The 125,089-nt window shown below is 37.2% G+C and overlaps 1 protein-coding gene and 1 pseudogene across 10 annotated transcripts; one reads left to right on the top strand and one right to left on the bottom strand.

Annotated features, from left to right (window-relative positions):
- Positions 1-3,567: 3,567 nt before the first annotated feature.
- On the bottom strand, positions 3,568-115,167 carry EZH2 (enhancer of zeste 2 polycomb repressive complex 2 subunit). 10 transcript variants are annotated; one of them, XM_020977491.2, is made up of 22 exons: positions 115,017-115,167; positions 96,538-96,587; positions 77,823-77,927; positions 63,255-63,378; positions 58,098-58,226; positions 34,092-34,208; positions 29,504-29,624; positions 27,855-27,995; positions 26,765-26,867; positions 23,572-23,750; positions 15,138-15,229; positions 13,767-14,007; positions 12,686-12,855; positions 12,284-12,378; positions 10,861-10,901; positions 10,209-10,334; positions 9,454-9,632; positions 6,669-6,764; positions 6,202-6,283; positions 5,316-5,396; positions 5,055-5,139; positions 3,568-3,885 (listed from the first exon to the last, which is right to left on the bottom strand). In XM_020977491.2, the coding sequence occupies exons 4-22, from the start codon at positions 63,369-63,371 to the stop codon at positions 3,825-3,827; spliced, it is 2,256 nt and encodes a 751-aa protein (XP_020833150.1). In that variant the 5' UTR covers positions 63,372-63,378; positions 77,823-77,927; positions 96,538-96,587; positions 115,017-115,167; the 3' UTR covers positions 3,568-3,824. The 10 variants fall into 10 exon arrangements, with proteins under 10 accessions (XP_020833150.1, XP_020833149.1, XP_020833153.1 ...); XM_020977490.2 differs by lacking the exon at positions 96,538-96,587; XM_020977494.2 differs by lacking the exon at positions 96,538-96,587 and having other exon boundaries at positions 58,125-58,226.
- On the top strand, positions 52,225-53,670 carry LOC110201668 (cyclin-dependent kinase 1 pseudogene; annotated as a pseudogene).
- Positions 115,168-125,089: the final 9,922 nt, after the last annotated feature.

The raw sequence follows: 125,089 nt of genomic DNA, 5'->3' as shown, positions 1-125,089 counted from the left end.
CCTGCACACCATGGTTATTTAACACTGGGCGGGGGGGGGGAGTTTCCTCAACGTCTTTATGAAATGTCATGACATTTTGTTTACTTAATCATATATGTTTACTTAAAGCAAGTTCTGAGTAAATCAAAACAAGTTTATTCACAATGAGAAAATCAATTAAGTCTGTTAAGAACTAGATATTGAGAGGCCTGAACTGTGACAGGTGAGCTCAATAACTTCATTACTATCACCATTACATTTTTAATAGATTCTTGTATAATATTTAAACAGATTTTTTTTTCTCTTCAGTGGGGAGGAAGCAAAAGAGAACCAAGCAGCATCCACAGGTGGTGACTGCTGGTAACGACCCAAAAGGCCCGCAAGCTGAGAGTCCTCCTGCTTGCCACAAACCTTGAGACGGAGTTAGTCTGTCCCTGATAAGGAAAAGCTATGCCTGTGAGGAAGAAGTTTGGATTAAAAAAGCTACAAAGGTAAAATAATTTGGAAATGAACCCTTAACAGTGTTGGAGGATGGGGAGATAGATGGGAGAGGATGGGAAGGAAACAGACGATGGTGAAGCTGCCAGGCCCAGTGCCCTCTCTGTAACAATGTCACCAAACTGCCTGAGAATTGAAGAGGATCCTGTTTGCCTGAACTTAGAAAACACAAAGTTGGATAGCCTGCCTGTTGATGCTTTTTTTCCTTGCTTTTGCCTCCTAAATACATTGAATACTTTTCAAAGAAAAAAGAGAAATTGGATTTGGAGTCATCTGTATGGCCATGGGCAAGTCTCTTCACCTCTTCTGGGCCTTAGTTTACGTGTATAAAGGAGGAGGTGGACAGGATGAACTCCAAATTCCCTCCTATTCTAAATCTTCTGTGACCTGTGGACATTCTGGCAACGTTTCCATTTTGAAAAGCAGCTAAAACAATCCCCAGGTATTGGTCTTTCTCTGTCTCATCTATTTGAATTCTAGTTAATGAGATAGTTAATTCTAGTTAATGGGATTCATTCTCTGTAGTTTCTCAGCATAAAGGTTTCATGTATGCTGACCTCTTTCTGGTTTATATAGCAAAGTATGCAGATTAGATTTATGTTTATAAATTCATAATTATAAATTGATCTGGTTAATTAATAGCAGTTTTCCATATAAAATTCCTATCTGGGCAGCCTAAAACCCCCAAGTTGTTTTACTGCAGTCTGAATTGTATAAATTGGCTTTTGTGTAGAAGCATTATTGAATATCTTTGAAAGACATTGAAACGCAGAACTTTTATGTGGTGTTGTGAAGAGTAGGTTGCAACAGGATGTGTGGTAATACCTGCAGTTTTTAAAAGGCAGGCAGACTTGGTTAGTCTCCATAGAAATGATTTGTTAAAATTGCTGAGAAGTTTGGTTTGTTCATGAAGTTATTTCTATGACAAATGTATTTGGTTTGACCAAAGGCACATGCATGAAATTCATACTGCAGTGGTTTGTTAAATGGGTCTTCAAACCATTTGGTTTGGTTAGGATTTGGCATTCTTATTTATTTAGATAGTGTAATCTTACTGAGTCAGTTCATTGCCATTAAGGTTACCTTTTCCCCAAAAGAAAAGTATTTACCAAAAACTTTCAGACTCACCATTTTCCCATATTTCATTTCAATTAATTATTTAGTAGCCCCCAACACTGCTGATGTTTTAAAAACTTGGGATGCAAAAATATCAGGCCTTCTGAAAATGTATCCATGAAAATTGTTGCCGGACACAGGATTCACAAGGATTGCAGGATGCAGAATTAGCCAGCCTTCTGACCCTACTTTCCAGCATATTACTGGTTCCAAAACCATATTACTACAAGATATTCTAATTTTCATAGGGAAAAAATGGCTCTTAACCATTTTGCTTTTTCACCAATCAACTTAGAATTAGATTTAAAAAGGAGAGTCAAGCCAATTCTCTCTGGTGTTACTGCAGGCCAGGTACATTAAGGACTGTCTATCAGATGGTAACAGCTGTAGGGTATTTTTGACCACAAAGGGGTATATGCATGCATGTGCAGCCATTGGATGGGGAGAAAAAAATACCTAAGTTGCTATGCATTGAGAATGCACCAGATGGTGCTCAAAATTGTTTCCCAAAATATGAGGTCTACCTAGTTGGATTCTCTTATGTAAGTGAGGCATTTTTAATCCCTGCTCAGTTAGAAGTACTTTCTCAGTTGTTTCAGGAGTAAGGAGGGACAAGTTGGCTATTTGTCAGACAGAACAAATGAATGTATTGAGATGAGTTAAATAATATTCAAATATAAAATTGGCCTAAGGAGAAAACTTAAATGTGGCTTGCTGCATGTGTAAGTGTGAATTTATGCTGCGGTTTTCAATCATTTTTTAAGCACTTCCTATGTGCCAGGCACTGTGCCAAATACTTAGATTCTGAGCTTCTCAAAATCTATTTGGGGACAAGTTACATACAGGGAAGGCACTAGAATTAAGAGGGGTTGGGAAAGACTTCCTGCACAAGATTGGGACTTAAAAGAAGCCAAGGAGGGCAGTTAAGTAGAGGTGAAGAAAAGAGCATTCCAGGAATGGGGAGGGACATCCAGAGAAAATGCCCAAAGCTGAGAGATACAGTTTTCTTGTTCGTGAGTCAACCAGTATCATTGTATCAAAGAGTGCATATCCAGGAATAAGGTGTTAGAAGACCTGGGATGCAGAGGAACAGATCAGGAAAGGTTTTGAACACCAGATTATTTTTTTTGTATTTAATCCTGGAGGTTATTGAGAGGAAGGGATGATGACATGGTCAGACCCATATTTTAGGAACATTACTTTAGTACCTTTGTGGAAGATGGACTGGAGTAGGGAAGAGCCTTGAAGCCAACCCATCAGCAGGCTACTGCAGTAGTCCAGGTCTGAGGGCCTGCCCCAGGGTGAAGGCCCTCGGAGAGAAGGGGGTGTATCTGAGAGGTAAAATCTCTAGTCTTTGGCAACACAGGGGAGCCATAGTTGACTCCTAGGTTGTGGACCTAGGTGGGCCCTCTACAGGAGATAGGAGAAGGGGGCTGTGGATTTCTGCTGGCTATCCAGTTTGAGACTAGAGGTCAGCGGAGAGGTTAGGGCTAGATAGTATATCTGAGAATTGTCAGTGTAGAGAGGGAGAAAAGAAGAGAGCCTACGGTAGAATCCTGAAGGACCCCTATAGTTAGAGTGCAAAGCACAGCAGACTGAGAACTGAGAACAGATCACTGGTAAGAGAGGAGTTTCAGTAGAGTGAGTCCATCTTGTCTCACCCAGTCAGTCCTTTGTCAGTTGGTGCTTTCAGTTGTTAAGAATGTGTGGCACCTTCACTCAATGAGCTTTAACAAAATGATTAAAGAGATGACTCATGCACTTGAAACAAGGGAAGGCCAGGTTTCCACTGCCAGAATCACATAGAACATTCTATTTAACATTATCATCTACCCAGAAAAGCATTGTAATTGTCATGTTAGTTGGACACATTTTAGGCCTTCAAGGGGAGACAGAAGTAGACTATAGAATTTCTTTCATCAGAGACATGTTCTTTCACTGCAGTTGACTGGATAAAATTGTCAGCAACAAAGAGAAGTTCAAGTATCCTTTATTCAAGGTTGAAAAATGTACCACACTGCATTATTGCAAAAGTTCACTGGTACAAAACACTTTGCAGCTGGTGAGAAGGCAATAAAAAGTTGATTTTTAAACTCATTACTATAAATTACTCTTACAGTACTTTGCAAATTCAGAATTTCAAATTGCATTTTATTTTTCTAAAATTGCCCACAGTACTAGAAATTCCTGAAAATAAGGCAGCTGTTTTAAAGAGGAGGTAGCTGATGATATCAAGGGATTTCCATTTCTCGTTCAATGCCCACATACTTCAGGGCATCAGCCTGGCTATATCTGAAACAAAATTAGAAAAGAATTATCTCTTGGCCCATTTAACCTTATAAAGATAATTCACTGGATGGGATAACAGTGTAAAAATACAACAGAGCCACATTTGCATATTAGTAGGAGGCAAGAACTACACTAGTTGCACTCACAATATTTCTAGGAATTGAGGTAGCAAAAGGGGGGGGGGAGAAGAGACCTTCTTAAGCCAGACAAACTGAGCTGAGCTATGCTTGCCTTTCCAATAGCTGTTTTCCAACAAATTCTACAAAGAGGTAATATTGCCTAACTTAATTTGAACTTTCCTCACCGTGCTCATCTATGCCTTAAAAGAACACACAGCTGAAGGTGAGGGAAGAACTCTGGACCAGGATGGAGAAATCCTTGATAAATTTCAGAATAGGTACCCAAAACTCATCAACGCTAAGATCTTGCTTATAGAATCTGAAATTGAGATTTAAAAAAATGGGAATGCCTAGAAAAACATGAACCTATCAACATTGTGGGTCATATTCATATCTCCTCAGCCTTATTTCCCTAGCACTTGGGCTACAGAGGGCTTAATTGCCCCCACTTTCTAGAACCAATAAATCTCTCAAGCAAATCTCTCAAGGAGTTTGGTTCACATTAATAAATCAGTCTTCAAAATGATTTCACCTCAACATTCAAAAATCTGAATCATAAATTGGGGTTATTATTCACTTGTTTTTTTCATTTTAAATCTACCACCAAAAAATGGATTTTTTAAAAAAAGAAAGCAGCTAGGTGGTGCAATCAGGAGGACCTGAGTTCAAAACCTGGCCTCAGAACAAACACTTGACACTTACTAGCTGTGTGACCCTGGGCAAGTCACTTAACCCCAACTGCCTTAAAAAAAAAAGAAAAGAAAAAAGAATTGAATCTTCCCACCCAAGATTTTAGTCACCTGTTTATCTTGCTTCCTTTCCTGCATATTTTACTGTACAAAGACATGGCTCACAGTCCTGTGTCTCAGCTGGAGTTTCAAAAATGGCATTACTGGCTAAGCAGTCATGGATAATTTCTTCCAAGCACCGCCGTGGCCCCCCCCCCCCAGTCAGAACAAGAAGAACTGAAACTTGAAAGCTTTGTATACTATTAGCTAAGGGTCTTATTAGAAGAAACCCAATGCTCACACTAGAAATATGCATTTTACCAACCTGTAGTCAAAAAACAGCTCTTCACCAGTCTGGATGGCTCTCTTAGCAAAAATACCTATCCTGTGATCACCGTTAACCATCATAACTGGAAAAAAACACACAGACCCATGTCAGCGAGCAGTTAGTACGGGAATAGCGTAGCCACAGGATAGTTAATATGACTCTTCTACACATTAAACATTCGATTGATAACTACTCCTGGGCATATAAATAAGTCTCTGTGGCCAAAATGACTTAACATCTCACTTGGTTGGTACCTACCTTTTGCATAGCAGTTGGGATTTACTGAATGATTTGCAAAACGAATTTTGTTACCCTTCCGGGTTGCATCCACCACAAAATCTAGAAAAGATAAAAGAAGTTTAAAACAAGTTTTCTTCAACAAATAATTTTAAAAGCACAATGTGGGTAATGCTGAGAAACATACTTCTGCTTTAATATGTAAAAAACTAAACAGATTCTTCCTTTCAGGATAATACTTAACATTAAAACCCAAAACTGAAACGCGCTTAGAATTCAGAAGGGCAGTACAGTCGATAGTGCTTAGACTCAGTTTCCTCAACTATAAAATGATATAATAATAGCAACTACCTCTCAGGATTGTTGAAGTGCTTAAGCCTCAATTTCAAATCCAGCCTCTGACATTTACTAGCTGAGTTGCCCTGGGCAAGTCACTTAACCTTGATTCCCCCTACCCTCCCATACATAAAGCATTGATTGTAAAAGATATGCCCTATAGGCATCTGTTAGCCACTCTGCCTTTTTTTTTTTCTGAAATGGAGAAAAGGGGTCCATGAAACAAAAAAAAGCAATTCCTGCCCTGGAGGTGCCTCCTGATCCTCCATTTCAGACCTTCATCTGTTGGCCAGCATGAAAAGAAAAGCATTCTTCCAGTCCTAACGGTGACCTTAGCCTCCCTTCTTTTCTCTGTTCCTCACACAGGAAGACACTGTCTTCAACTTCAAATACCATCTTGCCCTTTGACTTCCCTTCCTTCCAAATAACCTTGAATATATGTGTATTGCTATACATTTATACTACATATATTTATAGAGGTACTTGTATCCCCAGTATCTGTGGCATGTAACTGGTACCTAATCAAGCTTAAAGAACATTGAAAATCCAACATCATGACAACTAGACATACCATTATTCAAGTTGAAGAGAAAGCTGCACATGTACTTATCATAAACCTTTCCTCTTCTGTCTGCCTCATCCTGAGAAATAATCTAAAAGGAAAGACAGAGAAAATCACCGAAGTCCTTTTCATGGAGGAGTGAGCTGCCTTTCCCTGATGACATTGTGGGTTGTTACAAAGATGAAACGCCCACCCCCAATTTTTCCCTAGTGTCTTTGCTACCAGAGTGCTGAAATGGTGACATCTTTCCTCTGGACTTGTATTTAATTTGACAGTGATGCCTTTTGGTTTGAGATGGTACTGAAACCTTTAAAGCTGGTGTTCATGGGAGCAAAACACTCCACAAAGCATCTGAGAGCCTAAAAGTAACTTTATTATTAAGGTCAAGGAGCTTTCCCAGTGGCTACTGCAAAGGTATGGACAGTGCCACTTCATCCCTGCCATAAAACTAACCCATGCGCATTAACTTGCCTTACCTCACCACAGTATTCGGAGATGAATTCATTCTTTTGCACAGGATCTTTGATGAAAATTCCCCAGCCTGCCACATCAGATGGTGCCAGCAATAAATGCTAAAGAAGAAACCAGAGCCTTATAATGAAAATTACAAGGAAAGCTCAAATGCCTTGAGCAGGACATGATAATTATTACCCTTCAAATCAGAGAGTAAGAAATAAGCACTCCAAATTAAAGCATGGAATAGAAGGGAAAGGAATGCCCAAGCTTGGCTGGCTACAATGTGGAGGATAGCAGTAACATGCCCAGTCACATAATTCAGAAATGAAAAAGTTTAGTGTGAATGGAGAGGTCCTATGATGTTCAGTTGACCCACTCTGAAGCAAAGCAGACAGGCTCAAGGTAGATTTGCCCACTTTGAAACCACTCTTTTTAATGCCTAAATGAACAGAGGCTGACACTTGACAATGCTCTTCTCTGGAATAAATGACCTACTACACTTGCTAACTCCACTTTCTCAATACCAATACTTATATTTTTAACACTGACCTTAACATTACACTATCAGGAGTTGTTGGAAAAAAACTAGATAGAACCCAAAGACTTTTATGAGAATACACTTCCATGGGATGTGTACAAAAACCAATCATATCTGAATTCACCATGTTCTATTTATACATGGTGAATTCAAATGTTAAGGGCAGAAAACTTCAATACATATTTTTGCATAACATAGCAATAAAAATGGAAACTTAAATGATTTACAAAACAAAGACCACATTATGGAAACAATGAGACAACATAATTTAATAGGATGCATTTAGAATATTAGCCGGAGAAAAAAATACTCCTTGGTTGGAATGCTACTGAAAGCTCCCAGGTCACCAGTGATTTTCCCTTCTTCTGTCTAAATCCAGTCATCTTCCTCCAATCGCCTGGTTGATGCAAGCTGCTGTTACATATTCCTCTGCCCTGAATCGGGAATCTTTAGCTTTTGTTTGGTCAAGGATACCTCTTCTACCCACCCCAGCCTTTGACAGTCTAGTGAAGCCAGTGTACACTTCAGAACAGTTTTTACTAAAATATCGTTTTTTTTATAAAGTTCACTGATAGGTTAAGAGCATCTATCCTAAATTCAAAACAACTAAAACCAAACTGGCTTCCCTTTCTTTTGCTACATTTTCTGACAATTCCCCTAGTTCTCTAGACTTGTAAATTCTTCCCAGTAGACACCAATACTGAGCCAATTATTCTTGTCCTAAGCAGTCATTTCTTAAATTTGATCCTCAATTTCTACTGTCAGCAGTAGATCTACTGATCTACGAGAATAGGACTACCATCAATACAGTGATCCTTCTACTCATGACATACAACACAATTTCAGAGGACAGCTACTTCTTTCTAGCATTTGTCCTAGAGTTTCTTCTCTACTGTTCAATGCCTTTATTTGAATACTGATGGGTCTCCCTGCCAACTTCTTTTTCACTCTGATCTAAACTAAACATCAATGAATTTGCCTAAACTATGATAACACTTACATAGTGCTCAAGAAACACCAACTCCCTAAAAAAGCAAATTCAGATTTTGGCAGGCTGGGATCCTTACACTTAAATAACTCCTATGCCTTTGCCCATGAATTTCCCAACTCTACCCCAAAGAAAGAACAAAACTGCAACCTTGGAACACCCTGCTGCCAACTGAAATTTTACGTTTCTTCAAGATCCACCTCTTCTATGAAACCCTCCTAAGGAACACCTTTCCCATAACAGTCTTCCTTTACCTCCACCATCCATATTTACACACTGTCCTGCCTTTCTAACCAGTGTAAGCCTAGGTACATAGTATTGACAGTCAACAAAAACCCTTCAGTTGATATTCATTCCTACTATCCTCCTAGATCTCTAATCACTTCGTGGCTCCACTCCTAGAGAAGGCTATCTATAATCACTTGATGCCTCCATTTCCAGCACTTCGCACACTTAGCAGGTACAGTAAAGTTAAGTAAAATTTATCCATGTTATTTTGCCTTCCCCTGTTCTGAGAGTTGATCTGTCTTGGGAAGAGCAAGGTACAAGGAGGAGTGTGAAAGTACACAAATACCACTAAATCTATGAACAGAGAAGGGACTTTAGAAATTGAATGTATGTAGCTGTAAGAAATTGGGCATGTTCTGAAGGCCAACCACCACACAGAAGAACTCTAAAGCAGCCAAGATGAGTATGTGGTATAGTAAACAAAATGACCAAATCTATCACAAACCTTAAAAACCAGCTCAGCCTTCAGAGCCTCCAAAATCACTTCACCAGCAACGTTTTCTCTGACTTTAACTTTTTCAGTAATTTCAACATAAACAATGACAGCTCAGGAATTCACAAAGGAAAACTAATAGGGCACAATGACAGTGATTGCCATCCTTAAGTCAGGACTCTGTAAATACAACTAGAAAGTTCATATGCTAAAAAAGTCAAATTCCTCTTCCTACAAAACTTAATAAATAAGGTACAAAGTGGTGATTATTTACTTGACTTTCTTCTGCTCCACAATTCTCTATACTTCTGGAATTCACCAGTACTACATGTAGTTCCCAAATCTAAGGGGAAAGAAAGTTCAAACACCCAAGTTTTTTTAAAGGAAGGCACTCTTTGGAGTAAGTTACTTTTCACACATAGTAACATGTTCTATCGAACATATAATCAAATATTCAAAAGAGCCAGTGGAATACAAAGAATGACTAGCAGCTTGTGGTTTTTCCTTAACAAAGGACCTGTTACTGGGACTTCATTCAAATCTCATTTGCCTACCTACCTTTTTGGATCCTCTCTGAATGCTGCAGTTCTTGCAGGACACATTTTTACTATCCCAGTGATCAGCAGCCCCACAAGTCAGACAGAGGTCTGGATCACACTCGCGGACAGCCAGATAGCATGGGCACTGTTTAGTGTTGCACTGTGCTTTACAGCGGCACCCAGGGAATCGGTTTTGGCCTTCAGAGAGGGCAGGAAAAGGAGAGAGATATGTTAGAACAGAATAGGAATTAGTTCTCTATTAAATGCTCTGTAGACAATTTCTTTATTAGGAACTATTTATGTATGTGGCTCCACAAAATGTTTATATTAATTCTTTGCCCTAAAAGAATACATTTTAAAATTCTAAAGACGAATAAAAATCATTCCTTAACAATCACATCTGAATGTTCAATTATCTTGTGGTTTGTTTGGATTTTTTTTTCTGGATGCCCCTAACACTATACCAGCTTTATTATGATCTGTTTTTTAAATGGTTAAGGGAGAGGAGGGAAAAAAAAGAAAGGCCCCTTCTTTCAAGACAGGTTTGCCCAGCATGCAAAATGGCTTTAGAAGCTCAATGTTCCTTAAGTGAGATTTCACTGAAGATGACCTCATGAGTAAATAAAAAAAGTGTAAAAATACATACTTTTATTAAAAATTAGCACTCAATAAATATTGCTAAATGAATGCTTCAAATTTTCTTACTAAAAAATATATTTGATGCTCATCCTATTACAATGGGCATGACAGTGCACAAGGATAACAAATACTTACATTCTGAGCTACACTGACAAAACTTCTCACAAAAGTTTTGAGCAATCACGCATGGGCAAGAACTGTCACAAGGCTGACGTGGATGATCACAGGGTTGATAGTTGTAAACATGGTTAGAGGAGCCATCTGAATAAAGATATTAGTATGAAAAGCAATTGAGCCAGGGAACTGCAAAACTATGATGTATAATTATCAAGTGGAAATCTTCCCTCTATCCTCTGCAGCTTAGCTGGATTTTCTTTACTGTATTTACAATGTTACACGTATTCCTGTTTACAAAGTGATGGCAAAAATTAGGAAATGTTAATATTTCCCAACCCCCATGAACTCAGAAGCATTAATTGTCCACCACATCTCAGCCATTTTTTCCAAAGCAATTTCCCTTTAACACAAACACTACCTCTCTCTATCTCATTAGTTTAGATTACGGGAAATACAACAGGGTAGTATCTAAAGGATAACTCTAGCTCCCTCAATTTCTGTTTTCTTTAATAAACAGCAATATCCTAAACTCTGAGAGTGTGACTATCCAGTTACTACATGTCAGTTGGTTGTGGCACAACAGACTCCCCATGGTGAAGCCCTAAAAACAATTAAAAACCAAGGTAGAAAGGCTTAAAGTAAGGATAAAGTTAAATGGAAAGATGCTAACCCTTTTTCAGTTGTATCTTTCTGCAATGTGCAGCCCACAACCTGCAAAAACACAAAAAAAAAAAACAACACAAACACAAGAAAGTTGACAGGAGACTCCTCCTTTGCTGGAGCTGGGGAGTTACAATTCTACAAACCCGACACAAAATTACTCAAATGGAAATGTCTGTGTGACCAGACTAGCAATACTTGAGTGAAATCAAAGTGTTCATAGGAGAGTCATCTACATACTAGGATCAGAAGTGCTATCTGATCAAAACAACTCTTAAAAACAAGCTGACCACTGAGAACATTTTGCAAACAAGTAAAACCCAACGTGCAGCTTTGAGGGAAAAAAACCAAGAGATCACTTCTTGCACTTGCTCTATAACATCCTATAACAGTCTGAGATTTCTCATTTTTTTAAAAACATTTTCCACGGAGCTGGCTAGCTTCTTAAACTTTTTCCACTCACAACCCCTATAATGCTTCTTAAACTGGGAGGTCTCTTGACCCCATATGGGATTAAGAAATGCTAAGCCTGATCAGTGCTTTCCTTATTGGAGCTCTGGACCCTGCTATGTTGTATGTTCTTCCATCTCCATCACTATTAACCATCAGAGTGAGCTACATGGTGAGGACCCTCTCCAAAAATGTGCCGACATCTGCTTCAGGCTAAATTCCTGCTGGCAAAAGCTTATGAATTCAAATTCTTGAGTACTGAATTATGTTGGCCCTATGTTTTGGGGGGAATCAAAACAAACCAGTATAAATATAGTAAGGTTGGCTGCTCACTCTGATTAGGCGTGGGTTTTTTTTTTGGGTGGGGAGGAGGGTTGCAGATACCCTAGGTTAAGCCATTTTTCATAATGTTTTGACAGCCATATAAAATTATGCTGAAAAATTCCAATTGTTTTTCACCACTAACATATCCCACCAGTCTATCTTATAAACCACTCAGCTTTAAAGGAAATTAGCCAATTAAAGCAAAAAAATCAGTACCATACTTCCTGGTAATAATTACCATGGAGGGAATTCAGAGTCCTCAAATGAAAAATTGAGCTTAACCTCATTGAGGGATTGATACATATTAAATACATTATGAAGTCTTAACTGCCTTTAAACATATGTATAATAGTACTAAGTAGGGAAGCTGAACTTGAAGTTATTCATTTTACCAAAAAAAGCAGTGTGGTAATAACTTATAATCCTTTTCAGTCTACTAATGTTAGTTCACTTTGTGTTTACAAAAAGTTCAATATCTTAGTCTGACAGACTGTTGATTTCATAAAAATAATTAGTATACGTGGCAGCAAAAAGCAACTGCCATAAGCAGCTGGTACAAGAGGCTGAGAAAAGCCACCACCTTCATGCACCCCTGCCCAGGGAGATAGAGAACTGAACCTATTTCCTATAGTTTTATAACTACTTCACAACACACTTACCGATGTTTTCTTTTTTTCTTCCTTGGAGGCGTATCAACATCCTCAGCAGGAACTGGAGCTATAATACTAGATTCCTTTACTCTAAACTCATAGACCTGGCAAGAGACAGCAGTTAGATGGCCATGAGGCAAGGCTTAGTTGGGCAGTTTGTCCCTGGGGTGGGGTGGCTGTGGCGCTATCACAGCTACATCAGGGCTCTAAAATCCTATACATTTGAATCCCCTGCCCCCTAGCCTTAAAGTGTAACATTTGTTTAAAAGTTACCATTTTTCAGGACTCTAAAATAAGATTTGAGGATAATCGAGGTAAACAGTTAGGTATTCTTTTAGGTGAAGGCAAATGACCTGCTTGGGAAAATTGTATGCTTAACCCTTATTAATGATTTTCATCTGATATTCTTACCTGTCTACATGTTTTGGTCCCAATCAACCTAGCAATGGCACAAAAATTATCATAGTAAGTGCCAATAAGAACTCTGAACATTGAGGCTTCAGCACCACTCCATTCCACGTTCTCAGGAGGTTCAATATTTGGCTTCATTTTAATTGGTGTTTGACACCTGGAGTTTGCCTCTGCAAAACCAAGATTACATATAACACTATTTTAAGTCATTTGACTATACGTGCAATGGGATAAAATTATGTTAAAAGAAAAAAGATAAGTAAAAGAATGTGTTCCTCCTCATCCTTCTAAAACTAAGTTATATGGAGCCAGTTATTATTGGTTCTCAGTTGTAATGGAGTGGCCAATAGAACTGAAACTTAAAAGCCTTATTTGGCCACTACTTCTAATCACTCAGATTTGTTGTTATTGAGTCGTTTTCAGTCTTTTGTGACCCCATTTGTAATTTTCTTGGCAAACACAGTGGAATGGTTTGCCATTTCCTTCTCTAGCTCATTTTACAGATGAGGAAACTGAGGCAAACAGGGTTAAAGGACTTAAACTTATTTGAACTCTGAAGATGAGTCTTCCTGATGCCAGGCCCAGCAGTCTATCCACTGCACTACCTAGCTACACCCCATATCTCTGCTATTGCCTGTCAAACCTCTTACCAGATTTGTTTAAAAGTACCTTAGTGGATTAATGTGAATTTCTTTTTCTTCCTCTCCCAGTGAAATAAGCAAAAGAAACAGAAGGTAGAGAAAGAAAGAAAAAAGAGAACCAGAATAATCCTAGATCATCAATCTCTAAAAACACAGGAACTCTTGACTTAGATCAGCAAAAAACACCTTATGAAGCTACTCAAGTCATGAACCTCTAAAGTCCCTACAAGTTCTAAATTTATAATCCAGTACGTTTTAATAAAGTTATCTGGTCTTTGTGGTATCAAAGATACAACAAAGCATACTGACTTTCAACATACTGATGTCAAAGTCACTTTGATTATATCTTTTTTAAAATCTTCAAAGCAAGAATTTCAAGAATACTGATAGAAAATTAAAAAATTTTAAAGCAAGTAAACTAAAGCCTGGCTCTATCTTACCAGAAGAGCTGGAAGTTTCATCTTTCTTTTCTTCTTCCTCTTTATCATTATTCTCTCCACCTGTTTCAGTTCCAGCTTCCCTATCGCTGTCTGTGTCCTTTGATTCCAGCACATTAATAGTTGGTGTACTTGGTCTGCTGCTGTTATTTGGAAGCCTTCCCCTTCGGCGACCTCCTGGGCGCTTTGGCGGTGTCTTGATCCGTTCAGCAGTGAGAGCAGCTGCAAACTCCTTTGCCCCTTCCTAAAAAAAGAAACAAAGTCATTTTCAAGAGATGATTCTCAATTTTCAAGATACATTTCCAAAGTCTTTTAAATCTGATAAAAGGAAGAAATAGGAAAAAGATAACAGATTGTCAAAAAATTAATGAATTGGCTCCATGAAACCAGTTTTCTGTTTATAATACAAACTTAGATATTTAATTATAATTCTCTATACATCTGCATACACTAGTTTTTTGGGGAGATTCTTTCCAAGATTTTCAGACAATAACAGAAGCATGATAACTGTCATTAATGCCAAAAAGAGATGAAAGAAATTTCAGGAACAATAATTAAGATATTTTAATCTTTTAACTAAGTGAATAAATTAAAATACAAGTATATCTTTATGTAATGAGGTCATTCTATATATAGTTCTTCTAGAAAGGTAACAAAAAATGAATTTCTATAAGCCATTATTTTAAATGAACTGGTAGTCTTCTATTTAAAGGTAAAATTTTTAATTTAATTTAAAGGTAAGTTTTAAATTTAATTTAAAGGTAAAATCCCCTGATAATAAAAATAAACATCATAATTTAAGTTTTGTAATTTAAATTTTCATATATTAATACGTGCCTTTAGTAGATTTTAAGAATGTGTATGGATGGATTATAAAAACACATAAGAATATGTTCACCTTGGTCTACTTTTACCTATTATTACTTAGGCCCCAAAGCAATATGAGCATAACCAGAGAGTAAAGATAAGATTGGTGGGCTTGATAAAACTTGAAATGAGAGACTAAGTACAGAATTTTGGAATTCTCAGTTTTTAGATAAGTTGTTTGTAAGCACTGTTAGATTCCTGTAGAACATGCAAAAAGGTCCCTGCCCCTAAAGAGCTTACAGTCTTTGGGGGAGACCAGATTTCCACAAACAAAACAGAAAAGAATACAGTATCAAATGTGGTAGTTTTAAAAAAAATGTGGATGGTCAGAAGGAGAGAGATCAATGAGGACTTAAGTAAGCTGCCTTGTTAACTGTCCAGGTTAGAATGCTGTTCAAGAGGGCACAGGTATAACATATCATGAGAGATTCTGACCATGTAGACCTCCACCAGAAGTCCAATATAAAGACTTCATTAATTCCTGGACGTTGAAACAACAGATCTTACCAAATGCTGGTAACAGTGTGGTCCACAAGGTTTGTTATCTAGTGCTGTTTCTGTGTTCTTCCGCTTGTAAGTGTTGGGTGTTGCATGGAATGCTGTGAAAGAGACAAAACCATAAACTACCCAAATACATCTTTGGGAACAAAGTCAGTTATTTAACCAGTTTATCAGTGCAGCTATAGAGCCAGTGAGTGGAAAATCAATGTTGTTAATGATCTACATTATTTACTAAATTTTCTCTTCTAGCCTCGTTGAAGATCATCACATTTAAGTTTGGTAAGTATTCCCTTACCAGTCTTGTCCAGAATGGGTGATTGATACAAGTTCTGGGATAATTAGTGATCTCTCTTTCCTGGCAGTTGAAGTTTATACCTTTATTCAAATAAAGTCCTTAATATCTTCATAGAAACAGTGGGTATTCCTTCTACAACTAAATGAAATTATCTATTTTTAGGAGAAGTTCCAGCTAACACTTAAAATCTCCTACCTTTTTTAGGAAGGTCAGCAAATAAGTTTATAATATTGGGAAATGAGGGGGGAGAAAGAGGTGCAGAATTGAAGCAGGATAGTAAGTACAAATGGGAGCTTGCCAAATGCATGGCAAACTTTGTCCCAAGTCAGAAAAAAATAGAAAGAGAGATTGCCTAAAAACACTGAGTTTTTGCCAACTCAGATTGTCCTTATAAATAACATGGTTTATGTAAAAAGCTGCAACTTGTGGTATATAAAATTTGAATTTACAAAAGTGAGGCAGCTTCTGGAGACATTTTCTAGTGTCCAAAGGCACTTACAATTGCTTGCTCTGTTTTGAAAATTAACCACTATAAATATCATCAATAAACAAAATTAAAAGTTAAAATTATTATAACAGATTGACAGAAAATCCGCATGTTTATGAAAACTATACCTTTTAGGATAAATGGAAATCTTCATTCATCCATGTTTAAAAAGCTCAGAGAGAAAGAGGACAGGTAGGAAAACAGCAAGGAAAAAAATGGAGACAGTGTTTCTTAACTAAAACTAACAGGTTTACTTCTCTTTCAAGTTTGGGAACTACCTTTTCCAGAATGAAAAACCAATAGCACATGACTAATTTGGGATTTAATTACAGTGTGACTAGGAGGGAATCTTTTATATATGCTTAGCATCCAGAAGGTTAAGATCACATCACTTAGGATGGGATTATATCTGAAATTGGAACCAATCTGACACCTGGAGTCTTCAATTACCACAGTAATTCTAAAAAACAAAATGCTTAGAAAATGGGTATGACTGTTTTCTGTTAGCTATACCAAGATGTTTATATATTGAGAACTATGTTTTTGCTTCCACACATCCAAAGAATTTAAAGATTTATTTTTAGGAAACCTGTTACTGTCCTAATAAATAGCAACAAGCAAAATAATTGCATTAACTCCAACATTTCCAGTATTCAGGACTGAAGACCAGAATCCTTATCTAGATACAAACCACCATCATACAGTACACTGAGAGGCAGTGTAGCATATGGGATGTATCAGAGTCAAAAACACCTGGAGTTCAGTCTAACCTCTGACATACTAGCTATGTGACTTTGGGCAAGTCACTTAATCTCTGGAAGACCCCAGCAACTCTCTAAGATGACAGCTTGGAGAGCAGGTGCCAATCTACAGCTGGTACATGGAATTCCTCACAAAGAGCCCTATACAAAGGTGAAATCATAATTCCCATCAAAAAGAAAAAAAGCGTAAAGCTAAAGTAGGAACAGGTTTACACTAAAAAGAAAGAACATTATTTTTGATAGAAAGCATTCTTCATACTTTTGCATGTTGCTGGTCCTTTACCATTAGAATTGCCCCTCAGCAGTTTAAACAATTTGAAATCACAATTCTCTGGCGAAAGTATGTATTTATTATTATTTTTGTAAGGAAATTTTAAAGTTGATGCTTAAAATAACTCTTTGAGACTCTTAAAAGGTTAAAGCCATTTCCGCGTAGATATCTCACCCTAAAACATCCAATCAAATGTTAAGTTGTTAAAAGATTGCATTTCAACTTAAAATGTAACATAGAAAAGACATAGTAGGCTATGAATTTCCCTTAACATGAGAAAGATTAAAGCAAGAGAAATTAAAATATTTTAAATACTAGAAAAAGAAAAGAATATGCCATATATTAAAGGACTTTAAACATGGACGCTGCCCATAAAAGTCAGGTGACAAATGTTTATTAGGTTTTCAGAATTAGATAACTAGAAAAGGCAAAGATTTTTATCTATCACATAAAACTGCAGCTGTTCCCTTGTATCAATATGAATGACATCAAAAACTTCTGACGACTAATAAACTGCAAATCTGAGACATGAATGCCTTAGGTTTCATGTGCTGACTTTTGGAACCCAGAAATAGTTCACCAAATAAATGTCATATAGCACAACTTCAGTAAAAAGTCTCTGAATAAGTGAGTCACTGGATATCCTTGAGAGCTGAAGGGAAGAATCATCCAGTCCAGAACCATTTTCCAGATGAACAGCCAGAGTGGGAGGTACAATAGCTAGTTAGGGACAAACCCTGGAAGCGAACCATAATCTCCTAATATCTCGGACTAGTCTTCCTGTTACAAAAGTTAAGCATATTTTATAAATGTGATTCATTTCTCTAATACCAACATAGACTACTGAAGACTTCAGGGCAGCTAAATGGTGCAGTGGATCAAATGCCAGACGTGGAGTCAAGAGGACCTGAGTTCAGATCCAGCCTCAAGCTCAAAATTAGCTATGTAACCCTGGGCAAGTCATTTAATCCCATTTGCCTCAATTTCTTATTCTGTAAAAAATGAGCTGGAGAAGGAAATCGCAAACCACTCCAGTATCTTTGCCAAGAAAACGCCAAATGGGATCATGAAGAGTTAGACACAACTGAAACAACTGAACAATAACAATAAGATAAAATCACTACAAAAAGATGCCAAATCTGTGCATTAATCTCACCTACTCAGTGTACCACAAATGGTTGGTCAAGTTTCAGATTATTCATACACAACTGTTTTAGGTTAAACATTATGCTAATTTACTTGCCTATATCAGACAGCCATAAAAGCATCTTAGAAATATTTTAGCATTCATTCGCAGATCTCAGAAAGTTTATGCCTAGCCACAAGTTGTGGATAACACCAAAATCAAACATCACGTGCCTTGTGTTCACCATGTTCAGCCTCAACATACTCAATGTTCATTCCAACATAGATGTTCAAATGATTCATCATAAAATACCAACAGGGCCACATGAATCTGACCAGTTCTTGGTCCACGTGGATTTACTTGGTAAGAAATTCAGGCAAAAAATAATCACATATATGCACCACGTACACACGTTCTTCCACCAAGATAGGTCCTACTTAAAACACATATGTAGTCAACTGTTTCAGATTTCCCAGGCTGCACTTCTCTATCTTCTTACTTGTGGGCAGGAATATCTGACTTCTTCCAGTCAGCTTCTCACATCCCACCTAGCACAGCCACTGCTTTCTATCTCTCCCCAACAGTTTCTAAACGAAGTATGCCAAACTAACTGATTATATTGACATTTTTAGGATGAAAAGTTTATGAATAAATCACTGTAATTCCTATAAACGCAGTATATAAATTATAATTTCAACATTACTACTTCTTTGAAAAATTCAGTGCATATTGAAAAATGCACATAAGGTAGATTTCCTGTAGGTCAGACTGCAGAAAGGGTTTCAGTTACTATCATTTAGTAACTTTAATTGAGAAGTGCTCACTAAACAAATATTGTTTAGCCTTGCTGGCTCTGCTGAAACTTATAATAAACTAAAACATCTTTCCAGCTGTTATTTTTCCCTCCATTTTATCCTTAAAAGTAGCAAGGTATATTTGAATTCCAAAAGACACTGAAATTTTAACTACCACCTTCCAAAAAGATGAGGCACCAATTATTTCATTCACTTTCAGATGTTTTGTTTTATCACATTATTTGTGTATGTTGGACCTGGCTATCAGTAATTTGCAGAGTCCCTCATTTCACCATAATTACTCATTGAAATATTAACTACATATTAAATTCTCCCCCAGATCTCTTGAATATGTTTTACATGTTTCTCATAAAGTTTGTGATTTAGAAGATTAAAAAGAATAAAAAAATTTGACAGTGAGATGATGGATAGTCCAAGTGCAGAGACAAAAAGAAATGGATATGTTTGACCACACATGACAATACCCCCAACTCCAAGCTGTGCATGCATACAACATCCTCTAAATAAGCCACTAAACAAAGATGATGACTTTGTAAGTCAAATAAAATTAGGTTGTGGATATGAAGTTCCCAATGGCTGTAGCAGTTGTGAGGTCCATCACTCTCAATGCCTTTTATGAGCAGCTGACCAGTACCTCAGATGGTATTAACAACAGGATTCTACTTATCTTCTTTTCACCAACTTAAATAATGTCACAGTTAATGAATGTGAAAGGCTATCAATTATTTAATGGATTTGTTTACAGAAATTACACTGTAGTAAAAGTAAATTGGACGGGCAGCAAGGCAGCACAGTAGATAGAACACCAGCCCTGGAGTCAGGAGGACCTGAGTGCAAATCCAGCCTCAGACACTTAATAGCTGTGTGACCCTGGGCAAGTCACTTAGTCCTGATTGTCTCAAAACTAAAAAATAAAAAAATTTGTAAAAAAAGTAAATTGTTTAGATATGAAGCTTTGTGGTTCCCTGAGAAACTTGCTGGCTATATCACCCTCTGGGCAAGTCACAACCTGTCAGCCTTAGTTTCCTTACCAATCAAATGGGGATAAGAACTGTACCTATACCTCAGAGTTTTTGTTAGCATTAAATGAGATACTATATATGCAAAAGTGCCTCACAACCCTTAAAGCAATGTATCTTAGTCATTCTTGTTGCTGTTCTTACTAAGAATTAGTGCTTCTGCTTGCAAAGTTTTATTTGGCATTTTGGGTTTCATTTTTCTCATCAGTAAAATGTAGCTATTATCTTACTTTCTCTGCCAGGATTACATTTGAATACAACATAAAATGTTATAATAAAAATTAACCTTTTAAATATATTGATTATGTTAGAAATGTTTTCTAAATGATGGATACTTCAAGGCTAAGTGTTTGAGGGCTGTTATGAAGGCTATGAAAAAAATGATAAAATGATGAAATGCTCAGATTGGAGATCTCATATTTAGCTAGTAAGTAAATTGTCAAAAGGCAGCATCAATTATTTTATTATAGAATCATTAGTTTAGATCCAAATCTACTCACAAATTGTTCATATTTTTCCCACCTTGAAAGTAATATTAATAGAATGCTATCATTTTACAGTGCTAACCATACCATGTATGAACATTCTAGAAAGTGTTCTCCCGCTAAAAGCAAGTTGGATAAAAAAGGGGTAAATTTAAAGGGAAAGGGAGAGCGGCAAAGGAGAAATGAAAACCAGGAACAGGTATACCTGATGCAGACAGCTGATTGTGAAAAAAGGAAACGGGGGGGGGGGGGGGAGATCTACAAACAGACATAAGGACTCAGCAGGCACAGCAATCTGGAGTCATTTGGTGTAAGGCAGACTCAGTGACCCCTAACATCCTCTTTCAAAGTACAGTAAATGATGTCTGCTATGATGACATAAAAAAGAAAGGTCTATAAGATTCAGGAATATTCTATTTAGTAATTCATGTAACTCTATTTTGGCAAGATATACACAAAAAATATTTGTGTTGAATTTGGTTGAAGTAAATGTCAATTATCAGGAAACTTAGCTTATATGAATTACAAATGTATGTGATTTAATTTTGCTGCATAGCAACTTTTTAATCACCCTTAAGCCTCTAATACATTCTGCCCAGTTGCTATTGCAAACCTCCTACTTCATTCACTTCCTCCCTCCCTCTCTCCTTCATAGTAGAGTCTGCCTACTTTATGAGAAAATAAGAAGCCATTCATTTCAAACTCCCTTTTCTTCCCCACATCACACATCGCAAAACCCCTTCTCTTCATCATCCTCTCATTCTCTCCTCAAATCTCTGATACAGAGGTGGGTAGCCCACCTCTCCCCTTGTATTTATGATAGCCTCCAAAGATTATTTCCTCTCTTCTCATCCTTGACCTCCCATTATCCATTAGCTCTTTTCTTGCTACCTAAAAGAATACCTAGGTCTTCTCTGTCCTTAAGAAACCTTGACCCTGAAACATATGAAGTCTCAGAACACTCAGAAAACAAGGCATTTGTGCCAGAAAACAGTCTCTCAGAATATTCCCACTACTACAGCCTTGCTCTGTGGAAATATACCTAGTCTCAGAACACTGAGAAGACAAAATATTTGTAGCATGATCCACAGTATCTGATAACATCTCAGTTTCTTCAAGCTTGGTCTCTGTAAAAGCTAATCTCGTTTAAGAAAACTAGACCTCTCATCTTGGTCATGTTCCACAAGAAATAAGGGCAATCTGAGGAGAGAGGGAGAATCTCACTTTCACAGCCAAATGCTTAGAAAAGTCCATACAGACTCACTACCTACATTTTTCTCACTTACAACTCTTTTCTCAATCCCTTGCAATGTGGCTTCTCACCACACTGACACATATTGTTCTGTCCAAGGTTACCAGCATCTCTTAACTGCTAACTCAAGTGGCCTTTTCCTAGTTCTCATTCTACAGAATCTCTTCTGCTTTTGATACTGACAGCTAGCAACTTATCCTGGGCCCTCTCTCCTCCCTTGGACTCCGTAAACACTGTTCTCTCTTGGTTGCTCTTACACTGGTCTGACCATTTCTTTTTAGTCTCCATTGCTGTGTCATCCTGTCCGCACTCACTGAATGTGGGCATCCCCCAAGGCTCACTCAGTCACAGGCCCTTTTCTCCTCTTTTCAATGCAGGGGACTCCCATATCTATTTAGTCAGCCCTAATCGAGCTACTGAACTTCAGTCCTTCATTACTAACTGACTGCTGTACGTCTTCACCTGGACATGCGTCTCAAATTCGAAATGTCGAAAAGAGAATGTTATATTTTCCAGAAAACCCATCCCAACTCCAAATTTATTTTAGTGGAGGATACCGCCATTTTTCCAATGATCCAGATTCCAGACCTTGAAACAGTTTTGCCCCTTCACCGTCCTGCATCATCCTCTACCATATTTAATCAAGTTGCAGATCAATTCCACCTCTCCAAAAGATTCTCCCCTCTCTAACTCTCACAAAATCTGTTATCCTAATTCAGGCTTTCTCCACTTAGACAACTGCAATAGCCATTTAACTGGTCTTCCTGCTTCCAGTTTCTCTCTTATGCAGTGCAACCTCCATACAACTACCAAATTGATACTTCTAAAATACAGCTTCTGACCATATCCCTTTCTTATTCAGAAATCTTCAGTGGTTCCCTGTTCCTCTAGAATAAAATACAACACCCTCAGACTTTGCATTTAAAGCCTTTCCCAGTTTGCTCCTATCTTCTTTCTAGTTTTGATGCTTGCTCTTCCACTACTCTGGTTTGCTAGAGGTTCCCTATAAATGAATGACCTCCCATCTCCCACCTCGATGCTTTTGCATATGTGGCTGTCCATATCTGATATGCATGCCATCCTCCCTCTTAGCTCCACCTCGGAAAATTCATAGCTTCCTTCAAAGCACAGCTTAGAGGCCAGTTATTACATGTGGCCTTTCCTGAGCTTCATGTTAGTGCTTTCTTCTTCTTGAAATTAATGTGTACTAAGTTATGTGTACTTGCCAACATCTGTGTGTATCTCAATGAAAAGTAAGCTCTTTAAAGACAAGGACTATTTCATTTGTCTTTGTAGCCCCAGCATCTCACCCAGTGCATCATACAGAGAAAGCACTTGATAAAAGTTTGCTAAATTTAATTATCCAGTAATGCCAAATAAATATGGCCTTACTATGTGTGTACATATACATTTACTAAGGAGATCTAACATTTTTCAGGATAACAATGTTAATAAAAATTCATTGAAGAAAAGACAGAATGTATCCAAACACCTGTTTTACAGGGTTTCTCATTCAACATAATGCCTCTCATAGAAATCAGAAACAGTATGAACAGAGGCTACCAGACTAGGACATAGAAATAATAAAATGCCACTTTACATTTAGATTATTGTTATATTATTAACAATTTATAAAGACTTCTCATATCCATGTATACAAGTAATTTTAAAGTAGTATTTTTTAAAATTAGCTTCTACCTGTATTCCAAGTTAGTGGAAAATATAAACACAAAAACATTAACATGGCATAAAAGCACTACTACAATTTCCAGCAGGCCAATGAAAAACTAGACTACATCAATTAAGTGATAACTTATGACTGACTGTGAAAATTGACAACATTTTTCCTAAATGAGGTTATATTTCATTTTTTCCAGTCTGCATTAAATGTAAAGTTCCATAACCAAAAAAAAGTAAACCAAAACGTACAATAATTGAACTTACGATGTAAGAAACAGTCATATTTAAAGCAGCGCCTGCAGAAGAGTGTATGAAACGAGTGCAGGCTTTGCTCCCTCTGAACAGACTTGGCATTTGGTCCATCTATGTTTGGTGTACATTCGGGAGGAAGGGCTCCTGGAAGTTGCTGCTCTGTTAGTTCTTTATACCTAAAAGCAAAAAAAAAAATTAGTAACAAGAACAAAGAATGTTTTTGAAAGCTAAATTCTTAAAATCATTTGAGTAGACAAAGTGATCGTTGCAACTGTCCTTTCAGTACTTATCTTCAGGGGCAGCTAGATGGCACAGTAGATAGAGCACTGGCCCTGGATTCAGGAGGACCTGAGTTCAAATCCAGCCTCAGACACATAACAAATACTAGCTGTGTGACCCTGGGCAAGTCACTTAACCCCACTGCCTAGCCAAAAGAAAAAAAAAGTACTTATCTTCACTCACACACACACACACACACACACACTGTCTTGGAAAAAGGCTGGCCAATGATTCATGCTCAGATTAACATGCTGCCTGATGTCCTCCAGTTCACTGGATGGCTCGTAAAAACTTCCTAACATCTGGGATTCACATTCACTCAACAAAAACTTACTGAGCGCTACTACATTCATGGATATGTACTAAGCATTACAAGAGATAAAAGATGCCAAAGCACCTCCTCCCATGTGGATCATAGTCTAATCAGTAAATATGTCATACAAGAAATTATAAGAAAAGGTAAAATGAGAAGTACTGTTCACTATGGTTATTTAGATCAGAGAGGGAAAGTTCACGTTAACTACGAAGATAAGGGAAGGCTTTATAAAGGAACTGATATTTTAGCTGGGTTTTGAAGAATGATTGAGATTTCAATATGTAATATGGTAGCTAGGCTATTCCATGTGAAAGAAAAGTATAAACAAGGGAAAAGGAGAAAAAACAGGTGCTGGGGATAGCAAATGATGCCAGCTATAGAGTATAGGAAGGACCAGGCAATAAGGTTGGAAAGGTAGATTAAAGCCAAATTAGAGCTTTAAATGTCAAGCGAAGAAATTTGGACCTAATTCAGTAGAAAATAGGAAATCAAAAAAAGGATTTTGAATAGAGAAAAATACATTAGTATTAAGATTATAACATATATGTAATATACAAGATTAGTACCAGCACGTAAGAGGAATTGGAGGGGAAGAGAACAATAGAAAGAACATAAGACCAGTTAAGAGGCTGTTGCAATCATTCAGAAGAATAAGTGAAGGCCTGATCTAGGGTGGGTGCAGAGGGGATGGAGAGAAAGGGACTATTGTGAGAGTAAAAAACAAAACAGAGCAACTGATTAGATGGGAGCATAAAGTTAATTTGGGCAAAAAAAGAGAGAGTACTAAAAGATAATCTTACAAAGCTTTGAGCCTGAATAACTGGTAGAACAGACATAACACTTATATGAAATGGAAAACCAAGAGGAAGAAGAGGTCTTGGGAAGAAAATATAGCCTTGTATGAGGTGTTTCTAGAAGCCTGAAGACACCCAACTAAATAGTACTGGAGTTTGAGAGAGTAGCAAAAACCCTAAGAAGTCAGAGGAAATGCAGGTTTGGGTTTTTGTTTTGTTTTGGTTTATGGGTTCATTTGAGATATCTTAATTCAGACCCAAATAACGGGAATGAGCCACTATTAAAAATAGCCTGTCAGATTATTGATGGACGACAGTCTTCTGGTACTAGATTCTGTGTATGAAAAAACTGAAAGTTCTACGTGCAAGGAAGTTTAGTATATATACAAGTGCAGAAACCTACATGCTGAGAGGACTGGTAGCCTTACTGCCTTATGGGGCCCATTATATAGATAAGCGCCCTTGCAATGTCCTTGATTCCTATTTAATGGCATTAGAATCAATTAAATCTTTCTCTGCTCTAATCTCCTTTTAATAGACAAATTCGTTCTATGAGTCAAAGGGAAGGCAGGGTCCCCTTCTTTACCCGTCTTAGAGAGGGGAAAAGAATGTTTCATATGATGGATTATTACCTAAATCCTCACAAAGGCCAAGAGCTCACCATTTTGACTACACACACCTCATGGGTCTATTCCAGGGATGGAGAAGGCAAGAAATAAACTAGCTGACCAAAAGGCTGAAATAAGTCAAAAGTCTGAGAAATAAGTGGGAAAAGTCTCACTTTAACAGGGACACGAAATGTCCATGAGAGAAAGGAAGAAGGGCACTTTGTTCTAAAGAACAGCAACTCTGAAAGAGCTACTGGAGAACAGATTTTGAGAAGTAGAACTAGCCACCAGAAATAAATGCCACAACACATCAAGGACCTGTAATTTTAAAGGTTTGAGAATGCCTCATGTGGGAACACTTTTCAGAGTCTAAAAATCTGTAACTTATCTTTGAGACTTGTCTGAGGCTAGGAGAGATCAAGTGCCTTGTCCAGGGTTGGACAGCTATTAAGAATCAGAGGAAGCATTTGAATCCAAATCTTCCTGACTCCAGAGCAGCACATTCTAAACACCGTACCCACTAACCCACAAACCAAGGCTACTGGAAAGGAAGAGCTGCAAAGTCCTATAGCCCCCAGATAGCTGACTTTCAGGTCCCCCTCCCTACCTGCTAGTCCTATAAATATAAAGCTAGGCTCAGAGGTGGAAGAAAAAGAAACTTCTCCCACTCTATTACTCTACTAGACCTACCTAATTTCAACTTAGTCAAGGCTGATAATCTTAAGACAAAGTAAGGAAAACTGGATAGCCTCAATTTGGACATTCCTAATATATCATACCCTAATAAAAAGGGTAGGCATATAGCTCACTCAGGAAAGAGGATACCTGGGGCAATAATAAAAGTCTTTTTCAAATTCCCAAGTAAACTTATTACTTATCCTAAAAAATAACCAGGATAAAGTACTTCTCTCTCTCTCTCTCTCTCTCTCTCTCTCTCTCTCTCTCTCTCTCTCTCTCTCTCTCACACACACACACACACACACACACACACACACATTTTGTAAAACAAAAGGTAATGGAGCAGAACCGCTGATCAGCTATGTCAGTTTCATTTCCAGAAGCCAAAAGGGGGAAAGAAACAAACATTTATTAAGCACCTACTATGTACTATGTGCTAAGTGCTTTACAAATAATATCTTATTTGAGAAAAGTGACAAGTTATATTTTAGGCAGGGAGGAAAGAAAAATCTTACTTCTCCTTTAGTTCTTCTGCTGTTCCCTTATCAGGAAACATTGAGGAAATGGCTTCAAAAATCTTGTCAGAAGGAAATTTCCGAGGTGGGTGGCTTTCTTTATCTAAACAAAAATGAAATAGGAATAAACAAAGTTGTTTACTACTATATACTACTAAATTTTCTTCCCACAGAGGTTAAATTCTCCAAATCAAAATTTAGACAAAAATCAGTCATCATAACCTGTATTGAGTTGTTTGCCTTTGCAATGAGGGTGGGTAGGAAGGGAGGAAGGGAGAAAATTTGGAACCCAAAGTTTTAAAAACAAATGTTAAAAAATTGTTTTCACACGCAACTGGGAAATAATATATACAGGCAATGGGGTATAGAAATCTATCCTGCCCTACAGGAAAATAGAAGAGGAAGGGGATAAGAGAAGGGGTGGGGGAGATAGAAGGCAGAGCAGATTAGGGGAAAGGGTATTCAGAATGCATGCTGTCTTAGGACTGGGGGAAGGACGAGATGGGGAGAAAATCTGGAACTCAAAATCTTGTGGAAGTGAATGTTGAGAACTAAAAATAAATTAATGACTCTTTTTAAAAAAAAGTAACATGCTATTATAATTACGCTTAAAGATTATTTATCTATCAGGTGTACCAGAAGAAGCATGGATACTAAATTCCAGAATCTCGGTTCTAGTACCAGCTTTGCCACTAACTAGCTCTGTAATCATGGACAGAGCACTTCATGTATCTAAAGGTCAGATTCTTAAAACTGCAAAACAAGCAGTGGAAACTAGGTGACAGCTAAGATACCTGAGCTCCATTCTGTAGTTCTGTGATTCTCTAATAGCATATTCTTCAAGCTTTTCTATACTACCATAATCCTAGGTTGTCCTTGGCCAAGTAGCAAAGAGCAACTATAAGTTAAGTAAGACTGAAGAGGCAGATTTTTTAAGTGGCTTTTTTAGCTAGTACAAGGGCAAGTCCCAAAAATGTGAGTGCAGTTTTAAGCAAATAAAGACATAAATGAATATAACCACACCGTATTGTTTTATTCTGAAAGTCTACAGTGATAAATACTGCTTTAAGAATGTAATAACCAAACATACCATCTCTGTTATCCTCTAAATCTTTTTGTTTCTCATCTCTCTCATCAGGATAATCCCCATAATCATCATCTTCATCATCACTGTACTGACCAAGAGCATTCACCAACTCCACAAAAATCTCATCATTTATAAACCCGCATTCTGAAATTAATCACATTGAAATGTCAGAAAATAATGGTAACCTGCCATATTTATTTTAAAATAAAACAGCATATCACTCAGAACCAAAATAAAAATCAGAAAGAAATAATTTATAATTATTTTCAAAGCTAGCCCTAGGTAAAATCCTGAAGTTCTGTGGCTTGTTCCCATTACCCCTAAGTTAGGCATGGCACTCATGCACTACCTGGGACCAATCACCTATCACAATAGCTTCTAGAAGTAGATCTCTTTGCCTGCTGCCATCATAAAGAGTTCTTAAGAGAGCCTAACTCAACTAATATCTTAATGGTGGCATAAGCTACATTTTTAACAAGGATCTTCTGGAGACACAATAACATCATAACAGGTTTCTTCTTCAAAAACAACCCACTCTCCCTCTTCCTACTACTTTTTTTTTTAAATCGGGTACAGATAGCCTAATTTTACTCCACAGAAAATGCAACACACATGAAGGACTCATAGGAGGCCATAAAATTTCCAGGAAACCCATAGAAGACTCACAATAGCCTATTACATGTATTTTTACAGTTAATAAAAATGCTTCTGAAGAAAGAAAGACAGCATTCTCATAACGAATAGCTGGCCCATTTCTCTCATTAGTGAATTCCTCCAGGACCCTCCATTTTATGGAAGGGCTCAGGCCAGCTGGCCTTCATTCCAACCCAGGCTCTGCTCCAGACTTCTGAGATTTCTAAACTACGGTCCCAGGTACCTTCTTCGTCATCCCCACTGCTTCACCTATCTCTCCCACCTTTTTAGGTCCCTTTTGTTTATGGTCTAAGAAACATAAGCTCCTTGAGGGCAAAGATTGTCTTTATTTTTATTTGTATTCCTATCCTTAACTAGTGCCAGGTATATAGTAAGCACTTAATAAATGTTGATTTCATTTCTTCCAAATATTCACAAATTCATGTGGATTTCAGGCACTGTAATATGCAGCATAAGAAGAAAATATAGGCCAATGGATACCTTCTAGAGTCTTCAACCAGTGACATGTGGGCAAACACTGACTCAACCAACATGTAGACTGTTGGCCTAATAAGTGCCATTTCTTAGCTAAATGTTTTACCCTATCTAGCACCCAGGTGAGTGTTCAGTAAGAAGGAACATGCTGACTCTGAATTTGAAGGACCACCCTAGGATCAATTTAACTAAATGATAAGTCCTATAAATATTTGAGAATTCTGTATCTAATTCATATATTACTTGATTGTATGTTTAATTGTATGTTAAGGTTAAACTGTGCATTTAATTGCCCCCCTGAATAATTTAGTACATAATTTCTATAATACTCCTGTCATTCAAGCTGAAAACACAACTCCAAGTTTACAAATAAGGAAAATTAAGACACAGCGAAGTGATGTGGCCTCAGAGCAAAGAATGAATTATAACTTCAGGAACCTATTGCCCACAACTGCTCTATGCTGAATGTATGAACTGCTCTACTCCTTATCAGAAGATTAAATATATCAATGTACATAGCTCACCTCTATCTCCATGCACTTTTCCATCATAATTTTTTATTAATTCTTCAATGAAAGTTCCATCCTGATCAAGAACCTCATCCCCCATATAAGGAATGTTATGTAAAACTGTCTCATCTTCCACCTAAAAATAATTAAGACATTTAAAAAGCCAATTTATCCCATAGTAGCAAAATAGAAAATCATTAGGTGTTTTTTCGTATAAAACATTATATGGACACAGTTCTGGGGTTATCCAAGTGTTATAACCCAAATCTAAAGTGGTAAAGCAAAAGATCTTCGTGGCACAAAGACAAAATTCTAAAAGACCTTTTTCACTAGTCAACCAAGAATTACTGAGTAGCCATTTAGGAAAAAGCACAGTTGTAGGCTCCATGGGAAGCTGTAAAAGGAAAGCAGATAACACATACATGGAAAAGATATTAACCTGTACAAAGGCTGAAAAGGTCACAACCAACTAAAGTATCATCTCTTAAAGATCTCCAAACTTTTAACTAATGCCCTACGTTTTCCAAGTTTATATGATACAAAATACTAGTGCAACAAAAAAAACGGACAGTCCTTTAAAGTTTATGGCACCAGGATAGCACCTATATATAAAACTATAGACTACTTACTTCAAAGTGAAGGAATAAACACTTTAGTATTAGGATTAGATGTGTATCAACTGAGTGAAGTTATTCAAGGAAGGCTGAATGAGGAATGTGACTTTGGAGCCAAGTTTGGAAGAAGGAGAGGGCCAAGGCTTAGCACAGGGATCAGGAGGAGGAGGGCACTTTGGGAAGAAAAAAAACACAATAAGAAGCAACTCATATGCAAAGGACAGAAGGCAATTTTTTGTGGATAGAGGAAAGCTTTCATCTGGGAAAAGCAAGAAATAAAGGTAATTTGATGAAGAGAAAAAATGATGGGGGTCCTAGTCACACATGTCTGAGAAATCTGGCTTGATAGAGAAAATGGTAAATCACATCAGGTTTATGAGTGACAGTTAAAAGCACACTTCAGAAGACAGTTGTGACTATTGTCGTCTATTGTATAGTATGGATATGTATAGTGCAGACAAGCTAGAGACTAGACAATAGGCAGACTGACTTAGGTAGCTATAGTAGTCATATAAACATGAGATAACTACAGTCTGCGATCTGTAGCTAGGGTGCAAAACATTAAAAGGGGCAGATTGTGGGAGTTATAAAATATGACCTGGTAAACAACTGAATATAGAAGGCCAAAAAGAAAAGTGACCAAACACTACGGTTAATAAGTTTGAAAGTTTACAAGAATGATGTGATGGTACCTTTCACAGAGCTTAAATTAAATTAGAAGAGTCCAAGAGGTTGGTTTTTGATGATGACACGTAAAGATTCAAGCTTTTGCTATATTCCCCCTACAGGGGCTTTCAAACTTGTAACAAAATTCCTGTTTTCTCTCTCTCTCATTCATTCCTTTCCACTAATCTCCTTTCTCTTAGAAATTTGATTTCTCTGGTTGGAAACTAGGACTGTAATAGCTGACAATTATTACCTTTGCAGATAAATTTACTCCCTCATACCCAAAAACTTTTATCCTGCAATAAACAAAAGCAACCTCACTATGTTAGGGGCAAAAAATATATGTGCTTTAAATATATTATTTGCTGCAACGTTGGAAACTATGTCCTTTCAGAATTAATTTCACAGAATGTGAAAATATTATACCTTTTCCCCCTTCACCAGATTCTGCTATAATCAGATTAAGATAATTAGTTTCTGAAACAATACTAAAACCTCATGTATATGAATACCACAAATTCAAATTTAGAAAGAAATGGAATAATGTCTACACTTTTGATCTATCATCTTGCTTAAACCAAGACTATAAACAATTAAAAAGGATATTTTTTAACCTCTTGAGATTTTCTGGTACATTAAAAACATACACTTAAATAAAAACAATTAATCAGTAAGCTTGTTAATACAAATCTCAGCTATTTTCTAAGATTTAATCTAGTTCCATTTATTTCACATGAGAGCAACAGAGCTTATTCTTCAAATATCTCATAAAGTTCAGACTGATCCCTAGCGCCCTTTCAGCTAACACCCCACCTCAGGTGAATAAGGTTTTATATAAGGTACTATTATATTTACAGGAAGTCTGGTTCAAACATATTTTTCACATCTGTTTTCAACCTAAATACACAATGATGTTCATGTTCTTTCTATTCTGATACAAAAAAAATATCAAATGAGAAGCTGCCATAAAAATACCATAAAGTCAAAATCAGATTTGGCTACTCAGCTAAAATATAAAATAAGCACCATTTGTTAGCATGTGAAGTTGTTTTATAAAGGGTGGTAATAGGATGCTGTTTTTTTAAACAGGAAAACACAAGGTTATCAAATTCACAGAAAAAAATTTCTAAGCTGAAAGGTAAGAAAGAAAAGGAAGGAATATGCACAGGCACATACTATATAAACAAAACTAGTTGCCCTACTTGTTACATGCTGACCCTTAAATTATTTGATTCTTCCATTTGAGAGATGTACCTAAATTAGATATTCCTTCTATAGTTTGCTATTTATCCTACTTAGCTAAATACAGCCCGTAGCTACAATTTTGATTAGTACAACTAAGAAAAACTACAAATTTTGTCCACTTCAAAGTCAGGCACAGCAAATAAACACCAACTGATTTATGTGAATAAAAAATTTCAGAATCCTTTCAAGAAAAGAGTACTGATTCAAAATCTATAAAAACCTGGATAGTGCTCCCGCCTTGGAGTCAGGAGGACCTGAGTTCAAATGTAACCTTGGACACTTGACACTTACTAGCTGTGTGACCCTGGGCAAATCACTTAACCCCAATTGCCTCACCAAAAAGAAAAAAAATCTATTAAAAACTACAAGAACTTAAAGCCACAATTCAATATTTTATAAAGCTCTATTCGCCTTGTCTTTTAAGTAAAAAGACACAGTTTAAAAATAGTCCAATTATTAAATATGTATTCATGTAATACCAATTTAATAGTTTTAAGTTGAAAAGCTAGCTTTGGCTGATACAATGTTAATTAAGAAAACATGATATGCCCCCAAAAAATCAAGATTAAATTGATTATCTCTATTAAAAATGCTTGCTTTCATCTGCAGGGCTCTTGTACTGGAGTTTTCTAAAGTGTTGGTTTTACAGATTAAATATATGACAGAAAGACCTGAGGACAAAAGAAATTAAAATATTAGGAACTATTTCCAACTGGAATTCCATTAGAATAACACAGCCCTGAAATTACAATTTAAGTTCACAAGAAAGTATGCTTTGCATGAATATTTTTTTCCTGATATTCAATTACACATCACCTTTAAAGTACGTCGCTTGCATTAAGTGAATCAACTCTATATAACAGGGAAAGTTGGACTTCTGATATAATGCAGCTGTGGTATAGCAAAAAAGCATTTTCTCCTAACTATCTATATATAAACACTTAATTCAGTTTTTTTCTTTGACTTTATATTCATTTTCAGTGACAGAGCAAGAGTACCAGTGCATCAAATTTACTTGTACTTTATCATTAAAAAGAAGTTAGTGGACCTTAAATTTGAAATGATCAAGGAAATAATAGGCATTATGGTATATGGAACAAAAGGCCAGTCTCAGGATCAAAACAACCTGAGTTCAAGTCCTCTGTGACAGATTCAGACTTTGTGACCAGCCAGTCACTTAACTTCTCACTGTCCCCAGTGCCCCCAGACAATTCTCTAGAATCGACTGTAGGAATAGTTAAATTGCCTATCTATAGAAGCAATTTCCCCATGTTCCTTAATGGGAGCATTCTGTACTGATGGAACTAAGAAAAACGTTAAAAGAAAAAGGGATTTTTTAATGTTAGGCTAACTTAAGAAAAAAAGGTAAAGTACAAAAGAAAAAGAGTATTGTAAACTATCTGATGTTTAATAATAACTTTTGTTGTTGGTCAGTCATTTCAATGCTGTCCAACTCTCGGTGACCCCACTTGGGGTTTTCTTGACAAAGATACTGGAGAGGTTTGCCATTTCCTTCTCGAGCTCATTTTACAGATGCAGAAACTGAGGCAGATAGATGACCAGACACTAACAAGTGTCTAATACAGGACTGGAACTCAGGCCTTCTTCACTCCAGATCCAGCACCTGTTATACTGTTCTTCAAATACTAAATATGTCTAAATATTAATTAGAAGCTCCTAATAAGACCAGGAACTTGGTATTAAGATTCAAATATAATGACAGCTTTCTAAGGGTGTAAATTTAAATAACTAGCTTTACCTTTTTTCTAAGGCCCTGATTTTATGCCACGTATGTTTTTCCAAGCTTTCGTTTAGAAAATTATAAACACCAACAAGCTAAGAAACACAACTAGAGAGGAGTAACAAAAGGAAAAAGTAGCCAATGGTGATTCCAGTATGGGCTTTTCTGGGAAACTTATACAATAAATGAAAATTCACATTAAAGCTATTATGACTTTTTTTTTTTAGGATTTACCTGCCTAGTTCACCTTATACAGAGAATAAAAATTATCTATGCTTTCTGTTTATATAAAGTTAGCTTTATGTTTCAAATAGATGAGATATAACATTTTACTTACCATAAAATTCTGCTGTAGAGGAGACCAAGAATACATTATAGGTACTGAAGCAACAGCATTCAGAGTCTTTAATGGGATGACTTGTTTTGGAAAATCCAAATCACTGGTCACCGAACACTAAAACAGAAAAAATTAAATTTATTCTAAAGATCAGTGAGCTAACTTAAAGCAAAACAGCTATCATTATAGCCGTCCATTTTAAAAGAAATGCTGCTATATTGAGTAATTTTGAAAAATAAATTATGTCACTGGTAACTTTCTTGAAACAAAAATGATTTTTAAAAATCCAGTTTACCTACACAAACTGAAGGAAATCTAGGCCTCAAAAAAAATTATTTCAAAATATCCACCAACTTTTCCCATACTTACCAATATGATAGCATTCTTACATTTTATATTAACAAGTCTTGCTCCAACCTAAAGATCATATCATGACTACATCTTTGGATCATCAACATAATTGATCAATATATTGGAAAAGTCCAAAAATATGTACAATATGCAACACTTAGACTTCCCATCTCCACAAAGAGGTGAGTTGAGAACGTCCTCTCATCTCTTCTTTTTTTTTAATCTCTTCTTTCAAGCCTTGCTCATTATTTATAATTTTGCAACATTCACATTTGATTTTATTGTGTTATAGTCATTAGGTACACTGTTTTCTTGGCTCTGCTTACTTCACTCCGCATCAGTTCATGGATATCTGTTCTATATTTGTCTGTATTCATCACATCATTTCTCACAGTACGGTAACATTCCACTGTGTTCATGTACCACTAAGCCATTCCCCAATTCCACAAAATATTAAAAGAATGAAAATAAAGGCTTCAATGTATCTCTTCCATAGAAGATTTTTGGAAAGGCATAATCAGGATTCATCCAGGATGAGAGGGAGTGGGTGGGTTGTGACCTGTACCAATGAGGTTTTAGACCGATTGAAATACTGAAGAATAGAATGGAATTTTAAAGAATTTTAAGGTTTTTGTTGTAGTCACAAAAGAGATCATGCTCCCTATTTTTAAACATTGGGTGAATTTAATTTTTTAATTTTTTTTCGTTCTCAAATTTTTTTTCCAATTAAGTTGCTTTTCAAATGTGATAACTCAACTTTTCCCCCTTACAGCTCAGATCTTCAATGGGATGAAAAATTCTCACTCCTAGATGATATATTATCAACCCAATTCTAAACCTACTTAAATATGTAAATTCTAGGACCATGAATAAGGTTAACAATGAATTGTTACCAGTAACTTTTTATTTCATCCATAAAACATGAATAATTAGATCATTCCCCTTCTCAGTAAGTTTCAGTGGCTCCCTCTTTGCCTCTGGGATAAAATACAAACTCTGCTGATTCACATATAAATCCCTTCTCAGTCTAGCTCCAGTCTGTACCCTTCAGGCTTGGGGCACAACTCTGTGTTCCAAACAAACTGACCTACTTGTGGGGTCCTTATACACAATATCCCATCTCTTGTGTTTGCCTTTACCACAGGGTGTTCTTCCACCTTTCCCTATACCTCATGTTCCCTATACCTGGGGAATCCCCAGCATCCTGTAAGACTGATCTCAAATATCTCCTCCTACATGAGGCCTTTATCTCCTTTCTAGTGTCCCACAGAAACTACTTTGTATTTATTTTGTACATATCTTGTATTTACTTATCTGTGTACCTGCTGATTCTCCCCCAGTAGAACGTATGCTCCTTGATATGGCTGTTTTGTTTCTATCTTTGTATCCCCAGCCTGTATCACAGTGCCTCATACATAAGTGGGCACTTAATAAGTGTCTGTTGAATTGACCTGAACTTACTAAAGTAGAGTGCTGCTTTAATTTAACTAACATCTTTAATAAGGAAATGTCTAAAACTTTCCAGTAAGCTTTTTTTCTCTGAAAATGTATCATCCCTGACTTACACAACAGTTATCACTTACATCACTCAAAAGTCTAGGAAGATTTTTGACTCTATAAAGTATCACTTCATCAGATCCTACCATTTCTATGAGATCACTGTGGAGAAATTATCCACTTTCAGGTGCCTCTTGAAGATTAAACAAAGAAGAAAAGTTGTTCTATGGAACTTAATTGGTACTAGGGTAGTGAGGGATTCTAAAAGCTAGAGGTACTAACATTAAAATGGAAACAAAGCTTACTGACAATTAAGTAGGATTTCTCCAAAGATGGGGAGAAGTATCACATGCCAGTTATACAAATAACTATATGGCTGAAACACTGGGAGCTGGGAAGGCCAAACTGAAAACAGGAGCGTAGCAGCAAAAGAGCAAAGAGGCTTCTCTCTAAGCAGCCAAGTCCAAGTAAAAAGTGTTTTATGGCAATCCAGGGGAAGATCAGGACATAACCCAACAGATCTCAGAGGAACATACCTAAGAGACATAGCTGGATTGTCATTATATGCAATAAGAACTACTAAGACAGAAGAAAAAGGCAGCATGAAGTGATGGGGAGCCTGTTTCTAAACCTAGTTTACACATTCCCACTGTCTCCATCAACTCAAATCTAATCCCATTTCTCTGAAAAACACATTATCAACAAGTCACTAAACAGCAATCTTTTGTGTTAATAGGATGACAACCATTAGGAAGATTGAAAGAATGTTCCTCAGGACAGGTGTCTGCGAAGCAGAAGTATGTAGACTGGAAGATGGAGAGAGGGGTGTGTGAAGAAAAATTATCAGAAACAGAGACTTCAGAGAGCTTTCCAGGGGTGGTAAATAATCAAAAGTGTTATAACTAGGAAATACAAGGTAACATCTGGTGACTTCTATCAGATTGAAAACAGTTCAGGGAAGGGAGCTGAGGAAAAGAGGAATCACCAGCTAGAAATAATGGATTGACCTAGGATTCTAGGTCCTGAATTCAAGGAGAAGTATGTTCTTGATCATAAATTAGAAGCTGAAAGTCTAGCCCTCACTAAAGAGGACTTACAGGCTCAAAGCTGGCAAAGAAACAGAAGTACTGTTAGTAGAATAAATTATACTCCCTTTCTCTTTTGTTCTGCCAGTTTGTGTACATAAAGAGATGGTAAAGTAAGAAAAGTATACAAAAGTAATTGAAATGAGGAAAGGCTAGGCACATCCTAGAAAATGGTCCTCCAACAAGATTCTCAGGCAGCACAAGGTAGTTTAAAGTTCAATTCTAGGACAAAGCAATTCCTACCTTTGAAAAATACCACCTACAGTTTTTTGGTCCAGGGACAATGTCATCATCAATATCTTTAAGCATTTACTAAGTGCCAGGTGCACTGTGCTAAGCAGTAGAGATACAAAGAAAAGGCAAAAACATGGTTCCTGCCCTCAAGAAGCTTACATTCTAATGGAAAAGACAACATGCAAATAATTATGTAAACTAGAGGTAATTACATCGTCCTCTCAAGCCCTAGATTCTCAGTATCCTTTTAATCAGGACTGTCTGCCCACTTGTTAGCTCACTGAATGAAAGAATCACAGAAACTCTTTGTTGGTTCTCAAAGGCCATTTAGGGCAAACTGTACATCTGAATACAGATCCTCTCTACCACATCCTTAACAACTCAGCCATTGCTAGATGTCCTGTATGGGGACACCCTAGACAGCCTTTTCAACTTGCAGACAGCCCAAATTTACTTACGTCACTCTGAAACTTCCCCTTCTGTTCCTTGTCCTTACCCAGGGAGGGGAGCAGAACAAATAAGATGGTGCTGACCTGGAACAAGAGGACGGGAGCCTGGAATCCTGCTGCTATCACAACCTGTGTGACCTTGAACAAGACACTAACCTTCAGCTTCTTTGTCTATAAAATTAAAAGGTCGAACTAAATCAATAACTAAGTCTGAGTTTAAGGTTGGGGAGAAAGTACTTTTATTTTCCTTAGCCTGAAGACTGCCCTAATAGACTTTGGAAAACATTAGCTGGGCCTTTTTGAGTATAATCTAATGCCCAGGCAGGTTAGACAAGGTTAGTGATGCCTCCAAATATTTAAATGGTATGCATGATAACTAACTTCAAATACCTAAAGGACTATTACATGAAAGGGAAACTAAACTTGCTTTCTCTTACTTCAACAAGCCGAACTAGGTAAAATTTACAGGGAAGCAGGTATTATTTCAATATAAGAAAATGTAGAGCTGTTCATTATTAGACTGCAGAATAAACTACACCTTGAGAAATGATGAGCTTCCCACTACCGAATATATTCAAGCAAAAGTAGATCCTTTCATCCCTGGAAACTCCTGCCCTGGCACCCTGCGGACTCTCTACTACCCCCATTTCATTTCATTCTCCAAGTATGTCCTCACCAGCTATCTTGCCACCATGGGTGCGTTTAGAAGTTGGTTTCAGAAGGTATGTTGTTCAGTCAACTAAGCTTAATTTTACCAAAATTAACATCTTTCCAAGTAGCTTATCATCTTCATTCCCTTTTAGTCCTGAAGTCTCCTCAGAACCAGTGGCAAAAGCCCTTCTCTGCTCAACCTTAGTTGCATGTTGCACTGGAAAGACAGTTGGGCAATACCACTACTAGGTCTGTATCCCAAAAGAGAAAAAACAAAAAGAAAAAGGCCCTATCTATATGTACCAAAATATTTATAGCAGCTCATTTCTGGGGGCAAAGAATTAGAAAATGAAGAGATGCCCATCAATTGGGGAATGGCTGAACAAGTTGTGGTGTGTGATTATGATGGAATACTATTGTATTACATAAGAAATGACGAGCAGGATGTTCATAGAAAAACCTGGAAACAACTTGCATGGGCTGATGCAAAGTGAAATGTACTGTGTACAAAGTAATAGCAATTTGTAATTGTGAATGACTTAGCTCTTCTCAGCAACACAACAATTCAAGACAACTCTGAAGGACTTATGATGAAAAATGCTATCCATCCCCAGAGAAAGAACTGATGGTGTCTGAATACAGATTGAAGCATACTTTTTTTACTTTATTTTTCTTGAGTTGTTTTTGTGTGTGTGTGTGTGTGTGTGTGTGTGTGTGTGTGTGTTTTCTTTCACAACATAACTATCATGGATATGTTTTGCCTGACTACACATGTATAACCTATATTAAATTGCTTGCCTTCTCGTGATGGGGGGAGGAAGGAAGAGAATTTGGAACTCAAAGTTTTTAAAATGAATGTTAAAAATTGTTTTTACATGTAACTAGGGAAAAACAAAAATAAAATAAGAGTTTAAGAAAAAAAAGGACAGTTGGGTTTGGAGTCAGAAGGTAAGGATTTGAATCTTGTCTTTGACACATACTGTGTGACAACAGACAAGGTTTACAGAACTTAAGAAACTGATGCCTAGAGAGGTTATCTATAAAACAAGGAGAGCAGACTAGATCACTTCTAAGGTTTCTTACTGGCTGTGTTATGATCTTACTTGTGGCAAAGCACATGAGACTGTTCTCTCAGAATCAACATACTATCTTCCTTTATATGCCTCCTCACCAGTTCTATTTTTAGGATTTTTTTTTAGCCCCGCTCTATTCTTTCTCCCACATTTACTCTCAAATTCTTGGGCTACAATTTCCTGCCACATTTCCCATATCTAATCACTCTTACTAGATTGTACTTCTAATCCTCATAGTGTTCTTACCTCCTACATTTAAGCATCTTGGATACTGCTATACTGCTTTATGATATCTTCTTCATGGTGATATAATATATATTTATATTTCAAAAGTTTTCCTAAGGACATATACTTTCTAAAATCAGTACGTTTTGCTTGCATAGTGAATATTTTCTTTTACTGTTGTTCTTTTCTTTTAGATTGTCCTTCACTTCTGTACATTTGTATTCCTGTTCTTCGTTTTCACTTTTGTTTCTTGGTGAAGTTTGCCATCGCAGATTTCAAGTTTTCTACTCTGCCCATTATTTTTCCTGTGAAGGCCAAAAATTCTGCTCTCATAATTCTCATTTCTCTTTTGAACCAATCAGGAACCAGTTATGGTACCATGTTCTCCTTTGTTTCATCAAGTGTTGGATCATTTTCCTTTGTTTTGCAGCATTTATTCATAAATGCCTTAACTTGTTTACTAGATCTAAAAGCCAGATTTCTTTCTGCTCTTAATGATTTCCTTATTGATTATCTGCTTAATATATTTAAGATCCTTGAATTCTCTTCCTGAGGTCTTCGGTAATTTTGGCCTCCCCCTTCCCTTTTTCCCCTACTATTCATTTTCTGAATCTCCGACTTGCCCCGTTTTAATGATGGTTTCTTTGGGGGCTGAATCTCAAAGCATCTAAGCCTCATCTCAAGCTGTATAAATTCACAATACACCAGCCTAGGTGTCTACTCTCAGTAACTTTTGGGTAGCCAGACTAGGCCCCACTTGGGTGTTGAGCACTTTCCTCCAGGACTGGTAGCTTAATGGAATGTCTGGTAGCCACACTGTGTCTTGTCCCATTCCCTCTGTTGCCAAGTTCTCTGATCTGAAACCAGCAGTTCGGAGAGCTACCACACTGGTGTGATCAGGTTGATTTTTGTAAGTCTGGTTCTGAGGCTTAGGGGGAAATGTGGTGTTGAACTCTATTTTAAACCCAGATACATGTCCTGCCTCCTTCCCTCTCTTTTCCTGGCTTTCATACAGAAATACTTTGCAGTACACAATGCTGCCTGCACCAGCAGTGACTGTGTTGCTCTGGCTATATGGTCCGAGAGAGCCTCAGTAGTCTGGAGTGCTGAAAAGGGGAAAGGGAGACTGGGATGTAGGTTGGATTGTGTTGCCAGTGTCAAGAAGAGGAGCTAAGTGAGTTCAGCATAGAAGACAATTCATAAGCTTATTTGTTTTTTAACTTTCTTTTGGATTATGTGTGTCTGGGTGTATTTTGGATTCTGGGTGTCTCTTGCTTATAATTTCTGTTTTGAAGAGGTTTTAGAAGGCAAGGGGATCAGAGAAAATGTCTAGTCCCCCCATTTATCACATGACCCAGAAGTCTTCTCAAAGGCCCAGAAGCAGCAGTAGACCAAAAGAACCTATACCTGGTCCATTCCCAAGAAATAAACTTTTTTAAAATCCTTAAGATTCCAAAAGAATCAGACAAGGAATCGGGAAGAAACTGAGAGGACTCTCCCACCCAATAAATGAACTCTTCCCATATCCCCAAATATTAATCTTTTGCCTATTTCCAGTGACAGAGAATTTACTACTTCATGAAATAACCCATTCCATTTTTGGACATCTAATAATCAGAAAGGTTTTTCTCATGCTGGGGGTCAAAAATCCTTTTACACGGTCCTTAGTTCTGCCCCCTAGGCTACCTTTCAAATATTTGACAATAGTTTTCAAGTTCTCACCAAGATATTTCTTTCTCCAGTTAAACATCTTCAGGTCTTTAAACTATTTTTCATGACAGTTTTGCAACCCCTCACCATGCTAATTATCCTTCCTAAGTACCTTGTCAACTGTGGCCCCCTCCTTTTAAAATGATGCCCATAGGGGCAGCTAGGTGGCACAGTGAATAGAGCACCGGCCCTGAAGTCAGGAGGACCTGAGTTCAAATCCAGCCTCAGACCAAACACTTGACACTTACTAGTTGTGTGACCCTGGGCAAGTCACTTAACCCCAACTGCCCTCTTAAAAAAAAAATTATGTCCATAAGTAAACAAAATACACCCCAGCTGTGGTGTGACCCGTACAGAAGACAATCCTCATTCTCCTACACTTCTGTTAATGGAGACTAAGATCAGATTAGGTTTGGGTTTTTGTTTTGTTTTGTTTTTTGCAAACTCATAACACTCTGTACTCACATTAGGCTACCCTGCATTGCCTCAAAGCAATAAACTAAAATTAAATTCCGTTTATGCTTCTCTTGTTCTTGTACAATTGACTTTTTTAGCCTAAATGTAGGACTGTACATTTATCCCTGACAATTTCATCTTATTTCTACTCATCACTCCAGCACGCTAAAGCTTTTTGGAACCTGACTCTACCATCTAATACAACACTAGCTTCACTGTCATCTATAAATTTGATAAGTTTTATATCTCTCACTCAGTTTTGAAGCACTCCAACCTGAAGCTAACTGGTCCTGGTGAAAGGAAGTACCTAACCCACTACATTTTGCCATCCCCAGTGCTTTAAATCCATCCAGCAACAATCACCTTGGAAAATAGGGCCTACTAGGGCGTTTAAACATATGACCAGCTGCCATTTAAATACTCCATGTTCCTGTAAACACTATCCCTGTTTTTCACTTCTTGCTCCTGGAATTATACTCCACTCAATACTCCATGGTTACTGTCAAGTAAGGGCCTCACAATTGACTGCCCAGGCAACTCTATTCACTCTCCCTGTGATTTTTCAAAGCAGAATACCTTTGGTGGCTACCATTCCCCTATCTGTCCTGTCTTTCCCTTATTAGAATGTAAGGAAGTTTACATCATAATAGCAGCTATATCAGTTTTGAATTTTATCCCTAAAAACTAGCACAGTGCCTAGAATATAAGGTGCTTTAATGTTTTTTCATTCATACAGTCACTGACCTATGTCTTTAAGTCATTAATAAAAATCCTGAACTACACTTGCACTTAACCTTCTATAAGCCAATAATAAAATAAGGACTGAATCCCGTAGCATATACCTTTGAGCAAGGTCTTTTAATCAGTCACCTGCAACAACGCAGGCAGCTCAGGTCCTTTTGTCTAAGGTGCCTCATTAAAGATCCATAATCAATCCCATAGGGCAGAACAGGTATTTTCAGACAAAGGGAAGAGTTGTACCAAAACAGCAGACTGGGATAATAGAAGAAGGATGGAAAGCTGAAGCTAGTAAGTGATCAAATAAAGCAAGACAGGAGAGATTACCTCTGAAACCGTGGACATGAGGATACCAGAAGGTATTCCAGGCTTCTAGGTAACAAACACATTAAGTTTCCAAGGAATCAAAGCAGCTGTTCTGAGAAAAATTCCCTCTTTAGAACTAACAAGGAAGCCCAGAAACCTTAAGGGAGTAATAACAATGGCATGAGACTATGATTCTATGAGAATTACTCTCCTCCCAGAATAAATAAACAACTTGTTCTTTCCAAAATGAAGAGGAGAAAGTGAACCACCGGCAGCCAGGATGGCTTGAGAGGGGAAACTTGGTTCAGAAGGGTTCCCAATAACTTCTAGGAAAAAAAAACCATTCCCAAATGCAAATTTAAGTGTATTCTGTTTGACTAAGGGCAATTATTATTCTCCTTGACCTCTCGGCAGACTCTGACTCTACTGATCACTCTCTCTCCTCTGCTACCCTCTTCTCTCCTGGCTCTCCTTCTATCTGACCACTCCTTCTACGTTTCTTTTGCTGGATCCTCCTCCACCAGATCACATCCCTCTACCACAGGTCCCTCCGAGTTCTGGCTTGGGCCCTCTTTTTTTCCTCCCCATATACTATTTTACTTAGTGATCTCATTAGCTCCCAATGATTTAATTACCATTTCTATACTAATGATTCTCAAATCCACCCATCCTGCTCTGATGTCTCTACTAACTTCTAATCTGCATCTCCAACTGCCTTTTGGTAGACATCTTAAACTCAGTATGTCCAAAACAGAACTTTTCCCCCTAAACCTTCTCTTCCTCCTACCTTCCCTATCAGAACAGAGAGTAACACTATCTTCCCAGTCCCTCAGGCTTACAATCTAGAAATCATCCTGGATTCTTCACTCTCTCTCATCCACATCCAACCTTTGCCAAGGCCTATAGATTTCACCTCTGCAACATCTTTCAAATACTCCCCTTCTCTACAGTGACATTGCCACTACTCTAGTACAGGCCTTTATCACCTCATCCCTTGATTACTACGATAGCCTGCTGGTGGGTCAGCTTGCCTCAAGTCTCTCCCCACTACAATCCATCCTCCATTAAGCCATTAAAATGATTTTCCTAAAGTTCAAGTCTGATCATGTCACTCCTCCTTTTCAACAAACTCCAAGTGGCTTCCTATTACCTACAGAAACAAATACAAAATGCTCTGTTTGGCATTCAAAGCCCTTCATAACCTAGCCCCCCTCCCCACCTTTCCAGTCTTCTTATATCTTAGCCCCCTCCAAAGTATGTACCTTTGATCCAGTGAGACTGTCTGACTGTTCCATGAATGAGACACTCCAGGCATTATCTCTGGCCATTCGCTATGCCTGGAATACTTTCTCTCCTCACTCCAACTGCCAGCCTCCCTAGCTTTCTTTAAGTCCCAACTAAACTCCTACTTTCTACAAGAAGCCTCCCCTAACCCCTCTTAGTTCTAGTCCCTCTGTTAATTATTTCCTATTTATCCTGTTAATAGCTTGCTTTGTTTGTATTCGTTTCCATGTTTTCTCCCCTATAAGACTGTTATTCAGGGACTGTCTTTTGTCTACTTGTATCCCCAGCTCAACACTGTCTGGCACATAGTAAGAAGTACTTAATAAATGCTTGTTGTCATGTCAAAGTAGGCTTTATAAACGCTATCAGAAGTAACAGGGAAGAAAATCATAGAACCAGGAAATCTGAGTACTACTGCAAGTAGAGGACCCTTTTTTTTTTTAAGTGAAGGGCAGGAAGGAAAACAAAAGGAAAGTGCTTAAGAAACTGGACATCCCGAAAGCATGCTCATCTGATACAGGCGAGTAGAGTTGCAGGGGGAGTGAGAAAGAAATATGCTAACCCAAAGAAGGACAGTCAAAGCCAAGTGTGAAAGCAAGGGAGTGTGTCTAAGAAATGGAAAGATTTCTGTGAGCAGCAGGACCTCAGGGAGATAAAGAGAAAAGGACCTTGCTTGCTCCATTAATAAGAGCTTTTATCTATAATGAGGAACAGAAGCAAAAGGAAATGTAGGAAGTGAACCTGGAAATGACTAAAAATTTAATCACTGGGTTAAATTCAATTTGACGGATTAACAAGAATGTGCACATGTGATTTCCATAACTATATACATGTTAAACTGTACTTTTTCTACAAACTCTGAGTCATTTTTCCCCCTCACCACCTGACTGAACATGTTAGGTTGAAGGAATCATGGTGAATGGGTGCCAGATTGAAGGGGAAAGGTGGATTCTCAAGGTTGTGGTCTTTAAAAGAGAAACACTTGAATTTCCCAGCCTAAAAGGAAGAATGTATCCATCTTAGAGAACTAGAATTTTATGAATCACAAAATAATTACCATAATTCTTAAAAATCTTCACTGACCCAAAAGAGTAGCTGGATAAGAAATCTGTGTAGTTTTATGAATGGGGCAATTAGGTGGCACTGTGGATAGAGTGCCCAGCCTGGAGTCTGGAAGACCTGAGTTCAAATTCAACTTCAAACATTTACTAGCCATGTGGCAACTAGGCAAGTCACTTAACTGTTTTGCCTCAGTTTCCTCATTGGTAAAATGCTATGGAGAAGGTAATGTCAAACCATTCCAGTATCTTTGCCAAGAAAACCCCAAATGGAATCACAAAGATAGGATAAGATTGAAAAGAATGAAAAACAGCATATTTTTAGGAAAGTATTATTCCCAGTTAACTGCAGATTAGTTGATTTCAATTTCACCTCAGAAATTTTATTTCAACATAAATTCTCCATTTCAAAAATAGTAATTTAAGGGCCATTAATAAACATTATTCTAATTAAGAAAAGATAAAGCAGACCTTTTAGTCTTAAATTGATCAATTCAACAAAGAAAGCACTAATTACTATCCTAGATTAAAAAAATTAAGCTATTGAGTTAGAGTCCATTAAAGGCCATGAGTTTACTAACAAATTTCTTACATCCCTTTTGGAGGACCATTTTTATTCTGATCCTGTCCATCACCAACAAAAACATTCAAATTCTTGAAAATTTTCAATTAAATCATAAATACCAAATTATTTAAAATATGTTTTTAAAGTGCATATTAACTTTAACAAATTAGTACAAATGATACCAAAACATCCCTGCTGGCCTACATGTCCCTATTTGATATCTCTTCCATGTAGATTTTTCAGATTTCACTATGTTGTTCTTTCATGTGTGCAGTTCTGTTCTTTTTCACTCTGCCTATTCTATCCATATTTGTCATTTCTTATATCATAACATTACTGTAAAACAATTTATTTGGCAATTTCCAGTAAATGCACATATGGGTGGTCGTTCTCTTTCTGGTTTATTGATACTATATATATATATATATATATGTAAAGCTTCAGTAAATATTTTTGGGTAGGGAGTGTGGTTTTTTTTCCTTTTAATAACAACTAGGATTTTTTTTTCTTTTTTCTTTTTTTTAAAATGAGGCAATCAGGGTTAAGTGACTTGCCCAGGGTCACACAGCTAATAAGTGTCATGTGTCTGAGTCCGAATTTGAATTCAGGTCCTCCTCACTCCAGGGCCGGGCGCTGTATCCACCGCACCACCTAACTGCCCCATAACTAGGATTTAATAGTGGGAAGATAACTGTCAACTGTCATGATCATGTTAAGTTTTACTGCATATTACTCTACTGTTTTCCAAAAAGCCTGAACCAATTCAAAGCCCCATAAAAGTGTAATAGTTTGCCAATTTCTCCACAGCCTTACCAAAATTAAATATTATTGCCTTTACTATGTTTGACAAATTAATGAGTACAAATTCAGTTATTTTAATTTTAATTGCTCTGATTACTAAACAGGATGAAAATGTTTTAAGGTAGTCATTGGCAATTTCTTTTTCTTCACTGAACTATTTGATAATATCCATTGAATAACTGATCTTACTTATAAATGTGTCAATTCCTTAAAGGTTCTAAACATCATATTTTTGTCAAATATTTACCCAATCTGTTTTCTTTATTTTGTATATTGTGTACATGCTTTTTTGTTGGCCAAATTTCCTTTTTTAAACATAATTACATTATCTATTTTGTCACCTATAATTTTATCCATTTGTCCAAAAGACACTTCCCTTCTCCCCACGACTGCAGAGAACACATTATTACTCCTATTTTTTAAAGATATTAGGTCTTAGGGGGGCAGCTACGTGGCACAGTGGATAGAGCACTGGCCTTGGAGTTGGGAGGACCTGAGTTCAAATGTGGCCTCAGACCAAACGCTTGACACGTACTAGCTGTGTGACCCTGGGCAAGTCACTTAACCCCAATTGCCCAAAAATAAAAAATGAAATAAAATAAAATGAAGATATTAGGTCTTCTGTTCGATCACTGTTGCACTAGAAATTACAGCATATGGTTCAAGATGTCAGTCTAACCACTTATTTTGCCATTAGATTGTCTAAGAAAATATAGTGCTGCTAATATCATATTATGATTTTTGGCTCAAGTCTCACATGACACTCCATCTCTCAACTCTGGACATTTTCACTGGGGGGTCCCCCAAATCTGAAATGCTCCCCATCTTCATTTCCACCTCTTGGCCAGCAATCCTCGGCTTTCATCAAATCTTAGCTAAAGTTCCACCTTCTACAAGAAGCCTTTCCCTGTCATCCTTAAACTTAGTACCTTCCCTCTAAGATTATCTCCAATTTATCTTGTATATATCTTGTTTTTATATAGTGGTTTGCATGTTCCCTCCCTCCCTCCCTGTCTCCCTCATTAGACTGTGTGCTCTTCGAGAGCAGAGGCTGGTTTTTTTCCTTTCTTGGTACCCTCAGCACCTAATACAGTTCCTGGGACATAATACAATCTTAAATGCTTGTTGACTTGACTGACTTAAGTCTGCCAGAACAATTTTATTTAACATTATCTAAGAGAGAAATGTTCAAACAGGCATAGTTCTTACCTACCACCTCCAATACCCTCTAACGTGATTCTCTGCCCCAAGAAGATTTCAGTTAACATTTTAAGAATCCTGAACAAGGAAAAGATCACAATATGTAAAAATACAGTTTAGGTTTGGGTTAACATTCCAGTTGAGTAACTAAGCTGCCCATCCCATTTCCTTCAAGACCACGCCCCTCATACTAGAAGTTAAAGAAAAGGACCTCCTTTTTTTGGCAGCAGGAGTAGTAGTAGCAATAGCAGCTGCTTAATAAATAAATGTTTAGGGGCAGCTAGGTGGCACAGTGGATAGAGCTCTAGCCTTGGAGTCAGAAGGACCTGAGTTTAAATGTGGTCTCAGACACTTGACACTCTTACTAGCTGTGTGACCCTGGGCAAGTCACTTAACTGCAATTGCCTCACCCCCCCAAAAAAAAAAACTGAAGAGATTTTTAATATGCTTTCATAATACTATCTAATTTTTCCAATAGTATTTATTGAATAATGCCCTTTTCCCAATGTTTAAAGCCTTGGATTTATTAAATATTTATCTACTATGGATCTTTGATTCTAATTCTGAACTACTATGCTGTTCCATTAGTCTGTTTTTTCTTTTATCTAACACCAGATAGGTTTGAAAATTATCACTTTGTAGAATTCTAAACCTGACAGTACAACTCCTTTTCTTACTTTATTTTTTTCATAATTCTCCTTGATATTTTGTCTGCTCTCCCACATAAATGTAATCCCTTTGTCTAATTAAGTGAAGTATCCATTGGTACTTTATTAATGCATTAACTATATTAATCCAGGTAGTATTATTATCACTTTGACTGTATTATTTCAACCTAGACAGGTATATTAGAGATCTCTCCAGTTAATTCTTCTTTTCTGTTGAGACTGTTTTATAGTTGTCTCTATGTAACTTTGTCATTAATCATACTAGATTAATGCTCAAACACTTGATATTTTTGTCACTGATATTGTTTTGTAAACTGCAAATTTGTAACACAATTCAGATTGTTTTGTAAATAGTATTTTTCTATCAATTTCTCCAGGCATTTGTGCCTGATAGAAATGCTGGTGCTTTATCTGGGTTCACTAGGTCTTCTGTTTTGAAGTCACTTATTACCTCAATTTTTGTTGATTTTCTCAGATTTTTAGAATACTCTATCATATCATCTACAAAGATCTATTTATTTTTACCAATGTTGATTCCTTTAATTTACTTTTCCTGCTTTATTGCTAAACCATATAAAAAAATAACTGTGACAAGAGGCAGCCCTTCTTTACTGGGGATATCTCCTGTTTTTTCATAACAGATAATGCTAGCTCTTGGTTTTAGCTTGTGGTTTCAAATCAATACTATTTTATCATGTTAAAGAAAAATCTTTCCAGTCCTATTTTCTAAGTATTTTAAACATGAAAGTTGTGATTTTATGAAAAGTATTTTCAGCACATATATATATAAAACCATGTTTTTCCAGACTATCAAACTAATATGGCTTTTCATCAATTAATCAACAAACGTTTATTAAGAACTTACAATGTGCTGAGGATACAAGAACAGAAGTAAAAGACTCTGCTCTCAAAAAACTTACATCCCATTGTGGAAGACGGCATAATAATATATAAAAATATCTGTGGAAATGGGTGCAGGGGTGCCACCAGCAACTGGGAGAATGTAGGCCTCATGTAGGAAGTGGCAATTGAGCTAATTTTTAAAGAAAACTAGAGATTCTGAAGGCAGCTAGGTGGCATAGTGGATAGAATGCCAGTCCTGGAGTCAGAGACTTGAATTCAAATTCAGCCCTAGACATTTACTAGCTGTGTGACCTTGGACAAGTCACTTAACCCTGTTTGCCTCAGTTCCTCATCTGGAAAATGACCTGGAGAACGAAATGGCAAACTACACCAATTTCTGCCAATAAGCTGCGACCCCCAACCCCAAAAAAATGAGGCACAAAGAGTTGGACACAAATGACAATGACTAAACAACAAAAGGGATTTAAAAAAGTAGATATAAGGAGAGAGGGCACTTCAAATATGGTGGACAACCGAACAAAAGTATAGATAGAAGATGAAATGTCTGAGGATGAGCAAGGGAGCCAAATGGTACTAAACCAGAGTATACATGAAGCAGTTGTGGGTGGCATCATGGATAGAGTGCTGAGCCTGGATTCAAGAAGACCTGAGTTCAAATGTGGCCTCCAACATTTACTAGCTGTGTGGCCCTTGGCAAGTCATTTAACTTGTCTGCCTCAGTTTCCTCATCCATAAAATAATATGGCCCCTACCTCCCAGGGTTGTTTTGAAGATCAAATGAGGAAACAATTGTAAAGTGCTTCACAAAGTGCCTGGCACACAACACATGCTATATAAATATTACCTATTATTGCTATTATTATTATAATGGAAAGTTAGCCTTGAATGACAGACTGGAACCAGGTTGTGAAGGACTTTAAATGACACTGCAGTTTGCATCTGATCCTAGAGGTAAAAGAACCACTGAAGATCTCTGAGCAGGGGAGTGATACAGTCAGACCTGTGAGTTAGGAATGTCACTTTGTTAGTTATATGGAAGATGGAATAAAGAGGGAAGAGACTGCAGGCAGGTAAGTTGTTACAACAGTCCAGGGTAGAAAATTTAAAAGCCTGAACTATGGTAGTGGCTCAGTGAGTAAAGAAGGGAATGAGATGCAAGGGATGATGGGGAAAGAGAAATCAACAAGCCTTGAAAACCGACCTCATATGCGGGGTGAGAGTGAAGAATTAAAGATGATGCCAAGGCTGTTGTTCTATACTAAAGCATTCTTGCACAGACAGAAATTTCTTCAGCTGTTCAGAGTAAAATGGGATTGAATATTAAGATTCTGATTTGGACAAGCATTTTAAAAAAACTATTATAAAAATTGAGGACATTTGCTTTGTTTGGGGGAGAGAGAAGATTTGCACCCGAAATCTGTAGGCAATTCCTCAAATAATGGGATTTAATAATAATTTATTAAGTATATACTGTATAAATCTTACATTAGGAGGGAAACATTGAGTTTAGGCACTAACTAAAGCTTTCAATTAATCCTTTCGTACCTCCCTCCTTTTTTTAGAGAGGTAGGGGAAATGACTGTGAAATATCATATACTATGTCAGGCACAACTGAAGGATTGGTTGGTTGCCCAACTGTTTGTTTTATGCTTTTTTACTTCTCACAAGAGAGCTCATATGGAACAATATAGTGGAAAATGAAGATGATGTAAAACAAGAACCATCCATTAAAAATAAGATAGAAAGGAATGCCAAGTTCATATAGAAAACATTCTTTTTTTGATTGTTTAATGAAGTGACAATCTGTAAGAAAGTATAAAAGGCCTACTTTATCCAGTATGTTTAATTCCTGTAAAAAAATTAAATTAAAAATGACAAATTAAGAACCTTTACATCATAGTAAGCCCTAAAGTAGACAAAAGTGATATCTGACAATCACATCTCTTGGCTTGGGAGGACAGGGATGATGAATTAGGCCAGGCACAGCCCCAGACCTGAACAGGATGGAAAGATCAATAAAACAATGAAGAATCTTAATACGAAATGTCTATGAGTCCAAATAGAGAACTATCCCTTCTGCTATTCAGATTGCAAGTCTTCATATTCAATTCCTGTCTATTTTGTCCCATAAATCCTTTCTTGTTCATCTAGTCTTTCAATGGTACCATTGCACTCAGGCCATCCATGCCCTTCCTACCTCTCATTCTCAATACATGACCAGTCCACCTTCCTTGCTAATCATATACTTCATTAATCTTTTCCTCTCTTCCTACACTAAATCTGTGATTTTATAATCTTATCTTCTAGTGTTTCTAAGCAAGCTAGTTATTAAACCACATTTTCTTTTTTCTCTTTTCAGCAAAATCCTCTTATGCTACTGAATCTGTTAATATCAGCATCATCACAAGGGAGTTGACCAATCAAGATGTGTGTTTGTGTGTTGTGTATACATGTATTTAAATCTTCATTTGGCTTCACTTGTAAACAGGAGGACACCTAAAGAAAATAACCGAAATCTTGTAGGAACAATATAGTCATATGGAATCCCATTGCAAATAGTTAAAACTCCATATTAGCAGGAAGTTTTTTCAATGACTAAATTCTTCATATCAGAGGCCCAGCAGACTTTTTTTATTTTAAAATAAATCTGTTTTAAAATGACCTTGAATTAGTAATAGTGTCTTCCTAAGAAATAAGCAGCCACAGAATCATAGACTTTATGAGTTGAAAGGGTTCTTAGAATTTATTTTACTTATAGAGAAAACTGAGGTCTCAAGAACTTGAATTGCTTCCAAATACTTTACAAATTCACTACTGGCTTATAAACGGAGGGTAAAATGAATAAGGTGAGAAAAAATATAAATTTTGGAAAAATACAACCTCAATCATTTTTCACAAAAAAGAGTATTTAAACAAAATAGAACAGACACACTACAAAATATGTCAAGAGTAAGATATAGGAAATCCTAAAGAAAATCCAGGACAGTGTTTGCTTTAATGACTAAGGAAGAAAATGACATGAAAGCAGTACTAAAAATCAAACTGAATACATACCCATATATTGCTATAATAAAGTGTGCATCACATACTCTAAAGATGCTTCCCAGCAAAAATATTAAGTTGGACACCCTCCAAAAGATCAAAGGGCAAAATAACATGTAAATGCTTCTGATATTATAGATGTGGTCAACAAAACAAGACAGGATATAAAGAACAAAACTGTGTGTAAAAATACATAGTAAAACTTGATGGGGATAAAATGGTAATATTGTTTAAAGCAAAAGATCTACAAAACATAGTAATAGCACCAGATATCTAAGCTTATATTACAAAGAGGATCAAAGAAAGAAGAAAAAGATCTAAATACACAAAAATACATATAGCATGACAAGCACCAATACAAGACACAGTTGCCACTGCCTCACCTCTCTAGTTCTGCTCAGAGTCTACAGAATATACAGGAAGACTACAAAAGAGAAAGCTAAGAAAGGTACCGATGGTGTTACATGTAAGGGTCAATACAAAACTACAGGTCAGGGAATAGCTACAAAGGAAATTAGATGGTGAGGAAGGGGCTCCAAGTACTGAAATTTCAGAAATGTCTCTGATCAAAGAGCTTCACCATCCTATTAACAAAGTCTTCACTTAAGATGAACTCAACAAGATACAAGGCTATAGCTCACTTTTTAATGCCCTCCTAAGGATCTCAAGAAATGCTTGAATTCTACCCCTCTTGGTCAATAATTAGGTTCTTTATTTGTTAAAAGTTATCTGTATCAAATCTTAGAAGGCAATGTCTTTTGTCGCTCAAAAAGTCCTTCATAGAGATTTGAAATCTCAAAATTAGTTAATAGATGATAAGGAAGTATTTAAGCTGACTGTGGAGTTACATGGGACTTTAGAATACCTATAAAGGTATTCTATAACATAACACTGCAGTACAGAGTACAGCTCCCCAGAGCTATATTAGGGTCTGACAGAGATTCTACTCCAGTAGATGTTTGGAGGGGAGCACAATATTTGCAGAATTAGCGACCAAGAAGCTACTTTTCCATGGAGATTCAGCAACTGATCAATTTCATAGAATCTTCAAAGCTCTGAGAATCTCCAATGGTGAAATGTAGGCAGAAGTCAAATCATTGTAGGATTATAAGAATGTATTCTCCAAGTGGAAACCTGAAAGCTTAACTTCACATATCAAAGACTTGGATGAAAACAACATAGATTTCCACTCTACAATATTGGTCAATGATCTTGCCAAACAAATTTCTTGCAAAATAGCAACAAACCATCCATTTTTTAAGAAGCCATGGTTTTCCAGGCAAAAGTTTCCAGAGGTTTTGTATCAAGAATAATAGTCCTCCTTTACTGTTAAAAAAAAAAAAGACAACACTGTCAACCTATGTTTATATTTATATATATATGTTTATATTTATATATATATTCATATATTCATTCCCTTTCTTTCTTGTTAACTAAAGCTGTCCTGTTATCAAAGGTGTTACTTTAAAATGTAAATATTATTATATAATGAATAATGCTCTATGTAGATCTGATTATGTTTGTTTTTTTAAATATTGAATCAATAACTACAAATATGTACATATACAGATGTATCTATTTACATAAATATAGATAGAGATATGTGTGCATATAGACAAAGAGAAAGAGACAGAAAGAAAGAGAAACATCTTTTATTATCAGCAAGAACAAAAAACAAAGTGGGTACCCATTAATTGGGGAAAAAGCTGAACAAATTATGATATATGAATGTGATCTCAAGGGCCATCACAAGCACGAAGTCTCAGGTGAGAAGACATGAATCCTTCTACCTACTGCCCCCACAGGGCTTCTAGCTTACTCCAGTAAAGGCAATCTCCATCCACCCACCCCTAGTCCCCTGACCAGGTTTCCTTCCATACATCCAAATATTCCCACCTGCTCTGTAAGAGGCCCCCGGCCCCCTGAGGTCTCACAAGACATAGTATAAGAGAAGAACCTGGTTTCAAATTCCACCTCTGATTTGTACTGCCTATGTGACCTTAGGGAAATCAGTTTCCTCAGCTATAAAACGAGGAGGTTGTACTAGGTGGCCTCTGAGGTCCTTCCCAGCTCTAAATTTATGATCCTATGACCTAAGGTTGGACCTCAAGGGACATCCTCAAACAGCCTACTCACATGCCTCTTTCAACAAATCTTTCTGCAATCACTTACACTCTGTCTGGGCTCACTCCTCAATTGTTAGCATATGCCCATCCCTTATACTGGGCCCCATCCCAGTGATTCTGAAATCTCAGTTGGCAATGTACAAACCCAGTTCCTATGCCCAACTGGCTGTTCCTTTACTCCCTGCCCTCTGTTTTAACTATGCCATTTGGAATCCAAAATTAACAAACTTCCTTTCATCTTAATTAAAATAACTAACAAACTTCCTTTCTCAATCCTTCCATCCTCTGCCTTTCAAGGAGACCTAGCTTTGTCCTAATGACAATGCTTTGCTTGTCCTCTGTTCCAGGACCTGCTACACTTCCTCTCTCATACTCAATGGTAGCAGTGGGAGAGTTGAAATGCTGCTTCTTCCCGATTACCACTTCCAGACTCTCCTCTTACCTTCACTGAGCAACTTCTCCTTTGAGGTTCATGGTACCCAAATTTAATCACCAAATCCAGACTTTGGCGGCTCTTATGTTATCTTATGTATTATGTTCTTCCTCAATGAGTTCAGGACATAGTTCACATTCTCTCCTTGTGGGCATACTAGAGAATTTTGACATACATACTGATGTTCCCTTAAATACTCTAACTTCTCTGTTACTTGATCTATTAAAGGAATATGAGTTATTCCTCCACTCCACCAAAACTATATAGGGATGGTCATATCCTTTATCAAATGTTTTCCACACCAAGCTTCATAAACTCTAAAATTTCTTTATACGAGTGTAATCTTTCATCATTCTCTGTTTTCTCTTATGACCCTTAACACTGCCCTTAATTGTCATTATGACCTCCATTCCCTCTGCTCCGTTATTCACACCCAAGCCCTGCTCTGGCTACACTTTCTTCTCTTCTCTACCTCAACATCTTGGTAAAGCAACTTAATACTACTGCTATTCCTGAATTTTTAAAATCATTTTTTAGTTGTTTTCAACTCTTCATGACTCCTTTTGGAGTTTTCTTGGCAAAAGATACTGGTGTGGTTTGCCATTTTCTTCTCCAGCTCATTTTACACATGAGGAAACTGAGGCAAACAGGGTTAAGTGACTTGCCCAGGGTCACAAAGCTTACATCTGAAGTCACATTTGAACTCAGGTCTTCTTGACTCCAGACATGGCATTCCATCCACTGTACCACCTGGCTGCCCTACTCCTGAATCCCCTTTCCCCAACGTCCTATCACAGATCCCATCTTGCCAAACTCTAACCCTGATTAATCCCACTGTCTCCTCCATTCCAATTTATGTGCTATTGAACAGAACTTGAGGAAATCAAGAAACTGTGCTGATAATTTTATGCTATCTGATCTCAATTAGGTACTTCACTGTAGCAACAAAAACATGCTATTCACTGCCCTTCCCTGCATCAATCAATCATTTTTTTAAGATATGCAGAAGAAAGCAGAAGGAAATTCAGAAAGGGCCATAGAAAAGCAGTACAGTATTAGAAAAAACAAGTTAAATTTTAAATATACTTATAAAAAGATGAGAAATTTTTCACTACATGAAAAATATAGATTCACTACTGTTCCATAAGCAGTTTTCTTTTCCTATCCTTTTTATTAAGGAAATATTTGTGTTTCTAGATGTGTAAAATTCATAACTAAAAAGGAATTTTTTTTAAAGTAGCAGTCAATAATGTTCAAGTTTAAGGGTATCTTGGTAAGTATACCTTCTGGATTCAAATGCAAAACACTCTAAATATTCTAAAGTCATTTTCTTTGTCAAATCACTTCACCTGAATCAGACAGTAAATCTTTTTCAGACATTACTTAGCAAATGGTCAAATAAAGTTAACTAGTCTTTTGATAATACAAATGTATCTTCATTTACAAAGTAGAGAAGAAAGCAAAGTGAAAATTATTACAAAACAGGAATGATTTTGCCTTCCACCTCTGTTGCTTTCAATCTCTTGGACTGAAGATGAAAAAATTTACATAGAAGTGAGCAGAGCACTGCAATGACTACTGCTGAGTAGATTACTAAATAAGAAGCACACCTAGAACTTGGTGTTAGAAAGGTCTTTTCAAATTCTGGTGAACAAAGAACATCTCTGGGTGCCAGTTCAGGAATACAATCTGAGATTCTACCCAGTATGTGCCTTCCGGAATTTACAGGCAAGGGTTGGCACAAGGCAGCCTTTGACAGTTCCATCTTTTTGTCTGCTCGGTTTCTTCAATCTTCAGAGGATGTGAAAGAAATCAGTATACATTTAGAGAGAGGATACAACATCACAAAACAAGAACATGAAAGGGCAGAGATAATGCCTTTAGCTAGGCAACCAGTTTACACAAGTCACTGAAGGGGAGGAAAAGGAAAAATCAATGGACAGAAACTACTGGTGAAGATAGTTCAATGTGACTGATTTGACAATTTTATATGACAAAAGTTTTAGTCAGTGAGTCTGGGGATTTATTTCTTTACTATACCATACTGTATTCTACTACTTTCAATATCTACTTGAAAATGAAAGCCATGAAGTAAAAAAAATAAATAAAAATATTTACTGGTTTTCTTCTATTCCCAATTTTTAAAAGTTATCCTGCTTAAACTGACAAAAACCAAGAGATTATTTACTGGCCAATACCTTAGGGTTTCATTTTTATCTAAAACATAAAAAATTGATATTAGCTAATGAAATTTGTCTTATAAAAACTTTTAAATGCAATACACCAAAGATGAAAATGTTGTAAATAATCCAAATTAAATATTCATAATTCGTATATTTCAAAGCTAACAAATGAGTAATTCATATTTCAAGTTCTCCCTATAATTTTGGCATGGGAGGGGTGTGGGAGTAGGTGAAGGGGAAGAGAGACAGAAAAGATGTTCTCAACTTTTAAATTTACAGAAATTTAAAAACATATAGTCAGAACTATAATGTGAGTTATGCAGAAGAAATAGCTTTATCTCTTCCTAGGAGCTGACTGAGCTAGAAAAGAAATCCTATTTCTCTTAGAAGATATAGTCTGTATTGCTCAAACTTCCATCATTCAAAAAAAATTAACAATAGTATATACTGATCCAAATTAATAAATCTAATTCTTTGTTTAATTATAAAAATACTCTTATTGTCCAAAATAATTCCCTAGCTCAGAAGGAAGAATTGCTATTGCTTATATTTAAATCTAACTGGTTCCATTCAACTTTTTCTGAGTATTAGCTAGAAAGCTAAGTACAATATTCTCTGGAGCCCAAAGTCAAAGCCCTTACTTCTAACAGAGAAAGGAAAACATCAGTCTTCAAAAAGAATATCTAACAAAAACATTCTGTAAGCCATATATTGGGGGGGGGGCAGGGGGAGGAATTCTTAGCATGAGACTAATTCATGCTAATTAATGGTCAATTCTGCTTGTTATTATGAAAAGAAATCCAATGGTGGTGCCAAAATCTTCTTAAAAATTTCAATTTTTAAAATGCTTAAACAGCAGCCAATAAATAATTTCATAAAAGAAAGCCAATAACAAAAAGATAAGCATGCTTTTTGAAAAGTCAATGATTTCCTCACAACCTCCAACCAATTTTCCACTAAAAAAACAAAATGTGCTGACATTTCTACAACATGTCATGTTAACCAACCTCCCTGGTCCCGCGCAATGAGCTCACAGAAGTCATGATGTGGACAGGCTGTATCCTTCGCTGTTTCCATTCTTGGTTTAAGATTTCTGTCCTTTCTAGAATCTTCTGCCGATTAGAATTAAACATACTCTTAAAAAAAAAAAAGGTTGGGGGGGGAGAGAGGAATTGTTAATTTCACATCATAAAGCAATTTTCCTAGAATGCTATCATAAAGGCAAGTTTGTCAAATATATATGTATGTGTGTATGTATGTATGCATGTATGTACGTATAATACATACATACATATATAAATGAAACAATATACCTAGTATTTCACAGTGGAAAAAAATAGATAAAATGAACATTTTCTGAAAAAAATATTCACTATTATTTTCCTTGTTACATATTAAGGCAAACTGATTTTTAGAAATACAGAAAACAAGGAATATTCCTTACTTAAATAGGGAAGTACAAATTCTTGGTACATACTTGCACAGTAAAAATATATTATAAAGATATTATTTATTTCAAATTTGGTTGTATGACTGCCAAAATATCACCATCACTATTAAAATATGCGATTAAAATTTACATTTATTCTATCATGACATGGCCTTAGCTGAAATTGTAGCATTTAAAATTAAAGCTTTTCATATTTCTGACAAGTCAAAATTGTTAATATTTAAGTGAATAAAATAAGTCAGACATGTAGAATTCGTGCTTTAAGATTCAAATATTTCCTTTTCAACAATAACCACCCACACACAACTAGAATCCTATATATACACTTAGAAAATATATCTGGAAGATCAGTCAATCAATAAACATTTATGAAACACCTATGACATAAATAGGAAATACATATCTAAATAGGAAATAATTAAAAGAGTGATGGCGCTAGAATGTATTCCTTCTCAACTCCTATTTACCCTGTATACATAGCTTGTTTGTACATATTTGTTTGCTGGTTGTCTCTCTCATTACACTGTCAACTCCTTGAGGGCAGGCACTGTCTTTTGTCCCTTTTTGTATCCCTAGTGCTTACCACAGCATCTGGCACATAGTACGCACTTAAATGTTTACTGACTATTAACTGGCCAGAATAGAAAAGAGTTGGAAAAGGCTTTCCTGTAGAAGGTAGGATTTTAGCTGAGACTTAAAGAAGGCCAGGAAAGGCAGGAGGCAAAGGTGAGGATGGAGAGCTTTCCAGGCATAGGGGATACAGCCAGAGAAAATATGCAGAGTCAAGAATTGAAGTATCCTGTTTATGGAACAGCAAGTGCCACTGGATTGAAGATATCTGAAAGGCAGTTAGAGATATGAGACTGGAGGTCAGCGTAAGTTGGAGCAGGATGGGTAGATCTGAAAATCATCAACACAGAGATAGTAATTAAATCCATGGGAGCTGATGAGATCATCAAGTGAAATAGTATAGATGGAGAAGAAAAGAGGGCCCAGGACAGAACCCTGAGGGACATCTGTGGTTAGAGGGCTTTGAGGATCCAGCAAAGGAGACCGAAGTGTAGGAGGAGAATCAGGAGAGACTGATGTCCCGAAAACAGAGAGGAGTAAGTAATCAACAGTGTTAAAAACTGCAAAGAAATCGAGAAGAATGAGGATAACTTTGGAGAGAACATTTTCAGTGGCATAATGAGGTTAGAAGCTGGATAGAAGCTCGTAGTGAAATAAGAGGAGAGAAAATGGGGGTGCCTATTGGAGACCACCTTTACAAGGAATTTAGCTAAGTAAATAATAAAGGGCAGAAGATATATAGACCAATAGTTAATGGGGATGGAAGGATAAAGTGAGTTTTTTAAGGAGAGGGGACATGGGAATGTTTTCAGGCAATAGAGAAGGAACCAGTAGACAAGGAGAAATTAAAGATAACTGGAGGAAATGAAATGTAATAGAACTGCTTATGCAGGTAGAGGAGTCAGTCTTGTTAAGGAATAAGGCCACTTCTTCATGTGAGATAGAGCTAAAGGAGGAGTTAGTGGCAGAAGGCACACGGTGATACACAATGATGAAGAGGGGAGCAATGGGAGTTCACAGCTAATAGCTTCAATTTTTTCTGTAAAACAGGAGGCAAGATCATTAACTGAGAGAGTGGGAGTAGGGGAAGGCATGGGAGATTAGAAGAGGGATGGACAGGTTGGAATAGTGAGTTGAAAAGGGAGGTACAGTAGGATTGCCTAGAGGCAGTGAAGGCCCACTTGAGTTGTATAACATAAATTGTAGTGGACCCAAATAAAGTAGATGAATGATTTTCTCCACCTTCATTCAGCAGCACATACACACGAATGAAAACAGTTGTAGGAATGATCCAACGTTGAGGCATGACAGTGCATAAGCAGCAAAATGATAAGGAGGCTAAGAACCTGACAGTTGAACTGGTTCACCAAGGGTCAAGTTGGAGAAAAAAGGAGGGAATGGACAGGACAGAAGAGATGGCCTGGGAGAGAAATTTGGGGACAGGATTAGAAGTCATCATGCAGATGTAGTTTTGTAAGGAAACGCAGAGGTAGAGGTAGAAAGTAAGTAGATTATGGTCAGATGAGAGGATTTCATAATTCTTGAACATAGTGGTGGTGGGTAATGGCATGACCAATGGTATGACCATCTTTGTGTATAGCTGAGGATGGGTGAAGGAGTAGCTTCACAGTAAGTGAGGTTGAAGAACTGAGTAGTTTGGGGGTTTGAGGGAAAGTCAGTATGTATGTTGAAGTCCCCTAGTATGAGGGCAGGAATTGGGGAAGAGAGAGAAAACCAGATACCAAAGTCAACAAGAAAGGAAGAATGGCCTAGATGACTGCTTACACGAAGGCAGACTACTCATACACCCCCCCAACAAATACCTGAAATTCCTACCAAACTAAATAATGCTCAAGACATCCAGGAAGAAGCTACAGTATGCAACTTCTACCTTAGAACTGCAGGAAAAAAAAAAACAGTCGGAAACCCATGAGCAATAGGAAAGCAAGGCCATCAGCAGTACCAACACCAGCAGCAAACAAGTCAGCAAACCTCTCAGCTAGTACAGAGATGGACTCAGAAGTCCCTGGCACTCTGTCCTGAAATGCCACAGAGGGCCCTGAGGGTCCAAGGGGAGCCAGGAGGCACCAACAAGTATGGAATTTTTTTTTTAACAAATTCTAAAAGGAGAGAGTAATTCCATAAAAGTTGTAACCAGAGTCTCAAAAGAAAAATGGATTTTCCACTAGGACTTCAGGAATATCTAAAATTAAACAAGAGATTTAAAAATGAAATAAAAGCTTAAGGAAGGAATCAGAAGAATAGTTTAAAAGAGTTTGTAAACCTTACCAAAGAAAGACTCCCTGAAAACTAAAATAGACAAAATAGAAATCAATAAGTCCATGCAATAACAAGAAATATTAGAACACAGTCAAAAGATTTGTAGGAAAGAAAAAATAAAGTATCAGATATCAAAAACTAATAACCTGGAAAACAGGTCAAGGAGAAATAATCCGAGAATCACCGAACTCTGTGAAAAGCATGACTAAAAAAAAAAGGGGGGGGGAGCCTAGATGCTATATTTCAAGAAATCATAAATGAAAACTTTCCAAATCTATTTCTTAAAAAAAGCAAACTGAAACTAGAAATGATCTGATTACTTCTGACAGGAAAATAAAAAGTCCCAGGAAAGTCACAGACAAAATAATACCAGGCACTCATATCAAGAAAAAAAATACTATAAGCTTAAACAGAGTGAGGTTGGGTACCAAGAACTATGGTCCAGACTCGGTAGGTCTTCCTATAAACAAGAGATCTTGGAATACAATGTTCCAAAAGATAAATGGGATAGCTAACAACCAGGAATAAATTAACCAGTAAAACTGAGTATAATCTTATAAGGTAAAAAAGTAGACCCTTAATGGAAGAGAAGACTTTCAATCCTTTCAATGAAAAGATAAGGGTCAATTAGCTATTTTGAAATACAAAAACAAAAGTCAGCAGAAAATTAGCAAGATAAATTTATCTGAACAATTGTAAAGGGCTCTATGACAGTGGACAGTGCTAACATTCTAATAACAGGAGAAGAAAAATCAAGTAACCCTTGAGGAACTAATGTCTTTAAAGGGTTTGAGAGGACTTGGTAGTAGGTAAGTTGTATTTTAAGGGGAAAGAGAAGGGAGAATAAAAGGAATAATACATTTGTGCAGAAAGGAAGAAATGGGGAAGTGGAACATCTCATAATTGGGGTGTGTGAGAATATACAAATATGGAAGGACAGTAGACATCAGATGAACCTCATTGATATGAAAAAACAAAGGAGGACTGGACATACATATAAACAGCTTGGTGTAAAAATATATCAGTCTTAACAGGAAAACAAGTGAGAATTGGGGATATCGGTTTTTAAGAGGACGAATAATACGGGTAAGGGAACAGGCAAAAGAAAAACAAACTTCCTCATCCTGAAGGGTGATTAAAAGAGAGAAAAGAAGAAGAAGAAAAAAACTAGAAACTAACGAATGCCTTAAATTGCCTCTTAGACAACTAAGGAACGGCTCAACAAACTGGGACATATAAATATAAGGGAATATTATTGAGCTGAAAAAAATAATGAAAGCAATTTCAGAGAATACTGGGTAGTATAAAGTGACCCAGGGTGAAATGAACAGAATGAAGAGAACAATTTATACAAAGACAACAACTTTGTAAAGAAAAACAACTTGAAAGACTTGAGAATTCTGATGAAGCAATGACCAACCATGTCTGCACAAGACCTATCATGAGGTATGTTACCCATGTGGCCACCAGGTAGTTTTATTTTGCTTGACTGTTCATTTGTCACAAGAGGTTGTTTTCCATCCTCTTGGTTTTTAATTGCAATGGGTTAAAACAGAAAGAGCAGATTTGCAATAATATTCTCCCTGCCACACAGTGGCCAAAAAGGCCACTGAAATTTAAAAAAAAAAAACACACAAGAAAAGGAATTTCAGAAGGAAGCACAAAAAGGGAGAACAGTTTTGAAAGTAATGTGTGGAATCTATTGTTTACTTTTTTTAAGTGATATGAAATGTAAATTCAGTGTTTCATATACAAACCTCTTTGTGTACAGTTCTATTTATATAAATGTTCTTTTTTGGTGTTTAACTTCAAAATATAAAAAATAAAATAAAATTGTTTAAAAAAAATAATAATAAATCCATACCTTCACTTCATCAGCTCGTCTGAACCTCTTGAGTTGCCTCAGTCTCATGTATTCAGATTTTACACGCTTCCGCCAACAAACTGGTCCCTTCTCGGATTTCTTTCCAGTCTGGCCCATGATTATCCTAAAAGCAATGGTTTCACACTAAAATAACTAATCTACATAACCTAAACATGATCAGTTATATTCAATTTAACATTATTTCAATTCTGAGTAAATAAAAACAAGAAAGGAAAAAGTATTATACTACAGTCTGTCATTTGCAAAAATATACCCATCCTGTACAACATTTATATTTTCAGGAAGAAAAAAAAAATCATTTCATGACAAGGATAAACCATAAAATGAATCTTTAAATAAACTTAGGACTTATAAAGGCTCCAAAGTCTCTAGTCATTTTACTAAAAATGTAACCAATAATAATGGAGTCAAATGTATAATGCCATAAGCTAGCTTTGGGCATTTTTTAAAACTCCTTTTACACACATAAAAGATCTAATTCCTCAATTAACATACAAGTAGGAAATGAGATCAATACCATAATCTTTAAAAAGATAAACCAAAAATTAAATGAAGCAGGAAGACCACATGCAACAAAAATAGGAAAATAAAGTTTAACATACATAAAGTCTACAAATTATAGTAAAAGTTCATTATAGAGGCAGTTCTTACCTTTTTTTCCACTTGACATTATCTAATAAACTCTCCTTTTTTTCTTTACCTTTAGGAAATTCCCAAGACTATTTGCTCAGTTGAAGGAATAGCACATGTTAGTTATATCACCTAATAGCAATCTCTATCAAGATCCATTTTAATCACTTTTTTAGCACAATTCCAAATTGCTTTCCAACATATTTAGATCAAGTCACAGCTCCATTAACAGTGTATTAGCATCCCTATCTTTCCAAAATGGCTTCTACATACAATATTCCCCTTATTTCAGGGGCTCTTGACCTTTTTGTATGTGTTATAGACCACTTTGGCAATTTTTGTCATCTTTGCCGAGTGTAAGGTAAAAGCTCACAGTTATTTTGCTTTGTATACCCTTAATGATTTTGTGAAGGCTTTCATGTTTGAAATTTTTTTGAGAACTGTTTGTTCATATCCTCTAACCATTCCTTCCACTGGGGAATGGTTTTTACTCGTGTATATTTTTGTTAATTTCCTATATCATTTAATCAACAAGCATTTATTAAGGACTACACTACATGCTAGACATTGGACTAATGCCTGTGGATATAAAGAAACAGCCACTGCCCTCAAAGAACTTACATTCTAATGAGGGAGACAACATATACAAATCAGAACATATAAGATAAATACAAGGTAGAAAGAGGGTAACCTTGGATGGGATGGCTATAGCAGCTGGGGGACCAGGAAAGGCCTTCTAGAAGAGATAATGCTTGAACAGAGTCTTAAAGGAAGCCAAGGATTCTAAGAGTTGAAGGTTCAAGGGAAGTGTACAAAGGCACAGAGAAGGAGATGGAGTGTGTAAAGAACAAGTAGATTAGTATAACCGAATCACAGAAAAGGAGTAGAGAAAAGGGAGTAGAAAGTAAAAAGACAGGAAAAGTAGGAAAGGGTCAGATTATAAAGAGCTTTAAATGTCAAACAAAGGACTTTACATTTGATCTCAGAGATAAACAACTAGGGAGCCACTGGAGCTTTATGAGCACTACACTTTAGGAAAATCACTTTGGCAACCAAGCGGAGGATGGATGAGAGCAGAAAGTGACTTGAGTCAAGACCTATTATAACAGTCTAGGAAAGAGGTGATCAGGGCCTGAATTAGGATGGTAGCTGTGTGGAGATGTTGTAAAGAAAGAAATGACAAGATCTGGCAAGAATTAGATTTGTAGGGTAAACGAGACAAGCTGAAAATGATACTAAGGTTTGCAGACATGGGTGATTGGTAAAATGATGTTACCCTTGAAAGAAAGTGGGAACTTCAGGGGAGGGTTTAGAGAGAACAAGCAGATTGTTTTCTGATTAGGTAGAGGATTAGAGAAAAATAATATTATGACATTTATGTTTTGTTGAGTTTGGTCTTAATTTTATTTAACATCTATTCAGTCATCATTTGAAGTGGATCATAGTATTTGGGTTTCAAATGATGGAGAGCATATGCAAGGCAAGTGAATAGAATGTTAATTTTGAAATTTAAATCCTGTTTCTGAAGTGAAAGTTGTGTGACTTGAGGCAAGTCACTTAACCTGTCTGAGCTTCAACTTCCTTATCAATAAAATGGGGACAATAATATACTAACTCGTGGGGTTGTTTAATTTTCTTTTGTTGGAATGAAGTAATACTCTAACTAAACATGACACCTTGATTAATAAATGCTTTGGGGATCAAACACTTTTTTTTAAATAAAGTGGGCCTTGTCATAGAAGAGGCTGAAAGAGGCTCAGTTTGTTTGCTGTTGAGAAAGAGAAGGCAGTGATGATGATTTAGTTATGCCCTTTTCTTATAGCATTTTTAATTCTGGGTTCAAGCTAGAAGCAGCTTGGGTGATATTGCTAAACAGAACAGTCGTGAGAGATTTGGGAGAACCCCTAGAGAAAGAAGGATGCAGTACTTATGAGGTACTTCACACTCTGATAAATGTTTCCACGTCTACTTGATTGCATCTCTCATAAGTAAGGATGCAAAGTCATTAGGCTTTATATAATATCCTCTAGTCTGATCATAATTTAAGATTAATCACAACTGATGGGTAATAGGGGAAAGACAGAAGGCAGCATGCACCACACAAGTCAAACTATCACCACTTGACTACCATCTCCCTTTACATCCTGATGGGAACAGTCCAACACCCTGAACCCAAGAGCTTTGGGAATATCACTGTCTTCCAAACCACTAGATCTGTTTCCAGCCCAGCCCCTACAGCCATCACTGATGGGAGAAATTATTGTGGAAAGGGGGCCCACCTTCTTCATCACCACCAGCAATAACTGCTTACCAACTGCCATCATCAAAGCAGATAGGCACAGGAGTCCTGGAAGTATCAGTAGCCCTTCCTCCTCACTCCCCTCATTGCCAGTCCACCATTCCTACTTCCATACTAGCCCTCACAGACATCACCCAGGGAAGGGTACATATGCTGGAAACGTGAAGTGAACTTTGTCCTTATCTCTGCAAGTTTGCTTGCTCACATTCTCATACAATGAACCTAGCATAGTTGGATGATCAGAGCATTATCTAAAATCAGTAATGCTTCAACTGTGATATTTTTGTCCCTACAATATTATAGTCTTCAAAAAATACCCATGTTTTCTGGTTTGACCATCAGAGAACTGGAAGTATTCAATGGTTGTAGCCTGTAAGAGAGCTAGAATTTTGAGACAGATAGAACACCATTGGTTTTTATTTAAAATCCCCTTCTGCATTACTTCCCAATAAAAATATTAGGTGATGACATTTTAAATCCAAGATGAGTTTTTTTCTCTCTTAGAAATAAGCCCTAGAAGGCATTCTTTTTAGAACAAGCTTGTCTCATCCATATTAAAAAAAAAATCTGACCAGTGTATCCACTTTCGTCAATTATTTTCTCCAAAACATTAGCTGCTGCATCTTCATCAGCACTAGTCACCTCTCCAGAAAATTTAAAATTATGCAATGGAAACTCAATTTTTAAAGTGATACAATTAACCAACCAATGCTTATAGTAAAAGTTGCTTCACTATTCACTTCACTTCCATTTTCTATTACTGCCTTAAATAAATACAAAGCTTTTGTCTCAATGGCAACTCTGCAAAAAGGAATGCATTTTTTATTACAATCTTCAATCTGCAGTTAAAGGATGCTCCATTTTTATCACTTACCACTTCAATTCCTTGCAGCTTTTTGCAAACCACCAAAAGCTTATGCAACTTTTGTCTTTTTCTTTTGTTTCACCTGCGTGTTTTATAACATTCTGTACCATACATGCAGGCATTCCAACATCTCATTCTATCTTAGGGATGCTATGATCATGTCATACTGTTCATTTACATCATTTTTTTGTTCTAATAACAAACCCCTTCTTTTTCATGCTGACAATGTTTCCATCTAAAGTATTCTTCCTTTTTTCTACTTTGCTAAGGGCTTTTAAAAATTTACACGACTGTTGGTAATATAGTACACAGCAACACATCACATCCACATGCAAGACAATAGATAAGTGCAGACTGGCCATGGAGTGACATGTTAAAACCCTTTACTGGCTCTCACTAGAAATAAAGAATCTATAGATCTTGTTATATTCCTAGATTTTCCTCATTTTTTGGTACCTTCAGCAGTATAGGAAGCTTCTGGTATAGAAACTCCCTCCAGTGACAAACTTTGGAAATTAATTTTTAATTTATGGTCTTAGAGATAATTTGGGGCAGAGAGATGAGAGAGAATAAGTGATTTACCGATCATGACATAGCCACTATGTGTCAGAGGCAAAATTTGAACCTTGATCTAACTGACTAGAAGGCTGGGCCCACTATGCATTACATATGCCAACCTGCATGGGGCATCTCTGAGTTGCATTAATTGAATTTTGACTCATTAAATACAACCTGGAATTATTTATAATTAGACTAAATTAAATTTCACATTATTCTAACTCATTAATTTTGACCTAGCTATACACTGGAAATGTAGGTGATCAAAGAAAGAAGAAAAGGATCCATATGTACAAAATATTTATAATAGCCCCTTAAAACTACAATAAGCCCTTTTTTTCTAATAGCAAAGAACTGAAAAACTAAAGGATGCCTATCAGTTGAATAATGACTGAAAGCTATGGTATATAAATATAATGGAATACTACTCTGCTACTAAACTATGAGAAGACTTGTACAAACTGATACAAATGCAAAGTAAGCAAAACCAGAAGAACATTAAATATAAAAAACAACAACACTATGAAAACAAATAAATTGGAAGCCTTAGGATCTCTGATCAATACAATGGCCAATCATGATTCAAGACAACTGATGACAACGAAGGCTTAAAAACCTTCTGACAGAAAGGTAACAGACTCAGGATGCAGAATGAGACATATTTTTTTGGATTTGGACAATGTGGAAAATTCTTTTGCTTGATCATCTAAATGTTTATGCATATGATATTGTTTTTATTTTTCCAATGAGAGGGAAAGAATTTTTAAATTATCTGTTCATTTTAATTTTTTATTAATTTAAAAAAACTTTCAAAATGTGGGATAAAAGATATCAATAATTTTTTTTAAACATTCTCAGGGTTGCGCTTCAGGGTTAATGTTTAATCTCACTGAACAATTTCATTTGTACAATAAAACATATAAACATCAGTAGTGAAATTCAAAGTAAAGAGCAAATCAGGAAACTTTTGCACATAAAAACAAGGATACATATTGTTGGCAAAAAGTTAAAATTACTCAACTCAGAAAAAAGATTAAAAGAAAACACACAAAGACAGTTGCCTGGCATCAGGATACATGTAATAGATAGGGAGTCCAGCCTTCCAGTCAGATCAAAGTTCAAATTCTGCCTCTGACACATAGTAGCTATGTCATGATGGGTAAATCACCTATAACCTCATCCCTTCTCCCAAAAATGTCTCTTAAGATTATAAATTACAGACGAATTTCCAACTGCATTACTGGAGGGGGTTTCCGCACCAGAAGCTGCCTACACTAATGAAGGTACAATAAAATGAAGTGAAGCTAGGAATATAACAAGAAAGTTATAAACCACAAGTTTCATTTGCATTTAAACAGATATACCAAAACAAGCCACAGTCAATTAAATCTTGGTCTGTTTATGGCATTTCTTACCAGAAAGGATGAACATGGCTACCCTTTTCTTTTTCAAATCATATTTAGAATAATATATTTCATTCTGCGCAAGCTGGTAAAAGGCAAGTTCCCAAAAAAGATGTTCTATACAGATTTGAAGAAAGTTACTCTGATGGATATATGAGGAATTAGTCTACTAAAGGTATGAACATATTCACCCACACCTATAGCTAGAACTGGAAATTAAAGGAAGAGAAGAGACAAGGAAATGAGACAAAGACTAAGAAAAAAGTCCTGTCTCTCGCTTTAATTACCGTCCTTCCTACTGCCTATTGAACAGCTCTAAAATGGATGTCCCAAACTCAACATGTCCAAAATAGAACTAATTATTTTTTTTCCCTTAAACCCTCCTGTCTTCCTATTTCCCTATTCCTGTTGGCCACAATCCATCTAGTCACAGCCTGGTTGACAAAATGACAAAGCCATTCCCAATGCTTTCCTCTGTCCTGATATCCAATGAGTGGCCAAGTCTCATCAATTCCAATTCTTCAATATCACTTGCATGTGTCCACTTTTGTCCACTCAACACAGCCATCACTCTAATTCTGGCCCTCATCACCTCTTGCCTTAACTATTTCAACAGTCTCCTAACTGTTGCCTTAAGTAGCACTTTTTACAAAAAACAGGAAACCAAGTAAATATCTTTTGATTAGGAAGTGGCTAAGAAAATTGAATATAATTGAATATTATTGTGCCATAAGAAACAATGAGCATGATTAATATAAAGGAGAACAGAAAAAATGACACGAACTGATGCAATTTTAGTTTTAAAAAGTAAGAAAAACAATATGCACAATGAATACAACAATGTAAATGGTGACAACAATCACTACAAACAAAACTGCATGTTGCAAAATTCATAAAAAAAAAAAAAGGTTGGCCTCCAAGAAACAGAAGACAACTCCCTCTGTTCCTTTACACAGGTCAGGAACCGCGCATGTAGAACATAGAACACAACATGAGATTTTCTTTAATATATTGGTCCGTTTTACTACATTTTTTTCCTCTTCTTCCTCTTTTTCTTTCTTTTCTAACAAATTCTTTGTTATAAGGAGTGGTTCTCAGGGACGCAGATGAGGAAGAGATTGAGGGGAAAATGAGACAATGTAAAAATAAAAGTTATCAATAATATTTTTTAAAATAATGCCTCAGCCTTTAGTCTCACCTTGACAAACTATTTTCTCTGCACAACTGTCAAACTGATATTACTACAACGCAGGCCTGACTATTGTCACTAACTCTCTATTCAGGAAGTTTCCATGGCTCTAGGATCAAATACGAACTCCTCTGTTTGGTTTTTAAAGTCTAATCCGACTTGTTATATATTACTCCTCTTCATAGACTCTACATTTCCGCCAAACTGGCATCCTTGCTGTTATACATAACTAACATTCCATATCTTGTCTCATGCCTTTGCAGACAGTCCCCCTATACCTAAAGTGCATTTTCTTCTCACCTCTGCCTCCTAGAATCCCTAACTCCCTTCCAGTCTTAAGCAAGTACACTTCCTACAGGAAACCTATCCTGATCCTCCAGTTAGTTATTAGTGTCCTCCTCCTAGTAATTACTTCGTAAATATTTTCTAAGGCCAGGGAATTTTTTTTTTTGGTTTGGTTTTTAGATTCCCAACAACCAGTATATAAGTAGGCACTTAGTAAATGTTTGTTGAATGAAGTAATAAATCACTACCTAACCACGAAGTGAACAACCAAGTAAACCTTCTCACTAGAATTATTACACTTCAATTTGAAGGTCTCCATGTCACTATCTAAGCCTATGAAACTGGTAGCCATGGAAGACAAGACACTGAATTTATAACATCACAGTCTCCCTAGAGTTAAACATCATAGTCATGAGGGGAGAGTTGGTGAAAGTCACTGCAAATTACCCAGCTGACAACAGCTACTATCCCAGTATGGACAGAGTCCTAGACTTGCAGTGGAGAAAAACTAGGTTCAAATCCTCAGTCGCTTACTAGTGATGCTGTGTGATGCTGGCAAGTCACTGGGGCTCTACCCTCAATTTCCTTAGGTAAGGAGATAATAATAACACCTATCTCATAGGGTTGTTACAAGGAAGGTGTTATAAGGAAAAGAGATATGTGTAAAGCATTTTCCAAACGTTTAAGCACAACATAAATATTAGCTTCTATACTCTGTGGTCAAGTGCTTACAAATTCTGACAGTGATGGCCCAGAATATATTGGCCTGTGCTCTGTACAGTAGATGACCCTATACTCTGAGATTAAGACTATTCTGATTTCGGCTTTGCTCTTCTTTAAAATAAAACCAGGGTACCCTCCACTATTAAGGGCTGATGAAGTGTATACTATAGTCCCATAGCCCACCAGACAGTACTATCTAAGATCAAGGTACATATCTCTCTTCAGGCACAGGCCAACTGGTCTTTCTATATTTCCTCTATTACTCCCAGACAATAAAACTAATAGAAATACGGAAAGAATTACCAAAGAAATAATTTAAGAAACTAACTGAAAATCCTTCTTTATAAGAATAGTGAAGTCCACCTCCAAGATACATATTAAACTTGAGGCATCTTTATGATCATATCTCTTAATAACAGTTCAGATATACAGCTACAGGATGGACAGAATGGATAAGAATAATCCTCAAACAACTTTATGTCCTAAAGACAAAACAATTTGCCAATTTTTTCTATCCTTCCATTGATATTTTTCTCTCCTTTTATTCCCCGTCTCTGAATGCTGTCTCTAGTAGACCTAGACCTCAAATTGTGAACAAGCTACTCTTTGTTGTCCTGGCACCAAGTGCAAAAAAGGGCTATTCCTAAGTGAAACCCTGGCTTATATGAATTCATAGGTCACTTAAAATTAATTCCAAAAATATCCCAACTAGGGATGTAGGAAGAAGAACTATCTGTTTGATGTGTTTCATATCTTATTCCAACTTTAGCCTTAAAGAAGGAAAAGTAGGAGAAAAGTAAGTTCCCCCAGAAGAGCTAAATTAACCCACTGAGGTCAACACCCCAGGGAAAGAAGAAAAGACTGGGTGTATATGGAAGGGAAAGTCCACTATCATCTTTGTACTTGTGATCAGCTAAAGAAAAGAAGACTATGTTCTTGAAACCACTGCTCCAGGATTCATGATTGAAATGGATTTACTTTGTGTTCTATGTTACTGTCATACTAGGAAGCTAAACAGTTGGCAAAGAAAATTTACATGCCCAGCTGTCTTAAGGGAAAGCCACTCTGTTGAGGGGTAGAGTACAATAGTTTGAAAAAAACTGATTTTCTGGACAGAGGCTCCCTTGTGACACTCTGTCTCTGCTATGGATGCCCCTCCTCCTGCCTGGTACTTCCTCCCTCCCTCCTGCCCTGCCCCTTTTCTAGAAACCCACATAGCTAGGATCTTCTGTACTTAGCTACGAAATTCTAGGTTCCCAGTGCATTGGTGCCTCCCTGCTCATGATCTCACAAACAGGAAACCAATCACAACAGCCTGATAAAGACAATGTGCTTCCCTGGGGAAAAAAACAACACAAAATTCTGACTTTCTTCCTCATTCCTTAAGGACCCTGTTTTGTGAGAACATTCAGGTATCCTGCACCAAACAAGGAGGATCCACAAGAGCATAAACTGGATATTAGCTAAGTTAAAAAGGCTCCTCCAAATTCCTCCTAAGTTATAAATGTATCCTACCTTTCTGGAGAATAAACTGCATTCTTGTTTCTCAGGAGACTACGATCCCAATATATCTTACCCCCTGCCTCTTTCCCCAAGTGTTTCAAGTTAAGCCAAAAGGCCGTCCCTTTTGTGAATTCAGATATGCCAAATAACAATTAACAAATAAGAGCAGCATCACTGTTCAGTGTGTTTTTTGTGTAAAAATCTCTAAGTCCAAAAAAGGAAATGCAATAGATTAACACATCAACCATCATAAGATTTTTTAAGTATAGATAATGGATGCAAGCGCAAGTGATAGAGGACAAATACAAAATCATGGCATGGTCTCATAATACAGTCAGGAGAGCTAAAGTTCAGAATGAGCTGAGCTTGGCAAGGGATATTAAGGACAACAAAATATAGAGGGGAATATTAGTTATATTGAAAAGGATCAAAGGGATAAAACTATTAATTGAGGTGAACAAGATGCTGACAACAGAAGACAGAAGGCAAAATGGTCCAATTCTCATGTGTGTCTGTTTTCTCTAACAAGGATAAAATGACCTTAAGATTGGAAAGGACAAAATGAGAATAATTAACAAGAAACTGAAGGCTAAGATAAACAAGAATATGAACAAAAAGGACAAATAACTACCCTTGTGGAGTCCTGATAAACAATTTATCTTCCTATGGTCCTGAAAAGAATCTGACAAATCTGACCGCTGAAAAAAGGCAGATATCTCTAAGACTAAGGGGAATGGGAAAGGTGCTAAGGTCGCAATTTTCAAAAAACCGCAGAGAATGGATTCTATATACTATAGGCCAATGAACCTGACTTTTATTCCTGGCAAAATTCTGGACTACATTATTATTATGGAGATATTTCATGAACATTTAAAAAAGGAGTATATCTTGAATGAAAGTAATTAGGCTGATTTAACTCCATAGCAGTTTAAGATTTGAGCATTTCTTGAACCCTTCGTTAAGCCTTGTAAATTTCAGTAATAAAAGCCTTCTCATTATCAACTGGGGCTTACTATTAAGGAGAAAAAAATGTTTCACTTAAGTAGAATTACTATCAACAGTAGCAGGAAGCCCCTTGTTTATCTCTTTATAGCTAAAATCTGTTAATCATACCAATAGTCAATAATCATTTATTAATTGCCTACTACATACCAGCCACTTTTCTAAGCATTAAGGATAAAAATATGAAAAATGAAAGACAGTCTCTGCCCTTAAGGAACATACAATCTAAGGGAGGAAGACAACACACAAAAGGAAGCTGAAAGGAGTGAATGGGGAAGAGAAAGTATGAGAGGTATAGTTGAGAAGTCAGTGAGAGAAGTCCGAAAGTAATGAGAAATGAGATGTCTGAGCTGAGCTCTCTTCTTAAATGGAGGTTTGCTGTTCATATCTCCCATCCCCCACTCCCCCAATTAGAGAGGCAGAAGTAGTGAGGAGGTGGAAACTCAAAGCTGATGAGAACCTACAGGATGATGAGGTTTCCTGATTAGAGGAGAAGCCAGTCAGAGAAGTCCCAAAGTGGTACAGCCAGGTGAGAAAGGAGGATACAGATAAAACCCACGCAGATGCAAGGCTTTTGCATTGCACAACCGTCCTCATATTTATATAATGTCTTAATTAAGGCAGGCTGTACCATATTATTACCATTTTACAATTCAGGAAGCTAAGAAATATGGCTACAGTCCCCCGCTATTAAAGACTGAAGCCAAGCAACGGCAGTGGATTGAATGCTTCCTGGGCCTGGAACCAATACCTGAGTTCAAATCCAGACCCAAAAACTTCCTAGGCATGTGATCATGGGCAAGTTACTTAACTTCTCTCTGCCTGTTTCCTCAACTGTAAAATGAGAATAACACCACCAACCTCTCACAGGGTTGTCGGAAGAACCAAAACAGATTATTCGCAAAGCACTTATCAGCCCAATGCCCAAATAATGACAAAAAGACATGTCAATTTGTATTTCACCTTAGGTTTCACCAATTCACCTTAAAACAAGGACTCCAAGAAAATTACAAAAAACAAATTTAAAAAATGAAAAATAAATTTAAAACAATAACAAATAAAAGATTTTTGGTTTTGTTTTCAAAATGCCATTCAGAGGAAGGAGGGAAAGCAGGGATCAGCTGTCCTACCAGGCCAGTTGATATATTAAGAAATGAGAGTAAACACAGAGCTATTCAACTCCTATTTTGATTCTGTCCTCTCTAATACAGAGAATGATCTTAAAATTGGAAAGGGTAAAGCACTCATAAATGAGAAGAAACTGAAGAAATGGAGATGGGGGGGTGGAGTTGGTATATGGTGATGAAAAACAAAAAGAAAAGAAAGCCAGACTTGAACATAAGCCTTCCTGCTTCTAAGACCAGCTCTCTTATCCACATGTCATCCTGCTTCTCTAACTCATAACTTTAAAAACTATAAGGTAATAAAAGATCAGTTCATATACAATCTTCTTTTTCTGTTCTTTGCTGAAATGTTCATGTTGATGTTTGTCAAATTAACAAAAATACAATTACACTTTACATTAAAATTGAAGGCCAAGATAAGACAGATGAAGATACAGTAAGAAAGTTTCTAGTTATTTTAAACGAATTCACATGAAGTGAATTCACTTCTCAAGTACTGAAAGTACTTGCAAAGTATTTGCAGCTTTGAACAGAAACACTTTCTGCAATTTTGAGACTTCATACAGAACAGGAAAGATACCGTAAGACTAAAGACAGCCAAACTATCCCAATTTTTTAAAAAGAGGGAGGGGAGAAGAATGTGATACATTTTGTGAACACAGGCCAATGAGCTTGACATCAGGCTCCATCTTTAGTCTTGCCCTTTTCAACATCTTTAACACTGACTTAGACTAAAAATATTAGAAGCATGCTCAACAAACCTGTGTGTGAAACATAAAGAGACAGTTAACACACTTACTGACAAAATTAAAGATGATAAAGACCTTGATAACAATTATAGGCCAAAATTTAAAAGACAAAATTAATAAAGGCAGAAGCAAAATCCTGTGCTTAGATTAAGCTATCTAACCCTGACAAATTAGAACCTCTTTGAGCCCATTTCCTACTTTGAAAAATGAGGAGATTGGCCATCTAAAAGAGGAATTAAATTTATTCTAAATAATTCCACAGTACAAAAACTAGGGACCAATGAGTTAAAGTCATTTTTTAAAAAGAGGATTTCAGGGGCAGCTAAGTGGCACAGTGGACAGAGCACTGGCCCTGGAGTCAGGAGGACCTGAGTTCAAATCCAGCCTCAGACACTTGACACTTACTAGCTATGTGACCCTGGGCAAGTCACTTAATCCCACTGCCTAGCAAAAAAGGGGGGGGGGGAGACAGACTTCAACTAAATATGATGAAGAATTTGCTAACAATTAAGCTAAAAAACAGAATGAGGTCCTCTATTAAATAGTGAGTTTCCCATTAAAGAAAGTATTCAAGAAAAATTTGTCAGTGATACTGTACAGTAGATGTTCTTAACCTGAGTTCTCTGAACTGGGATTTCTTTAAATAAGTATTGCAATATAACTTTGTAATCCTGTGTATTTTATTTTATGTATTTAAAACATGAGAAGGAAGTCTATCAGCTTCATCAGACAGCCAAAGTGGTCTGCGACACACACACAACAAAAAATGGTGCATTGCAGGACTTGGAGTATGCCAAACTCAAGTCTGAATCCCACCTCAGACAATTGTTAGCTGGGGAACCTTCTGTTTTCTCATCTAAATTAGGGAGCACTGACTCCCAGGGTTGTTTAAAATACATCAAGTATTTTAAAACCTTAGAGAGCTAAATAAGTTATAACTTCCATGTTTCCCTAGTCCAAATTCTAGGATCTTAACACTGTCCAGGAAACAAATCTCCAGTCTCTCAGGCTAATTTGCAGTCTTTTCACAACCCCAAACCACCATAAGACGTCAAAGTGTAATAGACAGAGTATTAGACTTGAAGTCAAGAAGATTTTTGTCTCAGATCTTGTCTCAGAAACATACTCGCTGGGTGACTGAGCAAGTAAGTCATACCCTTCTGAGTATAGGTCTTGGCTTCCTTATCTGCAAAAGAAGGGAACTTGACCCTAGAACCCCAAAGGTCACCTTTCAGTTCTCAATCCATGACCCTATAATTGATATTAAAAAACACTTTATACCTTTGATCAAACAAATATGTAAACAAATCTTTAAGGAGAAACAAAAGACTAAAATAAATTTAAACATGCAATTTGAATTTGGTCTAAGGAGTTCATAAGCCATTCTCTCTCATATTCTTACTAGGTTAAATTTATGAAATGAAATACTTTTGCAAATTTAACTGATAAGTAAATCACATTTAATATTTTACCTAGCTTTATAACTCATGATTTTAACTGAGAAGTATGGTGTGGTGGACAAAGAGATGACTTGAGGCCTGGAAGACCTGGGTTCCAGTTCCACTTTGATATGTACTGGCTACATGACCCTGATGGTATCTTAGGTAACTCTAAGATTATTAAGCTGTAGGAAAAATGTCAAACTACATTAGTAGAGTGATATTCCATATCAAGAGCTCCCTAAAGAGAAGAAATCACAGGTCTAGGTCTTATCTCTAAAATAATTATATTTTATAATGAAAACCCAGATCAATTTATCATAAATATTTTTAACTTTTAAAATGTGTTTCCTTTATCAATGATACTGGCTTAAATGATTATTTTTCAACTTCTTTTTTCTCTGGAATTTGCCTAGAAAGGTATGCACTAATTATACGAGTTTTTTTTTTTGATAAGTCAGGAACATGTTATTGTGCTCAATTATAATTTAACAACAAAGGACTACAAATTTGCCCATTTCAGCATGACATATCTAAAATCAAAGGTCATTTAACCACTGGACAAGAACAAGAACAAAATAAGCAGGCTATATTCTAGCTTTCTAAATCATTCTGAGGAAAATTAGGGAGGGTATACTTGGAGAGCACAGAATCCCAATAGGATATAAACTGCCTGAGGAAAACAACTACTTCATTTGTGTAGTACTGTGTTCCCAGCACCTCAGTGCAGAGTAGGCCCATAATGAATATTTGTTAAATTTGAGTCGCTAACACTTACCCCTGAACAGGAATCAGAAGACTCTGATTCCAGTCCCAACTCGGCTACTGACTTGCTGTGGGACCTTGGCAGTCACTTCACTTCTCTGGGCCTCAGTTTCCTCATCTGTAAAACAAGGAATTTGAATTAGATGGTCTTTCAGGTCCTTCCAAGCTTTTGTGTTCTACCATTCTGCCATAAACTGCTTTGTCTGTAATCACTTTTGTCTTTTCACTACAGGGTTCCATGGCCACATACAGTAAAATACAAAAACAGCCTGAGTTCAAGTCCCGACACCACCAGAAATCCTTACCTGTGGGACCTGGGCAAGTTATATACTCTCTGAGAACATTAGTTTCCCCATGTGCAAAACAGAAATGATAATACATAACCAATAGCTAGATATAAGGATCAGAGCCAACAAATGTAAAGCGTATTTTAAACCATAAAGCATCATCTTTACACAAGACACACTTTTGTCTTTTAACATATAGCAATCCTAAATCCTCTACTACATTTCAACAGCTAAAATCCTTTGGAAAATGCACCTATTCTTATGGCTTCAACTATCACCTGTACACAAATGACTCCTAAACTTCTGAGAGTCTCTTATTTTTAGAAGTATACAAAGTATCTTCATCTAAAGGAAACCAAATTTCTTAACTATATCCTATAAATCAACATCCTTCTGGATCCAACACCAAGGCTGCCTTTATTCCCAAATCTCATGTTTCACCAGACACATCTATTCTTCTTTCAAAATCTTTTATTTTGATCCACTGCCTTCCTTTACATTTCCAAAGACACCACCCTCGTTCAGGTCTTCATCAGGTCACAACTATACCGCACCAGAGTTAGTCTCTGGCCACACTGGTTTATCCCAACTCTAATCGATGCTCCCCCTAGTTACAAATATTCAAGCAGTATTTTCATATGCCCTGCTCTAGAATTTCCAGTGGCATCTACATTGTTCCTTACTCTCTACTTCCCCCCGCCCCATGCCCTAGCCCTGCCACAAGGCAGACGTGACACCCCTTGTACTTAGAAGGAATATAAAATCATAGGTGCTCAGCATAGTCATGGGGCAAGGTGGTGGCAAAATCATACTATAAGTCAAGAAAAACTAATTGGTGGCACAGGAACCCAGGTCTTGGCACTAAAAGGACTCAGAGGTAGTAATGACTGTAGTAGAAAACAAAGTGAGTAGTTAAGATTGTCATTTATGAAGCTGAATGAACATGATGCATTAGCAATGTCTAAAAAGGCCTGGGTCAAGTACCAAGAAACAAGCAGCAAGTCAAGTCTGAGAGTCAAGAATTCAAATTCAGTACTTCATGAGCAAAGGATTGTTGAGACAGGCCAACTAAATTATAATTTGCTGCACTAGATAATAGAACTTTTTAAGCCTGGCCTGAGCTAAACCCCACCTTAATGCTTCTCCTGAATTCCCATAAAAACCACAAGGCTGTGGATAACTCCCTACTACTGGCTATTATATTAAACCTAAACATTTCCTAGCCCTCCACCAACTCCTCCCCTCCCAGGGTTTTGTCCTTACAAATCCATCTTATTATTAACCAACAAAGCCCTTATGGTATTATTTCTTACACATCTCAACCTGCTCCCACTTTTTAGCCTTTTCTCATAACATTCCTACTACCAGAAATATTGCTGTTGTTGTTCTTGTGGTGGTGGTGGTTCAGTCATTTTAGTCACATCCAACTCTTCGTGACTCCATTTGAGGCCTTCTGGAGTGGTATGCCATTTTCTTCTCCTGTTCGTTCTACAGATGAGGAAACTGAAGCAAACAGCGTGAAGTGACTTGCCCAGGGTCACACAGCTAGTAAGTATCTGAGGCCACATTTGAACTCAGGAAGATGAGTCCTCTGACTCCAGGCCTTGCACTCTATCTTCTGTGCCACCTCTCCCTCCAATCTAGTCTAGTACCTAGTATATCTGTGTTCAATACTTCCAAGGCTCAGCTCAAAATCCACTTCTTCAAAGGCCCTATCAACATTAATTCCAAGCAATGACAATTATCCCCTAACTTCACAGTCCCTTCCACCTGAATCTCTTTGAACTTTTTAAATATTGCTTTGTAATTGTTCTCTAGTGTGTTTTTTAAATAATTATGAACTTAATTTTAAACAATGACACCACCAATTAAACTTGTATTTATAAACCCATTAAACTTTAAAAGCCTTTGAATACATATAGCTCTCACATCTTACCACCTACTCATTCCCTCTGTCTTCTACTGATTATCTATCTATTCAGTACTTTATTTTTATCCATTCATTTTCTTTTTATATAGTAATGATCAATGGGTTCTTTCTTCACATTATTTCACATCTTCCCATATTTCACTTATTCACTGATTCACAAACATTAATAAGTACCAGCTATAAAAGGTGCAATGAATCTGGATCTGGAGATACAAAGACAGAAAATGAAAGTCTTTGCCCCAGGGAGCTTATACTTGTTCTACCAGAAGAACACAATACATACACATGGAGTATCATAATTCATATGTATGTCCCCCCAGACAAGTATCCCAAGTTCAAGGTATTCCGCGAGTCTTTTTCTGCTGAAAGCAATTGCCCATGAATCTCCATTAACATATTTACATTTATTAGTTAACTTTATGAACTTTAGTGTACTTTGGTTCAGGGCAAACGAAATGCTATAGTAAAAAGGTAGCAATAAAAGGAAGATGGAGGAATAAAGCAGCAAATTACCTGGCCCTCCCAAATTCCCCAACAAACAATTTAAAATAATGTTTCAAAGTGAACTTCAGAGTGGTAGAAATAATTAAAAGTCAGAGTAAAGCACCTGTCTAGGCTAAGACAACTTGGGAGGCCATTAGGAAAGATCTGACATCCAGGGGTAGTGACTTGACTGGCTTGACTGAAGTGTAGATACCTCCTGGCAGATACCACTGAATCAACAACAGGCCCTGGGAGTGCGACTGTGTAGGTAACCTCAGCTTCAGGAACTTTCTCAGGGAAGGTCTGAGGGTCAGGAGACTGAGACTGCAGGGCCCTCCACTTGGTTTTGGACACGGGGCCCAGGTGTGCTAACCAGATGTGATCCGAGGCTGTGGCTGTGGGAGAAGAGGAGACACAAGACCTGAGTCCCAGGTTTTGGTTCCAAGACAGAGGGGTAAGCTGCTAACTGCAATGAGTAAGAGTAAGAGCAAATGCACATGATGGCATGGCTGGTGGGCCTGCTCACCGCTCAGAGGTGGAGTGGAGTACTGAAGGTCAGGCCTCAGAAAAGAGCTCAGAAAACAAGACCACAAAAAACCTTAAGCTTGAGATCTTATCCCCCATACCTCTCGACTAGAGCCCAAATTTAACACAAAGTTGACAGCCAAGAAATAAGCAGCTAAAAAAAATAAGTGAGCAAAAGAGAAAGAATCCAACTACAGATAGCTACCGTGGCGTTAGAGAAGATCTGGATTCAAACTCAGAACACAGTGAAGTAAGAACAAGCATTTCTACTTCAAAGAAAAATGTAAAACAGTCACAAGCCCAGAAAGGGTTCTCAGAAGAGTTTCAAAAGAACTTAGACACTCTATGAGAGATACTGAGGAAAAATTAGGGGAAAAAATGAGAGTACAAGAAAATCAAGAACATTACGAACAGAAAGTCAACCAATTGGAAAGAGATCCAATACACCACTAGTAATTTTAACTTTGAATGGGAATGGGACGAATTCACCTCTAAAACAGAAACAGATAGCAGTATGGATTAAAAGCCAGAATCCAACAACATCTGGTTTACAAGACCACATTTAAAAATAAGAGAAAACACACAGAGTGAAAATAAAGGGCTGGAGTACAATTTATTATGCTTCAGCTGATGTTAAAAAAAAAACAGGGGTAGCAGTAAGGATGGCAAAGTTAAAGCTCAAATAGACTTAATTAAAAGATATAAACAGGAAACTACATTGTGGTAAAAGGTATCATAGATAATGATGTAATATCAATACTAAACCTATATGCACCAAATGCTATAGCATCCAAATTTTTCAAGGAAGAGCTAAATGAATTACAGATGGAAATAGATAGCAAAACTATAATAGTGGAGGAATTCAACCTTCCCCTCTCAGAACTAGATAAATCTAACAAAAAAAAATAAGTCAAGAAGATGAATAGAATCTTAGATCAGCTTGATATGATACATATGTGGAAAGAACTGGATCAGAATGGAAAGGAATATACCTTTTTCTCAACAGTACATAGTATCTTTACAAAAACCAACTACATATTAGGTCATTAAAGCTTAAAGTTAAATGCAGGAAAGCAGAAATATCAAATGCATCCTTTTCAGATTATAATGCAATAAAGATAATATTTAATAAAAGTATATTTAATAATAATTTTATATTCAATATAATGCAATAAAAATTATATATTTAATATGTTTAATAATATTTAATGGAAACAGATTAAAAATTAAAGTCACAGAAATAACAATTTTATTAAAGAGAATGATGAGACAACATTCTAAAACCTATGGGATGCTGCAAAAACAGCATTCAAAAAAAAAATTTGTATCTCTAGATATTTAAATGCACAAAATAGAGAGAGTACAAACCAACGAATCGAGTATGCAATTTTAAAAAACAGAAAAAGAACAAATTGAAAATCCCCAGTTAAACACCAAATTTGAAATCCCAAAAATTAAAAGTGCAATTAATAAAGCTGAATGTAAGAAAACCATTGCATTAATAAATAAAACTAAGAGTTGGTTTTATGAAAAAACCAACAAACTATTAGGTGATATGATTTTTAAAAAAGAAAACCAAATCATTAGTATCAAAAATAAAAAGGATGAATATATCACTAATGAAGATGAAATCAAAGCAATTAATAGGAGCTATTTTGCCCAATTATATGCAATAAATTTAACAGTTTAAGTGAAATAGAATGCTTACAAAAATATAAACTGCCTAGATTAACAGACGAGGAAATAGAATATCTAAATAAACCTATTTTAGAAAAAGAAATTGAGGAGGCCATAAATGAGCTTCCTAAAGAAAAGCATCAGAACCAGAAGGATTTCCAAACATTGAAAGATAACTAATTCCAATATTAAATAATTTGAAATAATAGGCAGAGGAGTCCAATCAAACTCCTTTTATGAAAAAATATGGTGCTGATACCTAAACCAGGAAGAGCAAATACAGAAAGAAAATTATAAACCAATATGATTAATGAATATGGATGCAAAAATCCTAAATAAAATACTAGCTAGGAGACTAAACAATGTATCACAAACATTATACATTGTGACCAAATGGGATTTATACCAGGAATGCAGGGATGGTTTAATACAAGGAAGACTATTACAGCTCTTGACAAAATAGAACACTCATTCCTATTAAAAACACTTGAAAGCATAGGCATAAGTTGATTTTTCCTTAAAAGAGAAGCATCCACCTAAAACCATCAGCAAACATTATTTGTAATGGGGATAAGCTAGAAGCCTTCCCAATAAGATCAGGAGTAAAACAAGGATGTTTATTATCACCATATTATTTAATGTTATATTAGAAATGCTAGAAAGAGAAGAAAAAGAAATTGAAGAAGTCAGAACCGACAACAAGGTAATAAAACTATCTCTTTTTGCAGACAATATGATATGCCTGAAAAATCCCAGAGATACAACTAAAAAGCTAGTTGAAACAATAATTTTAGCAAAGTAGCAGGATATAAAATAAACTTATCAGATTTGCTAAAATGATAGAAGAAAGACAGATAGGATGTGGAAAAATTAGGACACTAATACATGGTTCACAGAACTGTGAAGTGATCCAACCATTTTGGAGAACAATCTAGAATTATGCTCAAATAGTTAAAAAAAAAAAAACACGTATACTCTTGAACCCAGCAATACCACTATTATGTCTGTTTCCCAAGGTGATCAGGAAAAAGGAAAAGAACTCGTATGTTCTGAAATATCTATAGCAGCTCTAAAGCAGTGGCAAAGAACTAGAAATTGAGGGGACGCTCATCAATTGGAGAATGACTAAACAAGGTGTGGCATATGATTCTGATGGAATACTACTGTGCTGTGAGAAATGATGGGCAGGAAAATTTTAGAAAAACACGAAAGACTTACATGAAATAATAAAGAGTGAAATGAGCCAGAACCAAGAGAACATTGTATACAGTAAAGTAATATAGTTCAAAGAATAACTGTGAATGACTTAGTTATTCTGGGTATTATAAATACCTAAACCAACTACAAAAGATGTATGAAGGATGATGTTATCCATCTTCAGGGAAAAAACTGATAAATAGAAGTGAATATAGTATAGTTTTAAACATACACACATACACACACACTTACAATCTGTGTCAAATGGAAGCCTTCTCTAGTGTGTGGGTAGGGAAGGAGGGAGACAGTTTGAAATTTAAATGTTATTTTTAACAAATTTTAATTAAAAAAGGCAACAATAAAACATTTCCCTTACAAACTTGGAACAAACTCTCCCACAAGTACACATAAAATCTTTTTGGCAGAGTAGTCATACATAGAGAACATTAATGGAAGGGCACAAATGTATACAACTTCTATGGCTATGTTCAGGAGGTTGAGCCTCTCCCTCAAGCTCAAGGGTGGGTATTCCCTAAGCCTCCCTATTTGTTCTGCGGGTTACACCACATCTATATAAATCTTTATTCAAAAGACTACCTTCCCAACTTTGTCCTTCCCCTGGCCAGAGCTCTATGGGTTAGAAGTGACTCAATTTCTTAATTCCAAAACCTTTTTAGCTCTCTCATGCAGATAAGTATGGGAAGAAGTGGGGGAGGAACAAAAAGAAAATTAAGCCTCAGAGGCAAGGTGGCACGTGAGCTGAGCCTTGAAGGGAGCTAAAAATTCCCAAAAAAAAGGTCAGAAGGGAAAGCATTACAAACGTAAGGTACGCCTATGTAACAGCATGGATGTGGGAAATGGAAGGGCACTCAGCTAGGAACGGTAAGTATGCCAGTTTGTAAGATAAGTCTGAAAAAGGAAGGTGGAGCCCATCTGTGAAGGGCTTTAAATGCCAAACCAAGGAATTTGTATTTTATACAAGAGGTAACTGGGATTGACTGAAGCCTTTTTTAGCAGGGAGAAAAAGACACCAATCAGGCCTATGTTTTAGGCTATCAATTTGGCAGCTGCAGGAAGAACTGGAAAGAGAAAAGACTTTAGGCAGGGAGATTAATTAACAGACTACTGCAAGAGGTTGTGAATGAGCGCATGAACTAGAGATGTAGCTGTATAACTAGAGAAAGGGGGTGATTGTGAAAACAGACAAAACTAGAAAGTCAAGGATGTCTGGAAGCTTGTGAACATTAGTGACTAAAAGCATGTGGGTATCCTTTACAGTAACAGGGGATTTAGCAAGAGAGATGGGTTTTAAGAAAATGATGTTCTATTTTAGAATTCTTCATATTTGTGTTAATTTCTTTACAGTATTCCACACAGTGACATGCCACAGTTTATACTAGCATTCTTCAAATGTTGGTCATTTAGATAGTTTCTAGTTTTCACAATTAAAAATAAGGTTGCATATAAATATGTCTGAATAAGCATTTGAGGGTTATCTACTATTAAGCTCCATTGCTCTAGGGACCAAAAACTGTGCTCTGAAAGATTTAACCTGTCCATTCCAAATTCCTGCCCTGTGCCTCCCATCCCCACTGTCCTGTCCTCACTTTTGTATTAGTATTCCCAAATTCTGAAATAGCACATAATAAACACTTAACAAAAGCTTTTTTAATGCATTCATTCGATAGGTAGCTCTTTTGGTTTTGATAATATTCTTATGGTACATTCCTCAAAATGGAATCAGTAAGTCAACAGAATGTAATTAAGAATAACTCATGTATATAGAACTGAATAGTATGCAACAAAGTGCTTTCCTTACACAATCTTCTGAAATGCGAAGCATAAATACTATTGTCCCCATCTTACAAATAAGGAAAGAGAAGTTAAATGGCTTGTTCATGGAAATAAAGCAAATAAGTCTGAGTCAGGATTCTAACCCAGGTCTCCCTTTGTGCCCAAAGTACATCACCTGTTTTCATTATGCCACCTTAACTCTCAAAATAAGCACCTGGAACACAGAGACGGTCTCTTTTCTTTCTATCCCCCAACTACATGTTAAATGCTGTACTTCACCCTTGCTCTCAGGTAGTTTACAACCACAGAGATAAAGTGGGCATTTAAAAAACTTATGTTGAATAAAAATATTTTTATAACACTATCAGTATACTATCAAACAGCCCTCTGAAAAGACTATACCAATTCCACCAGCAAAGTAGAGCATATAACCCATTTATCTGATCCCCACACCTCAACAATGATTTATCTTTTTTGCCAGTCCTGCGGTTGTGAGGTAGTACCTCCAAGTTACTTTAATTTGCATATCCTGGATTAAAGGAGGTTTAAAATTTTTGAGTAACATTTGTATGTGGCCATTTTTCAAAAATAAGCTCTCCTTTATATCCCTTAATGACCTATCCAAGGCAGAACAAATGTTTCCCTTGAATACTTGCAACAGGTTTTTTTGTATATTTTTGGAGTCAAATTCCTCTCATAATTCCAGGGAAAAGAGAACTATGGGAAGATGGTGGTGTGTTAAGACCCAGAAGAGCCTAGATAAGCTAAATATACACAGAAAAGCTCTAAAAACGAATAATGATAAAGAAAGCCAAAGGAAATACCTATAAGGATCTCCCTGCAGTGTCGGACTGCAAAGAAGAGAGTACTAGAATTTTGCAATAAGTTCAGGCCCATTCAGGTAGAAGCCAAAGCCCTGACATCTGGCCAAACCACTCAAATGTGTCAAGAAAACTTGAAAAAGAGTATCACAAAAGACAAGAAAAGGTGAGTAGCGATGGTGAGCAACATATTGTGGCGATGATAGGTACTGCCAGTCACACAATCAATGAGAGAGGAAAAATGCAATTTATTATGCTCAGAATGTAGGCATCACTGAACAAAAAAATCAGTGAGCCCCGAATATCAATTTCAGTAACCTTATGTCAGTTTTATAAGGAGGACGGGTATTTTAAAGAAAGCAGAAGGGGAAATTAATGATTTACACATCAAAGAACAGATGGCAGAGGGAAGATCTATATCAAGTAAAACAAGAAACTTTTTAACACCAGCTATCATTGATTTAGATAAAGCAGGACCTAACCAGTTAAAATCAGGGCTATAGTGGACTTCTCATCTTGATTTTTGCAGACTCTAGTTAATTACATGATGTGCTCATCTTAAGTAAATGGTAGTAAGAAAGTTAAGCCAGAAATCCTCTTATGACAATACAACTGATAAGGAAATTGAAATAAAAGACCAGAAACACAGAAGAGTTGCTTAAACAACAGAATACATACAAATTTACTCAACTAACAGAGCAAAGGGAATTTTTGCAGAAGACGAATAGCTCTCCAGTTCTTAGAGATGTTTAGCACACCAAAACAAAATAATGACTACAATTTAAAAGTGACAAGGTTCCACTTTAGGTTAACAGGAAAGATTATCACCAGAATCCAGTTTGTATTATAACATTTTAGCTTTAAAATAAACTTCCTATTCCTAGGAGGGCCACTATAATTCACAGAGATGAACTCAAAAGGTTTCAAAGTATATTTTTTACAGGAAGGAAAGATTTTGGAAAAGCTATGTATTTAATTTTATAAACTAAATTTACATGCATTGAAACTCTTGAAGAATACCTTCGTAATGGTTTTGCTTATTTATGATGCAAATCACCACCTAATTTATCAATTTTGAAAAAACTATCTTTGTTCAGCAAGTTTCTAAAAGAAGGCACACCTATATTTAGATTCTGGGCTGGTACTAGACAGCCCAGTATTATACCTAAAGTATCACAGAATCACTCGATGTTAGCAAGAAAAGGAACTTTAATGATCTCTGAATTTTAAAATAAAGAAACTAAGATCCCAAGTCATAAAGATAAAATGTACTGCCTAAGGTTACATAGATAGCCAACTGCTAAACTCAGTCTGGAACCCAAGTGTCAGGACTCTTAGTCTAGTGTTAATTCCATTATATGTTATACAGACTCCAGGGCAGAAAAATATTAAATTGGGCAGTCAGTAAATAAACATTTATTAAGTGACTATTACAGTGCCAGGCATTGTACTAAGCACGAAGGATACAAAAAGACACGAAAGACAATATCTATCCTCACTAAGCTCACAATCTAATGGGGAGGAGCAATAAGAAGCAAACAACTATATAAAAACAGGCCATAAACAGAACAAAATAGGAAATAATTATGACAGAATAAATTGATTATTTAAAAAGCTTTTTCACAACAAAAAGCAACAGACCCAGAATAAAAAGAAATAGCCTAGAGTGAAAAAACTTCAATAAATAGATTTTACAAGTACTCTGAGATCCACAATATATTCAAAATTTGAACAAATTTATAAGAACCATTTTCCATTAGACAAGTGATCAAGGCAGTCCTAGAAACACTAATTATCCATAACCATACCAGTGTTCAATTCTGCAATAATTAGAAAAATCACAGTAAGACAACTCCAAGATATTACCTTATACCCATCAAATGGGTTGTAGCTATTAAAAAAAAAATGCAATTACACCAGTCTTCCCTGCCTCCACCTTCTATTTTCCCTCCAGTAGCCTGTATAGTTCCAAATTGCCTAGATCTTACTCAGTTCCTGAAGACCCAGAAAAACTGTCCCTACGGGAAGTCCTTCACCCCAACCTTCTCACCAGTGCTCCTTTCTCATTTCCCTTTTCAGAAAGAACACCAATAACCCCTCCCAAATCTATGCCCTTGGGAGGAAACTCAGACCATACCTACCTGACTCAGAGGAACAGATCCTCTCTGAACAGTAAAGGACCAGGACCCCTCCAATCCTTCCCTACCACCCAAAAGCAGATGAAGGCACTTATACAACTTAGATGAGCAGGGCATGGTAAAGTACAATCCTTCAGATTACCAAGGAAGACCAAGTCGCCTTATCATCTACCCTGCCACTGTGCTCTAAGGGCCACCAGGGCTTAGAGAATTTACTATCTACCGCTGTGAAGGGATCTGAAGGGAAAGGGGGAGGGGAAAAGGAAAAAGGAAAAGAAAGGAGAAGAATAAAGGGAACAGCATAAGCAAAGTTTCAGAAATGGGTACGGAGCCCATTTGGGAAGAGAGAAGAGCACACTTTGGAAAATAAGGTACACAAATAGCCAGTGTGGCTTCAGAAAGGGGCAAAGGTCGGCCCAACAATTCCAAGAAAAATACCAGGAGCAGAACAGAGGTCTATACACAATGTTCACTGACCAAAGCAAAGGCTTGTGGAAGTTCATGGCAAAATTTGGTTACACAAAGAAGTTTATCAGTATTATACACCAGTTTCTCTCATGGGTTCTGGATAATTTTCCCAGTCACCAATGGAGTAAAGTAAGGCTGTGTGCTTGCTCCCAAGAGTTTAAGCATGATGTTTTCAGCAATGTTGTCAAACGGTTTCAACTAGGACAGTATAGAAAATGATGTCTTTATTTTTGCATGTCTTTATTATCTGTCTCTCCCATTGCCCCCTCCCAAGCAAACAAAAAAGAGGGGGAAAAGGGGGGAAAAAATCTTCATCATAGTTCTGGAAAACAAATTCCCATTGGTCATGCCAAAAATGTCTTTCTCTCTCAATGTTAAGTTCAACAGTGCTCTGGCAGGAAGTGAATGACATGTTTCATCTTCCTCTGCAATACTCTGGATTCACAGCTTATCACTCAATTTCCATTACACACACACACACACACACACACACACACACACACACATATATACAAAATACATATACATTCACACATACATATATATATTTATAGCCAATTTTCCAAATTTTAAAGTATTTTATTTTACTTTGAAAAATGAAGCTCAACTAAAACTCTATTCTAATGACTCATCACGACATGAAAATGACCCTGAAATACTGCTGAATGCAAGCTCCAACAGGTCCTACAAAAAAAAAAAAAGGCTTCAACTTCAGATCTGGCTCTGTTGTCTAAGGGTTAGGCTAGCTAAGTTGTGATATTTATTCTCAACTGTTTACTGACCAGGTGATGCATTTTTTTTACACATATGGGTCCTTTTCTTCTTTTTTTTCTTTTTTTTTTAAATTTTATTAATTTATTTTGGTTTATCAATAATCACTTCCATATGCTTTTGAGTTTAAAATTTTTCTCCCCCTTCCTCCTCACCACTCAATCTCATATAGGCTATACATTTACATTCCTATTAAACATATTTTCACATTAGTGAAGCTGTAAGTAAAAATTAAAACCAATAGGAGGAACCATCAGAAAAAGGAAACAAAACTCAACAGAAGAGAAAAAAAATGATAGCGATTCAACTTTCATAGTTCTTTCTTTGGATGTGGATAGCATTTTCCATCACAAGGCCTCTGGAGATGTCTTAGATTCTTGTAATGCTGAGCAGGGTTAAGTTTATCAGTATTAGTCATCGCACAACATAGCTGTTATTGTGTACAAAGTTCTCTTGGTTCTGCTCACTTCACTCAGCATCAGACCATACAAGTCTTTCCAGGTTTTTCTGAAATCAGCCTGTTCATCATTTCTTATAGCACAATAGTATTCCATCACATTCATATACCACAACTTGTTCAGCCATTCCCCAACTGATGGCCATCCTCTCAATTTCCAATTCTTTGCCACCACAAAAAGAGCTGCTATGAATATTTTTGTACATGTGGGTCCTTTTCCCATTTGTATGATCTCTTTGGGATATAGCACTTCTATATAGCCCTAGGAGTGCGGTTGCTGGATCAAAGGGTATGCCCATTTTTATAGCCCTTTGGGCATAGTTCCAAATTGTTCTCCAAAATGGTTGGATCATTTCACAACTCCACCAACAATGTACGAGTGTTCCAATTTTCCCACATCTCCAACATTTATCATTTTCCTGTTTTGTCATGTTAGCCAATCTGATAGGTGCGATGTGGTATCTCAGAGCTGTTTTGATTTGCAACAACACCTTCTTTTTGCAGATGAGGAAACTGGAGCCCAGAGAGACACTGTAGAGGCAGAACTGACAAGACCTGGAAGACCGTTTAGATATATGGGGTAAAGGAAAGTGAAGAGGAAACGATTGACTCCAAAGTTGCAAAAACCCGAGTGACTAAAAGGATGGTGGTGAACCCAACAAAAATCAAGAAGTTTGGAAGAGTAGATATAGAAAGATACCAACTTGTTTTAAACAGGTTAAATATGAGGCACCTACGGGGCAACCCAATTCAAAATGCCCAATAGGCAATTGGTGATATCACTGCAACAAAAAAACTAGGGCTGACTCTGGGAATCTTCTACATAAAAATGGTAAATGAACTCCTTGGATGTTGATAAGATCAAAAGAGATATGAGAGAGAAGAAAGCACAGGAGAACCTTCTGTCTACTCAGACCGCAGGCCTGGAAGAAAATTCAGCAAAGGACACTGGGAAGACAGTCTACAGACAGGTAGAAAGGGAGGCACAGGAGTACAAATCACAAAAAAAAAACCTAAGAGAATATTCAAAAGGAAAGGGTAGTCAAAAGTGCCAAATGCTGCAGAGAGCTCAAGAAGGATGAGAACTAAGAAAAGGCCACTGGCAATTAAGAGAGCAATTTCAATCATGTGATCAGTCAGAAGCCAAACAGAAGGATTTAGAGGGTAATGAAGGTGAGACGATAGAAAAAAGGCAACTAGTGTCTCCTATGATTTGGCTATAAAAGAGAAAAGAAAAGTACCTTTATTATCTTTAGATTCCTGGTACCTTAAAGGGATAGGGCCAAGAGAGGTGCTGTGCTGTGAAGGATAGAGGACCAGGGCAGATTTATTGAAGGAAGGGAAGGATATGATAGGTAGAAAGAGACTGAAGATTAAAGAAAGAAGGGATGATTGCGGGAACAATCCACTGAAGAGAATGGGCCATCACTTCAACAGAGGCTAGGCTAAAGGAAGAAAGAATGAGGGAATGATATCAGAGGTTTGGAAGTAGAGAAAAGGGAAGACAGAGCTCACTGAAAATGGCCTATCTTTTCCTAGTAAGTACAAGTCAAGATTTGGGAGCAGGGGGTGGTTTGAGAAGAAAAGATTTGGAATAGTTACTGTGAGGAATTCACAGTCAATTAGGAAAGAATAAAAGTACTATCACACAGCAAGAAGGGTTCAAGAATGCTGAGGGTGTATCTCATTTAAGAGTCTGCACTGTTCCTGGGCTTGATACAAACGGCATGATATCAAGTGCAAAAAGGAACATCTAGATCAATGATGTCAAACTAAAATAGAAACAGGGGCCACTAAACTTTACATAAGGATCCCTGCAGGCAGTATACTGACTTAGAAAACCCCATATTAACATTATCTGTGGTCTACTGTATTTGTATTTAATTTTTTAATTAGTGTTGGGCATGGTGTTTGACACTTCTGATCTATATGGCCTTCAATATCCATCGGGAATTCAATTAGGGGTGTAAGCTTGACATTCTCAAAGATAATGGTGAACACATCTGAGGAAAATAACATATCCCTATTTTATCCCTGGCTTAATCCAAGGGTCAAAGAAAGTTCTCTCTCTTTTTTGCAAGGGATATCCTTTAAGATAACATTTCTTCAACTGAAGCAAATGATTTGTTTATGTTAACAACAATAACTGCAGGTATGGAAACATATTTAACTCAGCAAGGAAAAGGACATACCTGGGAAAGAAATGGGAAAATAGGGAAGGCAAGGATTAGTCATAAGCAAAACAAATTCCAACCTCTGAAGGTAGATCATGAAGGGAAATGTAAAAGGAAACAAAGAAAAAGTAAGAAGTTATGATCTGGATTTGAGAAAGGAAAAGAGAAGACCACAAGGGAGCAGAAGCAAAGTGCTTCAAGTACAGATCACTAGTACTAAGCATATCCTTTTATTCTCACCACCTCCTTCTTCTTAGTAAAATGGGGAAGAGGAAAGGAGACAATCAGCAGCTAGGCAAAGAGAAGAAAAAGTATAAGAGGGTAGGATGGAGGAAAATACACAATTACGAATCATACCTATCAATGCACACCAATGCAATGAACTCATGCCCCAAATGGAAGGGGATAGCAAAATAGATTAGAAAGTAAACTCCAATAATATGTTGTTTACAAAAAACACACCTGAAACCAAGATTCACACATAAAGAGTTAAAAAGTGGAACTGCAGCAACATCTATTACCATAATCTATTACATTACAGATGAACTCAAAAAACCAAGGGTATCAATCCTCAGACAAGGTAACAGTAAAAATATTCTTGAGATAAACAGTAAAACTGCATTATGCTTGAAGGCACCAAAGATAATACATTAATATCATTCCTTAATATATGAGCACCAAATAGGATAGTATCTAAATACTTAAAGGAAAAGTTAAATGATTTACAGGGGGGGAACAGACATAAAACTGTAATAGTTGGAGACTTCAATGTGGCCGCCTTCAGACTGAGACAAATGTGATTCAATTATATAAGAACAAGAGCTAATTACCCAATAAGTAAAGATCAAAGGTTATAAACAGGGAGTTTTCAAAGGAAGAAATCCAAGCTATCAATAGTCATATAAAAAATGCTCCAAATCACTAATAATTAGAAAAACGTAAATTAAAGTAGCTGAGATTTCACTGAGATTGGCAAAAATGACAAAAGGAAAATGACAATTTCTAGAGGGACTACAGGAAAACAAGCATACTAATACACTGTTGTTGAAGGTGTCATTTGGTCCAGCCATTCTGGAAAAATATTTGCCCTGCAAAAAAATAAAAAATAAACTATGCATAACCTTTCCCCTAGCAATACCACTACTAACCCATACCACTCCCCCCCAAAAAAGAGAGAAGAGACTTATAGCACAAAAATAGTTATAGCAATTCCTTTTATAGTGGCAAAGAAATGGAATCTAAGGGAGTGTCCATTAATTTGAGAAAGGCTGAACAAATTGTAGTATATCAGTTTCATGTGATATTATTATACCATAAGAAATAACGAAAATATGGTTTCAGATAAACTTGGAAGACTTGTATGAACTAATTGATGCAGAGTAAACAGATCTCAAAGAACAGTTTATAAAACATTGTAAAGAAAAACCTTAAAAAAACTTGAGAACTCTTATTAATGCAATGTCTAATCATAAAGGACTAGTAACGAAACATGTTAACTCCTGACAAGAGAAGTGATGTACTCAAGATGCAGAATGACCCATATTTTCAAACATGGCCAATATGGAAATTTGGAGGATTTAGTTCCATATATTTGATAAAAAGATTTTGTTTTATTTTCTTTCAATTTCAGCAAGGGAGGATTTTGAGTGAGGAGTGGCTAGCAAAAGTTACCAAATTTAAAAAAAAAGTTTAAGCTATTGAAGCACTTTTTTAGATGCACAGAAGAAAATGAGGAAGGTCAGTAAGAAACATAAGCAGGACAACTTTGAAAATAACATGCTGGGAGGCAGCTAGGTGGTGCAGTGGCTCTGGAGTCAGGAGGACCTGAGTTCAAATCCAGCCTCAGACACTTAACACTAGCTGTGTGATCCTAGGCAAGTCACTTAACCCTGACTGCCTCACCAAAAAAAAAAAAATGAGAGAAAGAAAATAACATACTAAATTTATTATATATGTAAAAAAGAAAAACAAGCTGCCCACAACACAAATCCATACAATATTCCTTCTGTTGTACTTTTTACATAGAAATGCTTATCTTGTTTGATGTTTAAGTTCAGAATGAAATTTTTGTTAAATAAGCACAATGGGATCTTTTATTCTCTATACCTCTCAGTTAATTTTAACTATAAATATCTGGTCTGCTACAGAAAACCATTTGATGCCTATTCTCATTCCATACCTTCATGAAGGATGTCCTGAATTTATGTATAGATTATTCTCATGAAGATTCATAGTGATGGGAAAATAGGCACATAATTCAGTAATTATTGATATTCTCACTCATTTTTTGGTAACAAGGTTCCTGAGTTCCAAGTACTGGGCACTGTTCCATTTCAGATACCTTGAGAATCAATCCCTTAACACCCTCAATTATGTCACTTCTAGCAAACATCTGTGAATACTTGATACTTGTTCTAACTTAGGTGCTCTTCCCAACATTGTTTTCTTTAGTGTCATTTATACACTTCTTCATTTAGTGCTTGAGGGTTGTGATATTAAAAATCCAAATGACAATGACATCATCTAGTGACAGCTCCACTGTCACTGATGAAGGGCTTGTTATAAAGAAACCTTTAGAAAACTTCTCAATTTTTTGTTTGTTTTCCTTCCATTTTCATCACACACACATACACACACATACCACACACACACACACACACACACACACACACACACACACACAATTTGTTTTTTAAATCCCAGCTAAATTTATTCCAGGAATTTAACGTACTTCAGAACAGCATAGTTTACCTATCTAGTCTGGAGGAAAGTAAAGAAGGCAAACATTCCTTCCTTTAATGACCCAAGAGGTATTGGTGGAGACAACCTCTAAAACCGCCAGATTGAAAGAATTATAGGTCAGGTAAGAAAAAAGGTACTGTGTGTCAATCAACCAAAAATAATTTACTGAGCATGTAGTATGTATGAGCCCAGAACTGTGCTAGACCTTGTGGGAGATGGAAAAAAAGTATAAAAAATGGCTATGTTTCTCTGCCTGTATTTCTTTGGTCAGTATGTATATATGTTACTGGAAAAGAGAAATCATATATTCGATTGCATGTGTCCCCAAAAGTTGTATAGCAAGTATGCATCAGTAATCTATAACAAATGTTATATTAAAGGAAGCATATGTGACTAAAGGTGAGTAATGAAGAAGGTAGAGATTAAATGAAGAGAAAGAAAAATATGGAAGAATTATAAGAACAGAAATAAAGGTTGCATTTGCTGCACTAGGAAGCTGTGTGTCAAATAATATCAACAATAAAGTCATGAAAATTTACAAATTAAACATGGCCCTCATGATGAGAGAGAATGTAACTCCTTGATGTTAGGTGTCATCAACCCATGCACCAAAAATGAGCAAACTCTGCAACAATGTATTTCCCCATCAATGCAAGATCACTTTGTTCCAGCACAGCAGCAAAGTAATCTCATATAATATTTTCAACATGGATCCCAATTCTTCTCTTTATTAGAAAATCACTAATGCGTGCAGAGACATGCCTTGAAAATGAAATATTTACATAAATCTGAACCAATAAGACAGCCAAATTCTCTGGGATTTTGTTTTAAAAGACTGTACCTTGAGACAGCAAAGAATCACAAATCAAAAATTAATTTCTAAATGAAAAAATATTTTCTTCCTAAGGTGTATTACAAACTATCTCAGAGCTATATCTTCATACTTTGCTATATATCCTATTTTGATAGATGTTGAAATGAAAATAAATTTTTAAAAATGAAGTTCAAATTAAAGATGCAAAATTTTGAACTGCCCTATGTCATTCCCACTCATAGGACTGAAATTAATGAGACACTTCTTTTTCTCTGTAGTACTGCATCTACTCCCGTGCAAACGCTATTGCAGATTCTTAGTTTCTACATGTAAATCATCCCCTTCTCCCAAGGAAAAGTACAGAATGACAGTGGTGGGAGGGGTGGAGTGAATTCCTACTTTCAAAGTGTAATAGTGTTCTTCTACAACCAAATTATTAGAATGATTTACCATTTCTGCTCCTGTCCTGACTCAACCAGTAGGTTCCTGTATGGAGGTGTCTGGAAGAAAAAAAAAATGGAGATGCTGCAATTCTTTGTGGAACCTGGTGGGATCACTTGTTAAGGCTAGAAGTTTGGACTGCTGGAATCTTACTCATAATAGCAGGACTGTTAAAATGACTTACCATACTAAAGTTAACTGGAAACACCAGATAACTACCAACACCTTTAACTGGTAATTGCTTTATTACTTTCCCAGATGTCAATTATTATCCAAGCAAATTAAGTATAACATAAAAGCAGCCTGTCATAATTGAAAAAGAGTCAAATTTCTGACTCAGGAAGAACTGAGGTTCAAGTCCTGTCTCTAGTACATATAGGTTATGCAGCCCTAGGCAAAGTCACTTAATTTAGCAGTGTCCCAATCAATTCCCTAATATATAAACTTTGAAGTAGTTGCAAATCTACTTTGATAGAGAAAGTTTTTTCATAGTCCATAGGAGACCATGGAATATTTTACCTGTCAGATTTATGGATAAGGGAAGAATTTATGACCAAACAAGATACAGAAAGCATTATGAGACATAAAACAGATAATTTTGATTACATCAAATTAAAAAGGTTTTGGGGCAGCTAGGTGGCACAGTCGATAGAGCACTGGCCCATGAAATCACAGAAATTATCATAAAAGATAAATACACAGACTTAATATGTCTATATATAGGTATATATTTCAAAAAGTATTATCTTTATTTTCATAATGTCAAAATGCCAATGTAAATAAGGCAGCAACAGGTACAGTCCCTCTTCCCTAGAATTCTCAGATTGCTATTGATTGCTCTCCTGCAAAATCCCTTCCTCTTCCAAGTATTATATTAGTAGCAATATGATGGGAGATAAAGAAGAAATTAGGGGACAAGGATGATTTATTAACTTCTGGGATTTAAAGAATTAGAACTTTAGAACTAAAAGGGACTTATTCTTAAAGGTATATATCTTTGGCATCTTTACTGTTACACATATTCTACATTGAAAAGCTGATATTTCTAGTGATTTTAAAATGACTCTCACTTTACATACTCTAGGGCATTAAGTGACAGATTTAATAAATGTTTTACAAAAGAACTAATATTCTTTTCTAGAAAATGTGTATGATGCAAATAACTTTATTCACATGCCTCAGGTGGGTTACAATTTATATTAGATAAGAAGTCCGAGAGGATTTGTCAGGTAAAAAGTTACTATAAGTTAATATTTTGTACTGCCTTGAAAAGCTAGTTTAGTCATACACATCAAATCTTGTTAAAGTAAAAGTATTATCGTCTAGCATACTGAGTAGGTGCAGTGTTGGAAAGACATATAACCTCTGTCTATGAGAAAATTCTTGTGCCACTGTAAAAAGGAAGACCAAAGATAATAGGTATGTCTTCATAAAATACAACCAGGAAAAAAAGATAATAGAATTGGAAGTTACGTATATAGGGATTAAAACAAATTTAAGAAGAATCACACCAATGCATTTAACTATAAGGTGAGATGTTCAGCTGGAAGAACACAAGGTCAAGAGAATCAAGGAAAAAAAATCTGAAGGAAGATGGCCAAGCCGTACCAAATCTCAAACTGTATAACAAAGCAGTAATCATAGAGTGGTAGGTTTGTGGAATAGATTAGGTACACAATACACAGTAGAAAATGACCAAACCCAAAGACACAAGCTTTTGGGATAAGAACTCACTATATGACAAAAACTGCTGGGAAAACTGGAAATCAGTTTAGCAGAAGGTAGATAGAGACCAACATTTTACAACACATACCAGGACAAGGTCAAAATGGATACACGATTTAGATAAAGGGTGATATAAGCAAATTAGGAGACCATGGTATTTGCCTGTCAGATTTATGGATAAGGGAAGAATTTATGACCAAACAAGATACAAAAGGCATTATGGGACATAAAACAGATAATTTTGATTACATGAAATTAAAAAGGTTTTGGGGCAGCTAGGTGGCACAGTGGATAGAGCACCAGCCCAGGAGTCAGGTGGCCCCAAGTTCAAATCCGGCCTCAGACACCTAACTGGCTGTGTGACCCTGAGCAAATCACTTAACCCCAACTGCCTCACAAAAATAAATAAATGAATGAATGAATGAATGAATGAATGAATGAATGAATGAATAAATAAATGAATAAATAAATAAATAAATAAATGAATAATTGAATAAGGTTTTGCACAAATAACGCTGATGCAGCCAAGATTAGAAGGAAAGCAGAAAACTAGGTGGAAATTTTTCCAGCAGATTTCTCTGATAAAGGCCTCATTTCTCAAGTATATAGAGAAATGAGTTAAATTTATAAGAATACAAGTCATTCCCCAATTGATAAATGGTCAAAGGATATGAACAGGAAGTTTTCAGAAGAAATCAAAAGCTATCTACAGTCATGTAAAAATTCTCTAAATCACTATTGATTAGAGAAGTGCAAATTAAAATACCAGATGCCACCTCACACCTATCAAATTGGCTAACATGACAGAAAAGGAAAACAACAAATGTCAGGGGGGATGTGGGAAAACTGGACACTAATATACTGTTGGTGAAGTTGTAAACTGATCTAACCATTCTGGAGAGCAATTTGGAACTATGTCAAAAAACAGCATAAAACTACACATACACTTTGACCCAGCAATACCACTATTGGGTCTGTATCTCAAAGAAAAGGGAAAAGTATCTATTTGTACAAAAATATTTATAGCAATTTTCTCCATGGTGTCAAAGCATTGTAAATTGAGAGGATGTCCATAAATTGGGAAATAGCTGAAGAAGTTGTGGTACACAATTGTAACAGAAGACAATAGTCTTCTTATACAGTACAATATAGTATATAGTACAATAGTACTATAAGAAATGATGAGCAATCAGACTTCAGAAAAACCTGGAAAGACTTGTATGGACTGATGCTGAATGAAGTGAGCAGAACCAGGAGAACATTGTACATAGTAACTGCCACATTGTGCAATGACTAACTTTGATAGACTTAGCTCTTTTCAGCAATGCAAGGATCTAAGACATCTCCAAAAGTCTCATGATAGAAAATGCTATCCACATCCAGAAAAAGAACCATGGAGTCTGAATGCAAATTGAAGCATAATATTTCCTCTTTTTTTTTCTTCTGTTTTGTTTTGTTTCCTCTTTTTTGTGGTTCCTCCAATTGGTTGTAATTCCTCCTTACAACATAAATAATGTGAAAATATGCTTAATAGGAGTGTATATGTAGAGCCTATATCAGATTGCACACTGTTCTGGGGAGTGAAGAAGGTGGAGGGAGGCAGCTAGGTGGCGCAGCAAGGTGGCACAATGGATAGAGCACCAGCTCTGGAGTCAGGAGGACCTAAGTTCAAATCAGCCTCAGATGCATGATACTCACTAGCTGTGTGATCCTCGCAAGTCACTTAACCCCTACTGCCTTGCCAAAAAAAAAGAGTGGAGGAGAAAATTTAAAACTCAAAAGCTTATGGAAGTGAATTGTTGGAAACTAAAAATAAATCAGTATCAAAAACATAATAAAATCAAATGAACTAATTCTTACAGGAAAAAATGAATAAATAAATAATTGGGGGAGGGGGAGATGATGAGCAGGATTCTCTCAGAAAAAACTGGAAAGACTTACATGAACTGATAAAAAGTGAAATGAGAAGAACCAGGAGAACACGTACACAGTAACAGCAATATTGTAATGATGATCAACTGTGAATGACTTAGCTATTCTCAGCAATAAAATGATCTAAGACAATTTTGAAGGACTCATAATAATGCTGTCTACCTCTAGAAAAAGAACTGATGGAATCTGAATGCAAATCAAAGAACACTTTTTTTAACTTTATTTTTCTTGGGGGGTTTTTGTTTGGTTTTTGGTCTGTGTTTTCTTTCATAACATTGACTAATATGGAAATATGTTTTGCGTGACTACATATTTATAATCTATATCAAATTGCTTGCTTTCTCAGTGAGGATAGAAGGAGAGAATTGGAAGCTCCAAATTTTTAAAAACAAATGTTAAAATTTTTTTAACACGTAACTGGAAAAAAAAATTTAAGTAAAAAAATGTATATAGTAAAATCTAACGAAACTGCTAATCCATGATTCTTCAAGCTCAACAATTTATCATTTAATTGTGGATAAAATACAGTACTGGATACAAAGTTTAGAGAAAATATGTACTCCAAGAATTTATAGTCTAGTTAGGGAATAAGTCAAACTACACTGACAACCATAACAAACAAAAATATCATAAGTGCATTAAAGAGCTATAAAACAACGTGGGAGAGAGGGGAGATCTTGATTAAAAATAATAGAATAGGTGGTATTTAAATTGGGCTTTAAAGAATGGGAAGGAGTTCAGTATGTAAAGCCCAGGAAAAAACAAACACCCAAGCATAGGGAAAAAACTAAACGAAGGCCCGCAAGGAACAAAAGCAGAGAGAGACTTGTGCACTGTATAGGAATAAACAAATAGTCTACTTTTACTTGAGTGTAGAATGTGATCAGGGGAATAAAACAAGTTAGACAGGAAAGGTTAAGGTAAAGCCAAGTTGTGGAGAGCCTCTTTAGTGTTCCTTTCCCAAATAGTCATGTATATACTTAACATGTTTAGATGTCATATGGTGGGAGGAGAGAGAGGAACATCCCCAGAATCTAGCACAGTGCCTTGCAAATATTGTAGTAGCTGCTAAACGGTGCTCACTGGATTGGATGGAATGACATTTTGGCTCAAATGAGAAAAATATACGCCACATCTAGCCAAGTCTCTTCAAATACAGGGCACTCTCACCAGATCTACAAACGAGACAAAACTGAGAGATAGCGAACAATAGGATCTTGATAGGCTAGAGCACTGGACTCAATCTAATAAGGTAAAATCCAATAAGGATGAATGTAAAGTCTTACACTGGGGTAAAATAACTCAACTTCCTAAGTACAAGCATGTGCTTGGTATGTTCCTAAGCATGTGCTAGGCACAGCAACTGTTCTTAAAAAAAGGTCTAGCTGTCTTAATGAACGGTACACTCAGTAAATCATCAGTGTGAGATAGCAGCCAAAAAAGGTGATTTGATATTGGGCTTTACTGAGAAGCATAATATGCAGAAATCAAGAAGTAATGGTCCCACTGTACCCTCAGACTTCATGTGGAATCTTGTGTTCAGTTCTGACACTAATAATTTAAAGAGTGTCCAAAAGAGAGAAACCAGGATTATAAGGGGCCTTGAGATCATGTAACATGAGAATCATTTGAAAGAACTGAAATGTTTAGTCTGGAGAAGATTCAAGGGATATAATAGCTGTCTTCAAGTATTTGAAGGGCTGTCATGTTAGAAGATATAAGATTTGTTCTACTTGGCCCCAGAAGACAGAACCAGGAGCTAAAGGTAGAAGTTGCAAAGAGACCAGCTTAAGCTTAACATCATGAAAAATTTCATATGAATTATAGCTGTCTAAAACTAGAATATACTGCTTCAGGAAGTAGTAGGCAGTCCTTCTCAGAAGTCTTCAAAAACAGGTGGAACAACCACTTGTCACATGTTATAATAGGGGTTTGGCTTTCATACATTGGGATTGGATTAGAGTTTCCAACCCTCAAAATTTTTCATCCTATGAAATGTATTGACTAAATATCCTAATGTACAAAAGAAAAATCAGAACATTTCTAAATTTAAAATACATACATTTAAAAGCTAAAACATGTAAAAACTCAGCACCATAGCTTGCCCCAAATGTCTTTAGTAAGATTGTTCTCTGAAGGCCTGGGCAGAAGTAGATAAGGAGGTCTAGGGAGGAAATCAAACTTCAGGATTTAAAAAGGTAAATTTGAGCATTGTACAACTGTTTATTGAAGAAAATTAGGCATGCAGTACTCATTTTTTAATAGCCGCACACTCATTTTATTTCTGTAAACGGCATTTGTCCCTAGTACCTCCAACTCTATTTGGCATAGGCTATATGGCTCACGACAGGTCTTTAGAAATTTGAAAGCCGGGGCAGCTAGGTGGCGCAGTGGATAGAGTAAGGGACTTGGATTCAGGAGGACCTGAGTTTACATCCAACCTCAGACACATAACGAGTATTACCTGTGTGACCTTGGGCAAGTCACTTAACTCCATTGCCTAGCCCTAAAAAAAAAAGAAATTTGAAAGCCACTTTTTCTTTACTAGCAGGAATCTTTGCTTTTATATATCCTCTCATCCAAATTATTCCTTTCCTAACCTAATATACTTCTAGTCAGTCCATAACAAATATTTGTTATACTTTAGATGCATTGGATGATACAGCAGAAATAAAAGACAATAGAGGCAGCACAGTACAGTGGATAAAGAGCCAGATTCAAAATCAGGTCACTAAACCTCTCTTTGCCCTAGGCAACTCTCTAAGACTAAGTTGCAGAGAAGATGGCAACCTGAATTGAAAAGAGTTTCTTCATCTGGGAATTTCTTATATCAATGAAATCAGTGGTGAAAGAAAGACAGAAAGATGGAAGACAGGAAGGAAGAAAGAAAGAAAGAAAGAAAAAAAGGAAGGAAGGAAAAGAAAAGAAAAGAAGAAAGAAAAGAAAAGAAAAGAAAAGAAAAAAAGAAAAGAAAAGAAAAGAAAAGAAAAGAAAAGAAAAGAAAAGAAAAGAAATTAAACAAAGTCCAGGCTCTCAAGGGACTTAAGAAAGTTGGGGAGAAACAACTGACAATGTAAAGTGTATTTAATTAAATGCTGAATTATCTGCTACAAAATTTAGGGTATGTTTAGCAGCTGGGTGGGGAACCTGTGGCCTCGAAGTCATGTGTGGCCCTCTAGGTCCTCAAATGCGGCCCTCTGACTGAACCCAAACTTCAAAGAACAAATCCCCTTAATAAAAGGATTTGTTCTGTAAAACTCTTTAGTGTTCTTTTCCCAAATAGTCATGTATATACTTATATGTTTAGATGTCATATGGTGGGAGGAGAGAGAGGAACATCCCCAGAATCTAGGATGGTGCCTTGCAAATATTGCAAATATTGTAGTAGCTGCTAAACAAAAAAACAAAACAAAAAAAATTTGACTCAGTCAAATATGGCTGCACCTGAAAGACCAAGAAGGCCACACGTGGCCTCGAGGTCTAAGGTTCCCCCACCCCCACCCCCAATTTAGCTCTTAAATACCGAAATAAGTTACCTGATTTTGACAATCTTTTTGGTATAGAGTTTTCTTTTGTACTGCACTAGTATATGTTTGGCTACCAAGTATCTTTTGAAAGAATCAAGGTATTGCCCATCACCAGTAACTTCTAGTTTAATGGACCACAAGAACAAAGTATCTAAGAATCTCTAAATACTTTCAATTATCTTACTATCCAAACATACCCCACCCCCACACTCAAAAACAACCTATTGTGAAGCAAAGACCTCACCAATGAACTCTTCCTGGGCTGCCACCAAGTTTAAACTACTAAGAATTTCCCAAGCATGAAATTTCAAAAAATTACTAAATACTAATTCCACTTTTAAAATAAGCATATTAAACAAGCAACATTTACACCCTCATTCTCACCACAGAAGTTATTTAAACTCGATATTTACATAAAATACTAACAAAGATATTTATTCAGTCATTTTTTCAGTGGGGTCCAACTCTTTGTGACCCCATTTGGGACTTTCTTGGCAAAGAGACTGGAGTAGTTTGCCATTTCCTTCTCCAACTCATTTTACAGATGAGGAAATTGATACAAACAGGGTCAAGTGACTTGCCCAGGGTCACACTGCCAGTTAGTGTCTAAGGCTGCATTTAAACTCAGGTCTTCCTGACTCCAGACCTGGTACTCTATCCACTGTGCCACCTAGCTGCCCATTATCCCAGCAGACTCTCACAACAACCCTTTAAGAAGGTTGTATTATTATTATTATTCCCTTTTTTACAAATGAGGAAAGTAAGGCTTAGAGAGGTAAATGACTTGCCCAGGATCACACAACTAGTAAATGTCTGAGGTAGTATTTGAATTTAGGTCTTCCTGAGTCCTAGTCCAGCACTCCATCCTCTGGCTATCTAGCTGACTAAACAAGGTAATGAAATACAAGGTAGTATGTACTAGCAGTTGGAGGATCAGTATGGATTAGCTCATAGGTAGACAAGTTTTTGAATGGTATGTTGCAGGTTGTGAGTGTTAAAGGAATATCAGGAGAGCAATTCTATGGATGAGAAGAGGAAGAGAGGCTAGTGACGAGTCTAATCCAGGGTGGGGCCACAAGGACCTAGAAGGATGATGGCAGGGGGAATAAATAGGAATTCTTTAGATATGAGGGAAATTTGGAGTGGCAAAAATCAATGGATCTTAATGACTAACTTTGTTATGGGTAACTGGGGGACAAGAGAGGGAGAATGTCAAACACCAAATGCTTTATAGGGATACTATTATAAGAGAAAGGGAAATTGGAAGCAAAACCAGCTGAGAATTGGGGGGAAAGATAAAATAGCTCTGTCTCTATTAAACTTAGAGGATGGGGGTAGTTGAAGATTCAATTAATCCTAATTTTTAAAAGTAACTCCTTAATTTTTTTCTTTTAAATTGTATTTAATTTTTAATTTATGGGAAAAAAAAGATGATTGCACATGAAACTGCAAATCTATTGTGTACAACTTGCTATTTCTTTCAAATACATAATAAAGTTATCATGTAATTTTTTTTCCCCTTCCCTCTTCTTGCCTCCGCCCTAGAGATGGCTGCCATTAGACACAAGTATTTATATATGTAAAATCATTCTATACACACTTCTGTTTAACAGTTCTTTCTCTGGATGCAGATAGCATCTTCCCTCACATGTCCTTTGTAATTAATTTGGATAATTATAATTGTCAAAATGACTTAGTCACTCAAAGTTGTTCTTAAAACAACATGCTATTACCATATATAACATTTTCCTGGTCCTGCTCATTTCATTCTTTATTATTTCATGCAAGTCTATCCATGTTTTTCTAAGATCATCCCGCTCGTCATTTCTTAGAGCACAGTAGTATTCCATCACAATCATATACCACAACTTGTTCAACCATTCCCCAATGGACAGGAATCCCTGAAATTTCTAGTTCTTTGCCACCACAAAGAGAGATGCTATAAAAATTTTAGAACATGTATGTTCTTTTTCTTTTTCCCTAATCATCTTTGGAAATAGACCTAGTAGTAGTAGTATTGAAGTTTCAAAGTGTATAGGCAGTTTAATAACTCTCGGGGCAGAATTCCAGACTGCTCTCCAAAATGGTTGGATCAGTTCACAATTCCACCAACAACGAATTTTTCCACCTCCTCTTCAACATTTGCCACTTTCTCCTTCAATCATTTTAGCCAATCTGATAGGTGAAAAATGATATCTTAAGGTTGTTTTAATTTGCATTTCTCTAATCAATAATGATTTAGAGCATTTTTTCATATGACTATAAGTTCTTTTGATTTCTTCATCAAAAAACTGCCTGTTCATATCCTTTGACTATTTGTCAATTGAGGAATGACTCATATTTTTATAGACTTTACAAAGGTCTTCATATATTTAAAATATGAGCCTTCATCTGAGAAATTGTCTATAAAAATCTTCCCTAATTTGCTGCTTTCCTTCTGATCTTGGCTACATTTGCTTTACTTGTCCAAAAACTTTTTAATTTAATGTAATTGAAATTATCTACTTTACACTTCACTCTGTTCTCTATCTCTTGTTTATTCATAAATTGTTCCCCTATCCATGTCTGATAATGTTCTTCAAATTTTCTTGTAATATGTCTCTTCATATCTAGATCATGTATCCATTTGAACTTACCTTGGTAAATGGTGCAAGATATTGGTCTACGCCCAATTTCTGCCATACTGCTTTCTACTTCCTTAACTTTTAAATGTATTTTTTATACATTTATAGACATAACTTTTTAAAATGTAACTGAATTTGGGGACAGCTAAGTGGCGCAGTGGATAAAGCACAAGCCCAGGAGTTAGGAGGACCTGAGTTCAAATCTGACCTCAGACACATAATATTTCCTAGCTGTGTGACTCTGGGCAAATCACTTAACCCCAATCACCTCACCAAAAAAAAACAGAATATATACATATATATATTAAATGAATCTGTTAATGTAATTTCCCAACTAACTCAAATCTCTCTGTTACAGCAGATATTTCTAAAACATCTAAGTCTTATCCATTAACCCATATAACTTAGTTGTTACTAGAGATCATTTCTGTTTTCATCTTGTCAGGTGTCCAACTTTGTATGAGGAAAAGCTAGTTGGATAGCCCTAGTGGATAGAGTGCTGAATTTGGAATCAGAAAGTCTTAAGTCATTTAATGTCTTAAATAAAATGCAGATAATAAAAGCACCTATCAATCTACTTTGTTGGCAAACCTTAAAGCAAGGATGGGGAACCTTCGGCCTGAGGCTACATATGGTCCTTTGACTGAATCCAAACTTCACAGAACAAAATCTCATTTGTTCTTTAAAACTTAGACTCAAATCAAAAGACCACAAGGGAGGACCTAGAAGGCCACATGTGTCCTAAGGGTGGCAACTTCCCCACCCCGTCTTAAAGCATAATGTGTTGTTACTATTCCATTTCCTTTCCAAGGATGGAAGGGATCACCTCTCAAAAAAGGAGGAAATTGTAATAATGAAATTCTTGAATAGCGTTGTACTAGCTACAAATTACGAAGAAAGGGGAAGGAAAAGAGATGGCAGTGATAATCAGTTTAGAGGTCTACTGAAACAGAGGGATCTAAGACATAGGTCTGAGATCTAAAGATGCAGGTCTATAGACTAAAGACCAATGTTCTACCTTCGCTATTTCATTTTTAGATAACACTTCTTAAAATTCAGTGTGGGATATCATTCTGATAAGATACCAATAAAAATATATCCCACAATATTTCTGCTCTTTCATTTCCAAACTCATTTTAATTACCAAAAAAAGAGTCAGTCATTAATTACAATAAGAAATCTTTGACAATTAAAACAAATCTAATCCTCTCCAATTGCTTCACTTCCCATCTTCATATTTATGTTCAAGGATCTCAGAATCTTGGAGTACTCAGATTTCATCTAGTTTAATCCATAGGTGACTAAGAATCCCTTCAAAGACAAGCTCAAATAAGTATTTATCAAGGCTCTGCTTGAAGACCTCCAAAGAGAGGGAACCCACTACCTCATCCTGCTTTGGGAAAGTTTTAATTTTTAGGAATCTTTTCTTTATATCAATCTACTTTTGTATTCTTTTCACATCATTCATCATTCTACCCTCTACAATCATAAATCTAAACCCTCTTCTAAAGGATAGTCTTCTAAACACTTGATAACTATCAGTCCATTTCCCAAGTGTTCTATTCTCTACGCTAATCATCATTTCTTCCTTCTAATAATCTGGATATGACATGTTCTCTACTATTCTTACTGTAGTGATCTCCCTAATCCAGACATACTCCAGCTTTCTGATCTCTTTCCTAAAATTAGTAACTAGAACTGAATATAGTCCTTCAGATGTGGTCTGACCAGGAAAGAGTATTGTGGAAGTACTGCCTCCCTCAGAGCCACCTCTTAATGAAGTCTACAATAACATTAGCTTTTCTAGCTGTTATGCTCACTGTTAACTCATATTAAGCATGCAGTCCACTAAAACACCCAGACCACTTTCAATGGGAATGTGAAAAATTTCATCATTCCATTATCATTATTACAAACATTGTCAGTGTACTGTAGGGTACCAAAATATAATACTCCCCGATACAAAGAATTGTAAAATAAGGGCTAGAAAACATCATCCTCTCAAATAGAACTGACATAAAATAATGTCGGTCAGTTGCCACAGTGATCCAGCTTCAGGGGCAGCATACTGTAAGAAGCACTGGAACAGGCTCAAAATTTTTAAAGTCCTGGGTTCACATCCCAGTTCCAACACCTAATAGCTGTGTGAACCTGAGCAGGTCGCTTTGTTTCTTCTGGGCCTCACTTTCCTTCATCTGTAAAATCTTAATAATACTTGCTCTACTGACCTTTTCCAAGTTGTGAAAAAATCAAAGCCAAAAAGTATCATCTAAATGTGAGCTATTACACTAATACTCCGCTGGTGGCACTGTAAATTATTCCAACCATTCTGGAAAAAAAAAAATTTGAAATTATGTGAGAAAAATCACTAACCCAGTCACATAGTCTTTGAACCACTGATCCTACTACCCCAAGAAAGCCAAAGACTGTCACAAAGGTCCCATCTATCAAAATATTCATAGAACTAAAAAACAAGAAACAAAATAAGTGTCCACCAATTGAAGAATAGCTGAACAAATTTTGGCATGTGCAATAGAATATCATTATGTAACAAGAAATGGCAAATTTAAAGAATTTAGAGAAACATGGAAAAACTTTTATGGACTGACAGAATAAAAACAAAACCAGGACAATACATGACAACAGTAACATTTAAAAGGCAGCTTAATGAAGATTAAACGCAATGATCAATCTTAGTACAGGAAAACAGAAGATAAAAAATAATGCCCTCCTCTCAAAGGGAGGGAAGAGCCTTGAGTGCAGAATATTGAATTGTCAGACCCAGGCAGTTTTGCTTCAGTTTTTCTGTTTAAAAAAAAAAACAGTTCCATGGAGCAGAGGAAAAATCAAGAAATTACTTGTTTTTAATGGAAACTATTATCATCATCATCATCAAAGGTACATGAATTGCTGAGGAGTATGAGCCATCACATCGCTCAAACTCCAAACCAGCATTATACCACTTCCTAAATAACTGAAGTAAATTAAGATGCGATACACTCAAATGTATTGTATTATAATGTGATATCATGTTGCTTAGGATGACTGATAATCTGGGATTTATTTGTCCAGTAATACCACTCCCCAAAATCCAACCAAGAAGAATACCACTTAAGACCTCAGAATGAAATATCTAGAATAAGAAACTTATTAAGTTATATGGTACCACATTGAAGCAAATGTTGTCGTGGTCATCTGCACTTAATCAGGGTAGCCAAATAATCTGTCAATGTTTATTTAGCACTAGCGGTCCATTGGAAAGGGTATACTGGTTCTCAAAACAATTGTTTAGAGATAGAAATATCCCTAGAATGGATAAGAAAAATTTACCAAACTATCTTAGTTTAACAGGAATATTCCTTAACATCTAATTCCTTCCCTTTTTTCTGATACTACACTCACTAAACAGTCTTCAGATTATTTTGTAATTTGGTCTACTAAATGGACTTTGACCTCCCCAGCAGGAGTCTTTTGTACAGATGACTAATACTAGTTCTCTTGCCATTACAAATTAATAAACTGGCTTTCTGAGCAAACCTACTTACCTAAGGGCAGAGTAACAGTACCAGTTCTTTCTAAATATATCTCTGAGTATAAATTAATAAAACAAGCATTGTTTTAGTTTCTCGTGAATTTGTTTAACTTAACTCAATTAGAAAGGCAGTGTGACACAGTGGATTGAGGGCTGGATTTGGGAGTAAGAAAGACTTGGATTCACACTTAACTAGCTAGACCCTGCGCAAATTGTTTTAACAATCCTAAACCTTAGTTTCCTTAGCTGCAAATGGGGTATGATAAGAGCACCTACATGTGAGGATCAAAGAAGGTACCATATGTAAAGAGGAAATGCTATATATCAGCTACTATGACTCCCCAAAGTATGATCATTCAGACTGAAGAACTGTAAGCAGCTAAGGAATAAACTCTTGGCCTGGGGTGACCCCAGAAGCTTGCTACCACTAAGAAAGCCCCAACTGAGCGGCCAAGGCACTCTCTCCTTAACACCATATTTTAGTTACATCAGTATCCCGACACTGAGCCCAACATTCTACCAAGTTTTGAACTTATGTCCCAGCCCCCCCCAAAAAAGGAATGCATATTACCATATTCTCTTCTCTGAAATATCAAATATGAATTCATAATTGTTTCATTGAAATTTATGTCTTCACTATATCACTCACCTTGTTAAATATATTGTTTAACTACCTTTATAATCTTTACTGGCTTAAGAAAATGACCTCAGATATTTCACTATCCAATAAAAATTCTCTCTACTCAACTTTTACTTTTTTCCTTACATGTTTAAAATTCCTATGTCTTTTCACAAGTCAAAGCAAATCACATCCACATTAGACCCTACATAATTTATAGTCAATCCTTGATCATGCATACTTAAGTGTTATGTATAGAATCTAAAAACCATTTCTATTTCTCTCTGGAATTTCATTATATATCTATTGCTAGAAATGTTTTGTTTCTGACACCAACAACGGATCAGGATCTCTAACTTATTTTGTTTAGGCAGTATTGAAATTAATTTGAATTTCCTGAGCATACCAACTTTTCCATGAAAGGTAGCCTGAGATACCCAGATAGTAAAAGAAAGTTGGTCCAAGACTAGTCTTTATTGCTTTGGTTCCAAGTCAATCAAGAATTGACTACACCCATATCAACATATAAAGTATTTTGTGTTATACCAGTGCTCATAAGATGACATAAGGTGACATAAGAGTCATCTCTGACTCTTCCTTATCTATCACCCCATACACCCAATCCTGTTGTTTCTAAGTCTGAAAGCACTCAGCTCCTTCAAGTCTAAGATAATCATCCTAGTAGAGGCCCTTATTTCTAACAGCTTTCTTTCTGGTCTTCCTCCCTCCAGTCTGTTCCTTCTCCAGCCCACCTAGTATCAGGCTTATAGATTAATCTTCCTAATGTAACTCCATTATTTTGTATATCACTCTACCACTTAAAAACCTCCAATGACTTCTTACTGCCTCTGTCTGACCTTGGCCAGTTACTTAAACTCTCCATGGTTTCAATTTGTGATGGGTAAAATGAGGGGGTTAGTCTAACCCACTGATGACCACTGAGGTCCCTTCCAGGTCTTTATCTCTGATCTTAAACAAAATTTGGACTCAAAATTCTGGAATTCAAAGCCTTCCACAATCTAGCTCCAATCTAATTTGTCTCTTGCTATGTTTATTCCCCATCCTAATTCCATTGTCCAGTCAAACCAAGCAACTGTTCTCATATTGCCCTCTCCCATCTCCATGAATTTGTCCTTTATTGTCAAAAGGCTCCTCCTGCTCCCCAAGTTGCTTCTCTCTCTTCCTTCAACTTAAATTCAGCTTCCTTCATGAAGCTACCCCTGATACCTCTCCCTCCTCAAATTTGTGTCTCATTATTCTAAATTTTATCATATTTAATTTATATACATGTAGGACACACTCCCATTAGAATGTGCTCCTCGAGCACACAAAAGGTGATTTTTCATTTACATTCCCAACACCTTAGAAGAGTGCTTTGTATGCAAAGCATAGTAGGAACCTAATAAATATTTAACTGAACTTGTACTATCAACAAGTGTTTGGTTTGGGGTTTGTTTGTTTTAACTCGACGATACTGGGACCATTAAAATAAACTTTGGATTCCTCTTCCAATTTTACCACATGAAAAGACTTTGAGTGCACTAGCTACTACAGCACAGGCCCTGGAGCCAGGAAAATTTGAGTTCAAATCCTGCCTTACCAAATATGTGATCGTGATCATTTCACATCTCTCAGCTTCAGTTTTCTCATTTGTAAAAACAAGAATATTCAGCTATTCAGAGCAAATGATAGTATCAATTGAGATACCATATGTAAAGTGATTCTTTGCAGACTTCCTTCAAGATTCCACTCAAATCCCATCTTATACAAGAAGCCTTTCCAGTCTTCTCCAGTCAGACACTCTGCTTATGTCTTCCAAAATTACTTCCCATTTACACTGTATATATGATTGCATGTACAGTTGTTCATATGTTGTCTCCCCATTAGGATGTTATTTCCTTGAGGATAGGGATCATGCCTTTCTTTGTAACCCCAGAGCTTACTACAGTACCTTAATACATGTCTGGTGAGTTGACTGTTAACTGGAATTTTTCTAGTAATGTAACAATAAGTAATAATATATTCTAGTAATATGACAATATTTAAAGGGTCTTAAATCTCTATTTTCACTCTAATTGCAGTTACAGAATTGTCAGAACACTGAACTATTTATATATTCAGAATTAGTACCTCAGGTCCCAGAATATCCAAATGACCATCAAATAGATATGACAGATTCATCTGGGCAAATTTGCAACCAAAAATATTAATGGGATTTCCCCCCAAAAAAAAAACTCTGTAAGGAAGTAACTTGAAATGTTTTATTACTCAAATTTAAACATTATTCATTTATTTAAAGTCTACCTCAATACTCCAGAGAGAAATCTGCTGCCTTTTGTTTTTTTCAAATGGCCACCATATAGCACAATATGGTTTAAAATTCTCACTTTAAATTTAATCTCTCTCCTGAACATAGAAATTTGTTTCAAGAGCATATTATGTCTTCAGATACATTCCTTAACAACATTTTCACATTACATCCCAAAGCACATCACCACACATAGACTGGAAGTGTCTTTGATAACTATATATCAAGAAATCAAGCTAGAGGAGCAATGAATAGAAAGCTAGAATAGATCAAAATAAATTAACTAAGCTAATAAATTAACAATGAAAATGGCTAGGGCTACATACTTGTTCCAGCCTTAGTACAGTTCCTAGAACACAGTAGGCGCTTAATATTGTTACCTTGACAAGAACAATCTAGGCAGATTTTTTTTCCCTACACACAGCAACAAGAAAGGATTTGGATTTGCTTTCCATTCTTGTAGGGAAGAATGAAGAAAATTGAAATGCTAAAGAACGGCAGTAAGGTATAATGGAAAGGGTATTCAATTTGCAGTCAGAAGACCTAGGTTCTGAATCTGACTCAGCCACTAACTATTTTGTGTGACCTTAAACAAGTCAAACTCTCTTAGCCTTGATTTCTTCATTTGTAAAATAAGAATGTTACACTAAGTGAACTTCGGAGCTATTTGTTAGTGTCTTAAGGGTGTATAATGCAATTCAATGTTTACTACAGTTTAAAAAAAAGATTAAAAAAATAGTGAGAACAATCTTTAAAATACAGTTAAGTAAACTTGACTCAAAATATAATTAAAAGTCTTTATTTCTATTAACCTCGTTAACAGACTGTTCAACACACAAGGTTTCATTCCAGTTACTCAAAGGAAGTTTTCATTCAATTATTTATACACTGAGCCATTTTCACTCCCAAACATTTCTTAATCATTAAAGGGTATTTTTCATGGCAAACAAATTCAATTAAAACAAGAAAGCTACTATGATCTAAAGCCACATTAACACTGGCATATTCAAGTCAAAGAGCTCAAACAAATTTGCCAATATCTCTACCATCTACTCCTGGGCATATGGGATGTATATAATAAGTCTTTAGCACCTGCCTCCATTCTCAAATCACACAGTGAAGTTGGACAAACGGCTTGAAATTTGTAAACGGACTAAAAGTTGCTTTCAATATTGAGTTTACAGAGTTTTCCAAAAGCTTCTGTCACACTGTCCCTTAGCAAAAGTCTACCCCAAGTGGTAAATTTTCAGAAATGAAACGAAGTGAACTTCAATCGCAAGCACTCAATGAGAACAAAAGAGAGAAAAGGAAAAACAACTCAACTCTTCCCTCAAACTAAGCATAAGGAACAGACCAGCTTCCTGACGCCTAGAAAGAAGACGGGAGAGAAACCTAAAAACGGCCCAAAATCTTTCCAAGGTGAGAGAGAAGAACAACTATCCTAATGCTGGAGAATAATTCTGAAACGGTGCTTAAAGTTGTTTCTTTTGGGAAATGATAGATTTCGGGGGACTCGGAGTTCAAGATTTCCCTCGTGCACGCTGTCCCACGCTAAGTGCGGTCAGAGCTGCATGGTCTATAAGCTCCGAAGGGGGGAGGGGAGGGGGACAGGGTAGGGACGGGTGTTGGGGAAGGGGAGGAGGGGCGGTCTTTCTCCTAAATAGAGGCCAGCGCCGCCGACCCACACCCCCCCAGCCCCCTCCCGCAGTCGGGGGCACAAGTTGTGCCGCCCCCTCCCACAAGCCCAAGCTCTTTTCGTCAGACACAGTCTCTCCTTTGTCTGAGTGCAAGGTCCCACCAAGTTGTGTCTGTCCCGTCACGCCCGGAGCTCTCCCGACGCCAGGCACACAAAGGACCCTTGGGGCGGCCGGGACCGAGCCCCGAGCCCCAAACCCGCTGGATCAGGCGGAAAAGGAAAAAGGAAAGCGGGTGGTGGGAGGCGGGAACAAAACAAAACACCCCGACCACAGCGACCCAGCGCTCTCCGGGCCGTTCCCCCCACCCCGGCCACTCAATCCCCTGCGTCTGTGGCCGCCCCAAGTGCGGGCCGCCGACCCCCGTCCCCCCAGCTTCGGGCTCCCTTCCCCCCGGTCATACAAAGAAGGCGCCGGGTGAACCCCGCTCCGGGGCGATACCCAGAGACAAGCAATAACGCCGCCGCCCGTAACTCCACGGGTTCCTGAGCCCGTCCCGCTGGCCGGGGCCGGCCCGGTGGCTTTACCTTCTTTCCCTCTCCCCAGCCCGCGCCGGTCCCCGCGCGCTGCTCCCGCGCGCCGCCGCCGCCGCCGGTCCTCCGCTGCTTTCTCTGTCCCTGTGGGTGTCGGATGCTACCGGACCGAGCGCCAAACCTGACAGCCCAATCGCCATCGCTCTCATTGGCCCCCCCACTACAATCAAGCGCCGCCCCGATTGGAGGGACGAGAGGCAGGCGCTCCTCCAATCAGAGGACCCGCCGAGCTCCCAGGCGCCGGGAAGACCCACAGCCCCACGCATATACTTATCTCCGGACTGTACGCACACATACACATTTTCTCATATACACACACACACACACACACTCCCTGAGACGCTGGGGGTTTTTACGTGTGAAACTACCGCCGCCGTCCCTTTGTTCTCTCGTTTTACACGCAGGGTACGGATCGGGCAGGCGAGTGGGCCGCTGGGCGAACACGGCTGGAGGAGGAGGGGAGGAGGGGCCGGCTGGACGAGCCAGGCCGGGAGAGGGGCGGGGAGGAGAGGGAAAGGATCTGGGTGGCGGGTGGGGAAGGACGGAGATGTAGCTCTAATCTTGGCGGGAATAGCCACCTCAGAGCCCCGGCGGGGCCAGGGAGGGGAGGGGAGGAGGGGCGTCGGAAGGAGGTGTAGTTCAAGGGGCCTTGGCGGCCAAGTTTGAATCAGTTCGAAACTCAAGGCGTGGTAACGGTTTTAACGGCCGCGCTCTTTCTCCTTTCTCTCCCGAGTGGCGGGTTGGACCAGGCGGAGCCCCGGGAGGGCGGAGGCGAGGTGTCTCCGGGAGACCCGGGGTTGGGGCGAGCCTTGGCGTCCCAGGGCCTCCGGAGCCCGCCGCGGCCGCCGCGTTGCCTCGGACCGAGCCCGGGCGGCGGCTGCACTTGACGGCCGCTAGGGGCGGCGCAGCGCGCGCTGGCCTCGGCGCCTGGGGCTCTGCCGCTGATTTGCATGCGAGGCGCGCGGCGCTCCCCGCCCGCCCTGGCGGGAGCCGGCCCGGCTAATCAGCGCGCTCGCTTGGGGCGGGGAGCCGCCCTGGGGCGCTCGGCCGTTAGGGGCGCGGGAGGCGCTTGGGGGGCCTCCGCCCGCTCCGGACCCAGCCCTGGCTGCGGGGCTGGGCTTAAAAAATGAGTGAAAGGCTGTCAGTGACATTTCAGGTCGCCGTTTTTTTAAAGCCTTGGCTGTGCTCTGGGCTGCAAGCCCGAGTGCACGTGTCAGCTTCTAAGTCACTTAGATGAAGCGCTCACATGCGCCGGGCAGACCTCGGGCTAACTAACCCCTTTTTGGAAAGAATGTTACGGTGGCTCTAACGCGGTGAATTTGTAAAAGCATTAGTGACCTTAAGAAAACCCAATTCCAGACGCAGGAACAGAAGTCGACCGTACAGAATATAAATTCCACTTTTTTGGTTTGGGGGTTTGGGTTGTTTGGTTGGGTTTTGTTTTTAACCGAGACATTAAGCTGTCCCTGAGATAGTTTGAATTATATTTCTAAAGGGATACGGGCAATTAATTTTTTTAAATGTTTATTGATATGTGTATGTTTGCGTGTTTATTGATACGTATGCATGTATATGTGTATATAAAATTTAAATTTACATCTGTATAAATTTAACTATAGGAATTGCCTACTTGCACTGGGACTTCACGTTGTTCCAGAGTCCAGAGACACAGTTAAATATTATATAGCTCTAAGAAAACCCAAATTATCAACTAGTTTGGAGGGAGAAAGGACTACAGGAATTATATATAATTTGTTTTTCAGTTTGTAAAGGTGACAAATATGGATATCTACCCACCACACCCCCAATAATATAGTTGCATGTCCTATGTATCATATGTCATTCTATGGCCTACACAGGGGTCCACCCAACGTTCTAGGCTTCCTCTAGATCTTCCTCTAGATCTGGATGCCAGCAGAAGCTGAGGGCTGTCCGTCAGTTATCGCTCATCCTTTGTCACATTTCCAGCCCACCTTTTCTAGTGGACCTTTTCGTGTCTTTCACCTCTGATGATATCCTTTCCATTGCCACTTCTTTTCAAAGTTAATACTAGAAAATTAAAATCAGAAGCCTTCATTTGGTGACTTTCCCTGTAATTTCTATGGGACTAATCACCCATACTCCCACCCATACACAAATAACAGTCTCCTGCATGGATATTTGAGGATTTGGAATTATTGAAATATGAAATAAACAATACAATACAGTAAATGTTAACAAATAGTAAATATTAAGTGCCCACTGTGCTAACGGGGAAAGACAACACAGAAAAGAAAAGTGAGCTGAGTGGGGAGATTGGGAGAAGGTTTAGTGTGGAGACATGATGATGGTGCAGCAGAATCCAAGGAGTGCCATTGGTGGGAAATGAAGAGTTAGGCTTCTGAGCTCTCTATAAATGGGGGGGGGGGGTAGCAGAGAGGTATGTGTGTGCACGTGAGAATTCCAGTGTGTGCTTGGGTGGGCCTGCTGCAAGCTCAGCCTTCCAGTCGGAGAGGCAGAAGCAATTTAGGATATTGAGATGTGAATACCAAAGATAATGCATTCTCCGCGATGATCAGTTACCAAGTTGGCTGGCATTCTAAGCCCTCTTCAAATGGGGACTTGGGAAGACTTTTTTTTTGCTCCACTCTCCAGGCCACCAATCAGAGAAGCTGAGTCAAAGAGTGGTATTGGCAAAGAGAACAGCGTAAGGGGGGGGGCAGTTATAATCAAGCTTTGGTCATGTAAAGGGTATGACACCCATTTTAAGACTACATAAGGATAAAGAATGAGCCTTGTAGCAATTAGTCTTTTAAAGTCATACCTCATGGAATTTGGATTTGTTTGGGTTTTTAGTCTATATTTGTGATATTTGTGATGGGTCACTCCTGGCTGGGGAATCCCCCCCCCCCACCCATCAGTGGTAACTCTTCTAAAACTTAAAAGTTTTAGTTACCTGGAGCAGTGAGAGGTTAAGTGACTTGCCCTGGGTCACACAGCTGATGTGTCAGAGGCCTAGTTATTTTATTTTCCCAAAGCAAAACATTCTATTTCTGGCAGCAATTTATAATTCATTTCTTAGCTAAGAAGTTAACAAAAACTACTCATCAGTCAGTAAGCTCGTACAAAGCACCTTTTCTATGCCAGCTACCATGCTGGGAATAAAGACGCAATAGAAAGACTTTCCCTTCACTGAGCTTGCATTATCTTGGGGAGATACAACATGCTCACAGATAAATTTAAGATTATAGGTACAATACTCAGGGTAGGGGAAGGGAGTATCTGGAAAAGCCTTGAAAGTAGCTAGATGTTCCAAGAGGCAGAGCTTTTTAGGAGGAAGAGCATCCCCAGCATGGGGGGCCAGCCTGTACAAAATCATGAAGGTAAGAGGAGAAACAAAGCAATCGCACTGGGAAAAGCTTTAAATTCCAGCAGCATTAAAGGCAATAGGGGGCCCCTGAAAAAGTGGTTAACTTGGTCAGACTTGTGTTTTAGGACTCAATTTGGCAGCTGTTTGGAGAATAGATCGGAGCTGGAAGACAAGGCCGGAGGCCAGTTAGGCTTTTTGGAATAAACAGTTCAGATAAGAGGTGGTGAGGTCATTCACTAGGATGCTAGTGGTGTGCACACAGAGGAGAAAAAGGACCTCTTCCCTAAAATAACAGCTTACATGTTGAGAGGGTGTAGAATAAGAGATCTTTGTGGGACAGAAATGTAGGAGGAGGAGTTTCAATTTTTGTTTATATCATTTGTTTTTGTATCACCTTCATTTCTGAAAACTTCTCCACCTCACCCCAGCCTCTGCCAAAGAACCATCCCTTATAACAAAGAATCAGGAAGTTTTTATGAAAATAATTGGAATATAATTGGTATCTAGACCTCTGCACATAGGAAGAAAAGGTAAAAATGTATATCCGGTACCGAACAGCCTTTATTCCTCATGCAAAGAAACTGCCAAAACAACAAAACATTACTCTTAAGTCAACAATGTCACTCTGCTCCCCTGTCTTGTATATCAACGTTTACCTATATGGACCTAACCCATCCCCCAGGTCCATAGCACTATACTTTGACAAATTTAGAATTACTAGCAAGGACAACCCCTCAATAGTCCAATGAGTCAGATGCCTCTCACCATGTAAACCCTCATAGGCCTATAGTACTGCCCTGAGAATGTAGAGTCTCCCAAAATAAAAATGAACTTGCATTTACTAGAAAAGCATCCCTCTTTGCAACAGACTCATACTGTCCAAATAATTTCAGATAATAGCAAAAAGCAAAATTCAAATTCCTTGCCCCATTTATCATAGCTTTAGCTGCTTATGGATCCCTAGGCTTCAGGGACCCAGTGGTTTCTCCCTATATTTGTGTTACTACCAAGGAAATTCCATTTTTCTCACTTAGTTTGAAGTAAGTAGAACCAAGAAAACAAGTAATATAATCATAAACATATTGTAAAGGAAAACAATTCTAACAGAACTCTGATCATTACACTGATCAACTATAGTTCCAGAAGACCCATGTTAAATCATGCTTCCCACTTCTTAACGGAGGTGATGGACTAAAAAAAAAACAAATATATTTTTCAATATATCCAATGTGTGGATTTGTTTTGGTTTACATTGGTCACGAGGGATGGATTTTTTTTCCTTTGGTGGGAAGTTATGGCAGATGGAAGGAGGGAATAGTGATAGTGGTGCCCAAAAAAGGGAAGAAAAAATCAATGAACCATACAAAAGAGAATAAAAGAAAGTTTAGAGGAAGACAAAGGAACAGTTTTGGAACTACTGCGTTGAATTTGTTCTATTTTTTCTTTCAAAAAACAGTCAAGATTCACGGTTTCATATGCAATCTGTGTATGTGTATATATATGTATGTATACATGTACATGCACATGTATGTATATGTATATATGCATACCTGTGTGTGGGAATGGTCATGTTTGTCATGTCCATAAAAAATAAAAATGTTTTGGGGGGTTTTTTTAAGTCCTGCATACATTAAAACAAAAAAGAAAGAAAACTGAGCTAAGGCAGTGTGCAACTGTGGAATGAGACTTCTAGCAGAATGAAACTATAAGAAGAGGAAATTTTCTCTCCCTCCATGCCACCATCTTCCCTTGGCCCCTCATATTACCACTAGCATCTTTCAGTGGAGTTGCTTGACTGGTAAGAGGTATAGCATCCATTGGAGGCTGGAAGCAGCTTCAAGAACTGTCTGCTATTAAGGAAAGCTGACTATCGATTCAAGAGAGAGCTATCCCTGGCAGCAGTTGAGTGAAAGGAAGCAAGTTCACCACCACCACCCTTGCCTCCCACCACCTCTACCTCCCCCCACCCTGAAGAAATGCAGTTTCCATGAGGGAGCAACAAGAAGACAAAGGAATTGATACACCCAAGTGAGGTGCCTTGGCCACTTATGTCAGCTACATAGGTACCTCACTAGCAGTATACTCTCTTCCCATTGATGCTATGCATATTTGTGACAGCGGTGTTATTTTGGGGGGAGGGGAATGGGGGCATTTTCTAGCTACTGTTCTTTGCAAGGCAAATACTAGTAAATATCTTTCCTTTACATTAAAATATCACAAAATTGATCATAATGTTTAAACTAAAGGTGCCACTGCTGAAACAACTTTTCTACTTTTCATACCATTAGAGGTATGAAAAAAAAATTTGAAGGAGTTATCTGTAGAAAATCCATAGTCCTTTTATAAAGGCAAGAAGCTGGAAACAACTTATAAATCCCAGTCTGATAATGGATAAGGCAATTATGATATATTAAAGTAATGAAATATTATACTGCTGGAAAAGATGATATGAAAACAGAAAGTAGTCAACAAAAGTTTACTATGTGCCAGGCACTGTGATAAGTGCTCGGGGTGCAAATAAAGACAAAAGACAGCCCTTCCTCTCGAGGAACTCACAGTCTAACATGCAAAAAAAACTAAGTACAAATGATATACATTGGGAAAAAATAGATAATTGTAGAAGGAAGGTACTGGCATTAAGGTTAAGTAGAACAACATACTGAGGAGATTAGAACAAGTAGTAGTGGAAATTGAGTGAACCACATTGTCTCCATCTTGTGACTCAGTTCTGGAGGTAACTCAGTTCCCTTTCTGTTCAATGATGGGTTTGGACAAATTTCTGTTTTAAGAGAAAACTTTATCACATTGTTTGAACCTAACCCTTTGGGGCTGGAAAGCTGAACCACCTCTACCTGCTGCTTAGAGACCCTTAACTAAGGACCTACGTTATGCTGACCAGAAACCCAGTCAGATCCAAAGACTGATGTAAGGAGTTTTCTTACAATTATACATACATGTCTTAACTGAAAACTGGCCCTGTTTTAGTCAATCAGTTATTGTTTCCATGTTCCTTTAATTGTTTACAGACAATGGGGGAGTGGGACACCTCTTTTTCTGATTTCAGGGAATTGTACCTATTCATTCTCACCCTCCCAACTTGAAAAATCCCTAATCTTTCCTCCAAGTAGAAATCAGATTAATTTTGTATCCTGGTTAATTGGTTTTTTTTAGTTAATTGGTCTTATTTGATTGTTGTATTGTGTTGCATTTGATTGTAATGTATAAAAATCTGTCTCCCCCTATATTCAGGGTCCAGTGCCAAAGCTGAGCATCCTAATCCCAATTTGTTGGGCAATTGGCATGCATTGCTTAATAAATTGATATGCTCAGAAGCTTGAGCCTTTGTTTCCTCAGTCATTTCATATTTCACTCATAACAATACATATTGACTATATTAAAATTGAAAGAAAACAAAACCAAAGAGATTAGAGTTTATAAGTCAAAAAAGAAATTCAGTAGGAAATGGCAAACAATTTTGTTGGATTTCATTTTCTTAAAGGATATAGTGTCTTTAAAATTTTTCCCTCATATCTGATTCATATTTAAATCATTCCAGTTTAGAGGTTTTAGTTGGAAAACTATGTTTGGTTTGATTGTTGGTTAATTTGGATTTGTTGTAAATGTTGCTTTAATGGCAATAATTTTGTAAAAACAAAGCGTATTGGAAATTTTTTAAAATCCACAAAATTAGAGTGGGTCTCTTATTTCGAATGCTAGGTTGTAATTCAAGAAGTTTCATCCAATCAAGAATATAAGAAGAACTTGGTACTGGCTAAGAAATAGAGTGGTGGGTCAATGGAACAGGTTAGGTATGCAAGACATAGTAGTCAATGACTATGGTAATCTACTATTTGATAGTAGACCCCAGCTTCTGGGATAAGAACTCACCTGAAAAAAACTGCTAGGAAAACTGGAAAAGAGTATGGCAGAAACTAGGCATAGACCAAAATCTCACACCATATACCAAAATAAAGTCAAAATGAGTTCATGATTTAGATATAAAGGCTGATACTATAAGCAAACTGGGAGAGCAAGGAATAGTTTACCCGTCAGATTTATGGAGAACAGAGTAATTCATGACCAAATAGGAGACAGAGAACGTTATAAAATGAAAAATGGATAATTTTGATTACATGAAACTGAAAAGTTTTCGCACAAAGCCAATGAAACCAAGATTAGGAGGGAAGCAGAAAACTGGGAAAGAATTTTCACAACCAATGGCTCTGATAAGGGCCTTATTTCTAAAGTATATAGAGAGCTAAGTCAAATTTATAAGAATACAAGTCATTCCCCAATTGATAAATGGTCAAAGGATATGAACAGGCAGTTCTCAGATGAAGAAATCAAAGCCATCTATAGTCATATGAAAAAATGCTCTAAATCACTATTGAGTAGAGAAATGCACATCAAAACAACTCTGAGGTACCACATCACACCTATCAGATTGGCCAACATGACAAAACAGGAAAATGATAAATGTTGGAGAAGATGTGGGAAAATTGGAACACTAATGCATTGTTTATGGAGTTGTGAAATGATCCAACCATTTTGGAGAGCAATTTGGAACAATGCCCAAAGGATTATAAAAATGTACATACACTTTGACCCAGCAATAGCACTTCTAGGGCTATATCCCAAAGAGATCATATAAATGGGAAAAGGACCCACATGTACAAAAAAAAATTATAGCAATTCTTTCCGTGGTGGCAAAGAATTGGAAATTGAGGGGATGCCCAACACTTGGGGAATGGCTAAACAAGTTATGGTATATGAGTGTAATGGTATACTATAGCGCTATAAGAAATGATGGGGGGAGGGTGGATCCAAGATGGCAGAGTGAAAGCAGTGACTTGCTTGAGCTCTCCCCCAAATCCCTCCAAATACCTATAAAAAATGGCTCTAAACAAATTCTAAAGCAGCAGAACCCACAAAAAGACAGAGTGAAACAAATTTCCAGCCCAAGACAACCTGGATGATTGATCAGAAAGGTATATCACGCCAGGCTGGGAGCAGAGCACAGTGCGGCATGGGTGCACAGGCCGCAGCGAACCTGGAGCAGGCCTCAGAGGACTGAATTACTGGCAGCTGTGGCAGTTTCCAGACTTCTCAACCCAGGAACATCAAAGACAACTTAGAAGGTCAGGGAAAAGTCTCTTTCTGAGGCGCTGAGGAAGGAGCTTGGGGTCTCAGCTCCAGTTCCCTGAGAATACAGCCCTGGGGGGGCAGCTGCCTCCTGAGCTTCTGGCCTACAGACTGAGGGGGAGTCCAGTGGCTGATCAGAGAGGGATTGCAGGGATCTCTTTGCCAGTGCTGAGGCAGGAATCTCTTGCTTTGCCTGTGCTTGGATCTGGGTTACAGTTCTGGGCAGCGGTCCTGGAATGCTGGCATGGGGGGAGCTTGTATTAGCTGTGGAGAGAAAACCCTCCTGACAGTTCCAGGACAGAAAGGAGTGCTTGTGGTCACTAACAGACCACAGCACAGGCCAGGAAAGGAGTAAACAACTCGCCCCTTATCATACCACCTTGCAAGAACTGAAAATTTACAGGTCCCTATAAGTATCTCTGAAAAGAGCTGTACAAACCCCCGAAGCTTGGGATAGTACATTCTCCACACTGGAAGCAGACTTTTACCTTAACAAAGAGTTTAAAACTCAAGTAATTGGCTGGGATCATAAGCAAGCAGTGCAAAAAGAGTCAGAATATATTATCTTACTTTGGTGACAAAGAAGACCAAAATATACAACCAGAAGAAGACAACAAAGTCAAAGCTCCTACATCCAAATCCTCCAAGAAAAATATGAATCGATCCCAGGCCTTGGAAGAGCTCAAAAGGGATTTTGAGAAGCAAGTAAGAGAAGTAGAAGAAAAACTGGGAAGAAAAATGAGAGTAATGTAAGAAAATCATGAAAAACAAGTCAACAGTTTGCTAAAGGAGACCCAAAAAAATACTGAAGAAAATAACACCTTAAAAAATAGCCTAACCCAAATGGCAAAAGAGGTCCAACAAGCCAATGAGGAGAAGAATGCCCTAAAAAGAAAAATTGGCCACATGGAAAAGGAAGTCCAAAAGATTACTGAAGAAAATACTTCCTTAAAAATTAGAATAGAGCAACTGGAAGCTAGTGACTTCATGAGAAATCAAGACACTGTAAAACAAATCCAAAAGAATGAATAAATAGAAGACAATGTGAAATATCTCACTGGAAAAACAACTTACCTGAAAAATAGATCCAGGGGGAGAGAATTTAAAATTATTGGACTATCTGAAAGCCGTGATCAAAAAAAGAACCTAGACATTATCTTTCAAGAAATTATCAAGGTAAATGTTGGAGAAGATGTGGGAAAATTGGAACACTAATACATTGTTGGTGGAGTTGTGAAATGATCCAACCATTTTGGAGAACAATTTGGAACTATGCCCAAAGGGCTACAAAAATGTGTATACCCTTTGATCCAGCAATAGCACTTCTAGGGCTATATCCCAAAGAGATCAAACAAATGGGAGAAGGACCCACATGTACAAAAATATTTATAGCAGCTCTTTTTGTGGTGGCAAAGAATTGGAAATTGAGAGGATGCCCATCAATTGGGGAATGGCTGACCAAGTTGTGGTATATGAATGTAATGGAATACTATTGTGCTACAAGAAATGATGAACAGGCTGACTTCAGAAAAACCTGGAAAGACTTATGTGGTCTAATGCTAAGTGAAGTGAGCAG

Source organism: Phascolarctos cinereus, unplaced genomic scaffold (assembly GCF_003287225.1).
Source record: "Phascolarctos cinereus isolate Bilbo 61053 unplaced genomic scaffold, phaCin_HiC Scaffold_1;HRSCAF=81, whole genome shotgun sequence".
In the NCBI taxonomy this organism is placed as follows: Eukaryota; Metazoa; Chordata; class Mammalia; order Diprotodontia; family Phascolarctidae; genus Phascolarctos; species Phascolarctos cinereus.
This window is presented reverse-complemented; position numbering and strand designations above follow the sequence as displayed.

Coding starts and splice junctions, on each gene's coding strand:
- EZH2 (XM_020977491.2), bottom strand. CDS start 63,371: ATGGGCCAGACTGGAAAGAAATCCGAGAAGGGACCAGTTTGTTGGCGG. Junction 29,625..34,091: donor CTCTACAGCAGAATTTTATG/GTAAGTAAAATG, acceptor AATTATTTTTAG/GTGGAAGATGAGACAGTTTT. Junction 27,996..29,503: donor AAAAGTGCATGGAGATAGAG/GTGAGCTATGTA, acceptor GATTAATTTCAG/AATGCGGGTTTATAAATGAT.